General features: G+C 39.5%; 1 protein-coding gene and 1 long non-coding RNA gene across 5 annotated transcripts; one reads left to right on the top strand and one right to left on the bottom strand.

Moving 5' to 3' along the window:
• The first annotated feature begins 27707 nt into the window (after window positions 1-27707).
• enox1 (ecto-NOX disulfide-thiol exchanger 1) lies at window positions 27708-141193 on the top strand. 4 transcript variants are annotated; one of them, XM_084725470.1, is made up of 15 exons: window positions 27708-27831; window positions 69643-69772; window positions 69926-70060; window positions 84307-84474; window positions 85501-85707; window positions 86865-87098; window positions 96127-96339; window positions 102064-102170; window positions 104951-105167; window positions 105655-105863; window positions 110411-110518; window positions 115598-115654; window positions 118996-119098; window positions 124281-124366; window positions 139999-141193. In XM_084725470.1, exons 2-15 carry the CDS (start codon window positions 69763-69765, stop codon window positions 140128-140130), a joined length of 1986 nt encoding a protein of 661 aa, XP_084581596.1. In that variant the 5' UTR covers window positions 27708-27831; window positions 69643-69762; the 3' UTR covers window positions 140131-141193. The 4 variants fall into 4 exon arrangements, with proteins under 4 accessions (XP_084581596.1, XP_084581597.1, XP_084581594.1 ...); XM_084725471.1 differs by having other exon boundaries at window positions 69923-70060; window positions 105050-105167; XM_084725468.1 differs by having other exon boundaries at window positions 69923-70060.
• On the bottom strand, window positions 139831-143977 carry LOC146323258 (uncharacterized). Its single transcript, XR_014771333.1, has 2 exons — window positions 143848-143977; window positions 139831-140504 (listed from the first exon to the last, which is right to left on the bottom strand). It is a non-coding gene; the product is annotated as an uncharacterized LOC146323258 (long non-coding RNA).
• Window positions 143978-144179: the final 202 nt, after the last annotated feature.

The raw sequence follows: 144179 nt of genomic DNA, 5'->3' as shown, positions 1-144179 counted from the left end.
TTTTATCAATCGATTGTTTCTCAGTGGAGTATTTTTACATCGCTGTATTGGTACCTATTATTTAAGATGATCTGAATCCTCCTCTCTGTGTGAAAATCTACCAAAACCTTCCTCTTGAGGTGATTTCAGTCCACATCTGATCCTTCTGGGCAGCGTTCTCACTCTGCTCCTCAGATATTGGATGATTGTTTGGTGGCTAAGTGTGAATGAGGTATTTTTTTGTTTCCTGGAGCTTCATGAAGAGAACAGTTTCACACAAAATACATCATCTTCTGGTTGTCATTCTCAGTTTTTATAAGTGCGGGTGAGCCCTGAATCATGTGCACATGTTGGATCTGGAGGAGTAAAACTTTCCTTCCACTGAGGTAACAAGATCTGGTGCAGTAATCAGATTGTGGTCTGTCGCCGTGAGAGCCCATTTAAAATGGCCGAGGACCGGCGGTGGACCGGTCCCAGTTTCCGAACTGGAGAATTTCAGCTCCAGTTCACAAGAACCAGCTCCAGTTCTAATAATGTGTTTTACAGCGATGTCGTCAGGTTTTTAGCCTCGGTGTTAAATACTGCTGGAAGAGCTGCTTCCTCATGATGCAGCTGTGAGTGTGTGTGAAGCACAGAGCCGAGTCAGCATCAGCTCATCATTCATACACATGCAGAAGCTGCTGCAGAGAGTCCAGATGAGCGGAGGGGATTTATTCAACTGCAACAAAGTGATCTCATGGGACGGCGTATAGACCCTTTAAGGCAGACGTCATGATAACATCACAGTATTAGCTAGATGCAAAACGAAGGAAAAACTGGAAGAGTTGTTGGCCACATAATTAGGCTAAAATTCAATTCAGATTTCTCCCTTTTACCGAACTAAAGCAACCTTTAATAACCTTCTTAACTCTGTAAAACACACTTCATTTAAACCCGACAGAAACAAAATAAAACGCACAGTTCCGAGAATCACCAACTCTGATTTGGTTTAAATAAATCTTCAATTCATTGCGTTAAATATTCTGGTTCTACAGGCTGTTTTCCTCTCGCTCATCCTCCAGCTCAGTGCGGCGTCCTCAAGGTTTGAGGTGACGACATCTTAGAAGAGGCACCAATGTACCATGCTGTTGCCACGTAGCTGACTAATAAATCTTAGCCTTAGCTCTGCACTGCTAAAAGCTAAAAAGGCATTTTTCATTTCAACTCAACTTCAAGGACATTTTGCATGCCTGGCTGCAAAGTTAGCAATTTATTCTGCAAACAGCGTCTTTCAGGGTCTTTCTCTTCCTCTCCTTGTCTTGCACTGTGCGAGCCAGCAGCAGGCATCATATCTCAAAAACAATCCTGGACCGCAATCACGGTCTCTTGAGAATTTTGGAAGTCAAGTGTTCCCTTCTAGACACGACCCAGGAGGACGCCGCTCGCTGGAGGAGAGGGAGTTCAGTTGTAGTGAGTTTCTGTGGTTACACTGATGCTCTTGCTCTGAAATTTTATACGTGTTGGAACATCTCAAAGTGCAATCAAGCCTTTTCTCACACTTTCTCTCAAGATCTCTGGCTCAGTGTGTTCCTACAGAGTCGTGATGGCTGCAGCATGACTGCAACAAAAAGTGAGGTTGGAGCAACGGATAAGTTATTAGTAAAAGTGAGTGAAATCATGATCTCAAATTATCTGCTAAAAGAAGTTTACGCTCCCAAAACTACTTGTGTTAGGTTTAGGAAAAGATCATAGTTTGGGTTAAAATGAGAACATTATTTCTTTAAAAATGTAGAAACAAATTTTCCTCTCTAGTGTTTTTCTACTGTTGTCATTGTCATATTGTCCAGGTGTTTCATGTGGACCGACGGGGACCACCAATTTTTCTGCTGGCCCATTATTCAGAAACCTCAGTAGCCCAAAGGTTGTTCTACAGACCCTTATCCTGAAAACCCATTGCTCTGAAAATACACACTCCCTCAAAACCTATCCCTAACCCTTGTCTGCGTCAGTAAAATCTCTTGAAATGTCGTTTGGTGAAAGGACAGAAAGATTCCTTATTAGGAACACGATTCAGCACCATGGACAGGTCCGGCAGTCACTGCAGGGAGAGTGTGTATTTTCGGAGCAGTGGGTATTTGTTGTCATCGTATTGGGCCTCAGACTGCTAGGTAGCAGGTAGGAGTCTGAGGAAGAGCCAATAGCTCGAATCGTCACGCCATTAAATTATTTAAACAGGAGCTCCTTTGGTGTGCGGATCTTTTCTTTTCATGTTTGATGATCCAGCACCCAACCCACCGGGCTTCAGGATGTGCATGCCTTTTCCATATTGCTATCGGTAAAAAGGCACATTTTTCAACCAGTTGAGGGTTTCAGAATAATAGGCTGTCGGAACAATGGCATGGCACCGGACAGACGTCTTAACAAGAAATGACCAGGAAACTAACGTGGACACAAAATAAAACAGCGTTTTAAGAGTTATACAGCTGAAGCACTCTGAACGCCGAACAGAGCAGACACAGGACTGCAGAGTCGATCGATGTCGCCAGCTTGGACGTCTGTCACTGTTCCACCCACCATCACCAGTAAACAGGAACATAAAAACCAGCAGGAGAAGAACCGGTTGGTCAGAAAACTCCCAGAGCAGAACATGTAAATGATGTGTTAAATGTTAAAGACGCCTCAAAGCTACAGATTCAGTGAGAGGAGAGACACAGCTCTGCCTCCTCTGCCCTCTGTACCCGCCTGTGTGTGTGTGTGTGTGTGTGTGTGTGCGTGTGTGTGCGTGAGTGTGCGTGTGTGTGTGTGTGTGAGAGAGAGAGAGAGAGAGAGAGAGAGAGAGAGGGAGGGTTTAGCAGAGGTGTTGTAGATAAGCAGCAGGCTCTCACTTTTCCCATTAGGCCGGCTGAAGAAGGATGACTTGACTTCCATTTCCCACACCCCTCCCCCCCACTCTTCTCACACACACACACACACACACACACACGGGGTTAAATGGAGGTTAAACGTCGAGTGCCTGACACGATGAGTATCTGTGTAAGATTCATTGTGGCAGACAAACATCCATTTTTATTGTCACACAACAGATCTCTGCTTCAGTGGAGAGCTTTGATACCAACGACTGTTATGCAGATGCACTGGTGTGTGTGTGTGTTAGTGTGTGTGTGTGAAGGAGATCTGGTATGAATTAGTCTTTAGATTTGTCTGTTTGGGCTTCGCTGTTGACAGTTTTCAGTTTTCTTTAGACGATGATTTGCTTCCTCTTCATCAGGAACAAAACCACACACACATGAATGAGTGGGAGGTCGGCTGTATGACAAACGCTGTGACACCAACACATTTCCACAACTGTTATTCTAAGTTGTCAATCCTTCCTTCCTGTAAACTGATGATGGATTTTTGGAGGGTTCTGTAATCTTTGTGATGTGGGGAGGAACAAGCTGAAACAAAGTTTTTTTTTTGTTTGTTTGTTTGTTTTTTAGATTGAACCTCCCTTTTTTTGGATAGTTCCCGCCTTCTTCACTTAGAAGATGCACCTGGCATCTCCTCTGTTTTTCTGGCTAATCACACTAACTAGCTACATCCAGCTTCTCCTGTGGGCATCACTGTTAATGATATGTATAGCACCTCGATTAACGGGATTGGTTCATTAGGTTTATGACATCATATACCCAGCCTGACTGAATCTTTTTTTGAGACTGGCCTTCCTCACTGCATTTTCAAAGCAAGAAATGCTAAAACACGACATTTACTGCTAATTTTACTCGTCATATGTCTTGCAAAACACCAGATGGACGTGTAAACAAAGCTAAAAATCTTTCACAGGAGGGGGCCTTTAATTCGTCCGTTGAAAACCCAGCAAGTGTCACAGATGTGTTTATTTACTTGAGCATTTAAGAGCGCAATAAATGTTTTTAGTCAACACTCGTGAGAATCGTGATCTCAGTTCTTAGGGAGAAAAACTGTGATTCACATGTTATATTCGTTTTTGTAACAGGACAGTGATTTTAAAGTCGCAATACAATATTGCTGTATTTTCCACAGGGCTGCAAAATTAATCACAAGCAAATCGAAACTGCATTATGGGGAAGTGCAATATCCAATTTGCAGAACCAGATGACATTTTTTTGCAAAGAGGAAAAATGTGTGAGAAAACATTTTTATAAAGAAGTCCTGTAATTCTGCAGAGATGTCCTGACCTGAAGTCTTGTTCTGCAGATGGTTTAGACCCCAACTAATAGTTTGTTTTCAATAAAAATTAAAATTGTAATACTAAAATGATCACATATTGTGATCGCAATTTCGGTCAATCACAATTTTGATTGACTTTTTACCCATATCGTACAGCTCTAATTTTCCATCTGGCGACTTCAGTCTCCTGTTGTCGGCTACATGTGTGAAAGGACAACTCTGGATAATGTCCTGACCTGATTTTCTAGACATTGTCCAAATGTGACTGTTAACTGTTGTTAAGATCAGGTCAGTGTGTTGAGGGTGTGAAGTGTTTTAAAGTTTCTCAGTCAGCGGTTGTTAGCACACCTGCACACACCCGTCCTCGCTTTCGCCTCACACAGCATCTTTACCTCCACACCCCTCTGAGGACGTGCCTCACCACACCCTGCAGCAGCAGCAGCAGCAGCAGCAGCAGCAGCAGCAGCAGCGGTGACATCAGTATGGCAGCCACGGGACAGTCAAGGACAGTGAGGGATGAGCTTTTATTAAAGAGCAGACTGCCGTGGACAAAGAAGACGGATCATTACACCGTGTGTCCAACAGTGGGAACAATAGAGGGAACAAGCTGCCTGCAGCCTGCCAAAACCCTCCGTTACACCGACAGCAACATACACCCTCTGTCTCTCCGCCGCTCCGTCCTGATGAACACATTGAGGCGGCCCTGTAACGTTCAGTCTGCTGACTCTCTGCCAGCCCGCAGTCTGAGCCGGGACAGCTGATACCAACCTCACAGCTGCACCGAGTGATGCAACAGTGAAAAGATCAAACCAACGAGCCGGCGTCAGCTTCTTTACTCTTCTGTTGAGAAAACAACAGCCTCAGGATGTGGTGGAAAATTCCCATGGTTCCACGAAATGTTTGAACCTGCTGCCAGCTGGGGTTGAGTGTCGAGAAGCCGCTCCAAATATAAGAACAGAGTGTGAGAGAAGGTGCCTTTTGTTTTTCTGCATACAGTTGTACAGTTCTGTGATGGAGAATCAGAACTGACACAAACTAAAAATAACTCGGCTGCCACATGTCCTTGATAAATTAGGTATCTCTGGGACAGTCAAGGACAGGGACTAGGTCACCTGAAGCTTACCTGCCAACACTCCCATCTCTCCCTGGTTTCTCCTCAAATTTTATTATGACTCATCCACATACATGGATCCATAAGTTTTGTATGTTTGTCTGATGCAGGCCCGGTTGTACAAGGGTGCAAAAGCATGCGTTGTCTCCTCAGTTTAAATGTGCCGTGCGTCTCCATGCCATCTTCTGTTTTGTATGTGCAGCAGAGCAACGTCAAAAGGGCTGAGTGAAGGTGAATATAGATCAGCGAGTGTGGTGATTATTAAACGCTCTCAGCCTGTTCAGGGTTCAACATTAATGTGTTTCATGGCAAGTGGGTCAGAAATTTACTTGCCCCTGTACAAATTGTTTTATTTATTAGCAGTTATCAGATAACAGCAAAAACTAAAGTTAATTGTTATGTTTAATCTAAGCTGCAGATGTCTTTAAATGTCTCATTTTGTCAAAAGTGTTCAGTTTAATATGATGATAAATGAAGAAAAGTGGGAAATCTCCATATTTGAGGGGCTGAAAACAGCATTTCTGCCATTTTGCATGAAAAATTATGCCAATCCATTATCAAAACAGTTTCATTCTTTATGAGTTGCCAGATTTACTTGCCGAACATGGCGTTTTACTTGCCCTGGCAAGTAGGGAAGCGGGCAATCCACATCACTGTTTTCAAAGCTCTGAAGCATCTAGGAAAGCTCAGCAAACTGAAAGCTTTAATTCAGGGAATGTCTGGATAGTTTAGAGTCTCTCCATGAACACACATAATCACAAATCTGCACCCAAAGACAGATGGTGTCTGAATCTCCATCATGTCCCTTATTTAGCAGATGCTATTATCCGAAGGGACATACAGCCGTACGTCACATCATATATGGTCACACTGTTTAGTAATTAACAACAGCTTTTGCAATGTGATAGAAAAGCAGAATATGAAAGTATAACCCAGCAGTCTGAGGGGTGTGGAGGTTGGTGTGGTTATACTGCAGCAGCCTGGTGGGTTTAGGTGTTTGAAACACAGCTGATGGCTGTGCTCTGGTGAGGCACTTTTCAAAGCGATATGTTGCTTTTAATGATCTAATTTTAGGAAAATTGTCTTATTAAAAAAGACAAACCACCACAAGTATAGAATCTGAGTTTAAAAAGTTTACTTTGTAAGCAGAATAACACAGGGGTAGTTTGGCAAAAAGAAAATGGTTCCGACATGAAACAGCTCACAACAAGGTGTGTGAATTACCTTGAGTAAGAGGGTCGGTATTTCTGGAAAGAGACGTTGATGTTAAGTTTTTTAAGATGTATTTTCTATAATTTGAGCGCCACAAGCTGAGTGACGCCATGCAGCTCCATCACAGTCAAGAGGAGGCAGACGTCTTAACTGCTGATATCTCTCAAACTCTGCAAGTCACATCACAGCTACAACCACTGTAACTGCAGTGTGTGTGTGTGTGTGTGTGTGTGTGTGTGTGTGACAGTAATGGCTGCTCAGAGCGCCTCCTGCTCTGATGGTCTCACTGATGAATGCTGCTGGACGGCCACCTGTCCCCTGCAGTCACGTCTCACACCACACTACACCTCCCAGAATTCAGCTGTCTCTGAGCTTGCCCGGTGCCTACAGATTCCTCCCAGTAACCACCCTGTGGTTCTCAATTAATATCTGCATGCATCAGTCAATTGGTAACCGATCGATTATCCTTCTGTTGCGGGTTTTGCTGTTCTGTCTCTATGAAGACGTTTACTGTGAGTGACGCTGCCTCAAAGCGATAGTTCACCCAAAAATGAAATTTCACTCAATATCTGCTCACCCCTGTGCTCATGTGAGGATGGGTGAAGATCTCCAGTTCACAAAACACTCCTGGAGCTTCAGCTGAAAACAGCATTGCAGCCAAATCCAGTACAATTGAAGTGAATGGTGACCAGTTTTAAAACCTAGATAGTTTTTCACATTTTCTGGAAAAATGTGCCTGTATCTGCAGTCGGACAAAATGACTTGTAAAATATTAAAGCTGAGCTGAGCGATTAATCGATTATTTGTCAAATATTAAATTAACCACCAACATTTTTTCATATTCACTTAGTTTGAGTAATTTTAGGCAAAAAAGTACAAATTCTCAAATTCCAGCTTCTTGAATGTGAATATTTTCTGATTTCTTTTCTGCTACGTGACAGTAAACTGAATATTTTGGTTTTGTCCTCACATCAGATATCTACAAAAATCCAACATCATGCATCATTTGTGTATTGTATTTTTACAAATGGATTTAGTTTTTATATGTTTATCAAATCATTCAGTGACTCCTCTTTCTCAGCATGGAAGCATCTGTATTTGTTTTTTCACTTGTTTATTCAGGGTTTTATGTCGGCCAGCTGTCCATCAACACACGGTACAGATCAGTGCCCACCGCCTCTCTGATTTGTGGTTCTTCACGCCACATATTTTCTGTTTGTTTCTTTGTTTCTCGTAGTAACTTCTTGGCTCTGCAGCCGATGGAAAGTGAAGTTGGACTTAAGTTGTTGAATCTTTCCCGCTGAGCTGGACTCGTGTCTCCTCCGCCTGACCAGAAAACTAATGGAGCTCATCCCGAAAATTTTCATATTTATGACATTAGCTTTTCCTCGGTACATGTGCACGTCGTACGCAGGCTGCTCTTCACCTGAAACCCGATTCTATATCATCCTGTTTTGTCTTTGTTTGAGGCCCACATTAAATATGCATGTTTGTATTTGACTTGTTGTTTTGTGCAGAGCAGGAGTCAGAGCTCATCTCTCAACCTTTACAGCTGAGGAGGAGAAAGTAGCTGGAGGGGATGCAGAGAGAGAACACAAAGGTTAAATAGGCCACATCTTTTCTTCTCTTGTGCTTCTGGCCTACAGTCTGTCTGTGGTATGTAGAGCATGTCTAAGTCACACGCGGACATCCTCCATCTAATGCAGCCGAGTCCAGTGGGGCTCTTTTTACTCTAGACGTGCAGCCGACTCAGTCAGAGGACAGATGGTGAAAAACCAGCCCGTCCTCACCAGATAAACAGCCAAATAGTTTGTCTTTGCAAGCAGTTTATTATGACCCGTATTTCTCATTAGGTGGTATCTCTCGTGAGCGTCAGGGCTGGGTTGATGCTTTTTTTAACACTGTTCTAGCGACTGTATATATAATTACTCATATTTCTTTCTAACTGGTTGATTCCACCAAGCGTGGCACGTCTACGCCACGGATCTGATCCGTCTTCCGCACGGCTGCAAGTCCCACCAGCAGCGTTTCAGAAGCATTTCAGCTGATTATGTTTACTTGCTCAGATTTTGTTGATTAGGTCCTCTTTCCTTGTTCTGGATAAGCAGGCTACTTGGTTAAATAGTTTGTTTTCTGTCTGCCTTTATGATTGTGAGTCTGCACGGGGTCTTTTATTTTGAAAATTAACTGCGTTCTCCCTGCCTTTTCTGTGTCTGACTTCCTGCCCGTTCGATCTGCTCTGTGCTAATTGACGCAGCATCCGTCAGAAATAGACTCGGCACATATTTGAAGCAGAGCGGAGGGAAATGTCGCTGCTGGGACACGCCGAGGCGCTTTTGGCAGAATTACAAGCATTGTCTAGAATGGTCCCGCTGCTGCAGCGCGGTCGTATGGCAACGCAGCCGCGCCTGGTGGAAATTGTGTTTTATTCAGCAGCAGGATTTCTATTCTGAATATAAAAGAGACTAAATACCTTTTGAAGTAAACTGTTACATTCAGCTTTTCCTGCTCATCAAACTACTGCCATAAAAAAAAAATGAATAAAATAAGATATTTGGCCAAAATGAATAGAGCCCCTGAAAAGCCTTTAAATTTACATCTTTCATATATTTAGTATTAAATTAATCCGCAATTAATTCTTCACTCCTCTCTGATAGTAAGCTGAATATCTTTGGGTTGTGCACAAAACAAGACATTCAAGGATGTCGTCTTGGACTGTGGGAAACACAGATCGACATTTTTCACCAAAGAACTGACCGATTAATCAAGAAAATAATTGCCAGATTTATCGACCATGAAGATAATGATTAATTGCAGCTCCAGAAAATATCTTCCTATAAGATAACCGCAAAAATCCAAGATTGTCCCGCATATGGAGGAGGTCAGGTGGACAGATGGGTCAAACACACCCAGACCATCACCCAGGAGGCTGCTGTTACTTATTTTATGCCACATAAGTAAATTAAATCACATGTGTGTTACTGTGTGTCACTGCAGGGACAGTGTGTATTTTTGGAGCAGTGGCTGTTTGTTTTCGGGATAACAGGCTGTCAGAATAATGGGACATATTTCGGACTATTGGGGTTTTGGAATAATGAGCCATCAGAGCGATGGCATGGTACCAAACAAATATCTAAAAATAACTGCATGCCACCTGACATCTGGCACAGATGTTCCCCTCAGTGAATCTTTACACTTCAGCAGGTATGAATGAAAACACAAACACATCTTTTGGTTGTAAACTTGCATGTCAGCTGACACAGAAGACTGAGGGAGGAGGAGGAGGAGGAGAGAGAGAGGAAGATGGGAAGGTCTTTTTACACGAGCGCTCATCAAAGCACGTTCACTTCATCCCACAAGTCTTTGAGTTATCAGGTTGCTTAGCAACAGGAGAGGACCGGCTCATGTAGCATGTGTGTGTCACTTCACTAAGTTTCCTAATTGGCCTGATCGATAGTTCTCTCTGCTCCGATTAAATAACACAGGCCTCCTGATCCAGACTGGATTACAGCACAGACCTCAGATCAGATTTTAATGCTCCGTGTCACAACGTAACTAAACTAAATAGAACAATAACAGAATAATGTTTCAGTGGAAATGAACATTTTTAATAAATTAATTAATTATTAATAGAAGACTTGGAAGTGTTTTTATGGTGATTTATCTAGTTTTATTTTCCCTTGTTCATAGGTTTTTATCATAAATGTTGCAATTATCTATTTCTATGTTAAGCACATTTGTGGCATTATTATTATTATTATTATTATTATTATTATTATTATTATTATTATTATTATTATCATTATTATTATTATTATTATTATTATCATTATTATTATTATTATTATTATTATTATTGTTGTTGTTGAGTGAAAGTCCTTATCCCATTTATGGACTTATCTAATAACTGCAGTGAATCTCTAAATTGACCTGACAGATCCGAGGGTCCATTTTTCTGCCGCATCTTCAATATCAAACCATTTCCGTTTCCCCAGAGACACAGTCCGTTTTCCGTTTCTACAGGAACCCAGCATGCACTGCGTCGGTTATTGCAGCCTGAGGAATTATTTTTATGAGTCACAGAATTTTGTCTTTTCTGGCTTCCTCCTCAGACACACGGGCAGCGCGACTGTGCGTCTACAGATTGAATGTATGGTAGAAAGTTAGTGAATCAGAGAAGTAAAATGTTATTTCCTGATTTTGTTTCAGTGTGATATTACAACATATTTCCTCATATAGAGAAAAAGGGGTGTGGCAGTTTGCAGGTTGCAGACAGCAGGTACAAACCTGTGAGTTTAGAATAATTCTGAAGAACAAACCTTGCTGGTGCGAAAGCTGCATGAATCCGACTGTAATTTTGCGTGGGAAGTTATTTGTGTGCCCAGTAAATTCATTTCAGTGCACATGTTGGTGAATGAAGCACAGAAAGAGAAAAAGTGCGTGTCTCAGTGCAACAACAGAGTCAGCTCTTCACAGCAACACAGTGTTTTTTTGTTTTTTTGTTTTTACAAGGAAGGAAACATTTTAATATGTTACATTTAATGCCAAATTTACAAGAAGGCACAGCAGATTTATAACTCGTCCACAAAGAAAGAAATAACATATGACATTTGCCGTATTTACAAGAGGGCTCAAATAGGGAAGAATTTGTCATAGACAGTGTTTCACAAAGTTTATAAAGTTTCTCCTCACTCAACTCAAAATTCCGTGATTTTTAAAGGCAGTCTGGGGTTACTGGTGTTTTCACAAACATCTGCTGCAGCTAAGAGAGCCCAACTGTAATTTATATTATGATTAAACAAAGATTCACATCTGTACTTAGTCTACCTATGATCAGGTCACTCAGGACGCATGTTATTACCAGGTGCTTGGCATATATTCTTAAATAATGCCTGAGGTTTAGGGATTTATTTAAAAAATGTTTTATAGTTGCGGACTGGAGTGAAATGGGAAAAACCCCACATCAGCACTTTGTTCCCTCAGCTTGTCTCATAATATATAAATCTCACATGATGTATAAATAAAGTTAGTGTAAATAAAACACGTTGAGTGACTCCAGATTCATATATAAGTTACATTTCACAACAATACAGCTTTTACTGTTTTATTAGAATTCAATAAAGAGCAGAGTTGGTCTGTTCAGTCAAAATCACCTTTAAATAAATGTTTCCAATATCTTTTTACAGGGTGGAAAAATCTCAGCATATTTTGGAGTTGAGAGCAACTTAGCCTATAATAAGACCTTAAAATGTCTTGAAAAATGACTGACTGGCCTTGAAGGTATTGGATTTCTCATTACGTTCCAGCAGTTGAACGGCCTCTGGCTCTCGCTGCATCCTTGGATCAACACTTCACATCCTGAGGAAAACCCTGCTGTGTTGATTTAGCTGCAGTTTGAAAAAGGTCTCTACCAGGACTTCTCTTTTTGACAAGTTCACAAGTAAAACATGAGACTGGTATGATGATTCATTTCCTCAACACAAAGACTTAACTGTCATCCAGCTGAGCGTGCAGCAAATTGATCAGCTGCTGTATGGGATTAGTAGTATTGATTTTATTTTTATTTGTACAGCAGTTGATCTCGAGTACAGCATCACTGGGACTTTAACCACATATATCATTCCTCAGTTTTTCTAGCAACCGTTATATTAATGTGACATCATGCGCAAAACATTTAATAATCGTGAGATCGCTGTCACATACTTTTTAATCTGACAAAATACATGGACACGAGCGCAGCAGTTTAAACAGCTTTTGATCTGTTAATCAGACAAAAATACCCCTGCGGACATGCACGTGTTACCATGGTTACAAAATGATTTGCATAAATATGTACATGGCTTATACAGATCAGTTATAGGATCTCTTCCTGAACAGCTTTCATGATCAGCTGATGGGTTTATTGGTGGTTTGGCTTCTTATGTGGTTGGTTCCTCCAGGACGCTCTGCTCATTAGCGCTCCGCGCCCATCTCACATTTCATTCCACAAATCGTTCACTCCAAAAAAGAAAAATCTGCCTTGTAGTTCAGCTTTATATTCAATCGCAGCCTGTCGGCCAAAACGCACTATAAGCTTCACTACATGTGCATCAATTCAAGCTTCTATGACACACTGCAGGCTTCAGATTTAAAATTTGAACACCACAGAACCAGCAGTGTTTAGGAAAAGGTCGCTATAGGTATCTATTTATTTCTTTGCTATTATTACTGTTAATAGTAGTTTATTTCTTTAAAACATCTTGGCCTCACCTTTTTTCAGCTCAGTCTCTATAATGACTAAACAGTGTGTGATGTTCATGTTTTTGTATTAAGGCAACAGGATCATTGAGGATGTTTTAGACCACAGCAGACGGTGTGAGCGGCACCTGAGCGAAATTGGAGGGGGATGGAGCGGGAGATAAGGTGACAATCCTTTTATAAAAAGCCTGCTCTGCACTCCATCCAACCCTCCACCGCTCACGCTCCCTAATCATTTCAGCTCCGCTCACATGCTCTGTACCAGGATGAGACTCAAAAATACAAACAGTCCGTTAAAAAGAGTGAGCTGAATACAGTTTGGAGGCAGTTTTATGGACCCTAAAAATAAAGACCTAAAGTGGAGCTCTACTGCAGTAACATTTCAACCTACACAAAGTAATCTAGCAAGTAGGGCTGCACAGTTATCTCAATAGTGTTTTTTTTTTTAAATAAATATCACATCATCACAATTTTATTTATTTATTTTTTTTCAATGAACATGAAAATTGTAATGTAAAACTGATCATTTCCATCGCATATCGCAATTTAAGCCAAAATAATCACTATATGACTTCTTTACCAGATGGTGCAGCCTTGCAAACAAGCTAACTTTAGTCTGTGTGTTGCTTGGCAACAGTCCAGTCCAAGTCACATTACAGAATTTGGCTCCACCAAACTGCAGGCATTTGCTTGTTCATATGTGACTTACTGGGTAACGATTCAGATTTCCCGAATCAATTCGATAAGATTCACAAGGTCTGAAGTCGATCCTGTATTGATATTGAATCTTTTTTGTCTGTTTTCATGATCGCAAACCTGCACAGGGTCTTTTATTTTGCAAATTCATCAGGCTGTATGGTTTTTACTGGGTCCGACCACCGGCACGCTCGACCTGCTCTGTGCAGATTGACGTGGCGTCCGTCAAAAATAGGCTCGTAGCATAGCGTGGTGGAGAGGTGCTGATGTCGGCGGCATCGAAAGCAATGTGCAGATCGCAATCAGTTCTAGCGGACGTGGTACGGCCTGAAGGCGACGCAGCCGCGCCTGATGCAATCACACCGTTATGCATACGGACAAAACGGAGCAATACCAACGGTCGTCATGGGGGCATTTTAGCAGCGTAGCCAATAATTAAAGTGCGACATGACCACAGGACATGAAGTTTTTTAAATATTGCTTAACATCCATGCCAATATAAAGGAACAGGCTTGTCAAGCTTTTCAGGTCTTACCTCATATAAAACTTCTTTTTAAAACTTCCCATCATTTGTGTGTGTGTGTGTGTGTGTGTGTGTGTGTGTGTGTGTGTGTGTGTGTGTGTGTTTGCAGATGTGTGTATGTTTGTTTGCATGCAGCAGTGTCCCGCTGCTGTCGAGGTGCTGCCTCAACATAAATATGTATTTCCCGTCGACACCATCAGCTTGGAGAAAAATTTAAATTTAACATTCATCTCACTGCCTCCTCCTCATCTTCCTCCTCCCCATTTCAGGATTGTCTCTGTTTGTGCATGTGTGTGTGTGTGTGCGTGCGTGCGTGTGTGTGTGTGTGAAATCTTTAACCAGCCGCTGAGCCTGCAGGGCCGCGGAGGATAGAAACACATTTTCACTCACACTTCCTCTTATCTTCCTTTCTAATTTTCTCACACCCCTTGCATGCAGACTCTTTCTCTCTCACACACACACACACAGGAGCACGGTACACACACACACACTCTGATGCATGCAAAAGCAGTACAGTGATATTCAGCTAAAAGGGGGGATGGTTTAAATTTTAATGACTTGTGCAGGAGGAGGCCGTTATTTCATTGGAAACACTCGGGTGCACAGGGCAAAATCTATAATCCTCTTTATTGGAGGGAGGCTCCACGGACGTCCTATGGGAATCCTGCCTGTGTACGTCTCCATGTTGTGTGTGTGTATGTGTGTGTGTGTGTGCTGTGAAATCTCTTTGTTCTCATTCAGGAATATTTCCATCCGAGCACACAGGGATAATCAGCTGTGTCTCATGGAGAGTAATAAGTGCCTGATGGCTTCTTTCACAAATCAATTTGAGTCCAACATGAAAAGGTGATATTATTTTTCTATACTCGTCTGTGTGATGTGATTTATGTGTGTGGGCGGGTAGGAATGTGCTGTAATTGGACATGATTAGAGTCAGTGCTGCGTTCAGCAGTGAGCACGACTCTCCAACACGTTCTCCCGCTGACACGTTCTAATTTGACACATGATTTATGAGCACGCTCGGTACATGAGAACCGCTCCTCCTCTTCCACAGCTGATGTACGCTGGTGAGAAAAGTGTGTTTGGGTCTGACAGATGTTCACATGTTGGCTAAATACACAAACACCAAGATATTTTGGGAAGTGCTGTTGTTTGATATCAGTGGAGAGATGGTGTTGGATTCGAGGCTAAATGAGCCTTGGGTACCAAACTACCAAACTTGGGTACCAAAGCTGGCACCCGTTCAGTCCAGTGAGGACCGCTCGTCTGGCACACAAGCCAAAAAACCTTTGTAGCTACTGGGTTTACTTCCTGGATATGCGATATGAATACACGCAGTAGTGTGTCCCCTCTTTGTTTCCACCTGTGACTTCCCACAAAGGGACACTGGGAAAAACTGGAGTCACGAAACAGAAATCACAGAATTATTTGCTTCTGTATATTTGTGTCTCCTGTAAAAACAAGCAGTTAAGGTGGGAATTGTCTTAGACGCCAATAGCGCTGCTGAACGAGCACCCCCCCACCCCTACCCCCACCCCCAGCCACGTACCTACAGCGGTCCATTAACCAGCTGACTCCCAGCAAAGACAGTGAGACTGGGACCAAACACAGCCTCAGAGACACACATTTGGCGACAGAGAATACAAAACAAAGATGTTTTTCTTAGTGGGTTTGGCTCCTGACTCCCCCAGGGTTGATCCTACCAACAAACAGTTGTTGCAGGTTCGTAGCTGCAACGTAACATTTGCGTCATGGGTCATTGTAGAAATCTACAAAGTGAAATTCCAGCGTGCCGTTTCCAGCACATTATTGTCAATGTCGCTGCAATGTTGTCTCAACATTTCCACCACTTTTTGAAGATGTAATGTTTCAGCAATTTTGCAGCAACATCATAAATATAAATTACAGGAAACTTGATGACGACTAGATGATGTTGATCAGAGAATATCTGTGTCCTCAGTGTAGCAGCAACATAACTAATGGTAACATTATAACTGTAATGTTGCAGTTGCAATGATACATCAGAATCACGAATTTGCAGGGACATATTGTGTTCGATGGAGAGTGGGCAAATTTAGCTACATGGCTAACCGAGCAGACAGCAGTTAGTGGTTAGCTAGTTTAGCAACGAGTAAAGTTACCAGGATGCTCAGGAAAGCATCAGGAAACTCAGCGAACAACCTTGGTGTTGTATTCCTTGTCGTTCTTGGAGGCTGTGTTCAGTCCCACTCTGTCTGTATTCAATGGGAGGCAACTGAGCCTGGTTCTGTTACCCGCTAACGGCAGCTAAGTTAGCAGGAACTCTGAGCCGGAGTTGAAGCTGGGCAGCTGGGGGACATCATCAAGTTCTAGTCAGCAGGCCTGTAATCAGAGTATTTTGGTGAAGCAGAGCAAGATTTGAGGTGGTGAACATCTTGGAAGACACACTGATGTAGCATACTGTAGCTAGCAAGCTAACTAATGAATTTAGCCTTAGCTCTGCACTACTAAAAGTGGAAGATTGATTGACAGGTGAATATCAGGATATTATTGGTTGAAATCGGTTGGTTCTAGCTTAGGTAAGCATCCCTCACATTGTATTTATTATTTGGTTATGTGGCTTGATGACGCCCCGTAACCATTCGTATCCCAAAGCTATATAAACTGGAGGACATTAGCATTTAGCATTAGCAGTGTAGGTGATGAGAGGACCAGTTCTTTTAAGTTTGTTGGCTGCGTGAGCTCTTGGGTCAGATGTGAAAAAAGTTAAAGATACTGAGAGTATTTTGTCGAACTCCTTTTTTCCAAAGTCAAAAATGAACTTTGATTTAAAATGCAGTCTGTCGGGGTTCCAGTCCTGCAGCAGATGAAAGGGACAGTCAGACGCTCCCTCTGCCTCCTACACTGCAGGATATACATGCCTTTCTATTTATACACCTCTGCGTCTATTTATACATCACCTGAACAGTAGAGAATCAATAACACTGTCTCATGGAGCTTCTCAGCAGGTGGGTGGATGATCCTATAAGTCTGTTCTTGGAGCTAATGACGGTGCAGGAAAGAAACAGGCAGGCAGGTGTGAACTAACCAGCCAGAGGAGAGACGGTGAACAGTGTCTCTGATATCAAACCTGCTCATCAATCAGCCATCAGAAGATCTTTAAATCATCATTTACTTTGGAGAACAGTGAGCTCCACATGTGAATAATTGGCCTGACAGTTCATCAAGTTTTAGCCATCAACGCACACGCGTTTTGATCCTGACTCAAAAGTTATTAAACTTTTACCAACTAAATAATCTTTTGTTGAGATTACTGACTTTTCTTCTTTGACAAACTTCAATCTTTGAGTTTTAGAAACCCCTCCCAAATTTGTATTTCAAAAATTGTTGAGTAAACCTAACTTAAACCATAAGTGTACCCAAATAATGGCAAATCATTTTATAATTAATAATTTTTGGGTTTCAAAAACTCAAAGATACAAGTTTACCTCAAGAAGAAATGTAAATTATCTCAACAAAACATTATTAGTTGGCAAAAAATTGTGTAGTTTATTTAAAAACTTAAGAGTTGCCTTGAAATTATGAGTTTTTGCAACTTTTTTACAGAGTAGAAGAAGCAGCTCAGCTAGAAATTGTACAGTTCCAGAAGAAGGAGTTCAGGAGTTCTTTAAAGGGATCTTATTTGGCAGATCGACTTTAAGGGAACGATCAGGATGTTATGGGAACACTGAGGAGACTGTTACCTCAGGACATTACCTCTATTGGTTTTACACCAAAATGACTCCTTTCTGTTTATTTTTCTGATGTGCGCCAGAAAGCCTGATGTCTGTGCAAGAGAGCACAGAGAAAGAAGTTTTTAAAAGTGCCCGTGTTCAGCTCTCAGTACTTTTGTAGCTTCTAACTGAACCTCTGTGGTTTTCTCTTGTGTTGCTGTTTGTTCTTTCAGGTATTTGCTTTATTTTACTGTTTCATCTTCGCATGCAGCTGAATAGGAATTTTGCTGATCACATCAGCAGCCCACATCACTGATCCAGCAGTGATGTGGGCTAGCTGCTAGCTAATACATCTCAATGTATGACATGAAGGCAAAAATAGCCAGTGGTGATTATCAAATTGTGGATGATGTGTCATCAAAAGGCCAAGACAGGCATTTGGGATAAAATTGGTAGCTGAGACTCTGAGAATAACGTTAGTGATGGTTTTGCTGCTTGTAAAAAGTGCAAAAAAGTATTAGCTTTTGATCTTCTGATAGCTGCAAGCTAGGCACATTGTTTAAGGAAACCCACTAACTGCAGGAGTGAGTGGGTTGCGATATACTGGTATTTATGGTCATATCATATCATATATCAACATATCATAACATTGTGTAAATAAGCCAGCACCTCTTAAACATACTGCATGCTCTTAAATCATTTCTGTTCCTCCTCTTGTCCTTGCATCTGTTATCTTATAGTCTCATACTTTAAAACTGAAAATCCAGAGAAATACTTCCATTATTTTTACTTTGTTCCAGGTGTGTTTGCATCTGGATACAAACAGGAGCCTGACAGAGCAGATTGCACCAGTCTGTCTGTATAAAACCTTCACCAGCTGCAACATTAAAGCGATGCATACACATTAATGCATCAATAATGATACTCCAATAATCTATATTGTCCTGAAATGGGCTATGCTGCATAATCATAATCATCTCTGCATGATACTTTAACATTTGGTACTTTGAGTTCATTTTGATGCTAAATACTTTTGTACTTTTACTAAAAACTTTGAATACAGGAATTTTACTGATAACAGAGTATTTCCACACTGTAGTACTGCTGCCATTACTTGAGTAGAAGGTCTGAGTGCCTAAATTGCCCATGTTGTATGGGGACCATAACTATCATTTTCTGTGGTGTGCAACAGTTGTCCTGGCTTGTGTTTGATATACGACTGGTCAAGCATATATCAGAGCTGTCAGCCTTTTAAATAACCATTTCAGCCAAAGTTTCTCTATAATATAACGTCTGTTAGAGGTAAAAGTGAGAGCAGCAGGCTGTTTAGATTGCCACTTACAAAGCAAACCAGCCTTTCTTTGCACATCACATCAAATCACACACTCTGCCTGTCCTCATTGTACTTGAGGAAAACCCTGATCAGAGCTATTTTCTGCTGCTACTCACAACTTAAATGCAGCCTCGATCGGCTACGGCAGGAAACGTTAACATGCATTCAGGCTGCAGATATTCATGGATCTGAATCTCGGGTTTGTTGAGCTCCAGTGCTAATGAACGTCAATCAGATCTTTTATCTGATGATGCTCTTTTTTATGAGCAAAGAGCAAAAGGTATTTTTAGCTGCCTGTGGCTCCTGCTGATTGAAATGATAAACATCTTGAGATTAGACCAGCTGTCTGGTTTATGAGCTCCTTGCAGCTTATTTGTGAACAAAACAACACTTCATTTACCTTTCGGACAGAGCCAGACATATTGTTTCCAGTCTTTATGCAAGTTAACTGTCTGCAGGCTGTGGCTTCATTACCACACAGACATGAAGTGAATCAGTTTTGGCAAGAAAACAAAAATGTGACTCTACCATTTAAAAACACTTAAGATTGCATCCAAATGCTTATTTCTGATCTTGCAGTTTGAATTTTGTTCACAGCTGCAAATGATTAGCCAACTGGTTGGATAATGGAGTAATAATTTGTAGTTTTTCACATAAATATGTAAAACATTTGGTGGTTCCAGCCACTCAAGTGTGAGGATTTGAAGATTATCTCCTTCAGGCATAAGATTTGAGTGTGTTGTGTCTGCTCTGTGCAGATCTGATCTCTCATTCTTCTGGACCCATCAGTCTGATATTTTTGTGCTAACATTAGCTTAATTAGCTAGCTAGCTACAGGTGTTGAAATCACCTGGTGATGTTTGTCACTTCAGCCACAAATTTGTTATTTTTCAGTCATTTTTGTCTGAAATTAACATTAACATTTTGTCTGATGATATCTGTGGCGCCATGACATTTTTCTGATGTGTCATTATTCTGAAATCCCAATAGGCCAAAAAATGTCCCATTGGACCACAAGCCAATTTGTCCAACAGTTTGTTTGGTCAATGCACCAAACTTATGTATGTATCTTAACTTATGTAACTAACTTATGTATTTTAACCCAAATGGTGATCTTAAACCTAACCAAAAAGTTTTGGTGCCTAAACCTGAACAAACTGTGACAGTTTTCCAACATTAACTGTGACGAACGTCACCTGACTATTGTTATCATGTCCGAAACTGAACAATGTGCCAGACAAAACAAGGTTTAATGACACCTGAGAAGCTTAAAATACGTAGACACACATTTTCTAAAAAGTATTATTTTGTAAAAAGTCGCGTGCTACTTAGACGCCATCCTATGAGATCACATTGTCCTCACAGAGCTGCTCGCTGTCAACTTTTAGATCCGGTTCAATATTTTCTGACATTTTATAAACTAAATGTTTAATCAGTTGATAAAAAAAAAATATCAGATTAATCAGTCAGGAATAACAGTAAATATAATCCTACAATAATCCTTTTTTTATGACAGCAGAACAGAACAATGTTTATTGAATTAGACACAAATTTGATTATTTTGTGTGAATTTTGCCATTTCTTTATGTATTGACATCAGATAAATATTCTTAATTGTATTGTGATATTAACTCTAACCATCATAATCATCATATTGTAGGACATGTTAGTGAATACTGCAGACAGAAATTGTATTCTTAGACGTTTTTGCAGTCGGGTCCGTTTATTAAGTGTTCAGCAGCCGAACAGGATTTAAATCCGACACCTTCATAATTAGTGGATTTAAACTGCAGCAGACATGAGGGGCTCATGCAGAGAGTCTCATTCATAAATATAATATTTTCCTTCTCATTAATGGAGGAGAAACTGATGCTTCAAAATGAGTCTGAAACATATATCTGGTGAAACTGTGAATGAGTGCGTCAGGGCTGTTAACGTTGGCACAGATGTTCCTGCAGAATACTAAAAGCCATGTGAGGAATTCAAGACGGCACCGGTCTGCTCTCCAAAACAAAGCTCCAGGCCTCCGCAGACGAGCCTCTCTATTCATCACGCACAATAGCTGTTGTCTCCCGAAACAAAACACGCACACTAATTGTGTGTTTTTGTGTGTGTTTCCTTCCTTTTTATGGCCCTCTGCTTTGCGTTGTGTTTGTGTTGATCAATCACCGGAGCGGTGAGGAGCAGGGTGAGCGGGGAGGGGAGGGCCGGGGCGATGTACCTGCATCCCACCTATTGGCACCATCCGTGTTCCACAGAGCCCTCGTATAAATCACTGTTAATGACACCCGGACGAGCAGAGAGGAAAAATACCAGGCAGGGGAAGCAGGGACCCTGGAGGAAGAGAGCTATTTGGCTAAAATATTCTGCTCCTCGTGGCTTTGCTGTTTTTTTAGGAGTGTTTCACCTGCCTGCAGTAAGAAAAAAACAGCAGGAAAACAAACATTTCCTGTTTGTGATGGTGGTTTTATGTATGTTGGGACTTTAGGAGACTTGGATTATATCAGGTGAGCAGTATGAAGGCATTATTTTTTTTATCCAGTTGTTTTTTTATGTTTGAAAACTGATCACCATTCACTTTGGGAGATTCTGCAACACTGTATTCCTGTGAAACTCCAGCAGTGTTTTAACAAAAATAAACCCGACCCTTAATCAGCATGAGGGTGAGTAGATAATGACTGAATTTTCATTTTTGGGTGAACAGTCCCTTTAATGTTGTATGAAAATAAGAAAACCCATTGATCTGAGCTACACTGAGATTTAGTCAGAGACCACAGTGTGATGCTGACTGGACTCCAGCAGCCTCACACTCGAGCTAACATTATCTCTCCATCAGTCGTAACAATCACTGTCCTCTGGTGGCTCATTAAGTCTCACTGCTCTCCTTTTGGGATCCTTTTCTCTCCAGGAAGGATGGGGAACCAGAGATTGTGGTGGATTTGCATGTTTATTTGTTTTACAACCTGCTACACAGCAGATTTTCTGCATTTTCCATCTCTCCCATCATACGAAACCACAAATTTTCCCCAAGAAGGGGGCGTGGCCTCGCCAGCTCGGGCTGGATGACTTAGAGCTGAACAATTTTGAGGAAACATCCAATTTCAATAACTGGCCTCTGTTTTGACAACCAAGTCATGTTTTTTTCAACTTAAATTCATGTATAAAAATGATGTCACTCTTATCTCTTGAGAATTTATGCAGGGTTGCTTTTATTTTTCTCCATTCAGATTTCTGTAACACCCTCTACACAAGTATTTTTCGGGCCTCCCTCTTTCGTCTTCCTCTAACTTCTAACCCCTTGAGCCTGGGCGTCCTCTCAGCTCAGCGCACGGCGGCTTTCTGGTCGTCCTCGCAGTCCAAATGGCTTTTGCGGTTTCCTCCACTCTATGGAGTGAATTACCTGCTGAGATTAGGTCTGCTACTTCTTTCACTGCTTTTAAATCTCTTTTTGAAATATTATTTTCCAGAAAAGCTCTTATCTCTGTTTGAATTTAATCTCTTTTTATGCTATTTATACAGTTTTATACACTGTTTTATTTCATTTTATTGTTTTATCTCTTTGTGAAGCACTTTGTAACTGTCTTAACCAAAGTGCACATATATATAATGGTCATATATTTTGTTTTGGGATTCATTTGAGAATTACCTGTTCTGTCCTTGGGTATGAGGACGTGCTGGTTATAATGAAGGAATGTCTAATCAGTGCAAGAGACGGGTTCTTTTTTCTTCCTTCTGATTCTTTGATAATAATAAAATGGTAAAAATATGCTGCAGTATTCTTTAAATTAATACATCTCTCATGAGATCATATAGATAAGTAGTAAATTCCCCCTCTGACTAATCCACAATCAGACCGTGCAGCACGGAGGAGATCTCGTTGAGTGATATGCAGATTTATGCAGTCATTTGCATAACAAATCAGCTTGGTGGTGTTGGGGTGATAATGAAAGTGAAAGTGAAAACAAGACACATTCTTTAAAACACACACAGGAGACCAAGAAAACAGAAATAGAAGAAATAAGAGCAAAGATTTAGGAAGAAAGAAAGACAAAGGAAAGGTTAACAGCTCACCTGCTGTTCGCGCTAATTCTAGTAAGTGGTGTCATTTCACCACTTCCCATTCATTTTCTGTGGAGAAGGTATTCTGGTAGGAGCTCAGTGGTGGCTTGTTTTCAACGCCATCTATTTTTTATGTGCAGTATTTTCTGACAAATTTTTTTTTGTTTTTTAAGCAGGCAGTGTCAGGAGTAATAACAAATTCCTAAATAAAAAATGATTAGTACAGTTTCTCTTTTCAGAATTCAGATGTTGTGATGTGAACTTTTTATATTTTGACCTTATATCTGATCCTTTTTGTAATGGTGTTGTTTATTGATTTCAGAACAAAATGAAACTAATGTGAAAATATAAATCAGCTTTATTTGTAAGCAGATATTTGGCTGTAAACCAAACTAAGATGCTACAGCTCTGTGGGGCTGTACCACAGAGCTAAATGCTAACTTTAGCTTGTTGCTATGCTCAGAGTAGCAGTGCAAACATGTTGATATTTAGCATGAATAATGTTTACCATTTTCACCCTCTTAGCTTTTCCAACATGTCTCTCTCAAGTCCCGCAACTTTATAAAAGCTGTAATACCCCTTTAATAGAGTAACCATAGTTCCCCACACCAGGAGCCTTAATAATACCGCAAGCTCATGCACGTGGACATGCACTTACAGTATGCACGTACCACAGGCGTTTTCATCAGGATGAAGGATAATCATTTCAGAATTTAGCACAACGGATCCTTTCAGTGACTGCAGCTGCAGTAGCACAAGTTTGTGCCGGCGGCTGGCGGCATCTGAAATTAGTGGGGGTGGAAATAACATTTAACGTGGTTAATGCAGGAAATTCTGTAGATCAGTCTGCGTTGATCTATGAATGCACGCAGGTGATTCTCACAGCTGTCCACCGCTGCTTTATTCTGGATGGTAAGCTTCTCTTCAGTTTTTTTTAAAAATCCCTACAGCATCTGAAGGCAGCACGACTGATGCTTATAAATTGAGAAGAGCTGCACCAGAGCGCAGTGACGTTATGCACAGCCTTTCACTGTGTTTACCTGCATTACAGCACCTGAAAACAACACCAGGCTGCCTCAGTATAACCATTTTTTATTCCTGTCATTATCACCTAATGGAACAATCATACTCCACGTGTTTTCGGGTACAGATTTGTGTTATTCAAGGTGTGACACTCTGAACAATCCAGATAATATCCTGAGGTAAAGCTTCTCATTTTCTGATTTGTTGTTACACTCAGTACCAGTATCGGTCTGCTGCTGGTGAAAATCACTGGATCGGATGTCAGAGAAAAGGAGAAGTACAATCCGATACGATCCATTAGCCTAAATGTTACGTGCATCAATACAAATGTCTTGTTAAGAGCTTAGTAGTTTATGAGAGGGAAAAAGATGGAGTCAGACTGCGATCAGTATCAGCTGACACTCAAGGTTGTGGTATCAGTATCGGTATGAAAAAATGGTATTGAGCCACCCCTAGTGGTTTTGATATTGAATTGTGATTGGCTGTTTCAGAGATTTGAAACCAGTGATGTGACTGTGCTGGGAGAGTATTCAATAATCTCCACACCTGCTGATCTATAGTCACCGTCACCCAGCTCTTTTGCACACTGCTCTGCTGCACACATGAACTTAAATAGATAGTGCACATTATTCAAATTCCAACTGAAGCTGCGTGAATATTAAACTGTGGATGCACTGCTAGTTTTGTGGTCACCAGGACAATTTGGCAGTGAGTGTTGAAAACCTGGATGTTTTAGTGTTTTACAGATATTTGTCAGGACTTTGGACAGCTTGACACCGGGACAGTCCAAACCATGACATGTGGTCAATGCACCCTGTTTTTATTAAGTAAGAGCCTTAACATGTAACTGATTTTGTCCAGTCTGCTCCTGAAGAGTCATTTGGGTTTTGTCTCCGTTTTGAAATGGCAGGAGAGTCAGTCAATCTACTGAGCATGCTCCGTGGTGTCGAGCCTCACCCAGTAAAAGCTGCATGTGGTATATATGCTGTATGGTATCCTGGCACAGTCTGCGAGAAGTCAGGAGCTGCTGGAAGCTGGACTGGTTGATTTTCGTCTGGGCTGCTTTGGCTTGGCTCAGATTGTCTTTGCCATATGGTCTGCTCTGGCAGTAACACACTGTACGGTTCGCTTGGCTGAACACTAAACAGTAATTAGTCACTTTCTATTCACGCGCTGCTCCATAACTGTCAACCATCAATTTATTAAATGCTTAATGTCTTTGAAACAGTTTTCTTACAATTAAATTATTTAACAAAGACCGGGACATTGCATTACATTAACATCATGTCATGCTCTCTGTTTTCTATCTGTAGTCAGGCACAGGTCTGTCTGTATTTGTATTTCTGCACATGTTGAACATATTGAGCTGTAGTCAACAAAATACTCAGCATTTAAACAGTTTGCAGAATGGTGTTTTATTTAGTCTTTTAATCAAATCCAAAAACAGAGAAAAAGTTAACTGAATGGATTAAACATTGTGTTTGTCTGCCCTGACCTGCTGTTGGCATTTCAAGCTAATTAGCCTCATACCTACAGTAGCATCTGAAGCCAAGGAGTGTATGATTAACTAAATGCAGGTTACAATTTTTTGAAAAGCATTGTTAACTACTAAAATGTTAGTATTTCCTCACAGTGTGGAAGTTGGGCCTGGATGCTAACAGAATTTAAGCTAACGTTATTGGCTGTACCTGATTTTTATTAGCTTTACACTGTAGGAACTCCATCAGATGTTCTCCGTTACATCTGTCAGTGCCAGCAGTTAATCTTCATCCTTAAAGTAATTTCTCTTGTAATGCTGAAAGTGAAAACAAAGGAGGCTATAATCTGAAGCTTAGCTAAACAGGGTAATTAGAAAAAATTAAGAGTTTGTAACCTGTCATATTCATAATAATAACAAATTTTACACACCAAGACAGGAGCAAAACATTTTCTTTATTATTAAATAACTTCTATGTGGAATCACTGCTGAGGATGTTGACTTTTTACCTGTTAGCTTTAGCCTCAGAGGTTTTAAACAGCTCCTTTCATGAGATTCTTGCTTTAAAACAAGTCAGTTGGAAAGTTAAAAATCCAGGCAGAGACAGTGTTTTCTACTGGACTTGTGGAACTAATATTAGCTGAATAACTGAATTAGCTATAGCCGATGAAATCTGCTGGTGATGTTTGTCTTTTCAGCCATAAAATCCGATTGCTGTTAGCTAGAAATGTGAAACCTTCTGTCTGAAATCAAGGATCCAATGTTTCAAATTACTCCTGCGGCCTGTTATACTGCAAGCAAATTTTAGCTTCCAACTTATGTACGTAACAGGCTCGTGTAACTTATTAAAACCCAAACCATGATGTTTTCCTAAATCTAAACAAGTATTTTGGTGTCTAAACCCAACTGCAACCATTTCACAAAGTTAACCACTTGTTTATCATCTTAACCATGATGATGAAGGTCATCTGACATTTGTGTGTCAAAGACATTTAGGGGAAAAAGTCGAGGGAGAGTCTGTCTCTATAGGTTAACCAGTGGGTTATCTTGCTGATCGTCTAACAGTATCCATGGTGCCATTCCATTTTTTTGATGGCTCGTCATTATTAAACTCCTATAGACTGTTATCCTGAAAACAAAATTTTTGCACTGAAGGCCCATTGCTTCGAACTTACATATACAACTTAAACCATGATTTTTCCTAAACCTAAGTATTTTTAGTGTCTAACCAAACTGTGTTTAGTATTATTATGTTTATGTTTGCACATCCAAGATATTAAGGGCAAAAAACTTCAAGGAGAGTGTGTATTTTCAGAGCAATGGGCATTTGTTTTTGAGGTTTCAGACTTGGAGCAATGGGCCATCCCCCGAATCTGCCGCTGTTATCACTGTAAACTCTGTACCCTGTGAACTGTCATTTGTGGAATGCAGAATGTCAGTAATTCTTTATTATAATGCATTGCAATGCTTTATGAAAACTGCTCAAAAAAGTATTTGATTAATTGAGCAACTTTAACAATCTGTTAACCGTTCATTTATGAAGCTAAAATGGTAATAAATAATTCTCACTAACAAACTAAATATCTTTGGTTTTTGGATAAAACAAGACATTTTGTAAGATTCTATTTATGTCCAGTTTAATTTAGCAGTAGGTTTTATGGTTTCCTTGTAGTCCCATTAGAGTTTGTAGCTGCACTTTACAAGCCTGTTACACCTCGTTGGCTTGAAATAAAACTTCTGTGATGTCATTCGCTGGCGATTCTGATTGGCCGAGTCAAACGTATTGTTGTTGGTGAGGTGATTGAGGTGAAGTGGCCATTTGCCTGCGTGCCGAACACACTTTTGTCAGGAGATTTCTAATCAGAGCAGCTCTTTGTGTTGTTTCTCTCCTCACACACTTTTACTGCTCTCTGTAGCTTACCCTTTATTTAGAAAGGTCAGCACTGCCCAGCTGGTGCTCAGTGCACGTGTGTGTGTGTGTCTGCACGCGCGCGCGCGCGCGTGTGTGTGTGTGTGTGTGTAGCAGCGCTCTGGCCCTCAGGATGCTGTAAATCATACAGCGGTTTTATTAGCGACTCACCTCCTGCACCAGCCCTGAAGCCAGCACGCTCACAGAGTCGGTGTGCTGCTTCAGGCGTCGGGCAGAGCTCAGATGATGTCATCACAAGTGAAACCTGAAGAGATTCGAACACACACATGCACACACACACACTTACTCCATTAGGACAGCATGAAAGCCTCAGCACAGGATCTTTGAGACTGATCTGTGTGCGTTTGTCTCCACAGGGACCATCGGACGTCAGCTGCTGCACTCCAACATCAGTAAGTCATCACTTTGTTTTCTTCCTTTTTTCTTTTTTCGCTTTCCTCTGAGTTTTGTGCTCAGGATACAGATGTGACACCGACACTTTTCATGAGCGTGTTCGTTCTTCATCAAATCAGCAGGCGTCCTTCTGTGGGTTACATGAAGCACTGCTGAATGTTTTTCTTCATTCTGTGGCGTTTTTCATTATAAACACCAGGCTGTGGTCAGTGTCGTGGCTGAATGTCAAACCACATCAGTATCTTGGTAGAGATTAAAGATTTATATTTTATTTTTAGATTTTGATTTTGAGGGAATTCAACATTAATTTTAAGTTTGAATCAATAGAATATTAGGAGAAATTTGCATTTTCTAGCTACATGCTGTACAGCTGGATTACTGGATTTATTTCTGTCTATTCTTTGTAAACAGTACAACATCACCATAGCAACGTATCATCACGCGTGTTCTGTTTTATTATCCTGCCATCCATCAGACCGCTGGTCTGTTTTTCCTGTGCCGTTCAGACAGTGATGTGTGTCGGCCTGAATCCATGTGAATGCAGTATGAATGTTGAGGTGTGTTCATTACAGCTGCAAAAAACATCAGTACATCATTTACATGTGAACAGATTGGGTTCAGACTTCTTCGTCTTCAGTGTCAAAAATAATCCAGATACTTGTTTTTTTGTACAGTGTGAACAGAAACTGCTTGTAGCCAAAGCAGCATCACGTTCATTGGTGCAGGTTTGCCAAAACACAAACGGTTTTATTGTAGCTGACGGTAGAGAGAGAGCAATGGAGAACAAAGGGCCTCAGCAGGACTCAAACCAGTGATGTTTGAGTTATTTTTATCTCATGATGTGAGTTTGGAACTTTGAATCATTTCACTATATTTATTTATCTATCGATTGATTTTACTTAACAGGCCAAAAAGGCTAAAGTTTTTGAAATTGTGCACTTTAGGAATAGATATATTGTCTCCACTTTCATATCTGCTCAGTGTGTCATTAATCAGAAGAGTCTTTCTTTGTAGTTCTTTATTAGCTTTACTGTGACAGATGGAAAAGTTGGAGATGGACTGAAGTTTTGTGTGTTTCGCCAACACAAACAGGAGTTTGTAGTAATCTGACGGTCAACACTGTAAATCTGTGAGGAATATGAGGCATTGATGTAATAATTCGTGTTATATTGTACGTAGCTTCGTCTGCCTTATCAGGATTTTCAGTCAATTCAAATGTCAAATGTGGCTTTTAGAGGAGCCAGAACCAGTTTAATAGGTCCACTGGAGGCCAGGACTCCTCAAAGGGTTACAACGTAAGTCTTGAGGGTCACAACTGTAAAAGATAGTAAATAAGACAATACAACAACTTCTGGTACACAAATTGTGTTTTTGTTCTGATTTTTTTCATAGTAGAAAAAAGAATTTGACACATGGAAAATGTGCAGGCGCCTTGTCGCTACTGTACACAGTCGCTGAGCTAGTTAGCTGGAGATGCTAATGTTTGCAGTTCATATTAGTACTAAGCACACTGATCAATACACTCTTCAATACATTTTGTCCTATGGTTTTTCATTTTGGGATCTGGAAAGACTCTTTGTATATTTGTGTACCTCCAGGCAGATGTGCTTTTGGCTAGCTAATGATGCTAAGCTATGAGTTGGATGCATAACAGTTTATATACTTTGTTAGTCTTTAGTTTTCTTGTTTTAGTGCATTTAGATTTTATCTTACAATATGAAGATTTTATCACGCCAGCCTGTAATTTATAGATGTGTTATTTCTTTGGTTTACTCTATCATGGACCTGCAGTGAGCACAAAAGTTTCACATGAAAATAAAAATAAAGTAAAAGTAAAATATTGTGCTGGTAGGTGGAGTCTGTAGACAGAGCTGGCTCCTGGTCACAGTTTAGTACTCTTTAACAGACTGAATCATGACATCGTGCTGACAAATTGATGATATTATGTTAACAGACTGAGGGAGAAGCTAACAGGTCTCAAGTCATGATATCATGCTAACAATCTGAGGCTAGAGCTAACACGTCCCAGGTGTAAAGTAATAATGTTGAGCTGGGGTGACTAGAAAATGAAGCTCCACTAAAACCCAATAAAAAAGCAGGACAGACTGAACTGAGCTGAAGTAACACTCAGTTATGTTGCTACTGCAGCTAGCTAGGCGGACATGCTAATGTTTGCAACTTACTTCAGAGCAGATAATCCATTCCTTTACTTAAATAGTTTTGTGTTTGGTTCTGGAAAGACTCGTGTAATTGTGGATACATGCTGTGGCTCGCTGATGGTGCTGAACTATGATATTGGTTGTGTAACAGTATCTTAACAGTCCTCTTGTTTTAGTTCAGTCAGTTATTACTGCACGATAACAAGATATGTCACACCAGACTGTAATTTATTGATGTTTTTTTAACTTCCTTTTACTCTGTCATGAACCTACAATGAACACAAATGTAGAAAAATATGGATTACACATGAAAATACAAAACACGACGAAGAAGAAAGAAAATATTGTAATTTGTTTATGTATAGCACCCAGAGGCATATCACTGCAGGCTGAGAGAAAGCAATAAGGCTGGATTAGGATGGATTAACACCACCGTCATCATTATACATTCAGTTTTCTCCTCCCTCTACTTTTTCTTTTCCTTTGCTTCCTTTTCTTCCTTCCTCGCTCTCTTTTACCCTCCTTTTCCCTCATTACTCTGCCTTTCCTCTCCTCCACCCTTTCATTATTCACTCCTCCTTTTCTCTTCAGCCATGTTCTATTCACCCTCACTCCAATCTTCTTGTTTTCTCCTCTTTGTTAATGCCTCCTCTCATCTCTCCTTTCTCTTCCATCTCCCATTTATTCCCCTCCTCGACCCGTCTCACCTCTCCTCTCCTCCCCCCGTCGTCTCCTCCCTTTCTCCTCCTCTTTGGAGCGGAGGAGCGAGGGGGAGCAGCAGGGCCAGAATTTACATCTTGATATATCAGTTTCCTGCAGCAGCAGAGGCGGTGATGGATGGCGTGTTGCCGGCGCCGCGGCGCTGCCATGAGTTACCGTGGTGATTACCGGCAGAGACGGCTACACACTGGCCACTTCATCACTGTGACTGGTGGGGAGGAAGGCGAGAGCAGAGAGAGAAAAAGGAGAGAGGGGCAGAAAAACAGAAAGAGAAGTAAGAAAAACACAATTGGAGGAGAGTGCATGGGAAGGCAGCGGTGACTTGTTGTGGCAGGACGGAGGAACAGAATCGTTAGAGGTGGTGAGATTCGATTGGATGAAACAAATTGTCCTCAAACAGGAAGAAGACGCTGCAAAAAGGAACAGGATGTGAATATGGATGATTGAAAATGGAAGATTTTCCGAGGCTTTGATATAATTCAACATTTGGGGGAAAGTGTTGAGTCAGACGAGTCGATTGATATCACGTGTCGAGTTTCCCTCAAAACAGAATTTCCAGAAACTCGGCTAAAGCTAAAGCTAAAATGGAGATTAAACAAAGACTGAGCCTGTTGGTTACAGATTGTTACTATAATTAAAATGAGCTTTACCTTTCTGTGAATGACACACTGATCTCATCCGTGTCTGAAAAGTGCAGATAAAACGGAAGTCTACTAAACCTGCATTATTTCTTATGGCCAGAAGGGGGCGACTGCACTGGTTGCAAAAAGGGATCTGATTGTATGGAGTCTATGAGAACACGTACCTACTTCTCACTTGATTTATAACCTGAGCAAACTGTTTCTCAAAGAGTTTATGTCTTGTTGATGTTATTTTTTTTAAATTATGGTCCTAGGCTTCCAGTTTTATATTTTACTTGCTACCATGGTGATTTGTCCATCAGGATAGAGGTGTGGCGATGTGTGTCCATGGCAGTGTGCACCTTTTAATAGCCGTGAATTTGTTCTTGGTTGCTTTCGTTCAAGTACTTTGACCACTTCACAGTGAATTTTCAGTTCATGGAAGATAATTGTAACATTTTGGATGCCTAAAAATGTCTAGTTCTGAGTTCTAGGCCTTTACCTTCGACAGAAAAGCAAATAAACAAAATTACAAAATTGCAAAGAAGTTGGTGGTGAATTTCATTGTGCTGACTATTGACATCAAGCACAGTGTGATTGTGAAGATAAATCATTAAGCTTAAGAAAATAGTGCCAGGGAAAAAACGATTTAATCAATATCAAGTGACGATGACCAGGTGCTCACATACCTGGGTACACCAAATACTGAGAAGAGAGAGGGGGACTTGGCGAGTTACACTGTTTGGAGATATACGCATCATCGTCATACTGAAGCTCACTCTGTTCCTCTACACATGTTGTCTTTGAAATCATTGTCTCTATAATATTAAACAGAGTTCTGTGAAACAAGGACAATCAAGCGATTTTCCATGTTGAATTTGACGTTGTCAGCAACATGCAGTTTGATTTGTCACGCTGAAATCTATTGTACTCAGGGGAAAAAAACAACCTCTGACATGGAAAAGTGCAGTGGAATGGTCATTCAAGCTGGAAACTTGGGCAATATCCATCTAGCCAGAGTTACCAACACAAACACGCCTGACGTCACAGGAATACGGGAGCGCACACACAAGCAGCAACCTTTTCATTGGTTTTTAATGATCTAACAATGACATTTCCATTTCCATTCAGCTGATTTGTGCTTGGTTAAAGTGAGCATGCGGTAGCCTACTGCTCTTTGGACGTGTGTTAATCTGTTAAAACAGATGCTTGTCAAGTTTAGAGACTCGCCATGCAAACATCAGTTTGCTGCAGGCGTCCATGTTTTCCTGAGGAGATGCACTGGGACACATTTATATTGGAATTCAGGAATATTCACTCCGAACTAATGACTTCCGACTTTGCAATGGATTGCAGCATCAGATGTGTTCAGGCCGGAAGTGAAACCTCAGTCTGACTGACCTGTTGTTGATGTGAAAGCTTGCACTGGCTGGATACAGGGTTGAAAATTATTATTAACATGCAAATTAATCATACAAAAAAAACTGCCTGGGGTGCAAAGGCCTGAAGGAATGGGCAGCCAAAATGCCAGGCTTCAAAATTAAGTCCACAAACCAAGGGGTGTCGTCAAAATGACTAAATCCACTTCTTTTTTGGGATTCAAACTGTGCTGACAGACACATAAGTTTACCATGGTAACGGTGGCAGATTGACTGTCAAATTCATACTAATTTTTGAATCAGCTGGTCCTTGATTTCAATCAGAGGGAAACAAAGGTAGTGTCTCATTTTTAGCTGCTGATGGTCAATTTTACTGATATGACAATTGTTGCTAGCAGATTTGATCCATTATAGCTAGTTAGCTAGCTAAGTAAGCTAACATCAGGCCTTATGCAAGAGCATTTCCGTATTCTTATCTTTTAAATTTTTCTTAATTTCTTTCTTATGAAGGGCTCATACAAGCATACCATGTCAGATTCAACAAGCACTCATAACTTCAGATACCTGACTTATTAATTAGCATAATTATCACCCCAATAATACTATATAAGGTTACACTTCCTGCCCCATCATGAAAATGCCATCAAAAGTAAAAGGAAGAGCTTAAGGAGTTTTGAGTTTGAAGCTCTGCTTTCAGAGATCCATGAAGGAAAATCTGCTATTTTAACAGCATCAGCAGCAGAATTAAAAGACCTGCTAAAGCAAAGAAACGGGAAAAGCAAATGCTTTTAATGCCGAGTTACCCGAGGGTCAGACTGTCACTGAAATAAAGAAGAAATGTCTTGACATGAAAATGGCTTCAAAGGAAAAAAAATGTTTTGCCACAACAAGGCGATCAATGACTGCAGCGGGATACGATACGATATGACTGAATTTTATTCAGTTGTTGTGCCAGATATTGCTAAAAATCATAGAGATAAAAACAATAGAATAATAAATATTTGTAATAAGTGTATCAGGAGTAAATGCTAACCCCAACGCCTGATGGAATAAAAATATTTTAAATATACAAATTAAAACAGAAAAGTACTGTTGGCAGTGATACTGAATGTTTTCTCTGGCTGATTTTTAATGCTTCTAGCATCTTAAATACATGATATCATGCTAATAGACTGAGGCTAAAGCTAACAGGTCCCAGGCTAAAAGTCAGATTAGATTCAACTGTAGGAAACAAATTGTCCTCATAAGAAAAACAGCATCAAACAAGAAGAGGAGGCGACAAAATGAACATGATGTAAATATAGATGATTTGATCAGATGAAAATGACTCAGAATGACTTGCCTGCAGTACAAAAACGTTGCCCATGAATGTAATCCAGGCTGAAAATACGCCTCCTAACACAACACAGTGTGACTGGGAAAACAAATCTTCATTATGTGAATGTAATTTCTAGGAGACAGGGTTGATGACAGTGGGTCTGAGGCTTCAGTGTGTTCATAATTTCACCTCTCAGTGCAGCTTGAAGACTGCAGATAAAAAAAACCTGCATTCGCTGCTTTACTCCTATAAAACCTCGTGTCCCGGGGAACGTTCACCTCCAGTCCCTCTCTGCGTGTCTCATCCTGTGGTTGGTGATTTCATGTCTAGACCAGCTGCTGCCTGCCATCCAGCTGAGGGAAAATCTGACATCTCTTCCTCCCTCCTGCCCTCCATAAATCCTGAGGAAAAACAGATCGATGCTGGGCAGCTTTTTCATTCTACTGTGGGCTTATTAAAATGGAAAATCACAGGAGTTACTGTTAGTGGGACCTGCGCACTGTGAGACAGTATTTAGGTCATTTACCTCAGTAAATGTACCAATACATAGATGTAAAAATTCTTCATTATGTGTAAAGGTCCTGCACATAAAATCATACTTAGGTAGAAGTACAGTAGCATTGTTAGCAGTATTCACGTGGTAAAAGTACTGGTTGTGCAGTAAAATGACTGATATCTGATTCTATGTGACAGATTGTTCATACTGATGCATCAATATTAAAGCAGCATTTTACTATTAAGCTGCTCCAGGTGAAATCACTTTGAATATAAAGTTGGCTAGCCGGGTTCCCAACCTTGGGTCAGCCCCCTCCAAAGGGTCACCAGATAAATCTGAGTGGCCGTCAGATGAAGAGAAAATAAGAATTTTAAAAAAAAAGTTATGATACACAAATTTATATTAATTCTTTTGACTCTTTAGGGTTCAAATCCTGAAGGTGGCACGTTAATCAAGGCCCCAAAACACAATTTTTGGAAAGGCCACACCCCTCACAAAGTCCAGCTGAGTTGAAATTGGACACACATGTCCAGCTCAGTGGCCGCCATCTTCACAAGGGGCGGGGCTTAGCAGGAAATTAGCCATAACTCATTAATCATTTGCCCAATCATCATAAATCTGGGTGCATATCTCCAGGCCGTGTTTGTGAATCAGTTCAGTCTGACCCACAGGGGGCGCCACACAGATGTGTATCTGAAAAAACTCATTTCTCAAGTTCAGTATTTAACTGAGAGCACAGTCTTTCTCTAACCTGCCTAAACTCTGCTGATCAACATTTTACAACATGCCAGATACATTAATTGACAACATTTCCTCATTACGTTGATAACAAACACAATCCAGGCAGCAGTACAGTTGTAACAGAGCGTACAGTTGTACATAAAGGTCATTTCTAGGAAACAGGATTGTGGAGTGCAGCGTGAGGAGGGAGATGCATGTTTCTGTTTTTTTTTTTTTCCCGGCTGGTGAATAATTTACGACTGTGTGGTTCAACCTTGACGTGTCCTCTGTGGTCTGAACGTCCACCGCACACTGACATTTCTGCTGCTGCTGCCTCATATAAGACACCCCCCCACCCCCACCCCGTCTCTTCCTCCTACCTGTCAGAAGAGACATATATGTGAACATACATTTCCTCTGTGAACTCATCCACTCACTGACACAGCTGATCTTCAGACACTCCGCTGTTTATGTGGTCTGGGAGGTCTGGGATTTAAATCTGTCCTCCAGGGCGTTTAATTCTTTATGGGAGCAGGAGGAGATGACAGTGTCAGATCCGTGATGCAGAAGAACATCAGCCATGTTAGCAAACTGTCAGGGGCTCTTTTACACGTGTCTCGCCTCTGGAAAACTCTCCTCCACAGCCAAGACGCTGAAGCTGTGGAGCGTTTTTTTTATTTATGTGTTAGTGATCGCAGCCGAGCTGCAGCAGCATCGAGAAGAAACAACTCACACACACGCACACACACATTTACTGCTGCACCTCATGCTTGTAAAGTAAACTGTTTTCAGCTGCAGCACCTTCAAATATTGTTGTTTGATCAAGTCTCCCAGTGGAACTATGAGCTTTGAGAGGGTGGGGTAGTGTTTTCTTACTTTTAGCATCTGGTGATGGTTGGCTGCAAGTGTGCAGATCTCAGCTGACAGCAGGTCAGTTTCAGCCCCACGTCCTGCGTTACTTCATGCTGTTTACAAGGTTCGTTGTAAGAAGGTAGGTCGGCTCAATTTTTGTAAACTATTAGGGGCATCTCTGCTGCTGGACCCTCTATAGTCCGCCAGAAGAAATAGTTTCCACTGCACCCAAATGGCTTTTTTTGTAGTCTGTTTTTGAGGACCCAAATGGTGTGTAGCAGAAAATTTTCCTCAGACTTTGATGCAGTTTTCTCAGACGTTTATGCCAAATATTTCATCAAATATTGAGCTGCACAATTAATAATAAAAAAAAAAAAATCACAAAATCACAAGGAGGTGGAGTGTTTAAGGGCAAAATGTGTGTCAAAAATACTTTTAAATTAATGAATGTCTGAGGCCAAGATGCCCTACAGACTTAAAAGAACATCTTCATTTGTTGCAGATTCCTGCAAAAAGAAATCACCCATAGTCATTTTAACATGTTTTTCAATCAAAATAAATAATGTCAAAATTATCATTACTTCTAATATGGCAATATCGTAGTATCTATTATTGTAATATCATAATATCTAATATTGTAATATCATAATTTGTAATATTGTAAATCATATCACAATCGCAAAATCAGTCAGAATAATCACAATTAGATGTTTTTCCAAAATCGTTCAGCCCTGACTCACAGTGCATCAAAATGTATACTCTTCTAAGCAGCACGGTTCTAGATAAAACCCTGGGAATATAAAAAGATTCCTCCACGTTTGCACCTATTTTTCAGCTGTCGTCATGTAAGACAGAAGAAGAATCGTTTTCAGAATCATCAACATGTTTCATAATTTTCTGACATTTTGATACAAACAACAATTAACTGATTAATCAGGAAAATAATTGACCAATTAATCAACTATGAAAATAATCAGTAATCATTAGTTGCAGCCCTTGAATGTACGTGTTTCACATTTATAAAGTTTTAACATGTGTGTTTGTTTTCAATAAAAAGCATCAAGATAATAAAGGATGATGTGAAAATGGTCAGGAATGTTAATTTACACACAAATTAACTGTTATCAGAATTATTGATTAATTGACTTGGATCAAAGTGGTTTGTCATTTCAAAAAATTGGATCTCCAGGAAAATAATTTGGGAATGGTCGCTCTAGAGTGCCTTTCCAAGGAAAAAGAAAACGGGTTGAAGCGCATCACGACTTCTGGCCCACAGCTCACACCTCGTGTCCTTGTTATGTTTTTTGCCCGACTCTGCCTCTGGGTGCGTGGACGGTGGTAGGGGCGGGGCGCCTGGAAAATTTCCCTCATTTTGAAATGCCAGTGTTGACAGGTATGCGAGCGTAATCGTCTGATCCGATGATGAATCACTGGTGGCCCCTCAGGTGAAATAAACCTGTGAGTCTTGAAACGCAAAGACGGAGCAGTAGGTGATGCTCTCTGCTCCGACACAGACGTGTGTAATATTGTACCTCCTGAATATCAGGTTGTTATTCATACAGTAAAGCTGATCTGTGAGGTGTTTCTCCTTTTTCTTGATAAAATGATGCCTTTCACCTCCCACCTCTTTGATCAAGACACAATAAACGTCTGTGTACATGCGTCCCGATCGACAAATTGGCTCAGCTGAGGTGTGAATAGACGCACAATGTGACAACGGAGTCGAGCTCCGACGGCTCCTCGATCTGCATCAGGAGGAGGCGAAGGAGGCTTTCTGTGCACAACAGGAAGTCTTATCGCCTCTTGATCCGATGCTTCCTCTCAACCCCCCGACCTGCCTCTGTGTCCCCCCTCTCACCCCCTCCTCTCCCCCTCAGAGGCATGTGGCTGCTCTTTAATTGCTGGTGTGAATCAGATGAGGAGAAGTTGCTGTCTGCTCTGTGAATAAACGCCTCAACGCAACAGTGCTTCCATTAAAAATCACCAGAGACTCTGGTGTGTGTGTGTGTGTGTGTGTGTGTGTGTGTGTGTGTGTGTGTGTGTGTGTGTGTGTGTGTGTGTGTGTGTGTACCTCTGTCTGTGCGAGGACCAATTTGAATGTCAGACCTGCAGAGTGAGGTACGTGCTCTGAAATAAGGGTCCCAAAAGGGTTCTTCCTGAGGGGCTGAGCTTCTAATCAGAACCACTTGCTTCTGAGGAACCTTATTTTGAAGAGAGAGTTTGTCATGGGTTCTTTGTAAGACTAGGGGTTCCATTAAGAACCCTTTTCATCCAAAGAACCCTTTTTGGAAGAAAAAGCTCTTCGAGGATTTTTGAAATCCTCTTTCATCAAGGGTTAATATAAAAAAAGGGTTCTTGGTAGAACCCCTCAGTGGGTTCTAGATGAAACACTTTGAATACAAAAAGGTTCTCTGTAGAGCTCCCTTTTTGGGTTCTAACTAAAACCCTTGATTATGAACAGGTTCTCAGTAGATAACTCAGAGCGGATTCTAGGTAAAACCTGTCAAATATAAAAAAAAGGTTCTCTGTAGAACCCCCTGGGGTGGGCTCTAGATAAAGTCCTTGGCATATTAAAAGGCTCTGTGTAGAATTCCCTTAGTGTGTTCTCGAAGAAACCACTGGAACACAAAAAGGTTCTTGGCAAAACTCTTGGAATATATAAAGGTTCTCAGTAGAACCCTATGTGTAGGTTCTAGATAAAACTCTTGGATTATCAACAAAAGGTTCTCTGTAGAACCCCTTGGGTGTAGAACCCCCTGTGTGGGTTCAAGATAAAACCCTTGGAATATTAAAAGGTTCTCTATAGAACCCCCTGAGTATGGTCTACTGTAGTTAAAATCCATCTAGTGTGTTCCAGATAGAACCCAAGGAATACAAAAAGTTACTTGGCATATCCTCTTTGAATATAAAAATGTTCTTGTTAGAAGCCCCCATAGAGAGTTTGAGGTGGAACCATTACACCATAGAATCGTTCTCTGTAGAACCTCTCATACAGGGTTCTGTGCGAAACCTTTTTCACAGATGGTTCTAGGTATTATAAACCCCAAACTCCCAGTGGAAGCAAAAATGGTTGTCCGATGTGGACAATACAAAGAACCTTTTATGGTTCTGGTTAGAACCTTTATTTCTCAGAGTGTAGTGTGTGTGTGTGTGTGTGTGTGTGTGTGTGTGTGTGTGTGTGTGTGTGTGTGTATGATGTGTTTGTGTACCATTAATATGTATGAGTGTATATACATTGAAGTGTGTGTTTTCCAGTGAGGAGCAGCAGCAGCTCCGGCCCAGAATAGCTCCTGAGCGGCGCGTCGTACCAACCGGCTGAATCGTTTTTAGTGTTTTCAGACAGCAGATCACTCTGAGAGTGAGAAGTGTCTTGGCGGTGATGAGGAGTAAAAGTCCCCCTGCTGTGATTTCTCTCCTCTCCGCCGATTCTTCAGCAATAAAAGCAGCATTGTGAAGAAGCCATAATAAGTTTTTCTTTCTCCGGATTCAAGTTTATTCAGCACGGCTTTTGTTAGAGCTTCAGCTCCTCTGCAGCATCAGCAAACTGTAGAAAGGAAAAGAAATCTGAAAGTGAAATGTGGGGTGTGGTCTGTGGTTTTCTGGGAGACGGATTCTCAGAGCTGGCTGTAGAGGCTTTTCAAACCTCTTAACATACGGTTCGTCTTTGATTTCCCCTTGAGTAGCATTAAAGTTCCCATGAAACAGCTAGCAGAGTGCTTACTGGTTACTGGTTTCCTGTAAAACATGCAGCTAGGGATGGACTTGCTGCAGACATCAGACATTGATTGGCGTTTACAGCAGCTAATAGAGCCGAGTGTGCATTTCACCCCCTCCTGCCATGCTGCTAAAGCAGTCCATGGATGTAACATTAGGAGGGAGAGCGCCAACTCTTCCAAAACAGCCTCCAAACCAGTTTGATGACAGGGAGAAGGCTACATTACCAATGTGGTTGTTTCTTGCTGGGTTTGGCTTCCAGCTCCCCAGGGCTAACCAAGCTGACAGCAGTTAGCAGACAGCAGTTAGCTGGGAGCCAAACCCAACAAAACCACCACCTCAGAACGACCTCGGCACTTTATTCTCTGTCAGCCCCAGAGGCTGCTGTTCGTCCCGGTGACCAGTCGGGTTCACTGCTCAGCCCTGTTCTGTTGTCCCGTTATGGTTAACTTCTTTAGCAAGAAGTAAGCTGGTGAAGCTAACATTATCTGTCTACCAAAAAACTCAAATAAACTAGAATTGAAGCTGAGCAGCCCAAGGATATCAGAGAGGAAACCAGAAATATCCACATAAAATACAATCCAGTTTCACCCAAATCAGCAAATTAAGTTATAAAGTCATTCTTTTGGACAGTGAGGCCCCCAGAAACATTGCAGTCTGCTCGCTCTGGTAAAGAGATATATTTGTCTTCCATGCTCCTCGGCATCATAATGGAGAGAATTTGATTGGATGCAAATTTATTAACACCCCCGAGTGCAGAATGGGTCATCAACCATATCACATTGTTTTCCAGGCACAGACAAACTGTTAAATACAATTAAAGATACCCAAGAATATCTCCAATTTTACTTTTTTTTAACTTTTTAACTACAGAGCCGGAGATGTCTAAACACAAGGTGGGTGCTTGAAAAGAGGCACAGCTGCTAACAAACCGATGAACCCTATGGTTAAATTCCACCAGGCGCGGCTGCGTCACATTATGGTGCTCCGCTGCTGAAACGCTTCTCAAACGCTGCAGAGGACGGATGAACAGAACCGTGGCACAGACGTGCCGTGCTTGGTGGAATCAACCGGTTAGTATATGACGTACTTAACTTACATAAGTAACAAACATATTAACCCAAACTGTCATCTTTTCCTAAACCAAGATCATGTGAATATTTTTTCCATATTTAGAACTCATAAAATGCGCTGGATTTAACAACGTTAGCTGACATGCAAAAAGCTTTAGATGTGTCGACATAACATGCAGAGTGTTATTTATACGCCATCCCATGAGTTCGTGTTGTGCATGCAGGTCAGCAGGTGGCGCTGCAGCAGTGACAAACCCAATTTCTGTAATTAGCATTAAAAAAATTACACTAGTTTTCATCATAACTCCATATACTTATTATTATTGTACTTTATGTAGTCGCTGTAAGGGGATATTGTGTTGCAAGATCTGATATTTAACAACACATAAAACATAAAGTGATATCCAGTTTAGACATGGTTGTCTATGGATGACACAATGAAGTCAAATAAGACGTATATTGACACATGCATTGATCTTTTATTTGACTGATAAGTTACAGAGAGACGATCTTTGGCGCAGCGGACTGTGGAGAGTCAATTCAGAGTGTGTGAAGTGCGTTTGTGAGGTGTGTGAGAAGTGAGCTGACAGATTTATTGAGGTGTTTTCAGAGCTCAGAGCCGCCTGCTGTTAAACAGACTGATACAGTCTGGATTGTTCCATGATGGTGAACTCCTCCCAGTCACAGTGAAGTGAAGGGAGCAGCGGAGGAAACACTGACAGAGTCCACACTCAGCTTTAGATGGTTATTGACCCAAATACAGAGAATCACTGAGAGAGACATGAAGGAGTCAGATTAGATGTGACTACCTCTCCTCCGCTACTTCTCTTTTCTATAGAAGAAAGTTAAATAAAGAAGGCGTGTGTGTGTGTGTGTGTGCGTGTGCGTGTGCGTGTGCGTGTGCACCACAGACTTTATTTTACTTTCTGTCTTTCTATGGTTTAACTGACCTCAGTCTGCGCTTGGAAATTGGGGTTAATGTACATTTAATTCTCTCCCCCCTCTCTCTCTTTCACTCTCTCTCTCACACACACACATAAGTGGCGATGTGGAGCAGAAAGCCAAAGCATCTGGATCTCTCATCAGATTTCTGGAAGCTACTCCATCCAAACCACTGCAGAGTGGGAGCTTTTTCTGTGTGTGTGTTTGTGCCTGTGTGATTTTTGTTGCGTGTTTTGGTTGCATTCAGCAGTAATCTGACACGTTTTTCCGTTGGTTTCAGTTATTTATAAGGCTGGTCGAAGCCCCCAGAGTGAATCTAAAAACGTCTTTTCCTCAACTGAACTTTGGTTCATTTGATCCGGGCCAGAAAAGAAAAAACTGATCCGCTGTTGTTTTTTGCAATGTATGTAACGTGACTTAATTTATGTAACTGCATACTTTTTTTTAACCCAAACAGTGATCTTTTTCCCAACGTAACCAAGTAGTTCACATACAGAGGTGCTGGTATCAGTCCTCAGCCTCTTAAATAACCTGAAAACAACACCAGGCTGCTACAGTATAACCACACAGACCTCTACACACACCAGACTGGTTATAACTTCAGATTCTGTTTTTTTATGAGGGAGACATCCAGTTATCAGGGCTCGTCATAGCCTCTCTACCTCTTTTTTTGTGTGTGGGGAGTTACTGTTATCATGTTTACGTCTGACTGCCTCAGCTGTTTCAGAGCGATGAGACCAGACCATGACAGAGTAATAAATGATCACCACACCTGCTGATCTATATTCACCTTCACACAGACTGCAGGTTTCCACTGGATGAAGTCTTAGCTTGATGCTGAAACAAAATCAGGGATGAAAAACGAAACACTCTGATAGCACTAGTTTGGAGTAAGAATTGTAATGATCAATCGATAATCAGTTAATCGGCATTTAGGATTTAACCGATTAAGGATGTATTAATATTTTATCAATAGTCTAACAATAGCACCTAATTTAACAGTGTTTTGTCTGGTGGAACGGTTTGTTCAATAAGGGATCTTAAACCTAAAAAATGACAAAAGAAAAACAACAAAAATAAAATGAAGTACGAAGCAGATTTTAGACAGAAGATTTGGACAAACAGAAACCCCAGCAGTTAAAAAGTAACTAATACCAGTACTTTTACTTGTAATTGAGTAATGTTTTAGTAATGTAATAGTATTCGAACAGATTTTCAGTACTCTTACCACCACTGGTTCTACAGGATCTCTTAGACCCAAGTTTACAAATCCTACTATGGCAAAGACCTGACTCACCGCATCTGATTGGCTTACCGTGATATTCCTACCCAGCCCTACCCAATCATCACTCCTCATGCCTGAACCAACCAAACAAAGGAAGGCATTGAGTGCTAGCCAGTCAGAGGCAGACGTTCATCATGACTTCGCCAGAGCAGGATGGATGTATTTGCTTAATTCCACCTCCAGCCTATATTTGAATCATCCGAGCATCATGAATATCCGCAGCAGATCTCACAGTAGTCTAATCAGTAGAGTTCAAGATGACTTGGCCGTCTCCATCCTGGGGGGGCCTTGTGTTAAGCAGCAGATGTTATGTTTGATAATCGCAGACAGACTGACCTCTTCTGTCTCGATGCTCTGAGATCATCCAGCCTGTTTAACTGCAGTCATTGTTTGTCTCGACTCCCGCAGTCGAATGCTGGATGTCGTCCCCAGTCATCTGCTCCCCGTCCCTCCTGTTGTCTGAGATCATCAGTGTCGTCTGGATGTTATTTGTCTCAGTGATTGGGTACATCATGTTAAAGCAGGATTTGATTCACGACGTCTAACATGGCAGCTGTCCTCAGTTTGGTTCCGCCGATGTTGTTTATGGGGCCAATATTGGCTTGTTCCTGAGAATGTGAGGCAGTAAACAGCTGTTAACAAACATTTGTTCCATTATTACAAACACTTAAAGGATTTTTTGTGCTGTTCAAGTGACCTTGTGATGCTGTGGAAGCTTTTTAATCTGACATGTTCCTGATTTTTAGATGTAAAAATGCTTAAATTAAAAAATCCGTGTTGCAGCAGGAGATCTTTTGTGGTGGCCGGTCCAATCCGGAGACATCACAGCCGTCGTCGGCCCAGCGCAGCGGCCTCGGTATCGGCTGCGACTGCAGTTATGAGCGCACAGAGGAGGCTCACTGATGAGTTCTGCCACTTTGAGTTTTCCCTGATTGTAATTAGAGGGGACGGGAACAGACGGAGCCGCCTCAGCCCGCTGCTTCTGTCAATCAGCCCATTTAGCATGAGCTGAATACAAGGCTGTGATCACACACACACACACACACACACACACACACACACACACACACACACACTGGAGTCAATGTCCATTAATTTTCTGATTCTGTCATTTTTTACTTCCTCTATACTTCTTTATTTATTTATTATTCTTGTTTAATCTCGTTTGATCAGAGTGTCTCAGTTAGCATGTGAGGGAGGGAGTGGACAGACGCTTTAGCCAAAAGTCTGTGGACACTTTTAGTACGTGGAGACTTGGGGCACCCAAAACACCATCTCTTTATGTTCAGGAGACGAGGAGAACGCTGTCCGTTTCCCGTCACCTCGGTTTCTTTTGGCCACCATCATTCCCCTTCTTTGAACTTGCAATAACGGATGTTTTGTCCACTTGTCTGCAGCCATAACAAATAATGAACTGAACGTCCCAACCTGGTCACCGTTTACCTGGTGCTGATTTATGCTGTGCAGAGACAGTGTGTCATGGAGAAAAAAAATGTCTGGGTGGATGGATGGGTCAGACACACCCATCATCACCCTTCTTTCTGCTTTAGAGTTCAAATTAATGTCCAGTGTTCACCGAATGAGCAGGTGTCTGTTTATGAGTCATAACAAATCATTAATAACCTTGTAAAAGGAGAAAATGTTTATAATGTTTATTTGAGCAGTATATTATCTAACTCTGTTCAACCGTAGGTCATATATTCAACAGAATTCCATAGCAACGACCTGTTTTTCAGAAATAACAGACCTTAGAATGCAGTAATTGACCAATCAGAATTGAGTATTTGAAGCCGTGCAATAATCGCAGATAAATTCAGAGATTCTTTTGTGAATGAATAAACAGAAATATTGAACCTTGAATGTTCAGCAAATGTTGTATTATTCCTCCTGGTTTCTGTCAGCTCCATAAATTCACGTGGGCTCTGTTGTTGTAGGTGTCCTTGCTGAGGACACACACACACACGCACACACACACACAGGAGGGGGATGGAAAATGCTGCACAGTAGAGCTGAAGGCGTGATGGGTGGGGGGAGTATGCGGCCGTCACACTGAATGATTATCAGCTCACACACACACACACACACACACAGAAACACACACCTGGTTTCACACTGCAGGTCGACAACAAACAGGAAAACAGGTGTGATTTTTAGTATCGGGGAGATTTACTGCATTTGTTTGGAAAATGCTGCTTAACTGGATGTCATGAGATGCATTTGGCAGAGAAGATACCTCTCTGTCCCTCATGGGAGGGAGGGGGATCAGCGCTGTTGACACTGGTGCCACATCATGTGTCTGTGGAGGCCGTCCTCTGGTGTCATTCAGTCCTCTGGTGATTGGTGTAATGGATTTTTTTTCGGTCAGGCAGATCTGTCGAGCGCTGGAGGTTTAAGATGGAATGGGATTGTTTTAATTATTTGTGTGAGGTTGTCAGAATGTGCTAAAAGAGTGGCATTCATTGAACATTGAACGTATTTTTTTCTGAGCATTGAAATGAACGGGGCAGTTTGCAATTAATAAACATGAACGAGTGACGTTCAGTCCTGAGAGAGATAACGGCGCTCATGTTAGCTAATAAAAAAGAGTGAGCAGCAGAGAGACAAGAGGGACAGAGCGTGCGAATATGGACAGAAGTGTTGACGTGATATAAAAACTTTGTTTGATCATGTAGCATGAGGTTTCTAAACTACACTGAAGAGTGGAGATTGTGTTACAGTCAGAAACAGACTGACAGATCTGCGTTATATTCGCTCTTCTCATCTGTATCATCTGCATCTTAATCTCCCTGCACTTGTCATGTATTATGGGGCCTTCAATTGCACGGGAAAGTTGGAATTTAAAGTTTCCCGTTGGAAATTTCAACAGTATTGGTGTTCAAGTTTGCTGTCTGCTGTAGTATAAATGTTCTCAAATTGATGTGAGGAGTTGTTAAGAATTATAGATATGAGTAGACCTGGGACTTCAAATTAAAACATATCATTCACAACTTAGCATGACATCATTATAAAGACTCCAGCGTCCCTGGAAGGAGGAGCTAGTTAATTTTAGTCGCTGTGATCTGAACTTTGAGCGAGCTCTTTTTAAGTCTTTGAGTCAGTCAGCACACCCCCAGCTAGGAGAAGTGAAAGAGGCACCAAAAGGATAGTTCAGAATCACCAAAGTCACACAATAGCACAAACAAACTAATCAAGTCAACAGAAGACCAACAACTCCTGTGGTCTGTGAAGTAAAATTACTGATTTCGCCTGTGGAGTTTGGTTAGTTTGGAGAGAGGGATACTTGGCTGATATAACTGCGGTTTTCAGTCAGAAAAGGCTGTCTGACAACAAGATAAAGCAGTGAAATTATTCTATATACACTGTATACTTGAACTCAGTTGATTATTTTAAGTGGCTAAAATATGTTTTGTTGCTGACCCTGTCCACAGCAGTTCATTGCTTAGCTTCCATGCTGGTACTCCTCTGCTTCTCCAAACTGGGGACATAATAACCACCATCTACTGTAGGTAATAAACTGACTATCGATAAGTTTCTTATACAACCCCACATTGAATGATCTGATAAAGTGCCTCATTGTCTGTCTGCTGCAGCTCGTTTTGCATCACTGAGTTGCCCGTGGAGGGCTTGTTGGGATAGGTGGTGGTCTGGAATGCAGCCGGCACATGTCAGCGAAAATGATTTGTAGCCGCTGCAGCTTCCATGCAGATGGAGTCGGTCATAGAAAGAATCTTAATATGAGGAATCGGATATGGATGTGGATGGCCTCCAACTCTGTGATACCATCTGTATGGGGTCCACGTTTCTGCCCCACAGAGCAGACGGTTCCTACTAATACTAATTTGATCTGACATCAGGTTAGCTTGAAATAAAAATGTGGCAGTAACTTTGAATGGAATTTTTATGTAGTATCACAAATAAACAGATATTAATCTCGTTGTTGATGTAGTTATCAGAAAAATCAAAGGACTGTCTTTCCTGCGTGAGGAAACCAAACCTTCATGGCTGCATTCATCATCGTTTCCATGGACACAGTAAATAATCAAGGCCGCAAAGATGCCGTGAAATTAAATTATTTATCCTTTTTAAACGTCTTCAAAAAAGATGTTTAACAGTGGAACAGTGCCCAGCTTTCTGCAGTGTGAACTGAACAGCCACAATGGATAACTGTTTTTTTGTGTTTTTTTTAGGTCTAGGTTTACAATTTGAGGCTGGAAAAGTCTGGAAATTTGAAATGGAAAATGTGTAGACACCCTGTGACCACAACATACATGGCAACTGTGGTGTTGACCTTCAGGTTTGTGTTGATCTGATTTGTTGATGCAGCTGTTTATTCCAGCGTCAAGAGCACGGTCAGCGGAAAGTTTGGAGCCAAGATAGGTGAACTGCTTCACTACTTTGAGTGAAACACCATCGATTTGGGAGCTGGTGGGGGTGAAAGAGGCAGGATTGTGAGCTCTGCCGTGACTTCGGTCTCTGCATGTTGATCTGAGGACCAGAGGGCTGCTATAGACCAGAAAATATGTTTAGGGCATGCTGCATGGACTCTGGGCTTTTTGCCAAGACGGCACAGTCATTTGCGTATTCGGGTACTCATATATCACACACACACACACACACACACACACACACACACACACACACACACACACACACACACGCACGTGCTGTACCATTACCATCTGGCAGGGATCCAAAGAATAATTTAAGTTCATGCTGCATCTCTTACCCAAAGCCAGTATTCATGAATCTAATTATTTTCATTTAGAGAGTCGAAGTGAAACCGGAACTTCCAGGTTCTGTTCCAGAAGCCCACTGACATTTGTAATGATTAATAATCCAGTGTTTGAACTGGAGGTTGGTGATATGTTCAGGATCTTGTATCACGGTATATTTAATTCGTTTCATGGCATAGACCACGATACAGTAATTGTTCTTTAAATTCAAAGACTTTAAATTCAAAAGACTCAAAACAGTTAAATGAACATGATTTTTGTTTGGTGTCGGATTTTCAAACAAAATTCACAGTTTCGCTCTCTTCCTCTATGTTTTCTTGTCGATTTGTTCTTCTTAGAGGAAATCAGCTTAGAGGTGCATTACCACCAACAACTGTCACATGACTCCTGCTGCACACGTCACGTTACCTAGCAACACAGCTGGATCACTGGATCAGAAATATTTATTGATCCCCAGGGGATATTGGGTTGTGTTGCTCCCATTCAAGAACAGAAGTACAAACTATATATAATCATAGAGAAATTATTTTAAAAAAATAGATAGACAACAGATGAGGCCATGATTCATTGTGATGGCTGACAGTCATCGAACACTGACCCCTCCACCATCATAACACTGTGATTTAAAGGCCCTCTTTGTTTGAGGCCATGTGTCCACTCAGAGTTGCCAAAAATGTTGCCTAAGTTCTGTTTTTGGTGTGAGAAAGAAAATAAAAAGAAGCTGTTGCTGCTGGTCATTGCACTATATGTCACCACGTGTTTGTTATGTTCTTTTCAAACAACACAACTATGTTACAGACACGTGGTGCAGAGATGAAGATTTTTTAAACCCAGCAACAACATCATCGTCCATCGTGATGCTTCACTGTGGACGTCATTATACACCAATTTAATAGACATTGCCCAACCCTAATATACAACCATACGACAATTTATACAACAGTGGTCCACATAAGCATATGTACACAATAATAAGTGTGTTTAGATGCAAGTATTAGAAATAGAGTAGAGGTTTGCTAAAATGCACAGTATAAAAAAATAAATGCAGTAATGCTGCAGGTGTAAAACAGTATATTGCACTAATGAATTATTATTATTGTTCACAAAATTGCTGCACTGTATCAGATCAATATTGCAAAGTTTAAGATGTAAATGACAGCGTGAGAACAGCTCCTGTGTTGAAAACAGTACCGGTTGACACAGTGTATACGTCATAATGTCCAGCCCTGTCCAGAACAGAAGCTCTCTCAGCAGGACGTCAAGTGGTTTCATATGTTTAGATCAGGAAGGTCGTTTTTAAAAAGACAACTAAACGTAAACCTCAGAGCTTTGCATGCTAAATATCACATATCTGTCTGTCTGTCAGGTAAGTGTAGATATTCATAGGGAGGATTTATTTACTCTGTGTGTGTGTGTGTGCATGTGTGTGCGTGTGTGTGAGAGCGATGCTAATTGGCCGGTCCTGCAGAGTCTGGTCTGTGAGCGACAGAAGGGAAGGTGTTTAAAATGCAGAGAGCAGTCACGGCTGGAGGAATGCTAGCTACAAAACACTCTGACTCCCTCTGTCACACACACACACACACACACACACACACACCCTCCCCCCTCTCTGTTTCCCCTCGTCCTCTGTCCTGTCTCTCTCTCTCTCTCTGTTACTGTCTTGATCTCTCGTTTGCTTGGTTTCTCCTCTCCTCTCCTCTCCTCTCTTTCTCTAACACCATCTGGTCATCCTCTGTGACTCAGCGCTGTCGCCTGCTGGAGGCTCTGCCACCCACCTACACACACACACACACACACACACACACACACACTAACACAGAGACCTGTGATATTTAAATTTTGCTGCCCTGCAGACATGTGTGACGGTGTGCGATACTGCCTCCGTGTGCTGTGCAATAATAAATACTGTACTCTTCCTGTCAAAATATTAATATAAATAAAGATTAATAAAGAAGGCTACTGCCAGCCCTGCCTTCCTGTTTATCATTTCCACGGAAACACTTTAATTTGAAACAGATAGACGAAGTGTTAAGATATATATTTAGATATTTTTTTCATGTCTCTGACATATTCTGCAGATATAGACAAAAGTGTGTGATAATTATCATATTTGTACCATAATTTTAAAGAGTTTATCAAATACTTTAATAGTGACCAATCAGGAGTTGGTACATATTTAGTACCCGTGCTTGATACCCGTCTCTAACCCCACATAACGGGCCTTTAAATAATTCAGCTCTGTGTTTTGTGTTGCAACTCTGGAAAAAATAAGAGTATCAATAAAATCCTAACAACGCCCGTCACTTTGAACTCATTATGAGTCTCCTGCATCTCTGTGATCGAGGACATGTTGCTTGTTTATGCATCGCCGTGTTTTCATCAGACACACATGAAGCTGCTCCTGTTTCGAATGTACTTTCTTTTCTTTTCTCTTTTTTTTCTGAAAGCTGTCTGTATTGACCCCTCCTCTCTGCCGCTGTCTCCTCTCAGGCCCTAAGTGGATTAAATGGATTTGAAACAGGAGCCACAGCCTCGCTAATAGCATTGCATGAATTTTAAGCAATCCACAGTGGATTGATTCACAGACTAAAGAGCAGCAGCGTTGTAAGTGAGATGCATGAAGCGCTCTCAGAAGCTCTGACACATACTGAACATTAGCTGTTTGCTTACTAAAGCTCTATTATGCAAGTTAGTGCATGTGTTTGCGACTTGCCGCCCCCTAGAGTTTGAGAGTGCAATTCATTTTTTATGTCACTGTCATGAATACAGATTGCACTTTAGTTTTGTTTGAATACTTTTCAGCAAATATACACAGTTTGCTTAGCATCTGCATGTGTGCAATCTATTACATGTTGTTGGTTGCATACCATAGGCTAAAATGTGTATAATATACACTGGTCATGGACGCCATTAGTTCTGTTTGTGCTGCTTTCTAGAATCTGCTTGGAGGACGCACTCCACACATGCACAGTGGATTGCTGATCCTGTAGTAGCCGCATGGAAAGGTCAGTGGACAATCAGTGCAGTCACAGCAGCTGGACGGTACAAAGATGTCCACACAGAACAGGCCTCATCTTTGCAACTTTTTGTTAGTATGCAAAGATCTTTGTTGGTGCAAATCCATCACAGACAAGAAGTTAGTCTAATTAAATTGTGAAATGATATACAATAAATAAAATAGAAAATACAATAACATAATGTCAACTCTAATATGTGCTGAATGTCTCCTCATACCCAAACAACAGCATAGGTTGTTTGCCAGTGACTCAAAACTCGACATATGTGGGCGGCCCTGTAGCTCAGCTGGTGGAGCGTCCGCCTCATGTATGGAGGCTGTTGGTCCTCTGCAGCGGCCGCTGGTTCGGCTCCCGCCTGCGGCCCTTTGCTGCGTGTCATCCACCCTCTCTTCACCCCATGTCCTGTCTGCTCTTCAGCTGTCCTGTCAAATAAAGGCAAGAAAGCCCAAAAACATAACTTTAAAAAAACAAAAAAGAAGATCGACATATGATGACATATGACAGACTTTGTTGAAGGATACTGTCATAAGAGTTGCGTAGCTCCTTGAAGGTACAGGACAGTACATAATTTGTGTGCCTTGTTCGTGTGTGAAATTCGTAGCAAGGCAACTGGACTTGATAGAGCATATGCACTTTGATTAATGCACTATTAAATTGTGCACTTTACTTTTGAGCTGGGTTAATCATTGGTCCTATCCATTTGTGTTTATTTCCTTTTCCTTTATCCTGTGTTTTAGTTTATATTGTTTTTCTTTTTTGTGATTAATGTGTTCATGTGATTCATGGGCTCATCCATTGCTAATATAGTTCTTAACTGCAATTAGTGAATTAACTCTATCTCTCTCTCATTGGCAATTTTTTTTTATTTCTTTTTTTATTTTACTTTTATCTAAGCAGACAAGTCATTAAGAACAAATTCTTATTTACAGTGGCAGCCTGGCAAAAAGCTAGAGCCTCTTGAGGAAAAGAAGGCACAGACTAAAAGGATATCAAATGGTAAAAGACAGCAATACACACAACAAGCATGACGTAATGTCCCAAGATGCCTTGGGTTGAGTCTGTCAGCCAATCAAAGAACCAATCAGAGGCTGTATTCCTGATTGTATGTGACAGCGCTGATCCATAGATCAATTAATGGATCGATGCACTGATCTCAACATGAGACTGACCCTTCAAAATAAAATTTGTGGCGATGTGAAAATAAGAATATTGCATAAATCAGGTGACATAAGTCAACTTAGGTAACTCTTTCTTGTTCTTTATGCTGCTTTCATTAAACATTAAATATAAATATGGGTCTTATAAATATTAAGCTGCTTGCACAGATGAACTATACAGAAAATGAGAAGAAAAAATGGGAAAAACGTGCACCTTGTATCTTATTAATGATTGATCGATTAATTGATTGTGAGCATTTTAAACTAGCTGTTCTGAAAAATACACAAAATTTGCAGCCCTAGTCTGGACAGGTTGAAGGACGGGTCACACCACCACCAGTGTTATCCTCCATCAGAAACTACCCTCTTTCTCCATGCTGACCATTATTTGCAGCTGCAGCTTTTATGAGTACCTGAAAATGTCACGTTTTTATTATTTTCATTTCAGATATTTCAGATCATAAAAACCCCTGCGTCACTGTGAAACACGAGGACTTCAGCTGTGCGGTGACACCAAATAAAAACACAAAATAAAAGCAGTTACTTATTTTTAACAGCTGTAGAACTGCCTCTCAATGACACCAGTGTTTGTTTTGTGTGTTTCTGTTTCCACTGTCTCCTTCTCCCCCACAGTCATTATCACTTCATCAGGTTACTGCCCTGCAGAAACACTCATAATTAGCCGGTGCCTAAAATTAGCAGTGAAAAGGCTGCATCAGCATGGGACAAGTAGCAATTAGAGCCTGATGCAGAGGCCAGCTCCGCAAACCGGAGGCTGAGGACAGGTTGCAACAAAACATTCATTTTCCTTTTTGTCTGTCTGTCATGTGGTGACTGGCTGCCGGAGCGTTGATTTCCCGTGTTGTGAGCGTCTTGTTGCCCTCCAGCGTGGTTCAGGTTTACACGCTGTCTGTCAAACTGCTGCTTTATAACTCTAGAGTCTTTCTCACCACTTGTTTCTCTCTTTCTTGCTCAATTTGGTCATTTTAATTTCACCTTCACTGTGAAGACCTTTCATTGGTTCTATTGAAGAAGGAGTCACTGTAAAAAAAAAAAACTGGACCAGAACCTGGACGAAATAAAACCAAAATTACTACTACAGTAGATAGACAGTATATTATCTCAGCGGATGGAGCCACCATGATGTCACCCGTTGGTTTGTGGACTACACTTCTGAAGCCTCGAGTTTGGCATTATGAGGGTTTTTTGGGTTACATTTTGCAAGTGACTAAGCAATCACTAACATGCTTCTGAAAACATTTTAGGAGATTTAGGATTTGATCATCACTGTCTAGTTTGACAGTTTGATCTGAATTTCGTCAGCGTTGTGTTTTGCACTGGATGGACTCCCTGAGAATGGAGAATGACTTGATAGCCCCGCATTAAAACATAACCTGCTTTATTGTCTGTATTACTCTAAATGGGACCATAATTTATTACATTAACATCATGCTGTATTTAAAAAGACTTAAAACTCATTATTGAGACTATAAACTCATTAGGAAACTGTTTACTGAGGTCATAAATCAACTGAGAAGTTGGGTAATTTTTCATCAGCATGCACACAAACGTCTTTTTGCAGCCAGCAGAGTCGCCCCCCAAAAACCATGCAAGGAGGTCAGGAAGGATGGATGAATCAAACACACCCAGACTGTCACCTAGGAGACAACCTTTCATGTCTGTGTGAAACCAGAAGTCTGTATTCGCTAACCAACTTATGTGACTGTCGTTAACGATACATAACTAACTTATTTCAACCCTAAATCACAATCTTTTCCTAAAGGTCGACTACGCTGCACCTGTGTCCATCAATATCTTAATTTCCACTAAATTTATGTTAAGAAAGGCGTCCCTTAGCTCTGCCCTATGTGTTGAGGCTGTTGGTCCTCTGCAGCGGCCCGCTACACTGTGTATCATCCCCTCTCTCTCTACCCCCTTTCCTGTCATATCTTCAGCCGTCACTTTCAAAATAAAGGCAAACAAAATGCAAAAAAAATCTTTAAAAAAAGTTAAAATTACATCTCAGTGTCTTTTTGATTTTTTTGTAAAATGGAACTAAATATAAAATAATGTAAATATTCCTACTGAAATATTAGTAACAATATAACTGGTTTTCTTGGTGTAACTTTTTTCAAAATTAGCAAACATTTCCCTAATAAACCATGTGAGTCACCATGTGAAGGCAGCCATGTTGAATTTTGCACTCACAGGCCGGCTGCTGCCTGCAGTGCACTAATAATCCACCAGAGGGCAGAAGACATGTCTCAGATTGATACAGCAGGTTTTTTGGGAAACTTTTGGTCACATTGATGTTGTAGAAGCCTCAGAATTCATGTATGATACAAAGGTTTAACATATGTAATTTAACATGTGCATATAACTGACTTATTTTAACCCAAAACATAAACTTTTCCCAATTCTAACCAAGAAGTTTTGGTGCTTGGACCTGAAACAAACTACGACTGTTTCACACAATTAATAACCAGGTGATGACAAAGGTCTGGTCCACCTGTCGCTTTTACACTTCAGTGGTCATACATGTTGTTTGGGGATTCATTGGCAAACGATCTATTCTGGTGTGAAGTCACGGGGACTTTTTTGCTCAATCAATGACTTGTCATCAAACATCAAACACTTTGGATCTGTTCTGGTTAAGTCAACAACCCAAGTTGTATTTGACGACCTGGAAATGAGAATCAAAAATCAACTCGCAGACGCTTTAATTGAATAATTTGTCAAAACTGCTGTAATGACTTTGCGGTTTTGTAAATTGCTCTACAATTACAACCGCGATTGATAAAACTTCTGCAGATGTTTCACATTTAAAAGCCTTTTTGGAAAGATAGAGATTAGTTCTAATGCTTTTAGCGCCAAACGTTTCCTTGTCCCAGCTTATCATAATTATTTTCTGTCTGTTAGCAGATAAATCAACTATTTTTTTTTTAAGCATAAATTGCAACTGAATACAACGGCAGCTTTTTTTCTAACTGATTTGTCTGCTGACAGAGAGACTCGGTGAAACCAGCTGTGGTCTTTGAAAAGCCAGCGAACACCTGCCAAGATGTTTTTATTCCTGTGGTTTATATGCTGATGGCTATTTGAATGTTAAATGCAAAATGCTAGCCTCCTTTCAGTGATCATTATGGGGTCTAAGCTGGCCTGTTTCTCTGGACAATGATTTGATTGGAGCAGATTGGATTTGCTGCCGTGGCTGTGGCCCATCTCTCTCTCTCTCTCTCTCGCTCTCTCTCTCTCTCGCTCTGTGTCGCGGTGGTTAATGGTGCCTTTCTAAAGGCTTTATTAGAAGTAATTTGCTGCAGCGAGCGCTGACTGATATCTAGGCCGTGACCCTGTCTCTCAGTTGAAGGGTAAAGAGGGAGTCCCAGTCACACTGGAAATGGCAGGCCCTGCACTCTGTCCATAGATTAGAGTCTTTACGCTCCGCGCTGAATACATTGAAGAGTGCCGAGCGAAGAGGAAGAGTGAAATGACAACGTTCGGTTGATTAAAACCAGAAATGTCTTTGGATGTGACTGCTTTGGACTTTGGGGTGATCTGAAATTTCGACTTTATATTTGAGGAGAATGAATAATCACTTAAAGAGTCGTCGGAACTCGAAGAAGTTCTAGTACAAGTAATAGAAACAAAACTTCATTAAATTCAACCAGGATCACATTCAATACACTCAGCATCAGTACCACAGATACCCGTACAAATATATATATATATATATATATATATATATATATATATATATATATATATATATTTTTTTTTTTTTTTTTTTTTTGCTAAATTATTACATGACCATTGACTAATGAAATGTGTTTTTAGCCCACTGACTTATTTCTACTGCCATATGAACTCCTCAGTAACAAATTTAACATTTTTATTTTACTGCACAAGCATGAATGTAACAGCAAGTAGCTTAAATGGTGAGACTGAGATGGTAAACAGTTCAGTATGGTCGTGCAGTCATGTGAGCAAGTTTATGCACTGCCTGAATTTGCAAGAAACAGTTGAGATATACATATACAGTTGAAATAAAAACAGAAGTCTGTCCTTGACGAAAGCGCAGACAAAACCAACAGTCCTCAGTGAGCCATTTTTATTCAAGTTACAGAAGAGTTGCAGAGTTTGAGTCCACTGCACAGCTAACTAAAAAAATATATGAAGACTCCTGTTTGTGTGATAAAAACATCTTTGTAATTTCAGAAATATTGTGCTTTGTTGCAGTACTTGAACATCGAGGTGCCCCCTCTATGACATGAGACAACCATTATTCATTAAAATGTTCGAGGTCCGTGCAAATAGGGAAAAAACTGAATGGGATGGAGCTGCCGAAAACTGGAGCTTTGGCAGGTCTGTGTTTGTGAGCGATGACGGAGGGAAGTTTATCAATGGAGGGTCTCAGAGGTCTCAGATCTCAGGAGGATTCTGAGCTGTTTGACTCTGACTCTTCTTCACCTCGTCGCCCTCATTATCATTTATTTGTTAATTAGTAGTCAGTGACCGCTGGACATTAACATTCAAATGACACCAGAGGCGAGGCCAGTTGTTAAATTAACGTCCTTCTGCATTAGCACAACGCGTGTGTCGTCTTTGTTCTTTTGGCTGGAACATCACGACCTTTTCAGAATCATGTTGAATACACAATGTGATCTCATGGGATGACGTTTAATTAACATTTTACATGTCATGTCTGCACATTTTGAGTTTTTCATGTTATGTTGTTACGTGTTGTGTAAAGTTTTTGACGTGCCGGAAACAAAGTTTTTCAAAGTCTTTGTTAGGTGATGTTCTTCATCACAATGCCAATACTTTCGTCATCATGTTGACCTTCATCAGAGTTAAAGTTCACTGTTTGGTTTGGTTTTGTTACCAAAACTAATCGGTTAGTTTTCAGAAAAGATCATGGTTTGGATTAAGCTACATAACAAAAGTTAACTTTTGTTATGTAACTTGACTTATGTAGCTTTAAGCTAGTAAGTTTGTGATGTAAGTGTGTGACAAAGTGTACGTCAACTTACGTAATTAGTCAGTAACTGAAGCGGGAGAATGAAGTTGTTAAAAAATAAGACTATACAAAACAAAATAAGACCAACTAAAGTTAAATGTTTGTGTATTTTTTACCAGTTGATTGGCACTTGAAGCAAAAGCTTTACATATCTTTTTATATTTTTATTTAAAATGTATTTAAATAGCAATTATAAATACTTAAATATCCTTTAAACATGTTTCCTTTGTTTGACAGTTAGTGGTCTGTGATAAGGAACTAGACTGAAACAAGTTGTTTTTCTCTTATCTTGGTCAGAGCGTCTCAGTCACTCATAAAACTGTTTTACTGTAGCTGAGAGAAGAAGAACAAAGAAAACACTGGTGAATCCCAGAAATCAATGGGGACTAACAAAATAAGAGCAACTAAAAATAATACAGCTAAGAGAAAATGTGTTCCTAAATGTTTTCTTGAATGCAGCTCAGTGTCTCTGAACATATTATTATATATTCATTCAGATATTCATATGTGGTTTGGTGAGACCAGTATTGAACACTGAACAAAAACAAAGCAAACAATAAATCAGAGCCTGTTGTTAAGTCTTACAGTGGAGTGGGTGTTTTGGGTGATTTGGAGACACGATCAGTGAGTGTGAAGCAGGTGGGTGAAGCAGCAGCAGCTTGTAGGCAGGAGAGGAGTGTGATGATGGAGGTAAAATAAACATCCACACAAACAAGCTTCATTGTGTTTATTTCATAAATACGTCTGCCTTACGAAGCCAGATGATAGTGTTCAGTATTTATCAGGCGAACCAACTTCCTGAGGGTTTCCATAGCTACGGAGCGTGCCTCATGAGGCTGCTGCTATATACAGTATATCATGCATATTCATAATGAATGATAAAATGAGCCGCACACTGAACGTGTGAAGTAGACAGAAAACCACACTGAGGCTGATACAATATTCAGTGGTTTAAAGTGATGCAGAGCAGCACAGATGAGCTTAATATAGCATGTCTTCACACGTGTGTGTGTGTGTGTGTGTGTGTTCAGGGATGTTGATGTTGGTCAGAGGGAAATATATTTATAATATTAACAGATATCTGACAATTTCTGTATAAATTTGAAAGAAAAAGGTCAATCCCCACACAGACTTGTCACCTCTGCTTTGATTTATTAAAAAAAAATAAATAAATAAATCGATGCATTTGTGGTCGGCAAAGAAAGAACTGAATGACTTTGTTGATCTGCTGATATTTTAAAGAGCATCGCCTTTAACTCAAAAACAGCAAATCAACATCCTGCTTTAGCCTCAATATGAAAAAAACACATTCATTTATACCACTCACATGTCTGAAGCATCTTTTTTACCAGCCGAGGTTGAAATTCATGGCAGTAACTTCAGTTCTGTTGTTTGGTACGTTGTTATCATGCTGAATACTAGTCTGTTTCCTTTTTAACTGTACACTACAAGATACAGAAAGTTGCACGGTAAACACTGGGCCTCATGCAAGAACCACTCATATGAACAGATTTGTTCTTAAACTGAAAACTTCCTGTTAACCCTCTGCTCTCGCTGCAGTCATCGATCACTCCTTACTGTGGCGAGTCTTTTTTTTTTCTTAAGTCATTTTCATATTGAGATATTTCTTCTTTATTTCAGTGACAGTCCGACCCTCCGGTAACACGGTCTAAACAGCGCTCACGTTTCCTGTTTCTTTGCGTCAGCAGGTCTTTTAATTCCACTGCTGACGCTGTTGAAATCATTGATTTTCCTTTATGGATCTCTGAAAGCAGGATGTCAAACTCTTCTTCTTCTTTCTCTTTGATGCCATTTTCATGAATGAACACTTCCTGACATATGGGACTGGAAGCGCAGCCATATATGGTATTATTGTGGTGTTAATTATGCTAATTTACAAGTCTCATGCATCTGCAGTCAAATACGCACAGGTGGATAATTTACACGTTTTTCTGAAGTTACGAGAGTTTGTTGAATCTGACGTGACGTCTTTGTACGAGGGCTTCATGTGAAAAAGAGAAATCTAAGACAAGAATATGAAAATGTTCTTAGAACTTAATAGTCCACTTTCTAAATAAAGAATTAAAATAAGTCAGAGACCCTGATTGTTTTTGCCTTCCACACAAAATGAGCCTCGCTTCTCCCTCTGCACATGTGGCTCCACTTAGTGTGACCTGTGAAAGTGTTTGTTCCAACAAATAACTGTCACTGTTCCACCAGATGACACACATCAACAGTTATTTACCACAGAACAGCTGTAAGATGCTGGGAAATGCTTGAAAATGGCTTGAACTTGACTTTGGACAAAGTGTAGGAACCTTGTGATGTGCGTCATCTTTCCAGAGGAGCTTGTTTGTTCATTGGTTCTGTAATTGACAATGCAACAGTGTTTATGTCCTATTGAAACAGAAGTTTTAACCAAGTTACACAGACCTGAATGCACTGAGACCACTCAACTAGATGGTTGATGACAGTGTGCAGGTCATGGTCGGTATCCTCCAAACATGGCGGACTTGCTGTTGATGATGTCACGTTCTCGTTCCCTTTTGTCACGTCCAGGCTCCTGTATGGTACGGCACTTGCTAACTCTAATTTCCCTTAACTCTTAATCCTTAAAGTCGAAAATCAGTGAATCATTAATAATTAATAAGATGCAAAACATTTTGTCTTTTTTTTTCTTTTTTCTTTTTTCTTTTTAAATCTTTTTAAGTTTCCTTACTCAACAAATGGTTCTGCCAAACAAAATAATGTCAAATGAAGCACAAATACTGCCATTTTTATTTAATGCATTTTTAATCTGTTAAGTTCTTAATGAAGATTTAATAATTTATGATAATTAGTAACATCCCCAGTCATCATGTGAAGAAATACTGTCAGTGCAGCCGAAGTCTGATGTTGTTCTCTCATTAACATCCAGAGATCAAGATTCGTTATTTGATCAGTTTTTAGTACAAAGATATTAGTCAGCGCCGTCCTGAAAGATTTCAGGAGTAATTAGTAATTAATTAGCAGTAATTAATATATTTAATTTGCCACCCATGAGGTCAAATGTAATTTCAGAATAAAATTGTGGAAATCTCAAGTTTCTGCCTTTTTTCCTAACAGCAAATAAGTTAAATTAACACCTATATTCTTAATGTTGCTTTAAGCCCTGAAAAGCTGGTCATTGTTGCTCCACTGCTGCCTTCATGAACTATAATTTTAGGTGGTGTTGCATGTGATGCTGTGAGCTGTAAGCACAGAAATGTGCTGCTTGTTGGGGTGTATGGGTGAAGTGAAGCAGGAAGACACGACGACTCCCCAGACATGAAGCCTTCATCTGCTCACTGCCGTCATCAAAAGCAGCGTCTCTGGACTCTGAACTCATTAAACAGGAGCCGTGATGTGAAATAAAACCATTTCAGCCATCCTGAAATGTTTGCCATCTCATGCATGTGGTGTTTCACAGGAATGTGAGATACTGAGGGAGATATACAGTCCCCCTGTCTGTGAGCGTATCTGTAATCAGTTACTGTTGGTGTGTCGAGACGGGGACGTCCCCGAGTGTCTTTGAAGATTAAATGTTTACAGATTTTCATCAGGGACTGCTGCCATGCTCCATCAACATTTTTAATGCAGATGGAGTTTGTGGAATGTCCCCAAACACATTTTAAAGAACAGGAACACTGTGTGTCTGAAACCAGCGGAGAAACATCAAGTTTTTATTCTCATTTATGGATCTTTTTTTTTTTTTTTTGAAGGACATCGTGAGCACCATTTGGGACTCATCAGGAACAGCTGCTGATAAAACTTATCAAGACCTTTCCTCTAGATCAGTGGTTCTCAGACCTCTTAAGCTCGCTAAGTATCACCGTTATGACTGATGTTAACACGCAGCAGTGTAGGCCGACTCTGTTCAGCTACAGACAGTCTGTGCAGGAGGCAGGTTTATTCCTGTGAGATTGCTGACTGTCATATAACTATATTGTAGTAGTGGTGCAGTGGAACATACAGTAGTTGGTCGTGATCCAAAATTTACAAACTGTAACCATGGTGATAGCAGTAATCCAGATAACGCATCAAGTGTAACCAGGAAAGGGGAACATTGATCCACTGTCTTTGGGAATGTGTTGAAATACTTGAGTTCTGGGGGGAAATCAAGGCAGCTGCTGCAGAGATTTTATCTCTAAAGTTACCCCTCGACCCAAAGGTCTTCATTTCAGGAATCCACTCGAGACTCCCAAATTTACAGATATGTAAACAATCCCTCCATGACATGAGTTTATTACAAGCAAGACGTTTGATTGCTTTCTCTTGGAAAAACACCACCCGACCTCGAGTGGGTCAGCGATCGAGAGAAATGTCATGTTGTCTTTCAATGGAAAAAATTACCTTTTGCAGAGAAATATGAGGACAGTTTATGTATTTTGTAACTTTCTTTGGAAAGATGTACTTGTTCTTGTTTTGTTTGTTCTCTGATATCTGTTTGTTTGAGAGCACTTGTGGCAAAAAGGTTTTTTTTTTTTTTGCCTTTTTCAAAAAGGAGTTAATCCTTGTAATGGGAGGTGGAAACACTGAGTTCTGATTTGGACAACATTAAACTGATGAGCTGATCTGTTTGTGCTGTCTGCACTGACTGTTTCAGGAAAGAAAAAGTAAAACTTGCCCAACTCAAAACAAAATCCTGAAGAACTCTCTCCATTTTTCTCTTGTAGGTGACCAAGGTGACTGGTTGTTTCTTCTCCTTCTTCTTCTTCTTCTTCTTCTTCTTCTTCTTCTTCTTCTTTGAGGTTTATTGGCTGGTTCTTGACCTCTACTTCTTCTTCTCTGTTTATAAATCTAGGTTATACTGCCATGACTACTAATTTACTTAGTCTAAGTTATTCACTGTAATTTTTTTTTCCCCTCTTTTGCAACATTTCAAAACTTTGCTTCAAATTTGCTAGACACTTAGATGGAAATTAGCCTAATGTGACTTACACCTCATGGAAATATCATTATATCATCAATTAATGTCCATTCTGCTTAGAAATAATAGAAAAAAAGCTCCTTATGACTGCTTGAAGAATCAGCAGGTTTTTAAGTTTCCTTCAGTACAAAAGTGATCCGGAGATGTTAGTCTGTACATCCATGGGTTCATTGCAAATAGGAACCGTAAATTGTTAATTCAGCATATTTTTAGTGGTGCATTTTGTCAAATTGTAAGCAAATATGTCTCAAAAATCAGACTTTTGATTTAGTGTGCGGGGGAGCACACAGTGTGCCCTTTTCCACCAAATTCTTGAACCAAGCTTTTAGAGTATGACTTTGGTTCTCAAGGAAAACCTGCTATTATTTGGTTCCAAACCAATTTATTTTGGATGGAAATGCTCAAAATTAGTTGACTGAACCTGAACGGGGGGGGGTTCCATTTTGGTGGAAAAGGCCTGTGAGTGTGAGACTTTGAAACCCACTGACACTCAGAATATAACGTGAAAATTAATGAATATATGCAGAATGTAATGTGACAAATTAAAGCTGGGCTTTTCTGATGTCCTCCCACCCTTTACTGGAAAACACTAACATGACATAACAAGAAGAGTTTGATTGGCCCAGACAGTATTAGCATGTTTGTGTGTCCGTGTAGATATGTGCATGAGAGCAAATCACCAAACAAATGCAGCTCTCTCAGTGTGTGTCCATGAATGTGTTCCCAGTGTGTTTGTTTCCGCCTGACCATTTCTCTGTATGCAAATTTGAGCATGTGTATGTGTGTGTGTGTGTGTGTGTGTGTGTGTGTGTGTGTGTGTGTGTGTGTGTGTGTGTGTGTGCGTGTGTCTCCTGACAGTGCTGTGTGTGTGAATGATTCAGAGATGTCAAGTGTGCTCATGAATAATAAACAGGACATGCATTCAGCTGTGAATATTTCATGGTGCGTGAAAGTGAGCAGAAATGCTCGGCGGAGTTTGGCATCGTCCAGTCAGCTCTCAGAAGAAGGGATGGAGGGATGTAAGAAAAGGAGAAAGGAAGGGCTGGTGGAGGAAGAACAAACAGGGCTGAAGTTACAACTGAGGACACTGAGTTCAAGTTCTGCTTCTTTTTAACAACCTGAGAAGTTCATATTTCATAGTTACACAAAATAACTCATGCACGTTTTATCTTATTAAGGAGATCATACACAGTCCAGGTTAAAAAATCAATTGATTACATAAACCACATTTACATAAATGCGTAATATAAACTTGACTCACATAATTGCATTAAGCCTAAGTCTTGTCTTCCTTCTATTGCTCTTCCTTTCATTTAGCTATAAACATTTGAACAATGTCAGACACACTCATTTATCCATAAAAATCTGTCCAGTCTCCTTAGCAGTCCAGTGGAGATGTCAGTTTAAATTTAAGCAGGTTTGGTCTCTGTGAGATGATACGCCTAATCCAGTCTGACAACAATCCCCTAAGTTTCTCTGTTAGCATTTTTATAGAAAAGGTTAGTCTCTCCATTATGTAGATTTCATAAATATTTTTTAACCAGTTCTCTAATGTTGGGGCATTTCATTGTAGCCACTTCCTATGGCCTTTTTCCACACACAGAGCTGGTCTTGCTTGATTTTGTTTGACTCAGCCCATCAGCCGAGCACAGCCAGGGTTTGCATTTCCATTGCATTCCAATGCTGCAGATACCTGAAAGTACAAACAGCGACAGAGGAGAGAGACTATATTTCAAAGCACAGAGATTCAGGTAGAAGCTACAAAAGTATAGAAAGCTGAACATAATGAGACTTTCCCCACTTATCATCAGATTTATACATTCCTTTACTCTTTCCTATTTATTTTTAAGATGTTTGCTGTTTGCCTTTAAAGGGTCCTGAAAGCTTTTGTAAAATCTGGACATTATTTTGTATCCACTCTCTGATTTGTAAATTGACACAAAGATATTCGGTATACCATTATATGCTTTAGACTAGACCATGGGAAAAAGCTGAATCACACAATTCTAGAGACTGTCTCGTGAGTCATGTTTCCAAAAAAATGTGCAGTCATTCTTTCTGATTTTTGTTTCAGTAGCATCACTGCTATACTGCATACAGAAGCAGTAATGGTCAGTCAAAAGTTGATTCAGAAATTGTTTAAAAAAAAAAAAAAGAATCACAATACTTAAGAGATTTTTTTCTTCCCTTCCTAAACTGCGTGCTAACATCTCACAATGACAATGTTATCATTATAGCTGTTTTTGCAGTTAGTTGTAGCCTGGGAACCAGATGAGTCTGCTTGCTCATGTTGTATTTGCTGTTGCAGATACATCTGGCCACCCTCTTGTTCAAACAGATTTCCATCTGACCCAGGTCTGGTCCGGCTAATCACAACCATGGCGGGTTTAATACACATCAGCCAAGATGGCTGAGAGAGGCTGTGGAGAAAACAGAATATTTTCACATCTAACTCTGTGAATTAAGGGTTTGTTTTAACCAAACCAGAGCTGGTGGTGGTTGGAGCAGGGAGAAGACGAACCAAGATGGTTTTAGTGAGTTTTAGTTTCTGTCAAGTTTGAATAAAGTGCGTTTTACTTCTAGCAATCCTTTCTGTAATGTTGTCAGATACTTAAAACAACAATGTGAGCCTGTCAGTGGCAAAACAAACACTTATAGTGGGTGGGATACAAGTAGTTTTTGCTCCTAAGGATCTTAGAAGGACTTAGGCAATCTACTGGACCAATTCCAAAAATCTTTGTACCCCTTAGTCATTTAAACCCTAAAATAAATAAGTATGTATGTTCACAGACAAATCAGTAGTACACTGTTAGGTTTCATCTTTCTACTGAAAAACATTCAAATATTCAAAAATTTAAAAAGTACTCCACATTTTTGGTGTGGTGAGTTTTGACTCATTTCCAAAGTATTGGCCACTGCTCTGAGAACAGGATGTTGAAAGAGCAGAGAAGAAGAAGAAGAAGAAGGAGAAGTCGATGTGATGTGATGTGAAAACGGTTGAGACGTGAGGAAAAGCAGCAGTGTGGCCCGTCGACAGTGTGAGATGCTGCAGAGAGAAAGAGAGAACAGATAACAGATGAGGAAGTCTTTAAGTTTGTGACGGTACATTACATGCCCAAACACAAACACACACACACACACACACACACACACACACACACACACACACACACACACACACACACACACTCATTCACCACATGCAAAGTTGAGCAAAAAAGCATCAAAACAGGGCGATATGAACAAGAAAGCAGTTGAACGAAGAGAGACAGTTACTGCAGACAGTACATAGCTCGAGGTGTTTGTGTCTGTTTAGATTTCCAGTAACTGTCGGCTGTGGCCCATTAAACATATGACTCTACCTGGATAAAGTGTGTGTGTGTGTGTGTGTGTGTGTGTGTGTGTGTGTGTGTGTGTGTGTGTGTGTGTGGCTGAGGGAGGTAGCAGCTCTGCAAGCATCTTGTCGTACTTTACATAAGCCCTGAATCAACCTGATTTCTCTGTTTCCCTGCCAGGCTCGAGCTCATGCAGGAGGACTGAGACACTGTAGCAGAAAACTCAGTGACAACTTTTCACATCTGATCAATCAAAGATTTAAGATCAGATAGGTCATGATTTAAGATATATATGTCATGATTGAGGTTCAGATGAGTCATTATTTAAAATCAAATAACTCACGATTAATATAACATAAGATCAGTCATAATCTAAGATCACACAAGTCATGATTTAACATCAGATAAATCATGATTTAAGATCAGATAAGTCATGATTAATTTATGATCACTTTAGTCATCATTTAAGATCAGATTTCGATAATAAGTAATGCTTGATTTAAGATCAGATGAGATCAGTTGTGATTTGAGATCATGATAAGTCCTGATTTAAGATCTGTGATTTAAAGGTAGAGGTTTTGTCAGTTGCTGTTTGTAAACACACCAGAAAGATAGTTGATTATTGATTTTCTTTCCTGATGTCAGATTCACAGCAAACAGACACACAGATTCTTAATTGGTATGTATTTGTGACTTTCACAAATGTTCTCGTACTTGGAATTTTCTCTGAAGTAAGAACGAATTTCACTAACAGAAGAATTGGCCACGAGGAAGAGACTCCTCTCTTTGACTTGTTCCTGTTAGAGGAATCATGACTCATGAGAATATTATTAATTTTGCATGTGTTTGTCATAAACTAAAGTATTGGACTCAATAAAATTCTGTCCTGACGGTGGAGCGTGAGATGTTTTAAAAATGCATCCTGAGAGGCCAATCCATCCAACAGCTGCTGAGACACTTCAGTGTGGACCAAAGCGATGGATGGGCTGACAACATCCTCTCCAGAGATGCTAAGCTAACGTGGCTAAACACTTTGATTTATATGATGACTCTTAAAATAAACTCCGGAGTTGTGTGCGATGCTGCAGTGTGAAGCAGTGAGGCAGCCTCTTCAGCTTGTCATAAGCCTTTGCTTCATCCACAATCCCCCTCCGTATCATCGGGACCTAATTCTGCCTGCAGGATGTGTGTGTGTGTGTGTGTGTGTGTGCGTGCGTGCATGCGCGCGTGTGTGTATGCGCGCTTGTGTTCTTCTGTCTCTGTGAGGACTATGTGAGACTCTGCGAGACCTTGACAGCGAGGACATTTTATCTGCTCTTTGCTTCTTCAGGCGGCTGTTAAGGTCGGAATCAGGTCTCAGGTTTTTGACCTGCACGATGTCAGTGAGGGTGTGTTTAAATGTGTGTGTGTGTGTGTGTGTGTCTGTGTGTGTGTGTGTGTGTGTGTGTGTGTGTGTGTGTGTGTGTGTGTGTGTGCCAGGCCTGTGCGTCTCTGTGCTCTGGTGTGTAAGAATCATGATGTATTAAAAAGCCACGTGACCGCTTCTATCTAAATCTTTAGTGCAGTATTTGATTGGCTGCCTGCTCACTGTTGACGCTGTGCCAGAGATCCAAACAGAGCCAATCTGTTCTGCACCCTGCAGCTACTGCAAACATGTTTACCAACCGCAACTTTTGTCCAATCGACACATTTATAATTAAGATTCATCGTCTCGCTGAGGAAAATGTACATTTTGTGGTTGGACTGTAAGCGTCTGTGAACTACATGATGCGATGTGTAGTCATTAATGAGAAGTCACTGATATGATTGTGTCTCAATTAAAGCAGGATGTGTTGTGGAGCTCAGCTGGTTTCCTGGTGTCACATGTGAATAATGGTGATTGCTGCAGAGCAGAGTGGGCTGACAGAGAGAGCGTGACGTGTCCGGCATACCAAACGCTGCACTCATACTATCCTACATCAAAGACTGTGGGAAACATTCAAGCCTCTGCTGACAAATACAGGTTCTAGATAGTAGAACATATCTACTGCTAGATGGCAGAATGTAAAATGACAGTGCAGTTTTCATGCTGTCAATGCTGTGTGCCAGTTTTTTGAATTATTTGTTGAAATAGTGTCTAATTTATAAGATAACATAATTTATATAATACCTTCTGTGTTTTCTTCTTTCTTGTGGGAACACTGGCTTTATGTCCATTTGGGTAATATAATTATTCTGCCATTTAGAAAATGAGTTTTCAATCTCAGAAGACCATCCTGGTTAATCTTGTCATCCATTTTCTTTACTTGTTTATCCTGTTGTGGGTCACAAGGGGGTGGAACCTTTCCCAGCATGCACTGGGCAAGAGGCGTGTTTCCCTCATGGTTTTTCAAAGATGGATGGGTATTTATTTTATGGAAAATTAGATGCACTGTGAGCGGTGGTGATATACAGAAGCTAAGAAAGTGCCGTTATCTCCATGTCATGACTAAATTAGAATAGAGAACCAAATCTTTCCAAACAATAATATCATGACATCCAGCCATCAATCATTCTTCAGTTTCTAGCGGGACAGAGCTAAGATTCATCAGTTAGCTAGCTAGTAACAGCACGGCGTCTTCTCCGTGTCAGTTATTACACACTCACTTCAAATCAAATTCTGTTAAAAATTCTGTTACAGTTTTACATCATTTGATGCTAGCACTTCACATGGCGCATCTTAAGCAGCCACTAGCTCTTGTGCTCGGTTCACTGTCGTCAGAGATGGGAAGTAAAAAAGTCATAACAAGACGAAAAGACAAGTTTCTCTCTTTTACCAAATTAAGACAAGCTTGTCCATAAAACTCACTGCTAATTCAACAGAAACAAAACAAAACTCACCAAAAAAGTCTTTGGTAGCCTCTCCGCTGCTCAACAGTCACCAGCTCTGGTTTGGTTGAAAATAAATCCTTAATCCACCACGTTAGATGTGAAAATTTTGTGGCTCCCCGCCGTCTTGCTGATGCCCGACCTCATTCTTGCTTCTTACTGCTTGACACCTGTCCTATCGCTGCCTACCGTCCTCATTGGACAGTCTTTCCTGTTGTCACACTGGTCCCTGCTGGTGCCGGTTTGGACATGTTCACTGAGAAGCTGCACAGTTTCCCACAGTGTAAACATTAACACTCCAGCGGTGCGCTGAGCTGCAGGTCCGACCAGACTCCAGTCATATTAGGGCCTGTAGCTACGCAGCTAACTGAGCTAACGGCAGCTAGGAGGCTAGCTACAGCCAAAGAGAGTACAGTGAGCAGAGGTTAGTGGTTAGACTGGTGATACGCTGCTCTGCGTTTGTTTGGAGTTACTCTCTGCAGGAGGCCATATTATATTTTTATGCTGCTCCTTCAGCCTCCCAGGTTTAAATTTAAAATTTTTTTTTGTGGGGGGGAAACATTCTGATGCTAAAACATACGTTCTTAGACCAAAGTTTGAGCACTCAGATTTGATTAAATAATTAGAAAGATATAAAAACATTCAAAACCTAAAAAAAGATAGACTCGCCCTTTGAAAAAAATAACTGCAAGCAAGATGTTTAAGATATTTCTGGACCGACAGAACTGAAAAAAAAAAAAAAGTTTTGTGTGTAAATCTGGATCAAAAGATCAACTGATTTATTCTCGACCAGTGCTGAGGCCACAGCATCAAATCAATATTTAGAGCAGTCACAGTGGGGGCAAAGACTGAACCCCTGCACAATATCTGTTGCAGTAATTATTGATATGGACAGTTGAGGCAACTGAATTGTGGCCTGTCAGACAGAAATGAGGGATTTGTTCAGCCTGAACCGCCTGTCAGTTTCCTCCTCTGATGTTTTCCATGTGGCTTCGACAGCTCGGCACAGCACAGGGGTGGAGAACTGGTAATGAGCGAGATGCCAACCCACTAACAGCACGCATACTGCGACCAAGTGTGTGTGTGTGTGTGTGTGTGTGTGTGTGTGTGTGTGTGTGTGTGTGTGTGTGTGTGTGTGTGTGTGTGTGTGTCTGTGTGTGTGTGTGTGAGGAGTTCAGAGCACAGTTTTGTGTGTTTTCAAAGATTAGAAACTGCTGCAGCAAAGTTATGTCAGTGAATCACAGGCTCTGTGTGTGTGTGTGTGTGTGTGTGTGTGTGTGTGTGTGTGTGTGTGTGTGTGTGTGTGTGTGTGTTTTAAGCAGCTTTTCCCTGTTGGAAACTGAGCTTGGATCGTAACTTTGCTTCTTAATTAGCTCAAGATTTCTCAGGTTTTGCGTCATCTCGATGATTCATTTGAGCTCTTGGGGATTTCTTCCTGATTCTGCCGTCATCTTCTCTCTTATTTTTTCCCTCCGCAGGTGGACTGTGATCGTCTGCTTGTGACTGGATGAACCCGTCTGTTCACCCGTCCGTCCATCCATCCCTCCACCCCTCAGCGAGCCAGAGGAAGGATCTGATGAGCGAAGAGACGACCTGCGATGGCCAGCGGTACGACACGATAAACCCACATTCCAGAGAAGACAAACACATTCCTGAAAAGATCTCTGATGTGTCTCTGTGTGTGTGTGTGTGTGTGTGTGTGTGTGTGTGTGTGTGTGTGTGTGTGTGTGTGTGTGTGTGTGTGTGTGTGTGGTGCAGCAGCTGATGGTGTAGGCAGTCTGGGTGCTGAGCAGAACCACCTGAGCGTCCCCGTCACTGATCATGGAGCCTGGGCCACGGCCATGAACAACCTGGGCATCATGCCTGTGGGCATCAGCGGGCAGCAGCTGGTTTCAGGTACGGTCAGAAGTCAAAGCTGAGATCTCAACATAAGTACTTTTACTCAAGCACTGTACTTAAGTACAAATTTGAGGTACTTCATGCTACTTCCTACTCACACTCCACTACATCTAAGAGGGAAATATCACTTTTTACTTCACTACATTTATTCAACAGCTTCAATTACTTCAAATTAAGATTTTTACACACAAAACATATGAACAGTTTCTAAAATATGATATTTTGTTATAAAATAAACTACTCAACAGATACTACAAGTGCAGCCATTAGTCCATTAATCAGTTAGCTGGTTGACAGAAAATTGACTGGCGTCTATTTTGATACTGGTTGGTTTTTATGTAAAAATATTTAATGGTTCCAGCTTTTCAAATGTGAAGGTTTGGAAGGGTTATTTTAAAAATGTAATCCAATACAGTTACTAATTACCTGCCAAAATTTTAATAAGTAACCTAATCAAAGTATCACAATATTAAAGTAATGTCATTTGATTACTTTCTTTTACCTTTTGATTACTTCAATAGCATATATGGTGAGTTTAGCCTAATAGAATTTATGTTGGTTGCTCAGTTTCTTAAATGTTTGTCCACATGTTCCTTTATTTGTTTTGTGCAAATGCATGTTAAGATTAATAGCAATTATTATGCACATTTAAATGTACTTTCTTAAGCCATAAACTTGTTCCTGTGGCTTGTGTTTTTACCCACACACCATCCTGGTGACCAGCATCACCACCTACAGTCTCAGATTATTTTTCAGTTGTAGTATTGACAGGTTAGCTTACTGAATTTCTGTGTATCTAACATTAGCAGTTATGACGTTGAGTTTTTGGATGATGACAATATTTTCACAGCTGAAGGCAGAACTGTCACTGTACTGTGATGTTGTTCTTTTTCTGATTTAAAGACAAAAAACTGTTAAACTTCCACCCAGCTGAGCATTTTTTCCACTAGAAGCAATGAACTGAGTGTAAGATCAGCTGATTTCACTGATACCAGAATGATGTTGCGAGACTTTAAACTGTTGTAATGTTTACGCTCTGTGCGTGGCAGTGTATCATTCTTCATTTAAAAATTGTAATCTAATTACACAGTTTAATTGTAGTTTGAGGTGTCCTGTCAACAGTTTTACAGGTGGCCTGTGGGGAAAATGCTTTTTGGGCCGCAGGAAGACATTTTGCTCCAGTGCCCTGTTAGTTAGTTGGCTAATTTACTTTTCAGTCAACATTAAATGACGTAACAATACAGAACAAAGTGTATAACTAACATTTGCTTTCTACTAGCTAAGAGTGATGCAAGAAAGTGGCTGCCAACTAGCTAAACTAGGAGGATGCTCACTTTTGCACAAAGGGAGCGCGAACAACAGGATGCTAACTGCAGTTTACTTGACAACTACCAGTGTCATTAATACCAAGGATTTTCTCAGAATTCCACATAGTAACTTTATGTTTTAGACACATTAAAAATGCAGTTCGATGAAAAGTAAACAGATGATCAAAGATCACCAGAATCGATCCATCAGTTGCCAAGACATTTCAGTCTTTATTTTGAAAAATGAAGTGGATGTTTGCTTTTAAACTAATGGAGGAGGATGTCTTAGTGAGATAATGCAAAGGTTTTTCAAGAGAACAGAAAAGTGGAGCTCTTTGTTCCCCCACTAAGATGATTTTCCTCCATCTCCCTCCTGAGACTCCGCAGTGATGTCCAGAGTGTCTTCAGAAGCTGAAGGAGGTTTTAGAGTGGAGCTTGAAATTGAGTCAGAGAGCGTTTCTCTGCACTCACCTTCAGGGAGGAGGCGCAGCATCATACATCACTCGTCTCTGTTTCTTCTGCTGAATTTAGAGTTGATGCCAATTTCATTTCAGCTTTGACAGAAACATCAGTCACAGCTGGTTTTATGGGCTTTCTTTAAACTAGTTGTCAGACTTTTAATAAACTGGGTGCCACATATATCTGAGCTGCCTGGACACCCAAGAAGAAGTATTTTAAAGAGGAGCCGTCATCTTGTGAAGATTTGAAAGTGTGCAATGAGTTCATTTTGGGGATAAATCATTTGAATGATTTTTCAGTCAGGAAACAGCCAACTTGAAGTCAATGTACTGTGTTTGTGAGTGAAATAATATGTGGATTTAGTTGCAAGAGGGATTTAAAGGTCCAGTTTGTCAGATTTAGGAGGATTTATTGGTAGAAATGGTTTATAATATTCTTAATCATGTTTTAAGTGTATAATCACCTAGAAATAAAAATCTTTGTGTGAGCGTCTCCTTCTCCAAGGACGAAGACGTGCTGTTTGGATCGTGTCCTCAGTCTAGTCAACATATTTAAGAGTTTGCAGCTTTAGATGCTGTTGATTGCTCTGAAACGGTCATGTTCCTGTCAGAATCCTGCACAATTTAAGTCAACCAGTGGAATATCAATTCTGACAACTGTACATGCAACAACCGGACATTTTGGTGATTTTGGTGCTGGTAAACTGTCTAATTCAATGTTTGCAGCTTATTAATTTGTCTGGATCATCACTTTCCAGCTGAAAGTGAACAAGAAACAGTAAAATAAAGCAGATACTAAGCAGCAATGAGAGCTGAACACACAGACAATTTATTTTAAAAATAAAGCCTTTCTATCTGATCTCCTGCACACATGACTTAAGCCTCATATCACACACTAGAGGAACGCCTGCAAGCGGGTCGTGATGGAGACGTTCCATTTAAAGCGAGAGAGCGCAGCTCGGCACGCCACAAGAGGTAATGGGAATGCGAATCAGCGTGACATGTTTTGACTCTGTGTGGCCAAAAGTGCCAATGGAAAAGCCCCATAAATGGTGTGAAATTGACACGCAAAAAGATCCTGATGGCTTTCATTTTGTCTGTCATCATACTGGTTGTCAGATAGGTCTATATGTTGGTGTTGGCATGTTTCCAGATTCATATAAACATTTTGGACTTCTGCTATCTTCACACAAAAGTCCAATTTCACACTGAGCTGGTAAAAGCAGCTCCCCCCGAGGTAAAAAACTCAAATTCCAGTTCACACTGACCAGCACAGGTAATGTTAAAATCTCCTCACCTCCCCGGGCTGTAAACTAGGCTGACTGACTGACTGACTGACTGACTGACTGACGGACTGACGGACTGACGGACGGACGGACGGACGGAGAGGGAGAGGTGAGGATGAGGACAACTGGAGACGAAGCTGTGGCCTGATACCACATCAGTCTGTGCTGACGTAAATGTGACTGTTATCTGTGTGTGTGTGTGTGTGTGTGTGTGTGTGTGTGTGTGTGTGTGTGTGTGTGTGTGTGTGTGTGTGTGTGTGTGTGGGAGAAAAGGCAGTGAGATTATCGGCTTCTGTTTTCTGAATGTGTGTGTGCGCCTCTTACCATCATGGCAGCAGCCAGAGCGACAGGCAAACTTAAGACTCACCAGCGTTCATGCATATTTATGGATGTGTAATAAGCAGATAGTAAAGACTTCAGTCATTCACACTCACACTTCAGGCTCTTTAGTTTCAAACAGACACTTTGAGGTTTTGACCTAATGGATTCTTTCCTGGAAACACTCAAAGCTTTTTATGCAGTCAGATCTGTGAGTGTTTGGCTGATGATGGCTCTAAATGATGAAAACCAAGAGTCGCTGTCTTTAAATGGTCTAAAAGCTTCTAAATCAGCTGTTAGACAATCGGATAGACATTTGAAAAACACTGAAGACTGAGAATATTACTACAGACATTTGCAGCGACATAGTAGTAACTAGGGATGTGCGCGATTAGTTGACTACCCCATTAAATTTTGCCACCCTCGCTAGTCAGCACCAGGATTACTAGTCGGTTAAACTATTGATCAATATTTTATTCATGCACAATACCAGTTAACTGTTATCTCTAAGATGTTAGCCACTAGTCGGGGCTGCAGCCCCATCAGACGGCAGCCCCTCTTGCCCACCGCGTATGCCCCGATGGCCCATGCAACCCCAGACAGCTCATAAAACCAGTGCATTTTGGCAGTGTTTTAATCTAGAAAATGGAAATAATGTTTTAATGTAGACTGTGACCGAATAAACCAGTATATAATCACTCGATTAGAGCAATACGTGACCATATTCAGCACAGACATGGACATTAACCTGCAAGCAGAGCAGCTGCTGCTGCTAGCACTGCTAACATTAGCCACTGGCACCTAACATCAGCTCCGGGTCGTTGACCCGCCGACACCGTGATCCTCTTCAGTCTGAAAAGGTGAAGCATTTAGCGAGTTGCCATGTTCTGTAGGTTAATGTGTATAGCACAGAAGTGGCACACATTTCAATGGCATTTAAAATACGATTTAGCGATTGTAGACTGTGATTAATGGCTTCAAATGGCTCTTAATACACAGTATTTTTTGGACAGTGTTTAACATTATCAGTTTGTAAATTGTGCTCAATTTTAACTGCTTTCTTAGTGTGTTCTTACTGTTAGACTAGTTGACCAGCCTGAATTAAAGTTTGTGTTTGATCGACAGGGAAATTAGTGTCCAGGAACGTCTCTGGTGGTAATGTAGTTATCAGTATTCCTATGTGTATATTGTGATTCAGTTTACCAGGTTTGATTAGAAAATGTAAAACCTAATATTTGACTAAGGTGAACCATAAACTTGTACTGTACCCAAGGGTGTAGGCTTTGTTTCAACACTGGGCATGACACATATGAAGTGCGGTGTCCAGGAATCTTCCCCCGAGGATATTTTGTGCATCAAACACTTCATTTCCTGCTGGGAAAGAGGGGAAATCACTGGGCTTACTTCAGGCACACTTGCACAGAGCCAAGGGCATCGTTTAAAAAGACTTTTATTGGTTAGGGCATATGCAAGTGTTCCTGAAGTAAATCTAGTGGCTTCTCCTTTTTCCTAGTTTGACTTAAAGAGCACCTTGCATTCACCCCGAGTTTACTAATCCACAACTGTGAGCATCCAGTTTATTTTTTCTTGCTGCTGCTGTGAACTGAATTTCCTGCAATCTGACAGTTTTTTTATGCTGCAGTAGTAAGGTTCAGTTCCATTCTGGTCAAACAGAGGCAGGGTTCTGCTATTGTATGTGCTGACTCACTGGACAGGCTATGCTACACTAAATGGAATGGGACCTTAATTACATGCATTTATCCTACTATATCTTATCAATATGTCTGTTGAGGAAAAACTCTAAGAATGATGGAAATGTCTTTATTTATGTAAAGGAAAACACAAAATCCAGACTCCATGTGATGTAATCCAGTGAGGCTCTCAGGCATTTGCTTTCAGATGTTAATTATGGAACACTTATTTTTAGGACTGCATCCAGAAGTGTTTTTAAAAAGTCTTTATCAATAACATTAAACACATTACTTTTTTTCTGGAGCTGGTGATGAAAGTAACTGATGAGTGACACACAGTAGTGTCTGCCATTTTTTCCCCACCATGCTAGTGTAGCCAGCGTTTAGCTGAGTTGTACCAAGACCGAACCTGGCCTCCGAGACCAACAGTGACCAGTTTGACAACTGGGAGTACAGCTCCAAGGTGGTCTTCTTTCTGGGTTTGGCTCCTGACATCCTGGGGCTGAGACAGTTTATAGGGCAGCTAGCTCTGCAGCTAACTGAGCTACAGACAGACAAAGGTTAGCTTAACTGTGTAAGCTAAATCATCTTGGTACTGTACTCTGTTATCCAGCTGGCCTTATAACATTTAATGACACCTTTATGACAAGTCCAAAATGTACCGCTTTACCTGAGGGCAAGAAAAACATTCAAGACACACTTATAATGGTCTCATGACACCTTGTGTCAAAACCAACTAGATACATGACAGTATAATGTTATGTCAAAGCATCCCAAACAGTGTCAACTTTGCATCAAAGATGACATAACTGACCTGAATAACACTTAACAGTCATAAAGACTCCTTCATGTTAATGAGAGGTTATGACAGTGTAATAAGAGTCTTATGCACACCCTTTCAAATAAAGTGTCACCATTTATACCCCTGTAGATCAACTCGTAACATCTGTCAGGCTACTGAACACCGTGGTATGTTGTACGAATTTATGAGTGATCTCTGTGAAAATGAAAATGTTCCACGCTGTCAACAAACCACATGGCTGCCATCTTTTGACAGCTGCCGTGTGGCTAATGCTAAATTAGCTTGTCTGCTGCTAACTTAGCTTAAAGTGGGAACAGAGAAGTTAAGTTGCCCTCTAGTGTTTCCAAGTTGTATTATGGTTGGCGTCGCTGTTGCAAAGACAACACCGGATCATTTTTCATTTCTTCAGAGCCCAGCTCTGTCAGTGTGCTTTGCACAATCATAACACAGTAATTTTGTGACATTATTGTTGTAATTTTACAACACAAATGAGATACTATGACCACTACTACTACTACTTATACTTTTACATAAGAGCAGGACTTTTACATGTGATGTAGTATTTTTACATTGTTGTGTTGGTAGTTTTACTCAGAGTTAAAGGTCTGAGTACTTCCTCCACCACTGCTATTTGGGATGAGATTTTCCCATGCAGACAATTCAAACTGTGACACTTTGCTAAAGTAAAGGGCAGGGCTGGAAAACCACTCAACACAACAGAAACTGAAGCATCTGGATGCAATAAATACCTCCGTTTTGTTCTCATTTTCTTGATATCTAAACCATATAACCCAGCGCGGCCCTGTGCAGTCCAATGTAAACGAGAAGTCCCAGAGTTACCTGAAATCCTAGAGCTTTATCTGTCTCTCGGCAGTGAGCGCGGTGCTGTGTGTAACTTTAAGAAAAAAAAAACAAAGTACACTAAGCTCTGCATGTAACCACTCAATTTCATTTTCTGTTTCAGGATGGAATCTATTTATGAAATTGTTTTTTGAGACGTGGGGATTTGTCTGAGCGTCGTGGTTGTGTGTTTTCCTACTATATAAAGGCCTGAGGGTTTGTCATTGCTGCATTGTGGGGGTTTATTAAATGAGCATGCGGGGAGATTTGTTGAGTAGGAGTTTTTTTGTGTTAAGCCCACAATAATTGAATGCATGGATTTAACTGAAGCTGAAATGAGGAGAGAAGAGCTGTTGTAAGGAGGGACAGACAGTAACTTAGCAACCTAATTCCTCTGGACCGGAGCAGGAATATTAAAATGATGACATGATATTATTACAATGATGATGTGATGCTGATTAGACTCCACCTCTGGCAGCTGCTGCAGCTCCCCTCCCTCTTTAAACCACATGTGGGAACATTTAGACAATGAAAACCTGAAAAAAAAGACGGGGGAGAAAATGAAACTAATATGTGCGCCTTAAAGGGTCAGTTCACACAAAATCACAAAAACACGTGTTTCCACTTACATCGAGGAGAGTTTCACACAAAGTGCCAAAGAAAACTGTTAAGCTAAAACAGATTGACTCTATTTATTTAGGGTTAAATATGAGGCAAGGTCAGGGTTGGGTTCAGGTTAAAATGATAGTTCATATATTTTGAAGTGATCTATAGAATTAGCGTATTACAGCGTATTACCTACAGTAGATGACCAGACTTTTCAGATGGGAAACTGAAGCTGCTCTCTTCAAAGCCACCTTGACAGATGACAGAATGACAGAATCATGACAGTTGCATTTATCTCTATTTTAACCAGGAAAAAAATGTGTGACTGTGCGGTTCAGGAGCCAGATTAGATTAAACTGAACCTGAACCTTTCCACAATAAATCCACGAACACTGAATGTTTTTTTTTTGTGATTATTTATCCTTTTCTTTCTATTTAAAACTGTTGATTTTGTTGTTAGCGTGGCTACAACCACTGGCAATCCCATAACACCTGTGTTGAGTCTGTTGACCAATCAAAGGCTGTCTTCCTGACTTTTCAACCAGTCAGAGCGTGTGTGGGCATGTGTGTGGCAAGTCTGATCTCAGACTCATTGTGCAATGCAATAACATGAGTTTTACCCCCTTCCTCTTTATATATATTCATACTTTTACAGCAGCACCCCGAAATAATGAATAGAACAGCATAAACGTAATTAAAAAATGCGTAGATTTTGTGTAGTATTGTAAACTTCTGTAAGATTCAAGATATATTTTTATTTATATTTATTTCATTTCGCTATTTGTTTATTTTTTATTAGTTTTATTTGTCATGACTTTTACTTTTTAGATTTTTATTTCATTACATTGACTAAGCCACTGCAAATATTCTCTGACTTGGTCATCTTTAAAGGGTTAAAGTAGTTATGAGAAATGTAAAATAAATGTTATGTCAGTGTGTATGTGTGGCTCACTTGTGTTACCCCAGTCAAAAAAGTCTGGACACAAGGGTCGGGTGAGATGTTAAACTTTTCCAGCCGGCCATCATCAGTCCATCAACCGACAACTGGTGATATATTCATCCCCTCCTCCCGTCCTCTTGAGTCTTCACTGGGAGATGTGTGTAAACATCAAGTACACGAAATAGACTCACAAATTCTTAAAAAAATTAAGCATCCTCACGCCTGTTTTCCTTTTTAAACCGAGAAATACAACCGTGCACCTTCTGAATTCAAGCTTCTCTCTTTTACTGAAGACGAGCTTAATTGGCTCTTTAACTCTTTGTGAAACACTTCATTCAGACTCAACAGAAAAACATGTGAAACTCACTAAAAATGTCTTTGTTAGTTTCTCCACTCTTCCAACAGTCATCAACTCTGGCCTGGTTGAATTAAATCCTTAATTCAGCACATGAAAAAGAATGCAAAGAGTCTAACTCTGCAGGCTGTTTTCCACTCACTGCTCACCCAGCTCAGAGCGGTCATGGTCTGACTGAGTGTGTATCGTACCGTGTATTGTGCGGAACAGTGGCTGTCACTCTGCAGACCATTACGTTGTCAAAATAAAATGATAAATATCACCCCAAACATCAGCCCTAAAACTAACCGGCGATGGATTCAGCTCATCGTCAACAGGTGATATATTCATCCAAGAGAGAGAGATGTTTGGCTGACAGCAAGGTGAAGCAGTGAAAATATTCTAATAAAGCATACACTGTTTCTCCAACCTGTGGGCGTGTCGACCGCCATCTACTGTAGGCAAAACACTGACTGTGGATTAGTACCTCATGCAACCTCACTTCAAAAACCCAAACTATTCCTTTAAGATTAGCATCAGTTTTAACTGATGTTCAGTGTGTCCGGGTGTGTCTTGACTGATGAGATTTCACCTTGAGGATAATTACAGCCAGATGTTTCCCAGCAGCTCTGTTCTCTCGTGGTTCTGCTGGAAAAACACTCATAAAATATCGCTATTAAATCATTATTTAAATCACTATTAAATACTCCTTCTCTTCTCTTTCTCTGAGCCTCTCTCTCCTTGGCTCTGGTTTTCATTTTTCTCCTCCTTGCATGTATTTTTTTTTTCTTCTTCTCTATATTTCCTCCTCTGTCTTCCCCTGTTTCTCGTTTTGGCGGACGCAGCACAGCTCGCAGCCAGAGAAATGAACCTGGCTCGAGCCACTTTGGCTCCAGGAGAAAAAGCTGCGAGCAAAAGCAGCCTTATGTGATTATGATGAATGTGTGGCACCGAGATGTGTAATTTACCTGTCGGGGTTATCGCACAGAACGCTTTAATGAGTTTTCCTAAGACCTGAAGAATCTCTGAATGCACCGCAGATATACATGCTCACATTTGCGGAAGATTATCTCTGTAGCGTTTTTCGTTTTCCGCTTTATAAGCCTGAAGATCTCTAATAAAGAATGTGTCTGTGTGTAGGAAGTGTTTTACAGCTCTTTAGCTTACAGAGCACTGTGTGCACTAATGTTGGCAGAAAATAAGATTATGTTAGGAATTATTGGGATTGTGCTGCCCAATGAATGCCTGCTTACAAACAATTTATCTTCAAAAAATGCATATTAAAGGTCCAGTATACTCCACCAGAGGAGCTTTTTTGACAGTCAGGTGGCATCTAAAACTTTCTCCACACAAATCTTTCCAGCGACAGATGAGGACCTGCACCACACAAGTCAACACGAGCTCATAGGATGGTGTATGAATAACATGCCACTTAAGGACATTGTGTGGGTTTATGCGTTTTAGGCTTTTTGGGTGTCATTTAACACAGTGTAGTGAGGCATTTTATGAGTTTTGGACATGATGACAATAGACAGGTGATGGAAACATTTGCAGTATGGTTAGGTTTAAGAAAAGATTGTGGTTTGGGGTTGAAATAAGTTAGTTATGTAAGCTAACAACTGTTACATAAGTTGGTTAGTGAATGCTGACTTCGTTGTTTTACACAGGACATGAACAGAGGTCTCCTGCGTCAAAGTCCTGTGTTTATTTTACTTTTGACTTTACCTTCAGTTGTGTTCATGTACATCTATTGTGAGACCTTGCTGAGGGCTGGGAGGACAAGGCGAAGCTGAGACACAGAGCTGACAGACAGCTGCTCGGAGGCGGGGAGCTCTGGTTGAGAGGGTCGGTGGCGGACTGGAGCTTCTGGAGGAAGAAACACCGGAGGCGCTCTGATGCCAGCTCCTTTATTGGCAGGAGAGGAGGTCAGAGTGTCTGTTTCAAACTTTTGGGATTAAACTCCAGGTTGATTTTCACTCTCGCTTCTCAACCCCTCTGCAGCAGCAATCCACAAAGAAATCAAGGACCCGTGGACGGTCTAGAAGAGAGCTCAGCGTTTGTTTTTTAAACTTCTGTGAGTAAAAAGTGGATTTATCCTCAGGTTTGCTTGTAAACCTGTGCGCAGCATCGACCACGGAGGAGCCAACCGCGCTGTTAACAGTAAGATAATTAGTCCCTGTGTCCGTGCTGACTGCTGACCAGAGGAGAAATGTATTTGAAACTTGCGTTGTGAGAGTAAAGAGAGGAGGGATGTAAAGGAAAGTCTGCTGCTCGTCTGGTAGGAGGGGCTCAGGACGGAGAAAACAAAACGCAACTTACATCCTGGAGATCAGACTCGACAATCAACTGTTTCTCTGGGCTTTCTACTTACTGCAGTACATAATGAGTCTACTTGCATATGTAAGTTAAAATGACATGGTACACAAACAGTGGCCTCCTGAGTGAAAGTCGGGGTCGCCATCTAACAATAAACATAAATATAGGTCACAATGAGCTGCTTGCAGGGTACAGCTATTTTTTACAGGCTGGGATAATTGTGGTTCAGGTTTGCTTCTTTTTCTCTTTATTCCTGACTTAGTGTGAAGGTAAAAGCCTTCATGTATTGATGGTTGTTTCAGGTGTGTGTGTGTGTGTGTGTGTGTGTGTGTGTGTGTGTGTGTGTGTGTGTGTGTGTGTGTGTGTGTGTGTGTGTGTGTGTGTGTGTGTGTGACTGTCAGGACCAGCCGGAGTAGAAGCTTTCACACTGAATCAATGCTGCGTTCTATCAATCCTCCAGCCTGAGCTGCAGCAGAAACATTTCTTTCTGTTGGATTACTATAAGGGACATTTGTCCTTTCCATGTGTGACAGCTCCCCTCGCCTATAATTTGAATCACTTTATTCTCGCCGCTGTTGTGGCTGTGTGGGCAGCAGCAGGGGGGGGGGTTTCTGCTGACGTTTTGTTCCTCCTGCTCCCTTGTTATTGCAGTGTTGGAGATAGGAACATGCGACGCTGCACCGCCCTCCTCCACCCTGCCTGCTCCATTTTCACCCAGACAGCTGAAACATTGCTCCTGTCGCCTCGGTCCTCTCGCTGTTTATCTTTCCTCCTCTTCCTCACTTTCTCTCTGTCCTGGAGAACAGACATTTTCTCTTTTCTCCACTACCTTTTATTAGCACAATCGAGATGGTGTATTCTTGTCTTTCCCCACAGATCTAAACCCCATTTTTTCCTGTCTTATCTGTTTTTGTCCAGATAGTGAGGCTTTATTTCTCTCTTTTGCTTCCCTTTCCTCGCCCGCATGTGTGGTTATGTTTTTTTCTTCTTCTGTATTTTGATATATTAGACCACAGTTTTCTCATCTTTTCTTGACCCTACTGTGGTTTTGGAAGCCAAATTCCTAATGAATGTTGTTGCGAGTTCTTTAATTAGAATAAAAAACGGAGCCATGGCTCTAAACCAGCCATTTGGGGGCAAGATTTGTGTGCAATAATGATTAATTTTAGGGTACAAATTACTATTTGGAAATATGAAACATTAATCATAGCTAATGTGTGTCTAATTGCCTGTCGGGCTCTGTACAGCTCATTTTGAGACGGAGAATTTTGGAGGTGTGAGCAGAAATTAGCTCTTTCCATCTGAAATATACCACACAATGTACCTCACAGCTACACCTCTTTATCTCCCCTCATGGTTCGTTTAAACAGTTAACTCTTTCCCAGCTGCTTTTCTTTAAAAAGCCAGCACCAGTAGTTTTGAGAAAATTCACTGATTCTTCAACACTTAGAGAATATTCAGCTGTATGTTAACTTGGAATACATGAAAAGAAAGAACAGATCTGAGAGTTTCAGACACAAAAATATTTTGTTTGGCTTCATTTATTCTTTTTTATAAACACTTGAATGTTGGTGGGTTGCATCAAAAAATCCACTTTTCAGACAAAAACGCAGAATGCCGACTTCACTTCACTGTCACCAGTGCAGCTAATGTTAGCTGTGTTTACCTGAATCCCACTGTCTGAAAGGCTCGGGGTCTGGAGGGTTCTCTGCCCCGACTGCAGCCTGAGTCCCAGGGGCTGCGGTATGAGCAGCCTCGCTGTGTCCCGGCTGCGCTGGAGGTCCGGGGTCTGCAGCGCGAGCAGCCTCACTCTGTGCGCTGGTCGTGGTGCTCTCAGCTGAACGCAGATGTTTTCATGCTGCATAACATCTTCTTCTTCTCTTCTTCTTCAAGTGACAAACATTCGTCAGATGGTCAGTCACGGCGTCTCCTACCACCTCACAGTGACAACAGCAACTGTCAGAAAATCTCATCTTTGGTGGGGAGGAGTTAGTGTGTATTAGTTGATGTTTGGGCTGCACAATATTGTAAGATTGAGATTGCAATACAATTAGTGGTAATCATCATTTTTACTGAAAAAAGAAATAATTATGATGATGTGATGTTTGTTGGGGTCTGTACCAAACAAATAGTTTTTTTTTTCACTTGGACAACCAAGATTTATTAGGTCAAGGCATCTCTGCAGCACACATTTTTACAATATTGCGATATTGCAATCTTTATATTATTGTGATTAACTTTGCAGCCCTAGTTGATGTGTAAATTTTTTATAAGTGCAGCTGAAATTGGACCATATTGATTTCCAGTCTTGTAGCAGACCATCTCCTGCCTCTTGCTTGTACTCCCCCTCATCTTTTCTGTTTTCTTTCACACATTTATAGAATTGGTTTTGACGCTCCTGTATTGTAAATTGATGCTTCTGCCCCCTGTGCCTTTGTACAGTAAGTTTTCCAGATGTTGTGGCTTTACGTGTGCTGCTTCTATTGCCCGCCAAGGGACCTCAGATTCCTGGTTTCTCGTTCATGCAAAGATCTAATGTGAAAAGCACAATGGCAAAAATAAAGTTTTGGGACAGCGAGGCCAGTTTGTGAGGTTGTGAGCTTGATTCTCGCACGCTTTCCTCTCCAGATGAACTTTCATTTAAACCCCGTCTATGATCATTTCCTAAACTTAACAGGTTTGGGCCATGGTCATCACTGACCCCTAACACAAGACACTCGATTACATTTGTGGCAGTAGCATTTATTTTCTGCAGCCCGCTGTTTCTTGTATTTCTTTCAGTTGTGCTGTGTTTTGCACTGTTGTTTCTTTTAGTTTAGCTTCCTCGGTGCAGCTAGTTAGCTAATTTTGTTTAAAGCTTCAGAGGCTGAACATAACTACATGTGGTGCAGAGACAAAAACCCTTTCAAACCTGGTACAGGGGTATTTGTCAGACTCTTGACAGGCAGAGATGTTAGAGTTGATCCACCGGTTATGGGTTTTTACTTGGCAGAGTGAGACGGGGGGTGAAATTTTGGATAATTTGAACAGTTATTGAAATGAAACCATGTCAGAAAAATGCCTCTTTGGTGGAACTGATAACTGAAAGAAACATTTCAAACATGACAAGGAGACACAACTACACACTGATTTGATAAAAGAGACACAAGGGTTGAGAATCAGTGGTTTAATAGTCAATATTATGTTGCATTTCATAAATTTATTATATGTTTTATATGTGTAATCTTTAAAGTAACTCCATTATGGAAGTGTGCGGTGCTGTTATGCTTTACCAACAGATGTTTTTATCAGTTATATCAATGAGGTCCTCACACTCTTAAACTGTCGTGTCGTTCTGTCCTGCAGAGTCTCTGTGTATCCAGAGGTTTGACCCCGGGCTTGGCCTCATCGCACCCATAAACCCCATGATGGCGGGCATCAGCCTCGTACCCCCGCCGCCGGTCCCCCCCGACATGCCGGTCATCAAGGAGATCATCCACTGCAAGAGCTGCACCCTGTTCCCTCAGAACCCCAGTAAGATCTCGCTCACTCTGTTTTATATTCACTCTCAGATACTGACACAGCAGGTCAAAGAAGCATCATTAGAGAAAATCATTCAGGGATTCATCTCTGAACACGTCCTGGTCTTCAAAAACAGGTATTTTACTGTAGCAGAGGCAAATTTTAGTTGGGAGTGTTGAAAGGAGCAAGGTGACCAGACGTTTCCGAATTACAGGACGAATCCTGTCCCTTTGTTCCAAAAATTAACATTAAAATACAGAATCTGATCAGCTGAAATGACATTTAATGACTGTAACACAGCTGCTACCTGTACATAATGATTTCTGTGTCTCACAAACACAGTCGGACACTGTGAATCATTTCAGCCTTTTTTAAGCATTAATGTCAAACTTTTGCTGGTTCCAGCTTATTATCTATGACAGTAAAAGAAGAGTATTTAGGTTTTGGACTGTGGGACAAAAGAAGCCATTTAAATACGTTGCTTTGGGAACTACGAAATTGTGATGAGCATTTTTCACAATTTTTAAAACATTTTATAAACTAAAGAATCAATCAGTTAGTTGTGAAAATGTAATACTGTTTACCCAGGTTGAATTGTGTTCCATATTCCATGGATATATAGCTGTCAGTCTGTTTTTACACATTTTATTTCTACATTTGCATACTGACGTTGCATCTGGACGCGACGTCAGAAGAACCGTAACCTCGCTCTGCCAGTAGATTCACTGTAGAGGTGGACATAACACGGGAGGCAGGCTCCATTGCCAGATAGTGAGCAGGCCAGTTCGTCTGCCCTCTGCTGGAAGTTCAGGGAATGTGAATTTGCCCTCTGTCACGTTGCAAAGAATAATTATTTTGAGACATTATACAGCTAACTTTTTTTGGATAATAATAGTTTATTTTTTCCCCTGCTGGCCAAGACTGAGGAGAAAAAAATTCAAAAGCTAAAATTATTTATTGTAATTTTTCTCTAATTTGAATACATTTCTCTGAGATAAAAATAAATAATCAGTGTTGGATGATTGTGTTGTTCTCCAGACCTGCCCCCTCCATCAACACGGGAGCGCCCCCCTGGCTGTAAGACGGTGTTTGTTGGAGGTTTGCCGGAGAACGCCACCGAGGAGATCATCAGGGAAGTCTTCGACCAGTGCGGGGAGATCACCGCCATCCGCAAGAGCAAGAAGAACTTCTGCCACATCCGATTCAGCGAGGAGTTCATGGTGGACAAGGCTATCTACCTGTCAGGTGAGCACACACACACACACACACACACACACACACACACTACAGTGATTTGTTGTGAACTTCAAGAGCCAGAGAATTGCGGCTAAATTCCCCCAGGTGCAGCTGGGTCACGTTACAGCATTACATCAGCTGGATCTGGTCACAGACAGTCTACACAATCTAGAGTGTCTTCAGATATGTGCCAGGTCTATTTTTGACAGATACCACATCAGTTAGAACAGAGCAGATCAAACAGGCAGGAAGTCAGACACAGAAAATGCAGGGAGAATCCAGTTAATTTTCAAAATAAAAGACCCAATGCAGACTCATGGTCATAAAGACAGACAGAAAAGAAAATGTAACCACATAGCCTGCTTGTCCATGGTAGAAGCACAAAGAGCAACAAAAGAGGACCTAATCAACAAAATCTGAGCAAGTAAACATAATCAGGCAGGCAAAACGCTCCGCTGCTGAAATGCTTCTGAAACGCTGTAGGTGGAGGTTGCAGCCATGTGACGGATCAGAACCGTGGCGTAGACGTGCCGTGCTTGGTGGAATTTACCGGTTACTGTGTGATTAAGATTAAGCATTTGGGTAAAATGGCAGCAACTTCATCAGTTCATGTTTAGATGGTTGCGGTTGTTTACCACAGTATTATATTGATTTTGACTGACTGTCAGTGTCTCTACTGTTCATCAAATAGCTCTGAAAGAGAGTTGTGGTGTTGACTCTCCATCTACTTGAGTTAGAACGACCTTCTTACCTAAAAACTGATCAAGATAGTGGTAGAACTACAACTCCCGTGCTCCATAGAGTCTGACAGCTCTGAACAGAGCGATGTGACCTCTTTTTTTGGTTAAACAAAAAAAGAGCTTACTCTTTAACAAAAAAGTCTGTAAGGATCCTTTCCATAATGTTGTCAGAAATTTAGAATAACACTCTGAGCCTGTCAGCGACTTGAACAAGCATTTTTAGTGGACATACTTTGCCAATGCAGCAAACTTTGTTGCTGCTGGCTGAGGTGATGCACCAGTTCCAAAACTATACCAACTCATCATTTAGAGCCCAAAAATGTAAAGAAAAGGTTCCATGTTCAAAAATACCAGAATGACTGTTTTCAGGTTAAGTTCCTGTGGTGTAAAAGGCCTGTAACGCTGTAACATCTTCTCTCCTCTCAGGCTATCGGATGCGTATCGGCTCCAGCACCGATAAAAAGGACTCGGGGAGGATCCACGTGGACTTCGCTCAGGCCAGAGACGACCTGTACGAGTGGGAGTGCAAACAACGCCTCCTGGCCAGAGAGGAGCGGCACCGGCGCAAGATCCACGAAGACCGACTGCGGCCGCCGTCTCCTCCGCCCATCGTGCACTACTCTGAACACGAGGCAGCGCTGTTAGCGGAGAGACTGAAAGGTGAGAACGGACCGACAAAGACAGACAAAGACACAAGCACTGAAGATTCATTTAAAGGAGAAATCTGCTATATATTAATTACAAAAAAATAGCAGCGTAAATTTACAATGCTGTACTCATCCTGCGCTCCTGAAGTTTTCCTGCAGCCGCCCTGCAGCTTCTCCAAGTCTGAGGAGGAGGTGGCGGCAGGAAACAACCATTTATCGTTTATTTAACAGGATTTCAACTTATTTAATACACCATAATGTGGCTCTGACTCACTATTTGGACTGCTGTACTCATGTTTGGACATGTAATTGCTACATAATTGCTCCTTTAAATAGTGAATTATGACATCAGAATGTAAAAAAATACAGTTTTGTTTGCTTCATTTGGACTCATGGTCATGAAAAATAAAAAATCCACAGAGACAAATGGACTGATGTGCTTCAGGAGGCGTTGTCATGGATACAATGTTAAAATAACAACAACAACAAAAAAGCAAAAGTAAGACAACCACTTTTATCAAACATATTAGTCTGAAATCATGTACGGCCTCTCAAAGCGGATTTAGAGGTCACTGTGAACAACGCTACAAATTTGATTGTCGACACATCTGTTGCTCAGGGCGTGTGTTTGTGTGTGTGAGCGTGTGTGTGTGAGAGTGTGTGTATGTGGACTGTATAATCTCCTGTGCAGGGCTGCAGATCACCAGCTGCGATACCTGATAACAATTTCAAATGAATCATTCGGGATTCTGCACAATTATTGATATTCTTCACGGTGAACGCACTGATACAAACAAACAGCTCAGTTTGTCGGCGTGAAGCAGCCGAACACGGCGACGACACAGGAGAGCTGCAGTGTAATGTGCTGAAGATGTTTGCAGGAGTCTGTATATTTTATTATTGCTCTGCGGCGGCTTAACCGCTCCAGTTCATGCGGTGTCGTTCTTAAGGTAGTCTGGCTAATTTTCTCCAGACCAAAGGGAAAAAAAATTACACACAGGATGATATACTTGTCTCCCAGTTCTACTATCCTGAATCTTGGGTTCAGATTCAATATATATTGCGACTGTGATTTGATATTACAGTTTATTGTGATTTTTGTTAGCTTTTTTTAATGCTGGATAATGGGAACATTTTCAGGCGTACACTTCTTCTAAGTGTCAAAGTTTCAAAAACGATGTACCAGAATTATATCCTCATCCAGACGCTGTTTGCTACTTTCCCCCGTAGTTGGACATTTCCGCCTCAAAACATACATAGTTAGCACACAGCTGAAACACCTGTGATAGCGCCCTTTTTCTGTTAAAAACAAGGCTAAAGTAAATTGTCAAAACGTCAAACTGCTGGAAAGGTAAGAAGTTAGACTTTATATTGGCTGAAAACATTACATGATCATTTATATTCATAGTCAAAGGGAAATTTTAGCAAAAAGGTGTCTGGTTGTGGACTTTCTGACTTTTATTTCAGCAGTCTCATTGCTATACTGCATATAAACACAGTAGATAAAATACTTTTTTAAATGAACCGCTACATTTATCCTTCCTGCTTATCAAACTGGGGCCCTAAGAAAATAATAAATAAAATAAAAATAAAAACTGTAGGTCAAAATGAACAGAGACATTGAAAACTGCACACATGCAAGTTTTAAATCAGCATCCTTCACATATGAAATAAATATTGAAAACTGTCCTTTCAGATCCCTGGACTGCAGATAAAAGTGGTAAATGTTAAATAGACTGAATTAAATATACATACTACGTTCAGCTGTTCCTGCTCATCAAGTAGTGAACAATGAATGAAATAGAAAATGTTTCTCTCTGTCTAACAGGGGTTGTCTGTATTTTAAAACCGTTTGAGTTTTGACCTTCTGAGACTGCTGTAGCTGAAATCGACAGCTACTAGTTCGTTTCCACAGATCAGAGGAAATTCATGCCTAAAAATTTGAGCACGTGTCGTATGTGAAGTAAAATGGATGTTAAGTGAATTAAGATAATATTACCACAGTAGTAATGATAATTTCCATTAGCAGATTAATGGGAATTCCCATTATGTGTTAGCATTGAGCTAAAAAAGCAAAAAGCACCAGTTGTTTATATATATATATATGTATATGTATTAAAAATAATCACTTCAGCAATCACAGAAGTGGATTTACAAATCGTAAAAAATAGAATCTTGATACTTTTGATAATTTTCTTCCCTTCTAATAAACATGAAGTTACACAGACTGACAGGTAACTGATTTCACAGAACAATTCTGAACAATTTTGGAAAAAATATCTAGTTGCGATTATTTTTACTGACAGTGCAGTTGCGATATGATTTGCAATATTAGATGTAATGATACTTTTACATCATTATTCTTATTTTGATTGAAAAATGTGAAAATGACTGTGGTGTGATTTTTTTGCAGGAGTCTATAAACTCTAGTTTATAGGAACGAACATCTCCGCCTCACAACATTCATTAATTTAAGTTTTTTGGCACACATTTTTCCTTTCACAAATATTGCAGATTTGAAAGTTGCAGAAAGCCATATTGTGATTTCGATAAAGTTTTGATAAATTATGCAGCCCTAAGCTGCTGTAGCTCACAAGCACTGAGTGACATTGATTGACGGTTTTCACACCAGACCGAATGAGCTGCTCTGACCCTCCAAACGGACCAGATTCTGTTCTGACCGAACGAAACAAGGCAGTTTTGGAAGCTCCCTGAGTATAATTTGGACCTGTTCTGAGACTTTTCCTCTCCTTTCCTTTCTGTCCTGCTCTGAACCTTCCACCTGATTTCACCCGGAGTTTGGTGGAAAGAGACGAGACGTGGGAGTGAACTGGCAGAGTTGTGGAAGAGCGAGAAGCGAGTGATGAGAGATGTTGCTGTGGAGGTCACTCCTCCTCCTCCTCCTCCTCCTCCTCCTCCATTCTCCATCCTCTGCTCTACTGTGGCCGATTCTTATCTCCATGACTGAAAATACTCCACTTTTACTGTAGAAAGCTGTTAGTCTCTTCTTTGTGTTAATGAAAACACAGGAGAGATGAAACCACCTTTTCATTTAATCTCATTCAGATGAAGCACACTGCTCATTACTGTTAGTTCAACCATGTTTCCTCAGAGACAAACTAACCTTTAACCATCCGGTGTTCCTGTCGTCCTTCTGCTGGATTAAATGCTTCACTGCAAATTAATTAAATTAAATGAAAAACAAAGTCTGTTAATTATTAAAGCAACAAGAATTCTTCAATTCATCATCTACATACAGACATTTATATCTATACTGTTTACCACAGTAGTCAATAACTTTTATCAGGGTGGGTGGCCCAACAGACGCGCCCTCCTACCCGTACACTATTATTAACCCTTCACTAAGCCCCACCCTCCTTAGTTACTGTTGCTATGCCTGTCAAGCTTTCCATTTTCATGCTACATTTATGCCGTTTACAGAGACAATGGTGGTATCAGAACTGGGAGCAATTGTTGAAAATGAGGTCTTTGATTCCACAGAGAAGGAAAGAAAAGCAGCTTCTCATTTCTAACTGATGGCGAGTTTTTGTCGGCTAAAATGACGACTCTCACGTGTAGCTGGCTAATGTAAGCTAGTGCTAACCCGTTGAGTCAGCCCAGAAGTTCTTCTTCTGACGTTTTAATGTTGTTTAAAACGTGTCAGATAGAAAAAGTCTTAGAAATCACTTACATCTCAGAAAATGTAGGTCGGACGGTGAAATACGACAGGTGATCTACATGATAGACGACAGAAAAGGAAGTGCATGGATCAGATTAAGTGCAGCGGACCTTGAGACGGTCACACCAGCCAGGCCACATTTGCCCCAGGAAGAGACCTGGGATAAGAGCTAAGCTAACCCACGTTAGACCCGACACAGCGAGCCGGAGTGAGATGCATCCTCGTCGACCCACTTTGATCCTGCACCAGCCCACATCGTCCTTCATTAACCCCCACATAACAAATGCAGTGGCGTCGAACAGGTTTGGCTGGAGATAAAGTTACTGCAGCTAGTAAGCTAGCATTAATTAGCCAGAAATGCTAACGTTTGCAGCTTATGTTAGAGCAGATAAAGCCAAAGTTTAATCCATCCTTCCCCAGATGTGTGCTGTTATGTGCTTCAACACGTGGAGAGACGCAAAGCTCGGCAGACCTGAAATGCCCTAGATACGGTTGCTTATCAATGATTGGACAGTTGCTGTTCAGAGGCGGGGCTTGTGAATGGTCAGTGTCCTCCAAACACCTAGTAGTAATTACTGTATCTACCGCCATGTCTTCCCTCAAATATCTGGGTCCTGAGGTGGCTGGTCTGTGGTGTATTTTCAGCAGCACAGATGTTACTTAATGATCATATTAAATAATACTATATGAGGCTGAACAATTAATCAAAATTTTAAAAAATCGCAGTATGGTCTACCGCAATTTTCAAATTGCAGCATGCACAATATTTGTTGAAGGTGAAATGTGCGTCAGTATACAATCTTAAATGTTGTGGAGCTGCAGAGGTGTCCTGACCGACACATCATTCTCTAGAAAACATAGTGTTTAGTACAGATCCTAAAAAAAAATAACACACCATAATCATTTTAATGTGTTTTTTTTTCAGTGAAAATGAGAATTATGATGAAAAATTTCCTTTCCTCTTATATCACAAATCATATATAATATATATGATTTATATATGTAATATATCACAGCTGCAAGATCTGTCAAAATCATTGAAATTAAATATTTCTTCAAAATTGTTCAGCCGTAATACAATAGAAATACTCCAGGCAGCAGCAGTGTGTCCCTGTGTTTCATAACTGCGTGTTGTTACTCGTCACTGAATCATGAAGGCGACACTACTGCAGAGTGTATCATCTGTAATATACTATATAATTAAATGGTTGCAGTATAGCATTTAGTTCAGACAGTGTAAGAGATCCGAGATGAAACTGACAGAAGGACGATCAGTCTCAGCAGTTTGATTAAAAACTTTGTATTTTCCTTTAACTCTTCTCACCTTTAATGTGATGTGCTGACCACTTCTGGATCATATTTAGTTTCCACTGTTTGTTGCGTCTCGTTTTATGTGCCGTGAAATGGAAACAAAGACGCTGCGATGGTGGTTCTCTCATTCTGAGCAGATGCAGACAGAAAACATGACGTTAATTTCAGTTGGACTTGAACTTTATTAATTTTGGAATATGATAAACGTTCCTCGTCTCTGTCGTTCCGATCTCAGAGCCCATCAGCCGCTGAGAGAGAGAGAGAGAGCAGGGCAGAGGGATTGTTTTGTCTGGTCTGTCTGAATCATTGATCTGTTATCTGTCTGAGGTTTTCATCCAGTTTGAGGAGTTGGATCCCATTTAGAACCCTAATAGTGTCTAGTTAAGAATTTTTTATGTTCCCGAGGTCAGCAATTGTCCCATCGGATCCATTTGGTGGCCATCTTGAATTGATGTTATTGCCAGTGGTGAAATACGTTTTTTTATAACTTCTGAACATCATACAAAGGCGAATGAACCAAATTTTCATGAAATACTGACAGCAGGAATCAAACGGAAAGCTCTTTGAGATGTTACAGCCACTCCTTATTGGTTAAAAAAAACAAAACATCATAACAGTGTAAATTTTGTAGTTTTGAAGTAGTTTCCTGTAATAGTCAAATGAAAGTAGAAAAAACAGTTGCAAAAAAAGCCATTTTTTTGGGATGGGAACTTATTTCTCCTACGAGACTATTTGTGCAGGTTAGTGCATCTTGATTGGTCTTTTACATTGTTTTGGTCTTGTTACATTATTTTTGTCTCTTTGTGTGTTATTTTGTTTTTTTCTTTTGTCCTTTTTGTCTTTTTTGTCTTGTTACGTCTTTTTACTTTGGTTTCATCTTGTTACGTTGACTTTTTCTCCTACGCATCTTTTAGTTAGTTCATATTTTTCAATTTCAGTCTTTTTATATTGTTTTCATCTTGTTACATTGTTTTTGTCTTGTGACAGTCTGTCATATTACGTTTCTTGTCTTGTCTTGTTACATTTACAGTTCTGTCATTTTCGTTTTCTTGTTGAGTTGTGTTGGTTTTGTAACATCATTTTTGTCTTGTTGTGTATTTTACTTTGATTTTGTCTTTATGTCCTTTATGTCCTGTTTCCTCTTGTTTGTCATATTACACCTTGGTAAGTCTTGTGTACGTCATTTCATTTCCTCATGTTGTTTTTTTCTTGTTAGTCTGTTCTGTTATTCCATCCGATGTCTTTCTCCTCTTTTGTCTCCACACCGACTCTTTACCTGCACGCAACAAAGCCCACTCAAACCTGATTGGTCAATACGACTCAGACTACAAACAGAAACCAGCACGCTTACAGTACCAAAACCTTGTCTCTGCCTACAGACTCTGCATTCATACACAGACATGTGTTTATAGAGATTAGTTTCTTTCCATCTCTTCCTCTATTGGAAACCAGCAGCACGTTGCTTTCATTTGTTGTTATTTGCTTCTGCGCCTCCAATTTAACAACAAAACCCAAACCTGAGCCCGCGTGCCGTTTCCTCATCCGCCCTCTAATGCCTAACATAAACAAGCATGTTTTTTTCTCTGAATAACCTTTTTGAATTCATTCTTCACTTCAAACAGCAGGGGAAATAAATTTCCTTTATTCCCTCCGTCGTCCCCATTCAGCTGTGCTTCATTGTGCTCGCTGTAATGTGACTGTAATCTGCTGCTGTGTATGAATGGGGCTTTATCGAAGCGAGGGAAAGTGTCTTCTTACAGGTTGTGTTGCAGCGGGTATTGAGCTCATTAAATGCTCTCTAATTCACTCTGTGCTCCCGTCGTCCGCGGCTCCGTGGCACCGTTCAATTATTATTCAAATGGGGGAGAACGCAGTCGACGGAGGCCCGCCGAGACTTTTTATGACTGAGACCGAACGCAGCTCCCAGTTTTGGTTGAAAAGTTGAAAATCAAAAATGCCTTTTTTGTGTCGAGTGGCTGTGGCTGGTTCACAGAGCCATGAACAGTGAACGCCCCAAGAGGAGGATTTAAAATCCTCACTAGCTGCTCTGTTGTTTGTTTAGGCTGACTGAGTGTTAAAGGTCCCATGAAATGTCTCTCACGTCGTTCTGTTCAGTCATCATTTGATGTGATGTTGCATGAAACAGGGAGCTGCAGTGGAAGAAGTATTCAAATTCTTTACTTGAGTAAAAAACAAAAATAAAGTTTTCAAGTAAAAGTCCTTTATCCATCTGAAGTACAGAAGTATTCTCAGCTTCACGTGTTTATCAGTAGTAAAAGTACAGCAGTATTTTCAGCAGTTTTCATATGTAAACCCCAATTCCAAAAACATCAATAAAAAAAGAATGCAATGATTTACAAACATTCTATGATCAGTACAGTACAAAGACATTTTACAAAGATATTTAATGCTCATTTTGATAAATTTGATTGTTTTTTGTAAATGTACTCTCATTCTGATGCCTGCAGACAGATGACTGCAACACATCACAAAAAAGTTGGGACAAGAGCACTGCCACTGCGATACATCACCTTTACTTTAACAACACTCAGAAAGAGTTCATGAACTGAGGACACTAATTGATGCATTTTTGAAAGTGAAATTCTTTCTCATTCTTGCTGATATATGACTTCAGGTGCTCAAGAGTTCAGGGTCTCTGTTGTTGTATTTTGTTCTTCATAATGCACCACACATTTTCGATGGGGGACAGGTCTGGACTGCAGGCGGGTCAGTCTAGTACCTGAACTCTTTTACTATGAAGCCACGCTGTTGGAACACATGCAGAATGTGTCTTGGCACTGTCTTGCTAAAATAAGCAGGGACGTCTGGATGGCAGCATATGTCGCTCCAAAACCTGTATGTACCTGTCAGCATTAACGGGGCCTTCACAGATTGTGACAGTTACCCATGATGCCATGGGAACTGACACACTGCCGTACCATCACAGATGCTGGCTTTTGATACTGTTGCCGGCAACAATCTGGATGGTCTTTTTCCTCTTTAGCTTGGAGGACTCGATGTCCATGATTTGTGAAAACAATCTGAAATGTGGACTCGTCAGACCACAGCACACTTTTCCACTTTGTGTCAGTCCGTCTCAGATGAACTCAGGCCTCAGAGAAGTCTGCAGTGTTTCTGGATGTTGTTGATATATGTCTTTCTCTTTGCATGGCAGAGTCTTATCTTGCATTTATAGATGCAGAGACAAACTGTGTTTACAGGAAACAGTTTTCAAAAGTGTTCCAGAGCCCATGTAGTATAATTTATATAACAATGTGGATTTTTTAATGCAGCCTTGCTACTTACATGCAGGGATTTCTCTGGATTCTCTGAATCGTTTAATGATATCATGGATTGTCGATGGTGAAATCCCTAAATTCCTGCAGTTTTGTGTTGTAAAATGTTCTCCTTAAACTGTTGGACTTTTTGTCCAAGCAGGTTTTCACAAAGTGGTGAACCTAATGCCAAGCATAGTGTTTGTGAACAGCTGAGCCTTTTGATGATGCCCCTTTAACATCCAACCATGATACTGTCACCTGTTAACCAATTCACCTGTTTACCTGTTGAATGTTTTTTGATCATTCCATTTCTCAGTCTTTTGTCGCTCCTGTCCCGACTTTTTTGAAACATGTTGCAGGAATCGAATTCAAAATTAGTGTGTATTTACAAAACACATTAGAGTTAATCTCATTAAACATTAAATATCTTGTCTTTGTACTGAAGTCGAAGCTGATTTGCACACCAGACATCAGCTTTGAATGTCTGCCATGCTCGCTGTGGATGCAGTGTGGGCTCTGATCCACACAGTTCCTTCGTCTGCACACTGTGTGATGGACAGAGCCTTCCTGAGTCAGAGCTCTGCGATGTTCTTACCAGTCATTTGAGCAACTCAGTCTGGTTTCTCAGCGTGATGACATACAGGATCTGTTTTTTTCCACACAGCGATGGAAAGAGGCCTATTTATCAAAAAGAGCCTGTCAACACTGACCAGATGTGTTCCTTCTGCTGTGGAAGTTTCTCACACTTTTGATTCTTTTTTTTCCCCCCACAGATGACCATAAGTTCAGCGAGGCCACGGCGGTGTTGTTCACCTGGATCGACCGGGGCGAAGTCAACCGCCGGACCGCCAATCACTTCTACTCCATGATCCAGTCGGCCAATAGCCACGTCCGGCGGCTGATGGGTGAGAAAGCTCAGCACGAGGAGGAGATGGAGCGCGCCAAAGAGACCTTCAAGAACGCCCTGATGGCCATACTGACACAGTGTAAGAACGCCTTCTTATTACAAACACTCACAGTCACACCGACAGTCAGACGACCACATGAGGAGAATCTTCTCTGTAATAACTGTGACTCTGCAGTTATTCAGGTAAGTTCATGAAGCAGCTTGTTCCATGTTTCATAAAGCCTCATCATTCTGAGGATTAATCATCAGATCTGACCGGTAAGAACAGACCGAAAATAATAAACTAGTGTGTGCCTTCAGGACGAGCAAGAATTATTGCATCATTGTTCAACAATTTTAATCACATTGAAAAAAAAACTAAAATATTTAGATTAACTACATTTTATCTTGTTTTCAATAAGAAAAAAAATCAATAAAACCTTATTTAAAACTCTGTTATGCTGCAGCTGATGACATGACAACTCATAGTTACCGGTTGTCATGGTAACACAACATGTGTTGTCCAGCTCATGAGTTTGTTAGGAGATCAGCAGTCAGAAAAAAGTAGTGACGGTCAGAGAATTTCAGCCCACAGCGCGGTCTGACCGGACAGAACCTGAGCCCAAAAACAAATCAGACTCAACACGACGTGACTCGTCACTCTTTGAGGATGCAGTTTGTGGCGCTGCTGAACTTTTTTGCACAGTGGTGGAAGAACTACCCAGATCCTTTCTTTAAAGGAGAAATTGGTGTTGATGGTAAATGTAATCTAGAACAAAGACCCCTTGTATGGTGTAATGGTTCTCTGGGAGGTTCTATCCAGAGGCTTTCCACCTTGTAAGCGTGCCACCTAGTGGGTTATTCTGAGAACCCTTTCATGTTCCATGGTTTTCATCTAGAACCCACCCAGAGGGGTCAAAAAATGTCCTTTTTAATAAAGGTCTCAATTATAAACATCTTGTCTTCTGAAGGTTCTGCAAAGAACCATAACATATTTTACAGATGAAACAAAAGCACAAGAACACAAGTATCTCTAAAGCACAAAGTTCTTTTTATGTTTGTAAGTTTTCCATCTCCACACCATCACCAGGAACAGTGTGACTGTGTTCCTGGTGACAGTCCCTCACGCTGCCGCAGGGTGTGGCGCACTCACAGATTAGGGAGGTGCAGACCATGAAGCCATTTTCACCACATCCGCTTGAAAGCCTGCCTCGATGCAACTCATTTACTCTGCACGGATCTCAGCCCAGTCTCCATGACAACACTCCCCCATCCATCTCACCATCAGCTCCATTATCTTCAGCTCGCTGTGAGGTGGTGATTAGGTCAGTCGCACAGAGGTTTAAGAGTCAGTCGTGTGACGACGGCTTCAGAAAATGCCAACGCACAACAACTGATAACCACAGCTGGTACTGTTCATGCACGCTATGTAATGCTGGACTGTGTTTCGACTGTGAGAGAGGTCTGGGTAAACATCACTGAGTCACTGTCACCTCCCAGGATCTTTACATCTAAAGCTGCATTAGGTGATTTTTTAAATTCTTGAATAATTATTGAATTGAGCTGTTTTTTTTAACCACCTGATGTCCAACATTTACTCTGCTGTCAGCTCTGTTTTGGTCTCCACCAACTCCTGAGTTTGTCTCATTAGCTGCTACACGTTCAACTCTCTTCACCAGTTTGTCACCAACGTTTCTCTTGGCAAGTACTTAATATGATATTAATAGATAGAAACTTTATTTGTATTGTACTTTTCTCAACATAGTTTTGAGAAGAAAAATCATAGAATAAAAACACATGCAGGTAAACCCAAAATCAATTAAAAGCAGATTAAATATTAGATAACACTTATTATCTCTTCATGTTATAATTGGCCTCATTCTGCAAAGGTTTGAGTCATTGATGGGACGAGTTGTGATTCTATCAAATTGTCAAGTGAATTCGAAATGAGCTTTTGAAATGCTGAAAACAGAAATGAAAATGCAAACTAGGCTCATTTCCATCAACTGGTTTGGAGCCAATAAACAAGGTTATGCAAGGCTGACATTAGAGACTGTGTCGGGTATGGCCGTAATAAACAGAAGAGACAAAGTAGAGGTCGCGAACCAGAAGCAAAACCAGTTGTTAGGCAACCACCAAAAATCCTTGAAGAAGAATAAGAAGGAGAAACAGTACCGGTCAAGGATCAGAGTCAGTGATAATCAAAATCAAAAACATCACTTAATGCAGGTTTGACACAGCAGGTCATTCAGAATAAAAAAGATATTTGCATGTTAACATGTAAACAGTCTTAAACTCAGAGGACTTCAGAGGGGTAAGTAACACTGTTTGAGTTTTTGTTGTCTGTCTGTCCAGTGTGTGTTGATCTCCATCAGAGGAAGTCCAGAGCTCAGTAGGCAGACACTTGTTGTTTGTACAGTGTGGATTTTGCTTCATGTTCATTCAGGTTTGGCGAGTCGAAATGTTAGAAATGTTTGAGTGACAGCAAACAAAATGTCAGAGCATTACTTTGAAAGGCAGCATTTTAAAACAGAATGTATGGAACGTTATCCTCATATTACTCTAATCAGTTCTTAGAGTAATTAATTACATTGCAACTCCCATTTACCTCAAAAATGTAATATAACATGTGACAACATTAAACATCAGCATCCATTCTGTGTAAATGTTGCCTTTGTCAGTCGTGAAGGAAGTGAAGCTGCAGGTGATGTAAGTACAGAGCACTGAACAGGAGAGAGACCTGCTCATCACATGACACACCTGCATCACCAGCTGATATCAACACTACACTATTTATTTGTTCTTTACAAAAGCCAAGGATGGCCATGCTTGCTTTTTTGATAATGCTGTTATCTTGAGATTACAAGTGATTTTTTTTTTTTTTGTCTCGAGTTGACAAAGCTTGTTTTGTCGTGATAAGGAGGTTAATTCATCTCATTATCTTGAGAAAACAAAAAGCAGATTTCTCTCGATATCACAGGATAATTGTCAAGAACTCGAAAAAACAGTGTCTGGTCAGCTTGATCCCGCCAAATGGTGTAGGAATAACAAACCAGTGTCTTAACTGTGTTATCACAATGCCTTTTTTGCTCTTTTGAGTGTCATTTTAAACCAATTTCGCCCGTACTGACTCATGCAGAGATGGCGTGTCATTTTACTCACATCATAAACAAAAGAAAGAGTGTCAAAGTCCACATATGGAGGAGGTTGTCAGGGATGTATGGGTCAAACAAACACGTGACTTTTAACCAGGAGATCGCACTAAAGCCGAAAGTAAATGTCGACTTATTTTATTCTTTGTGTGTAAGTTACATACCAAGTTACTTAAAATATTTAACATATGGTTTGTATGTGACATCTTATTAACATTCCTGATTTTAACCCAGAGTAGCTAAACTGTGATCATCTGTGTTGATGAATGTTACATTTAAAATAACTCATTACAAGATTACTGGCATTAAAAACATTAATGCATTTTATTTTTCAAGGCACTCAAGACCACCTTATAATCACATTTAACAAAACAAGAAAGACAAAATAGACATCAAGGCATCATAAAAGCAGCAATTATAAGTATACAATATAAGTCAGTACAAAATCTTAGAGCTGCAGTATGTAGAAATTCTAGAAAAACAATTGATTGTTGAGTCTTATCTCCAGGATGTGAGTTAGTTTTTTTCTTCATCCTGAGCCCCTCCCACCAGACGAGCAGCACACACGTCACGTACACTCACAACAGTTTACAGAGGCAATCATGAGCGAACACAGACATCCGCTGTGTGTGTGTTAGGACTGACAGTGCTCACCAGAGAAGTCGGTTCTTTCCTTTATATCCCTCCTTTATATAAATACACTTTTTAATCCCAAAGGTTTACCAAACAAATGCTGAGCTCTCATCTGGCCAGTATGCAGGTCCATGATTTCTCCGTGGGTCGCTGCTGCAGAGTGGTTGAGAAGCAGGAGTGAAAATAAAACTCAGAATGTGTCAGATTAAACTCACTAAATGACTTGAAAAGCTTAAAATGAGTCGACATGATACACAAAAGGTCATTTAGAAGTGGCATGCTATTTCTACACCATCTGATGAGACCACGTTGGTCTGGTTCTTTTGATCATATCTGATTATAGCCTTTAAGATCACTGTCATAACTGTCGGGGAGGATTCATAACTGAACAGTAAGTCAAGGCATAAATGTTTAGTTTTGTTTGCTACAGTTATGTCATTAGTGCAGAAAATCTCATTTTATTGTTGGCAAAGATGAGAGGTTGCTGCTTCAGTACTCTAAGAGGAAATGAATGTTTGTTTTCTCATAATAACATGTTGATTATCCCATTGTCTTGAGATAACAAAGCTCATTTTCTTAAGATAACAAACAAGATAATAAACTCATGATCTCAAGACAAGGGCATTTAAAAAAAAAATGCAAGCACGGGCGGTCTCGGCTTCCATACTATCGTCAGTTATAACTCACTAATATTCTGTTGATTCCAATTCATTTTTCTCTTTGACCCACTATTTGTGAATTTGCACTCAAATCATATTTAATTATATTTGTTTAATAATGTTTATCAGACTGTTATTTTGAAATTACAGTCAAGACAAGTCAGCAATTTTCCATAACAACATTTGCTTTATTTATTCTACAGATAAAAGTGATTGTTTTGCTCAAACTTTTATGATTTTCTGCAAAGGAGCAGTTTACTCCACATTCTGTCATCATCTGCTCAGTGAGTCCAGAGTCTGCAGGAGTTCAGAGGACCTGCTGACCTTCTCAGCTCAGCTTCACCCTCAGGCCTAAAAATCTCCTCCTCCCAGCGGTGCAAAGTTCCTGTACTAGAGGTGTGAACATTAACAGTAACAGTGAATTTCAGGACAAAAAGACACAATTTAGGACACCTGCTTGTAATTTGTGTTTGTCCTGAATTTTTCAGGACATCTGGTCACCCCAGCTGCATGACTAATCGAGCTAACGGCATCACAGTTAGCGGTTAGCTACTTTCGCACCAAGTAAGGCTATCTGTCCATCAGGAAACTCTGACCCAGAGATGAAGCTGAGCAGCCAGAGGACATCAGAGATAAAACTAGGAAACATTTTCTCTATACGATATGATCTAGTTTCACTCAAAATTAGTGCAAAGAGTCATTAAGTTGTGTTTTTGTACAGTAACATTAATCTGTGAGGCCCCCAGCTCATCGTTTGCCCCATGACATTATCTGCTGAAGCAGTCCACTGTGTGTCTTGTGCATAATCTGCTGTTACAGACACTACTTTCCCCAAAGTGAATTAAGTTTAGCCAGCATGTATTTTGGTATTTTGGGGAAACAGAACAAGGTTTGAGTGGCGGACATCTTTGAAGACACACCGATGTACCTTACTGTTGTTGGCTAGCTAACTGAGTTTTAGCCTTGGCTAAGTTGAAGATGGGTGAATTTTAATATTAAAATACCAAGAAACAGTCTTTTTGTTTAGGGATGTGATCTTAAATAGGAAACAAAGCATTTTTCTTTTCATTTCGACTTTAAAGAACTCAGATCAGGGCCAGTAAAGCTCCCTTGAGACACATCCCTCGTATGATCTTGTTTAAGCAAATGATGACACTTTTTTTTGGAGTGAACTGTTCCTTCAATATGAAAGAAAAAGTCCAGCCAGCCTGTGGTCAGTGTGTGTCCACGGTCTCTCCTCTGTCTGCTGTACGAGCCTCAGTCAGTGCTACAACGCTACATAAACGGCTTGTTTTGTCTTGACCCTCCCTCCCTCCCTCCTCCTCCTCCTCCTCCTCCTCCTCCTCCTCCTCCTCCTCCTCCTTCCTGTTCACCCCAAAGTCGAGCAGATCACCACCGTTTTCACCGCCGCCACCAGGCAAAAGGCATGGGACCATTTCTCAAAAGCACAGCGCAAGAACATAGACATTTGGCGCAAGCAGTGTGAGGTTGGTATACCTTCTTCTGTTCTCTCCTCCCACCCCGACCTGCTGCTTTCTTCTCTGCTGTCATGTCTGAGTCCCCAGGAGAGAGCTGACAGACAGCCCTGTAGTTTGTGTTGTGTTCACTGCCCTTGTTGTTGTTGTTTCTGGAAGCTTTGCCCTCCCAGACAGACAGACAGTCAGTCAGACAGACAGACAGACAGTCAGACACACACCAGCCTCTGATCGTCTCAGCCGGTACACTCTCCTTCTCCCTGCAGCCCAGATGTAAAGCAAAGATCTGACGCCTCCTCGAAAGTGTGAGGCGCTGCTATGGCAACAGTGATTTCCAGGGTTAAATCTCTGATCAATTATTCATCCTGAGTCAAATCTAGATAACAAGTATGAACATGAGACTGTTGTGGATAAAGGAAGGAGGATTTGTCCATTTTCAGCACCGTCAGCGCTCAGGGAGGTTCAGCATGTGGCTCCGCAGGAGGTTTAGTTTCATCGATGTGTGGGGACCAAATATGGAAAATTAAAATTCAGAAACAGTTCCAACAAAGAAAGACAATGAAATGCATTTCACACTGTTATATTACATTTACTCGTAATTTCCTCATAATTCACTGTAATAAGGCCAATTATTTCACTTCTCGGCAAATGAAAGCATCGTTTTTCTTAGACAAATATTATTGAACAAATTATTTTTTTCTGGACGTATGTCAGCAAATTGCAACATGAAATCAGAAATGCATATACGCATTTGTTTTTAAATATAATTGTGAATTGTATTCAATTGAAGGGTAGTTTAATTAATTCAAAAAAATTTTTGCAGGCCAGATTATACTGTGTTTTTGATATTATGTTTCAGAGGCTGGAGGGAAGGCCCCTTTAATCCTGCATACTGCTGCCTAATTTCTTTGTGCACATTCATGACTGTGTGCTGAAGGACCTCCATGATTCTGAATTAAAAAAAAAAACTTGGAAAAACCCCATGCCAGCGGCAGCCATGGCCACAGGTATTTGGTTCATCCATTCTTGTGAATGAGATGCATCAAGAACGTGTTGAGGGGTTGGCTTCAAACTATGCACAAATTAACACTCGGATGTAACTAGTTACATGTAATTCAATTACAAAATAAATGTAACTGTAATCAGTTCTGAGAAAAAATATGTAATTACAGTAACTAATCAAAATGTGAGTACAGCCAAATATTCCAAAGTCATCTCCTCTAGTTTCAGTTGTATTTATCTTAAGGAAAGTTCAAATTAGTTTGAAGCAACTAGAAAAAAAGAAGAGGGCTGTCAGTTTGAGACCCCTGTTTTAAATTCTGATGTGTTAACAGTATAATGCAGAAAGTGTACACATAAAAAGGAAATACATATAACAATGTGTAATGTATTATTACTTCTTTTGTTTGTTTGCTGTGTTTTTATTTAATCTTCTGTTTCCAGAGTTAATCCAGTACAATTAACAATTATTCTAATTAACACTAAAGCTTCGTGTGAGCCGACTCAGTGTTGCCATTTATAATATTCCTGGTTAAAGAAGGTAAGAGACAGTCTCTAGCGTGCAGCAGTCCCGTTGTGAAAGCCCCTCCTTTAATGGCTAGTGTCTGTGGTAAGTCTACGTGTACCCACGTCTCTATGGCAACAGCATACTGTATGAAAACACGCTGCACATTTCTACTCTGTGGAAGTCGGCATTATTCTGTCAGATCTGTGCTGTGAACCCTCAGCTGACAAATGAAGAGATAATGAAAATGGCAGCCGAGCAGGCGTCTGATTATCCCACAGGGCTTCAGCAGCACTGATGAGAGATAATGCAGCAGACAGGCTGAAGTCTTCTGCTCTCATTTCTTCTCTCTGTTTACGTCTCTTCACTCTCATGTGCTTCACTTTTTCAATTCCTTTAGTTCGTAAGAGGTGGGAGGAAGATTTGAGTACGTGATCCGAGTCCTGACTTCAGTCAACTCAAGTTAAAAAGACGAGGATTTACAAAAGAACTGAAACAATTAATTATCGTCAATCGAAAGGAAACTGATCTGAAACCAATCTGATAATTATGGTGTAAGTCATTTTTCTACCAAGGGTTTCTGCTTATCTGCCCTCTCAAATAAGAAAGTTCCAAAAGGGTTCTTCCTGGAGGGCTGAGGTTCTACCAGAACCATTTGCTGCTGAAGAACCCTTTTTTTTTTTTTGAAGAAAGAGTACATCAAGAGTTTGTTTTAAACATGAAGGCTTCAATTAAAAACCCTTTCCATCCAAAGGACCCTTATTGGGAGAATATAAATATTTCTTAAGATGACATTTCAATCTTTAATTAATTAATTAAATAAATAATCCAAACAGTGACATCTCAACATGAATTACTATGAGATAAGGTACAACACAACTAATTACAAGTTGCTTCACTACAGTAAATATTCAGATTGAAATATTAGTGACAATATAATTGTCATTCTTACCACAACTTTTTCCAAATTAGCTCATCCAAAGATTTTTCTCCATAAGCAGCCATGTTGGATTTTGCACCAGCAGACCCGCTGCTGCCTGTAGTGCACTAATTGTCCACTAGAGGGCAGAAGACAGATTGCATTCAACAGATTTTTCAGGAAAGTATTGATCATGTTGATGAACTAAACTAAGTTTGTTGTAATGAGGCGGTGAAGAGCAGCTAATACTATGATAAATGTATCATCAGTGTAATATGAGCCTACATCACCTGGAGTTTATTCGAGTAACTTCAAAGACTTTTGCACCCTGTTTAATCACCCCCAACTTTTCACCCACACTGCCCCCAGCTTTTCACTTGCTCCTGTGGTGAATTTGGCGCCATGTGTCTGTGTCGTGGTGCTGAGGGCTGCCTGCACTCTGTGTGTCTGCTGGTTGTGATGTTTCAGGAGCTGAGAAACGCCCACAGCGAGGAGATCATGGGCATCAGACGAGAGGAGGAGATGGAGATGTCTGATGACGACTCGGATGAGAGTCCCTGTAAGAGGATGCGCACTGGAGAAAACGGTACGGAACATTGTCCTGGCTGATTGGTGTTTGAACCTCCTTGATGATGGTTTAGGGGCCGAAACGACTATTTATCCAGAGTGTTTTGCTTGTTTTGGATCCTTACTATGACTGCACACATGATGCATTAATTAAGACTGGGAGTCATGCATGCTGCTACTTTCTATCGTATCTTTGCCATGCATCTCCCATAACCTTCAGTAAAACTGGCACCAGAGTCTGGCACCAAGCTGAGCCTTAAAACCTTCATATTATGATGTGATGACCCGTCCTTTTCCTTTTTCAGTTTCCTGTCAGCTGCTGTGTGTCTGTCTGCATGTCTGATGGAGTGTCTGTTGTCATAAGGACAAACTTAATCATCAGCATTACAAGTCAAAAAACATTTATTCAGAAACTGAAAGTCAGTTTTCCTCCTCTCCTCTCCTCTCCTCTCCTCTCCTCTCCTCTCCTCTCCTCTCCTCTCCTCTCCTCTCCTCTCCTCCTGCAGGAGCGTACGATCAGTCTCAGGCCTCTCTGAAGGAGGAGAACGACTCCCTGCGTTGGCAGCTGGACGCCTACAGGAACGAGGTGGAGCTTCTGAGGAAGGAGCAGAGCAAATCCAGCAGCCGACCGGACGACGAACACGCGCAGACGCACACGCACAGTCCTGAGGCTCAGATCCAGCTGCTGCAGCAGAGCATGCACAACATGCAGCAGGTAGGTTTCTCTACAAGCAAATCTTCATCTTCTCCTTCTTCTTCTCCTGCACATCATCCTTCTTTAACGCTCACATGCAGCAGTAAATTAGTTCACATCCTGTTTCTCAAATCATGATGGACGCTCCTGATTGTGCCTTAAATAAAAATCTAGAAGTTAGATTGAGATAATATACAGTGAGTAGCTTATTATGGCAAAATAAACCCCCAACAGGGTGAAACATGACTCTTAAAACTTCAGCTAAACCTTCCAGAATACCTGATCAGAGCTGCGTCCACAGCAACAGTGTGTTATTCAAAAATAACAGACCATAGAATTATGTTATTGACCAGAATAGATTTGTATAAAAATATTAGTTTTTCATTTTCTCTCAGCAGAGTTGACAGATAAACACACAAAAGGGGCACCATTAGCTGATAATCAGCCTGATCAGCTACTGTCAGCAATCAATACACACATTATGAAACCATAAATCAAACCAATACATACTTCAGTAGTTATCTTGTGTTTCTGTAGTGGTGACAAAACATTCAAAAACAACAATAACAACACAGTAGTAGTTTGAATTAAATTAAAGCCTTCGCTCTCTGCAGAAAATGTTACACCAAACTCCCTTTAAGTAATATGACATTTTAACAATTCTTTACGTGTCCGTTAAAATGCCTGACTGTATAAACACGAGATAAAATGTGTCAAGTGACGACAGTCTTCTTGTCGGTTCGGCATCAGTATAAAAGATAAACTGGATTTTGTCGTCTCAACTCGTCACCAACCTCCGCAGCCTCTTTCAGTGGGAGAAGACTGTGGGAATGAGAGCTGAAGCGTTTCAAATATGAAGATTCCTCATTAGAATAAGTGCTGGCTGGTGGATCAGACACACATTATTTTAAACACAGACTCAACACGTTTAATTCACCGTCTATCGCGTGTGTGCGTGACGGTATTTGAGGCTTTTTATTTGGGGCTTTTTTTTTCGTCCAACTACCTACTAAACTACCTACCTGCTGCTTCCTGTCTGGTGCTGGAGGGAGAGCATCTACCTTCAGATAATATTAAATATGTTTTATTATAACAGAACTTCACAGGAAGAAAAAGTCTGACTTGAGAAGATGATGATGTGTGATGATGATGTTTTGTGTTTTTATTTTTATAGTTGTATGGTCAAATAGTGGGTATGCACAGCACACACTTGCTCACCCAAATCTAACAGTGTATCTGCAGCTGCTCTGTTTGCTCCAATGCCGAGACACATACTGTATCTGTGTAATAATCACTGTTAATCTGCCTCTCAGAATCTGAATCTTACGTGTGTCTCTTTCACCTTGCTTCTTTTTCTGTCGTCTTTAAATCTTAAACAGAAACTCTGTTGCATCCTGAGGTTTCTCTCTCACTTCTGTCTCCTCTCTGGAAAATATAAAAAGTGCCCGTTTTCACAGCGTCAGAGTTCATGAAGCAGCAGCGTTGACTGCAGCAGTCGTGGATTTACAGCTTTATAAAGAGGGACTACAGATGAAGAGATAAGGTGTTACATTCAAGCTACTTAAAATAGCAACTGCACAATTAATACAACACTTCAGGCTCACCTACGGCCTCATAACTGGCTACTTACTTCATGCTCTTTCATTTGACAGAGTGTGAATTAATACAGTACCTGTTTTACGTCATTCGTACGTCCTCTGAGCTGTGATTCATTCCTCTGCTCCTTGAGAAAGTGTTCACGCTCTGCCTGTAGCTTCCGTTTGTTTTAACTCACACATGTGGGCGGCGGGTTGATGTCGCTCCGTGTTAACAGGTGCTGACATGAGGCTACAATGTTCCAGTGGGAACAAAAAGAACCTGAGAGAGGAAGCCTGTGCTGAGCGCGCTCACAGGTGTGAAGTGATGAGAAGAGTGTGTAAATGCTATTTCAGAATTTGAGATGTGGGCGGCTCAGTTTGTCCTGATAGTGACATCATTTCTGTTGAACATGTGGCTCCTCAACAGTGAGTTTACTGAGTTATTTTTTGGTTTAATTTTTAATAGTTCTGTACTGAATTAACTTTAACAGATGGATCAATGAGTGGGCCAACCGCACAAGGCCAGGGGTCCAAAGATTCAGAGGTCCCCCAGGGCTTCACCTGGACAATGTCACTCAAAGAGACAAGACTACAAATACACAAGCACATGCAAAATGTTCACAAAGAGACACAAAATCACCACAAAACAACCACAAAGAGACACAACACTACTCCAAAGAGAGACAAAATAACCACAAAGGGACAGGAGATGACTACAAAGAGAGACAAAATGAACAGAGATACAAAATTACCACAAAAAGAACAACAAAGAAAGACAAAATCACCACAAAATGACAGCAATGAGACACAAAATGACCACATTATCACAAGACAATAAAAATCACTATAATGGACACAAAATCACTACAGACAAATACAAAACTACTAAAAAGAGAAACAAAATGACTGCAAAGACACAAAATCGCCACACAAAGACAAGAAAAGTACCACAAAGAGACACAAAACTACTATAATGAGAAAGAAAGGCCAAAAAGACATAAAACAACAACAAAGAGACACTAAATACATAAACACATAAAGACCACAAGGGGAAGAAATGACTGCAGAGATAGAAAATTACCAAAAAAGACATAAAACAACCACAAAGAGGCACAAGGAAGAACCATAAAAAACACTAAATGACCACAAAATGGTACAAAATGACTACAAAGAGTTGTAACGCAACCACTTGCTCCTTTGTAGGAAAGATGGCGGTGCCTTCTTTATATCAGTACCCATCAGCCCGTTGTCTCATAACCAGTCAGTCCTTCATTAGCTTGTGGCATTTTACAGCCATTTTACCAACTCAGTCTGTGAGAAGAGCTGGCCTGCGGGTAAGAGAAGTGACCCAAAAGTTCTTGTTTGAACCGTCAGATGGGCCGGTCAGATCATGTGAACGTGTAACTCTTCTTCCCGGACCGGTTCTGTAAAGATGCCCTCGAGCAAGGCACTGCTTCATGGAGCTGCTGCAGCCAGTGTGTTTTTATCAGAACAGAGCGCAGAGCTGGGTTTACTTTACTTTCCTCAAGCAAACAAACAAAAAACACTAAACTGTGTTCCTCTCTGCTGACTCAAGAGTTCTCCCATGATCCTTCGCTCCACTGATTTCATAAACCAGCACAAAGCTTTGTTAGAGCGCGGAGCTCGTTTGCCACGAGTTAGCCTGATTCAACTCGACTTCCTGTCTTTCTCTATCTGAAGTGACAGCACTGATAGAACCAGGCAGATCAGAGACAACTGCGCACACACACACACACACACACACACACACACACACACACACACACACACGAACAAACACACACACACACACACACACACACACACACACACACACACCCTGCCCTGCTGGCTGGTTGTAAATGTGTTGCTTACTTGACTTCTAACAGTGTGAGAGAACGTCACGGTTCTGTCGCTTCTCGTTTGTCACCTGCTGTTGTTTTTGTTCCCTCAGTACCGACTGTGACAAACAAAATAAGTGCTCTACTGAAATATTTCCATAACAAACTTTTAGTGTCTTATGATGAACTTTTGTCAAAAAAAAAGAATGTAAATACACACAATGGATATAATTAATACAAATAATATTGCATATCCTTGGTTTGGGTCCAGCAACACGCTCACTGTGAACCACCATGTTTCTTTTGTGTTCCTCATGACCAACAGCTGGAGGAAAGAATCTGCTTCATTCAGATTCGATATTACATGTTAAGAATTCTTACTGAACGCTAATATACAGCAGAAGAAAAGAGCAATTAGCAAGCTTATGTGCTCTAGAACTGAGCTGGCAAATACACTACAAACCTCCCAGCATGCACTGCTGAATTTCACAGCCTCCACTTCCTAAGTTATGCTGTGTGGCCACTTCACATCTAAAATGTGGGAAATTAGCATAGCTAACTGGATTTCTGTGCAGCTAACGTTAGCGGTTGGTCTGTGTAACTAACATTTGTGTTTTGTCTGTGTAGCTAAAGTGAGCAGTTGGTCTGTGTAGCTAAAAACAGCAATTGATCTGTGTGCCTAAGGTTAGTGGTTGGTCTGCTGGAAATAAAACAATGCAGGTTTAAAGCACTTCCACACTGACTTTACTTTTCAGACCCAGAAGCTCCACCCACTCCGTTTCCTCTACTTTCTTTGGGTAGGACCCATATTGGTGACTGATGCGTACAGGTCTGATTCCTGCAGGATCAATGTAATCACTATCTAAGCTTCCATCCAAATGTAGAGCAAAGTTCAAATGAAATTCAAGAAAATCAGCAAAAGAGAACATGAATAAATGCTTGTTTGCATCCACTTCTTTTGTGTGAATGTGATTCTGTTAGTTAGATAAAAAGTAGGTGGAGCTAATTCTCCAGTGAGCACCATTAAACCACTGACGATGTAAAAGCAGGTGGAAAACATGATGAAAATCAGACATTTCTGTTCATTGCATGTGAGGAAGGTTACAGTCTTTAAGATTAATATGTGTGTGTGTCTGTGTTTGTCTTTCAGCAACTCCTGAGTCTGCAGGAGAAGCTGACGAGTAAGGAAGCTGAGCTGGAGCAGGCGAAAGAGGAGCACCGCTACCTGGAGGGGGAGGTGCTCACCCTTCGAGACAAGGTGTGTACTGCCAGTCACATCCTGCAGATAACCTGTGTAATAAGAAATAGTGACACCAGTAGGAATCAGGAGATTTATTAGCTAATTATACTTGGACATCAGCTTGTACCTCCAGTTTGGACAGTTTCTGCCTCTTATCTAGGGAAGGGTTGCAGTCGCAGCAGGTTAAGCAAAGTAGTCCACACGTCCTTCTCTCTAAATAGTCTTCCAGCTCCTCCAACTTAACACAGCCGTCCTTAATCACTGTGGTGTGATGGTTCCTGAAGGCATCGTCTTCTACATTTTTGTTGCTCTTTTGTTTTTTCACAGTTGCCTCTTGTGTTTCTCCTCTGTAAGGACTGCGTTAGCAGTTTGAGTCGGCTAAGTAAACCCAGACTTCAGTCGCACCAACATATCAGCAGCTAATCGGTGACGAGTACTGTTCACTGTTTTCTATAATCTGGAACTAAAAGCTGCAAAGAAATCAGGATGTTTGTGCAGTGCTGTGTTGGTGAAGGCTCACAGTGTGGGGATAAAAGTAGATGGCCACAGGGGGCCACCAACATGTAATATCTGGTGGCCACAGAGTTGTTGAACCCCGGCTAAATAATACCCATAAGGTTTTACACACACACACACACACACACACACACAAACAGGTTCAAAATGATGGAGGGATGAAGGGGGTTTGAAGGACAGGAGGGCTGCTATGGCAACAGTCCTCCCAGGATGTTTTTCTGTGTTCTCATGCTGAGAGGAAAGTGGTTTGACCTGAGACACGGACTCTGTGTGTGTGTGTGTGTGTGTGTGTGTGTGTACGCATGTACGCGCGTGCGCGTGTGTGTGGTTTATAAATACTTGTGTAGACCGTGTATAAGAACCAGTGTGGGCAAGTTACTTAAAAACAATAACAAATACTAATTACCTTCATTAATAGTCATTGAAAATGTAAACCTTGACAACTTTGGAGTTAATTTGAGTGTCAGCGTTGTGTGTTTTCTCCATTTGTTGCCTCTGCCTCTTTAGAAATGTTCATTCCTTCTTATCTTGGGTAAATTCTGATAGTTTTCTTTGCTAGTCTTTATGAAAATTATGCAAATTGGTGTCAGTTTTCCTCCAGAACTGTGTCTATTGATTCTTTTAAAATGCTTACTGCGTCACTCAGCTCAGCTCCTCTTTACACAAAAAAACACATGCAGGGTTTCAATAAAATATTAAAGTAGATTTTTTTTTCACTTCGGTTTGAAATAATGCATCCATCAATACATACACCTGCTGTAGGCAGAGGAGGGAAATGGAGTAACACATGCATGTTTTTTTTATTAATCTTAGCCCTATATATTTTTTTTCAAACATTTTTTGGGGTCTAAATGACTACAAAAAGTTTTGGAACTGCTCCAGTCTCGCCTCAGCTGGCAGCTGCAAAACAAACTGCAACGGCTGCAACATCTCGTCAAAGTACCTCCACTGAAAATGCTTGTTTTTGCCTCCCTTGAAAACACCAAAGTCACACAATAACACATACTAACAGATCGAGGCGGTGGTAGACCAGCAACTCCCGTGTTCTGGGAAGTAAAATGACTGTTTTTGTCAAAGGAGTCTGGTGGCTTTGCAGAGAGCAATATTACAGCTCAGTTTTCCATTGGAAAGGCTCGTCTCTGTACACCTGTACTTTCCATAATGTTGTCAGACACCTAGAATAAGAATCTAAGTCTGTGGCAGTGGACGCACTTTGACATGGTGCATTGGTCTCCAAGGCTGCCGGCCGAGCCGATCTACTGGCCTAGTTCCAAACGTTTTTTGTGCCTATTACTCATTTAAACTCCAAAATAAGTAAAAAAAAAAAAATAAGGCCCAGTTTTTTTTTTGTTTGTTTGTTTTTTTAAAAAGAAGAAATGATCCTTTAAAGGAAGTGCATGCCATCTTTACTTAGCTGGATTTTGTGAAACTTGTTTCTGAGCACACGTGGAGGGTAGAAAACAAGCCAGACTTTATGAGAGGATCAACATGTGAAATTTTTTCAAACAAGTTTTAATTTGTTTTAATCAAACAAGTGTGCAGATTCTATTTTTATGAGCCAGTATAAATCAACGCAGTTCGACAGCAGCACAAATTACATCCCAGTTGAGTCGTCACATCTCTAAAACAGTTTCAACACAAACTGAACAGTATAAACCTTCATGAAGGAAGATTTACTGCAGGACTGAACTAAGCTGTGCCTTATAAAAGTTTTTTGTAAATATTGTAAGTACATAAATATCCACTGTTTAAGATTTACAGGGTTTTATTGGCAGAATACGGAAAAAATGGAATATAATATATTATAAAAGCATGTTTTCAGTAGTGTATAATCACCTGAAAATAAGAATTGTTGTGTCTTTGTTACTTCAGAATAATCTTTTTTTATGTACAGAGTGAGTCCTCGTCCACAAAGGTCATGTTGCACCAACATGTTTCTACAGAAGCCTGGAACAGACAAACCAAACACTGGTTCTAGATGAGTCCTTTTGCATTTTTTTGTGAATTTTGCAGCCACTGTAGTTTCTCCTGCACAAAAAATAATGAAAGACTTTAGTGCAAATCTCATCTTTTCACAGAAACCTAACGTAAATATACAAATTTTATTTATTCAACTTAATTAAACTAAAAATCTCTAGTATTTATTTTCAGAATACTTTTACAACTTACAAACACGAGTTCCTCTAAGTTGAGGGCTCTTTACTTTTTAAATGAATGTACTGTACAGAGTTTAATCAACTCATTAAATTAAGTTTGTAAAGAAATATGATTAGCATATTAGCAAACTTCCCAACATGCACAGTTTGAAAACCCTCCTGAGACTCTTTTCACACGTCACAAGTCATGGCTGCTTTTTGTGCAACAGTGAAAACACTGCAGTTATAAGGAAGGATAGTATTTAATTCAGTTACTAACCCCTTTAGTAAACTTAAGCTCTTTGAAATGAAGAAGTGACTTTTCAAACTGAGGAAATGTAAAAGAAAATCTATTTGTAATGTCAGCGTAACTGACAGTTGTTGGTTCAACTTAATATCACAAACTTATTGAATATGTTTTCTCTAGTACGTTTGAATTAATATTGTACGTCTATTTGACTAGAAAAGTTTGTTTTTATCCTTACTAAATTACCTCAACTTGTCAAATTCAGTCAACTTAAGATTTTAAGGCAGCCTGGACTTTTTTAAGCTAAAAAAAAAGTTTTATTTTGACAGTGTACACGCTTAGAAGGGGGTGGTGAGGTGAGGGGTTTTCAGTGCTCCTTAAAGGAAATCACAGTAGAAAACAGCTAAACAGAGAAAAAGATCCTGCAGACTTGTTCGAACAAAAACTCCCACACGCTTCAGCTATAAATCCCAATATTTTTATTCGTCTGAAATAAATAATGAGGTTTGTATTACATCACCAGTGCACAAACAGTAAGTTGGACTCCTGCAGAGAAATCAACCAGATTGTACAAGTTTCAGTTCTAGTTCTCTCATACTTTTCAAATCCAGTGAGTTTTACAGTTATCCTCCAGTCAGTCATAAATTAGGAGGCAGAGGGTTTATTTTTCCAAGTTCCGATGTATGAATAAACGACCTGTGGCCATTAAATGTGATCTGCTGTAATGTTTGGATTTTAATAATGTGGCCAAGAAACTGTAGAAGACAGCTGGTCCAAGGTGAGAGAGAGTTCCCTCTGTCATTGTGTGACGGTGGTTTAATGAGAAGGAGGCTGTCAGGCTCTGTGGTGAGAGCTTCAGTGATGGATAACTACATGTCAGGCTGTCAGTTTGATGAAGGGGGCGGATTGATGGCTTAAAGCTGATGATGGTGAGGAAGATTTGGCCATGTTTCTGCAGAATATCAGTATTTGGAATTAACTCAGATGAGAAATGAACTGGGCTGCAGAAGGTTTAAGACTGGACAATTTTTATACTTCTGAAACTTTCATCCATCCTGTCACCACTGGGATTAAATGTAACTGATATGAATTTAAGTATAAGCATATTAAAGTTTATAGTTGTTTGATATGTGAGCAGTGAACACCACAGGTTCAATAAGTGCAGACTGACCTGCCATGTGGGTCCATGTAGCTCTGATGATGCAGGATGACATCAACAAAACGGTCTGATCCATGGCCAACCTGCCAGTCCCTGTGACTTCATGGTTACTGTTTCTAAGATGTCAGTATGAACACAAAGCAGATCAGACCTAATAATGCATTCATGTGGTGTCGAAATAAATGAGTTCCTGACGGGGAAAGTTCTCGTGAACGCCCCCTCAAAGCAGAACAGCAACTCTGAACATCGGTGAATATTCAAGTTCCCTTTCAAGACTATTTCGCAGCAGCACCGGCGCTGCATCCTGGACTCAGCGCCGCCCACGATGTTTGTGATAAGTTTAAAGAAATGCAAAGCAGGGCGTTTTGTTCCCATATAGCAGGACATGTACGCGTGGAGCCAGACCTTTCTCAAGAGCTGAGCGCTGTGGAGAAAGTTCTGGCTGCGCAAGACTACAATAATAACTAGTGTCCATGTTATTTCACCATTAAGAGCTCTCAAACACACTATAGTCAAAAGAACGACTTCCCAACTTATGAAGTGGGACCATTGGAGGAGCATGAAGGCAACATAAAAGGAATCAAAATGTATAAATTTGAACCAAACTACAGGTGTTGAAGTACCTCGAGAAGAAGAGAGGCAGTGTTCTCAATATTAATATGAATGTAAGACAAAAGAAAATTAAGGAACAAGTTTGACAAAATCTTTAAAAACATTAAGAAAAAGATGAATGTACAATAACATTTACATGCTTTCACACCCATCTGTCTCCTCACAGTCATCCCCATCCATCATGTATGTTTCTGCTGTCGTCTTTAACCATTTATCAGATCAGTGGTTCTCCGCTGTACAGACGTAATGGACAAACACACTGTGGTGTATTATTGACTTTCCTCCGTAGAACCTCTGAGCCTGTTTTTATCCTCCTCTAACGGAGACATCTATAAAACAACAGCAAAGAAAACAAACGCTCCTCTGCTGCAGTTGAGTTTCACTGCCACTGATCAAATGTCCTCTCCTCTCTCTGTGTGTCTCTGCAGCTGCTGAACAGTAACGTGGAGGCTGTGGAGGGAACCAACGGCGAGCTACATGAAAAGGTAAAAACTGCAGCATGAGAGCGCAACAGAGCCAAAGTGTTTGAAGGCAGGTCCAGTTCAGCTTTAAGGCTTTTCTTCTATAAAAGCTGTTTTGATACTCCGTCTCAGCTACACAGTTTTTAAAGTGAAAACATTTGTGTTTGGACACTCAAAAAACAATATTGTACCGTAATCTTTTACGTAGGTGACAATAAAAAAGCTTAGAATGAAATAATTAAGGTTGGACTGTGTCCCCCTGTTTCTGTACTGGCCAAGAACTAAAGACAAAGCCAGCAGATTATTAACTGAAGCACAGCTTGCAATCATAAAATGTTTGCAAAACACATTTCACGAAGGGCAGCCTGAGCAACAAAGCAAAATAAAGCTGTAAACTTCTTGCTGCTGACATGAGATGAAAAGTCAGAAGATCATCAGAGATATTAAAAACAACCTGATGGGAACAAGAATGTGGGCAGTAGATTTTCTTGTCAGTCCATCCATCCAATAGTTGTTGAAATATTTCACTCAAAACCCCAAATGTGGACCTCATGGTGGTGCTAAATAAAAAGTCAGAGGATTACCAAAGTTAGTAAGATTCATCCTTTCGGGAGCACAAATGTCTGAACCAAATCTATCCAGTAGTTGTTGAGATATTTAAGTGTGGATCAAAATGGTGGACTGACCAAGATCAGGTTGAAACTCATCAGGCTTTAAAAGAAAACAGAAAAAAATAATTCTGTGTAAAAAGTCCAAAGCAGGAAAATAAAAAACATTTTAAGAAATAAAAAGTTCAAAACAGTTAAAACTCAGAAAAAATCAGGGACGGCTTTCAGATAAAAGTATGTTTTAAGAGTGAGAGATCACTGACTACTGATTTCCTCGAGCAGATTGTTCCAGAGCCTCAGGGCCCTGACTGAAAACAGCCTGTCCAGACAGACGCCTTTAAAGCTTAAAGAGAACCTCCTATGCTTTCCCAAATTTTATCATATAGAATATTAAAATTCATAGTAAACATAGCCAAAGTAAATGTGTAAAAGTAATACCTAGGAGCAATAAACTCTGAATACTAGGTTTCCAATGTTTTTTTCTATTTATTAGAAAAAACTGGGTTGTGTCTTGAGGGGATCCCTGGATTTGCGAGATTTGTTTGAGGTGTTTTGTCAGTGCGCACCTTTCCTCACACTTTACACGTCCTGAGTCACTCCACCATAATAATAGGTTATTTATTAATCTATACGATTTTTATTTTGTGAGTCACATAAAAGGACTACAAATATTTCCGCATAGAATTCAGTGTTAAAACATGATAAACAAATGAACCTTTTATGTGACATTTACCCATGTAATTTTTGTTTTACGAGCTGCAGCCAGCATGCAGTTATACAGTAAAATGATAAATAAATCAATCTTTACCTTGTAAAATGGTCAAGTAACTACAATGGCATGATTTGTCATTTAAGTACTTACCTGTGAGTGTCTAAAATGACTAATTTCTGTGTCTAGAGTGCATATGTAAAGTACTGTAAAGTAATTCAGACAAAGTCAATAAAAGTAGTCTGTGTGTTATCCTTGTATGACGGCTGTTAGCGTCAAATTGAACATGACAAGAATATTTAGGAGCGTCTCCCGGTATATCCGCCCTTGCTGAGTGAAGGGCTACTGTGCCAACTGAAGTGTGCATGCAAGAGTTTTTCCAAATAAATAGTAAATGAACACAAACCATGTGCACAACCATCACTCCAGATGGACGCAGAATACGTGAAACAGATGCATACGCAAACGCATTTTTAAAACAAGTGTATTTCCTGCCTAAGAGGAGAGCTAGCTGCAGCTACAGTAAGCAGCAGATGTAGTTTCTTCAGCAGCAACTAAAGGTATGTTTCCCATCCATCAGATTTTAGGTGGAGCAGCAAGTTTCATGTAAAATTGAAAATCTTTGGATTTTGGTCAAACAAAACAAGACATTTGAAGACATTACCTTGGATTTTAAAAAACTGGCATGGACATTTTTCACTATTTTTGTTATTTGATAACCAGTAAAAAATAAAACAGTTTGTGCAGGGGCATGTCAAAACATATCCTCCTCAAAATGTTGATTAAAAAAAGGTGATCTTTCTGTTGCATATTCATAACACATAAAAGTAATTTGTAGTAGACTGTAAAGCTCTGGTGTGCAAACAGAGAAATGTTGCACAGTCCAAATGAACACTCAGAGGTCAGAGTTCATGAATGTCGCAGTGATCAGAAACATTAGTGAGACGGTTTCAGGAGTTCAGGCCTGTTATTTTGGTCAGAATCCTCCTCCACTACAGCACTTTACTGACTCTCAGAGAGCAGAGAGCCTCCATACATACATACGTGCAGACATACGTCATGGGAGATGGACTTTTAACCCCGAACCTGCTGAAGTGGAAACTGAGTGAAGCCAGAAGAACATGGATACATAAAACATAGTGCACTGAGCTGACCTGTGTTCACTGTAAACTCTGGAACCTTTCTGAGTGCACAACTATGATGCCTTTTATTAAATGATGATGGTGTGTGTGCACATGTGTGTATGTACAGTATGTATATTTAATAGCATGTTTGTCCTTCACAATGTTCTTATGTGTACAGGATGTACTGTGTGTTTATATGAATCAGTAATAGAAGAAGACATACCCAGATCCCATACTTAAGTAAAAGTACCAGTACAACAGTGTAAAAATACTGCATTACAAGTAGAAGTCAGAAGTATTGTCGGCTTCATGTAATATAAGTACAGGTTGTACTGTAAAATGTCTCCTACTGCTCTTCTATGTGACTATTTCATACTAGTGTATCTATGTTAGAGCAGCATTTAGTCCAGTGGTTCCCAACCAAGGGGTTGGGCCCCTCCAAAGGGTCACCAGACTTAACTAAGAGGTTGTCAGATGATTACTCTGACTCACTAGATGTATTCTGTGGGTACGAGCCTGCCATTGGATGACTTTTTTCAGTCAGTATCACAGCATCTGCTATCTGCGTTTCCAAAGTCCCCAGGAAACAACAGCAACCTCCGATATAGCAATCTACATGCTGAAAATTGCTAATTAGCACCTGCGTTGCTAAGGGTACGCATGTATAAACAAGCTACAAGTTGTTACCTTTTTTGCAGCAATAAAGGCAAAATAATAAAAGAGAAAAGTAGCAAAGCACCTCAAAATTGTATTGTAGTACAGTACTTGAGCAAACGTACTGTGTTATCTTCCACCACTGATATCAATACACTGGTGAATGTGTCACTGAGTGTGTATAACGGTTTGTCAGACTCTGTTCTTGTGTATATTTGGACTTATCTTTTGGCCTGTGTGTGTAATACGTGTGCGTGTGTGTTTTCACAGGGGATCAATGGGTGTGTTCCTTCACTGTACCACAGCAGAGAGAGGAGGAGTGAGGTCATCATGAGAGGAGGGGTCGCATCAGAAAAAGAGGCCCTGCTTCTGGGTAAATTTTGAACTCTTACTGCTCCCGATTAAATAACAGCTGAATCCACTGTTTAACCTTTCAGGCTAGATATTTTTAATTCAAAACATTACTTCATGCTAACTATAGTGTTGCAATTTCCAGATGGCAGAAAGTATACTGACTGAGAACTTGACATGTAACCATGTCTAAACGTATTGAATAGCACATAAAACACAAAGCAATAACATACAAATGTTTAATAAACTGACATAAAGTTACTCACCCAAACACCATCCTGGTCACCAGCATCACCAGACAGATTAGCTAGCTAACTGGATTTCTATGTAGCTAACGTTAGTGCTGGGTTTGGGTAGCTATTGTTAACAGTTGGTCTGTGTAGCTAACATCAGTGGTTGATCTGTGTAGCTAATGTTAGCAGTTGCTCTGTGCAGCTAATGTTAGCAGTTGGTCTGTGTAGCTAACATCAGTGGTTGATCTGTATAGCTAACGTTAGCAGTTGCTCTGTGCAGCTAATGTTAGCAGTTGGTCTGTGTAGCTAACATCAGTGGTTGATCTGTGTAGCTAACGTTAGCAGTTGCTCTGTGCAGCTAATGTTAGCAGTTGGTATGTGCAGCTAACGTTAGCAGTTGGTCTGTGCACCTAACATCAGTGGTTGGTCTGTGTAGCTAACGTTAGCAGTTGCTCTGTGCAGCTAATGTTAGCAGTTGGTCTGTGTAGCTAACATTAGCAGTTGTTCTTACTTGTGAATATTTCTATAAATTAGATGTTGAGTTCCTGGATGATGACAGTATTTTCACAGCTGAAGGCAGAACTGTCACTGTACTGTGATCTTGTACCTCTTTTCTGATTTAAATACAAAATAATTGCAAAATTTACACAAAATGAAAGTTTTTATTCAAGACATAATTAATTAGCAAATGAAAGATTAGCTTGTTTTACCAGAGCGGTGAAGACATGAAGATGTGGTGGGTTATGTGTGCGCTGCACATTGTAGTATTCAGTAGTGTTCTTCATTTAAAATTGTAATCCTGCTAATAGTCCCCACTTTTATTACATGTAACTGTAATCTGATTACATCTTTTGTTTATAACTGTGCACTCAGAATTAAAGGTGCTAAGTAGAACCATAAAGGGTTCTGTCTCCAAAGGATAATCCTTTTTGGTTCCTTGTTCCAAGAACCAGATGTGAACGGTTTCACTCAGAGAGAGGTTGAACAGAAACCCTTCTCTGGTGTAATGGTTCCACCCAGAACCCTCTATGGAGGTTCTATCCAGAAGCTATTAGAAGAAGTATTCAAAAGGTTTTACCTAGACCGGACTCAGGGGGTTCTCCTGAGAACCTTTTTATATTCCAAGGGTTTTTTATCAAGAACCCACCCAGAAGGCTCTACCAAGGACCCTTTTATATTGTGGTACAAAAAGCCTTTTACAAACCCTTGAAAGGGTTTTTCAGGAGCAAATGGTTCAGGGCGGAACCTCAGCCCTTCAGGAAGAACCCTTTAGAACCCTTATTTCTGAGAGTGTAATAGAACACAGTTACATTTTTTTCTGTTCCAATTACACAATCACATTAATGTGGTCCCAAGCATGCCTGTGACATGTGATCACACACTTCAAGCTGTCTTGAAATAATAAGACACCATCAGCCCTCTTCTCCACTAATTCAGCATTTTTTGTCTGTTACTTCCTCGTATCTCAACGCATCACCATATGTAAATACTTAAACAACAGACTGTTGTTTACGTTTAGAAATAGTTAGCATGAGTTTCTGATTAAGAATTGCTCCATTATTCTGTCCAAAGAAAATGTTGGTCCGTTCTTCAAACAGTTCATTCTGGCTCTGCTGCGTTCTGCTGCTTCCACCTCAGGAATGATGTGAATCTAATCTGGCGCTCTTGTGAACGGAGGTGAAATGTGTGAGCACACTGATTCTCACTCGGGGCCTTTTGTGTCTCCAGCCTCTGCTGCTTCCAAGAACTCCTCCAGTACACAGCTCCAGATGGATTATGCACATACTGGGATTATGAAATCTTTGACTGGAATTTACTGACGGCTATTACACCAAATTTAATTTGCAAAGAGAGAGAGGGGCTGTGCAGGCGGTGCTGTTCATGCTTCATGTAGAGACAGCGGTGGATTGATTGCTTTGTGCTCCCTGTGGGGTGCGTTCAGTGCACAGTGGGGCTCTGTGAGTGTTTGTTAGCACAACATTAAAGATGACTGAACACCCTCAAACAGAAATGAAGTGCAGAAGTTGACACTGAACTCATCTCGGCTCACATACCATCATGCATACAGGCGTGAACACACACAGGGAGGTGTCTGGGGGTTCACAGGGCTTTCAACCAGCACCAGTGAAGCCACAGAGGAGACCGAAACACAAACTGCCTTAAAACCTCTTTGCCTTCTTCCTCTCTCTCTCTGATGCTTGTCTCTTTTCTCCTTCTGTCTTATTCTGAACCCAAATGCACATCTCACCCTGTGCAGGGCCCACACAGCAGCTGGACTGAATTCATTTCAGCTGCTTTTGTTTCTCTCTGTCATATAAATCCTCACGTCACAGCAGCAGCATTGAGAAAAGCATCGAGCGATCTGTATTATTTGTGCTGCTGCTGCTGCTGCTTTGTCCGGAGCCGAGGAGAGCAGGAGGAACAGCAGCACATTTATCTCTCTTAGTGCCGCCAAGAAAATCCAAATATGAAGGAGAGAGAGGAGGAGAGGCTCTCTGTCTTCCTGCCTGTAATCTGCTGCTGCTGCTGCTGAGAGGTTTTCATTGTACAGAAAACACTTTAAAAGGCACATGTGGCCTGTTTAGAGATACAGTCAAATGAGGTGAAGGCTTTGTTCAGTCTGCAGGCAGAGCAGATTCTCAAAAGAGATCTTTAAGACAGGCTGCCTACTGTTATTTACAAGTGATCAGATTGGATTTGTGTCCAGACATCATCACCCTATCTGCATGAGTTTTTCCTGTGGTAACAACGCAGGCTGGAGACGCGACTTTCCAATGTTTAAGCATAACAAATGGAAATCCATCATGTCGTCCTCCAAACAAACACGCTGCCAAGTCTTGGTGCAGAACCCCCTCTGTCGCACCAGACAAACTCATCGACAAAGGAGGCTGGTATGCTGCGGTGCTCAGCCGCTCTGATGCGTTTTGTTTTGACGTTTTCATTGTGTGTCACATTGTGAATGACACAAAAGACACTTTGAAAATAGGATTTAAGCAGCCAGAGCGTCCAGACTGAGATGCATCTGTAGAAATCTGGTTGTAATCATATTTCAGACCACTACCAAACGTGGCTTAGATTCAATTTCCAAAAAGACTCCAGTCTTTCTTAAATCAATCTGGAAACAATCTGTCTGTGCCAAATAACAGACTTTGGTTGGCAGTCTAAACAAGGCCTGATAGACACATGAGTTTATACAAACTCCCCAATTCCAACAAAGTTTGGACGTACTGTGTAAAATGTAATTAAAAACAGAATACAATGATCTGCAGATACGTCTTCTCAATTAAAACGAGATACTTAATGTTGAAACTGATAAACTTTGCTGTTTTTTGTAAATATACACTAATTCTGAATTTGATGCCTGCAACATGTTTCAAAAAAGTTGGGACATGTGCAACAAAAGACTGAATTTAATACCATTGTTGCATGTATAATTAATATTATTGCCTTAACACATAAAACATACAAACAGTTGTTATTTTCTACAATTTAAAAATTTACCACTGATTAAAACAAACTTCAGCTTCCAGGAAAAACTACACATCATTATAATTTCTACTTTGCGGCTGATGGTGTTAATATGTCTCACTGTCTAGGAAATTCTACTTTTGTATGACGCGTCATGAAGAAATAAGTATAAATAAGTTTCTCACCAAAATGAGGCGATCAATATCACTCTCATATCTTTACGATAAATATACAACTACAGCCAGCAGTTGTCATCTTTTCAATTATGTCCATAGCAATCTTGTTTGTGGTCTCATTTCCAGAGTTGTGAAATTTCCAGTTCTGGTGTGTTCATGAGCTTTTATGTCGTAATGTGGAAACATCACAGGAGCCACAAAGTGTATCTGGCCAACGCATCAGTACATTCACTAAAACACTGCTGACTTGTTATCAGGTTTCATGCTAATAAATAACTTTCCTCACTAATCTAGCTCACTCTACATGGACAACAAATAACAGATATATTACAAATTACATGTGAGAAAAAAAACAGATTTGCAGTAACAAGTTTCTTATCAACTAATTTTTATTTTCGTCCACCATGTTTCTACTTTTGACATTATCAACATGCTAAGCTCATGTTATTCCAGCGCCATGTTGTTTGTTTTTTTTCCCCACATTCCCTTCAGAAGGGTTTTCTTGGTGTAAGTCAGAAATGAAACTTCTTGAGAGCACACACACACACACACACACACACACACACACACACACACACACACACACACACACACACACACCCTACAGTCCTCCTCTGGTGGCACTGTTCCATGTGAGCAGGCCTGGTGGAAGGAATTGAATTAGGCCCGTCTGTAATTGCCAGCGTTTCGCCACATAAATCAAGGAAATAAATATTGGCTGTGCTGGGTCCTCCAGGGGACGCCACTCTATTCGCTCACCCCACCACCACCACCACCTCCTCCACACCCCCATCCCTCCTCCTCCTCCTCCTCCTCCACCTCCCCACCCCAACTCCCTCTGCATGACTGCCTACCTTTGCAGGACCTCTCAGAAGTAATCAACTAAAGAGCGCTTTCTGCTCCGGCCAGCGCTTTTTACGGGGCCGTTTGTTTATTGTGCAGCACTTCATGAGGATGCAGATTGGCTGCTCTGTTGGAGCCTGAACCTCTAATATCCACCAGAGTGGGTCGTACCTCTCTGTCAGCTCTCCCTCTCTCCCTCTGTTGGCTTTATTAGCTTGACAAGCCTGTGTCCTTAAAGTACCCATGAATACTGATAGAAAATACTAAAACTACACTATTAAAGATCCAGTGTGTCAGATTTAGAGGTTTTATTGTATTGTATTGTATTCTGTTAAGTATTAATATTAATTGTAGGTTTTACAACTATGTAAACATTGATTGTGTAACTGAAAACATCTCCTTTCTCACATTCTGTTTGTCATGGTTGAACTGAACCGTAGTATCTGTCATGAGTTTGTCTGATGAATTTTCTTCTTCTCTGCAGGCATCATATCGACCTTCCTCCACGTCCATCCATTCGGGGCCAACCTTGAGTATCTGTGGTCTTACATACAGAGACTGGACACAAAGGTAAAGACGGACACACAGCACAGCAAAGTTTCTCTAAAAGTAAAACCTCTGTTATAAGAGCAGATCTGATTTTTTTAAAAATGCCATGCTAACATTCAGATATTTAGCAGGTCTGTTTACCATTTTCACCATCTTAGGGCCCTTTGACACCTACCATATTTGATCTAGACTTTACAGTTTCATTCAAACCAAAATTACAGGACATACATGCATTTTGACATACATACATACATACATACATACATTTTGACATACATACATTTTGACATACATTTTTACATACATACATTTTGACATGCATACGTAAAGACATATGTACATACATATATTTTGACATACATACATAGACATTTTGACATACATATATAGATACATACATTTTGACATGCATACATACATACATACATTTTGACATGCATACATACATACATACATTTTGACATACATACATACATACATACATTTTGACATGCATACATACATACATACAATTTGACATGCATGCATACATACATTTTGACATACATAGACATTTTGACATACATACATACATACATACATTTTGACATACATACATACATACATGCATACATACATACATTTTGACATGCATACATACATCCATACATTTTGACATACATACATATATACATTTTGACATGCATACATACATACATTTTGACAGGCATACATACAGACATTTTGACATGCATACATACATACATTTTGACATGCATACATACATCCATACATTTTTACATACATACAACCATACATTTTGACATGCATACATACATACATACACTTTGACATGCATACATACATCCATACATTTTAACATGCATACATACATACATTTTGACATGCATACATACATCCATACATTTTGACATGCATACATACAGACATTTTGACATGCATACATACATACATTTTGACATGCATACATACATACATACATTTTTACATCCATCCATCCATACATTTTGACATGCATACATACATACATACATACATTGTGACATGCATACATACATACATACATACATACATTTCGACATGCATACATACATACATACATTTTGACATGCATACATCCCTACATTTTGACAAACATACATTTTGACATACATACATACATACATTTTGACATGCACACATACATCCATACATTTTGACATGCATACATACACACATTTTGACATACACACATACATACAGATATTTTGACATCCATACATTTTGACATGCATACATACATCCATATATTTTGACCTGCATACATACAGACATACTTACATACATTTTGATATGCATACATACATCCATACATTTTTACATACATACATCCATACATTTTGACATGCATACATACAGACATTTTGACATACATACATACATACAGTTTCACATACATACATACATACATAGATGCATACATTTTGACATGCATACATACATTTTGACATACATACATACATACATACATACATTTTGACATGCATACATACATCCATACATTTTGACATCATACATACATACATTTTGACATGCATGCATACATCCATACATTTTGATATGCATACATACAGACATTTTGACATACATACATGCATACAGTTTCACATACATACATACATACATACATACATACATAGATGCATATATTTTGACATGCATACATACATTTTGACATACATACATACATTTTGAGATGGATACATACATACATATATACGTTTTGACATACATGCATACATACAGACATTTTGATATACATACATCCATACATTTTGACATACATACATACATACATAGATACATTTTGACATGCATACATGCATTTTGACATACATACATACATTTTGACATACATACATACATATATTTGGACATACATACATACATACATACATACATACATTTTGACATACATACATACATACATTTGGACATACATAATTTTGACATGTATACATACATTTTTACATGCATACATACATCCATACATTTTGATATACATACATCCATACATTTTGACATGCATACATACATACATTTTGACAGGCATACATATACATTTTGACATGCATACATACATACATTTTGACATGCATACATACATCCATACATTTTGACATGCATACATACATACATTTTGACATGCATACATACAGACATTTTGACATACATACATCCATACATTTTGACATCCATCCATCCATACATACATACATTTTGACATACATACATACATACATTTTGACATGCATACATGCATACATTTTGACATGCATACATACATACATTTTGACAGGCATACATCCATACATTTTGACATACATACATACATTTTGACATACATACATACATTTTGACATGCATACATATATCCATACATTTTGACATGCATACATACATACATTTTGACATACATACATACATACATTTTGACAGGCATACATAGACATTTTGACATGCATACATACATACATTTTGACATGCATACATACATCCATACATTTTGACATACATACATCCATACATTTTGATATGCATGCATACATCCATACATTTTGATATGCATACATACAGACATTTTGACATACATACATGCATACAGTTTCACATACATACATACATACATACATACATACATAGATGCATATATTTTGACATGCATACATACATTTTGACATACATACATACATTTTGAGATGGATACATACATACATATATACGTTTTGACATACATGCATACATACAGACATTTTGATATACATACATCCATACATTTTGACATACATACATACATAGATACATTTTGACATGCATACATGCATTTTGACATACATACATACATTTTGACATACATACATACATATATTTGGACATACATACATACATACATACATACATACATTTTGACATACATACATACATACATTTGGACATACATAATTTTGACATGTATACATACATTTTTACATGCATACATACATCCATACATTTTGACATACATACATCCATACATTTTGACATGCATACATACATACATTTTGACAGGCATACATACATACATTTTGACATGCATACATACATACATTTTGACAGACATACATACATACATTTTGATATGCATACATACATACATTTTGACAGGCATACATATACATTTTGACATGCATACATACATACATTTTGACATGCATACATACATCCATACATTTTGACATACATACATCCATACATTTTGATATGCATACATACATCCATACATTTTGATATGCATACATACAGACATTTTGACATACATACATACATACATGCATACAGTTTCACATACATACATACATACATACATACATACATACATACATAGATGCATATATTTTGACATGCATACATACATTTTGACATACATACATACATTTTGAGATACATACATATATACATTTTGACATACATGCATACATACAGACATTTTGATATACATACATCCATACATTTTGACATACATACATACATACATAGATACATTTTGACATGCATACATACATTTTGACATACATACATACATTTTGACATGCATACATACATACATACATTTTGACATACATACATACATACATACATTTTGACATACATACATACATACATTTGGACATACATAATTTTGACATGTATACATACATTTTTACATGCATACATACATCCATACATTTTGACATACATACATCCATACATTTTGACATGCATACATACATACATTTTGACAGGCATACACACATACATTTTGACAGGCATACATACATACATTTTGACATGCATACATACATACATTTTGACAGGCATACATACATACATTTTGACATGCATACATACATACATACATTTTGACATGCATACATACATACATTTTGACAGGCATACATACATACATACATTTTGACATGCATACATACATACATTTTGACAGGCATACACATACATTTTGACATGCATACACACATACATTTTGACATGCATATATACAGACATTTTGACAGGCATACATACATACATTTTGACATGCATACATACATACATTTTGACATGCATACATACTTACATTTTGACATGCATACATACATTTTGACATGCATACATACATACATACATTTTGACATACATACATACATACATTTTGACAGGCATACATACATACATACATTTTGACAGGCATACATACATACATTTTGACATGCATACATACATACATTTTGACATGCATACATACATACATTTTGACAGGCATACATACATACATGTTGACATGCATACATACATTTTGACATGCATACATACATACATACATTTTGACATACATACATACATACATTTTGACATGCATACATACATTTTGACATACATACATACATTTTGACATGCATACATACATACATACATTTTGACATGCATACATACATACATACATTTTGACATACATACATACATTTTGACATGCATACATACATACATACATTTTGACATACATACATACATACATACATACATACATTTTGACATGCATACATACATTTGGACATACATAATTTTGACATGTATACATACATTTTTACATGCATACATACATCCATACATTTTGACATACATACATCCATACATTTTGACATGCATACATACATACATTTTGACAGGCATACACACATACATTTTGACATGCATACATACATACATTTTGACAGGCATACATACATACATTTTGACATGCATACATACATATATTTTGACAGACATACATACATACATTTTGATATGCATACATACATACATTTTGACAGGCATACATAGACATTTTGACATGCATACATACATACATTTTGACATGCATACATACATCCATACATTTTGACATACATACATCCATACATTTTGATATGCATACATACATCCATACATTTTGATATGCATACATACAGACATTTTGACATACATACATACATACATGCATACAGTTTCACATACATACATACATACATACATACATAGATGCACACATTTTGACATGCATACATACATTTTGACATACATACATACATTTTGAGATGCATACATACATACATATATACATTTTGACATACATGCATACATACAGACATTTTGATATACATACATCCATACATTTTGACATACATACATACATACATAGATACATTTTGACATGCATACATACATTTTGACATACATACATACATTTTGACAGGCATACATACATACATACATTTTGACATACATACATACATACATACATTTTGACATACATACATACATACATTTGGACATACATAATTTTGACATGTATACATACATTTTTACATGCATACATACATCCATACATTTTGACATACATACATCCATACATTTTGACATGCATACATACATACATTTTGACAGGCATACACACATACATTTTGACATGCATACATACATACATTTTGACATGCATACATACATACATTTTGACAGGCATACATACATACATTTTGACATGCATACATACATACATACATTTTGACATACATACATACATTTTGACATGCATACATACATCCGTACATTTTGACATACATACATACATACATTTTGACATGCATACATACATACATACATTTTCACAGGCATACACACATACATTTTGACAGGCATACATACATACATTTTGACATGCATACATACATACATTTTGACAGGCATACATATATACATTTTGACATACATGCATACATACAGACATTTTGATATACATACATCCATACATTTTGACATACATACATACATACATAGATACATTTTGACATGCATACATACATTTTGACATACATACATACATTTTGACATGCATACATACATACATACATTTTGACATACATACATACATACATACATTTTGACATACATACATACATACATTTGGACATACATAATTTTGACATGTATACATACATTTTTACATGCATATATACATCCATACATTTTGACATACATACATCCATACATTTTGACATGCATACATACATACATTTTGACAGGCATACACACATACATTTTGACATGCATACATACATACATTTTGACATGCATACATACATACATTTTGACAGGCATACTTACATACATTTTGACATGCATACATACATACATACATTTTGACATACATACATACATTTTGACATGCATACATACATCCGTACATTTTGACATACATACATACATACATTTTGACATGCATACATACATACATACATTTTCACAGGCATACACACATACATTTTGACAGGCATACATACATACATTTTGACATGCATACATACATACATTTTGACAGGCATACATACATACATACATTTTGACATGCATACATACATATATTTTGACATGCATACATACATACATTTTGACAGGCATACATACATACATGTTGACATGCATACATACATTTTGACATGCATACATACATACATACATTTTGACATACATACATACATACATTTTGACATGCATACATACATTTTGACATACATACATACATTTTGACATGCATACATACATACATACATACATTTTGACATACATACATACATACATACATACATACATACATTTTGACATACATACATACATACATTTGGACATACATAATTTTGACATGTATACATACATTTTTACATGCATACATACATCCATACATTTTGACATACATACATCCATACATTTTGACATGCATACATACATACATTTTGACAGGCATACATACATACATTTTGACATGCATACATACATATATTTTGACAGACATACATACATACATTTTGATGTGCATACATACATACATTTTGACAGGCATACATAGACATTTTGACATGCATACATACATACATTTTGACATGCATACATACATCCATACATTTTGACATACATACATCCATATATTTTGATATGCATACATACATCCATACATTTTGATATGCATACATACAGACATTTTGACATACATACATCCATACATTTTGATATGCATACATACATCCATACATTTTGATATGCATACATACAGACATTTTGACATACATACATACATACATGCATACTGTTTCACATACATACATACATACATACATACATAGATGCATACATTTTGACATGCATACATACATTTTGACATACATACATACATTTTGAAATGCATACATACATACATATATACATTTTGACATACATGCAAACATACAGACATTTTGATATACATACATCCATACATTTTGACATACATACATACATACATAGATACATTTTGACATGCATACATACATTTTGACATACATACATACATTTTGACATGCATACATACATACATACATTTTGACATACATACATACATACATACATTTTGACATACATACATACATACATTTGGACATACATAATTTTGACATGTATACATACATTTTTACATGCATACATACATCCATACATTTTGACATACATACATCCATACATTTTGACATGCATACATACATACATTTTGACAGGCATACACACATACATTTTGACATGCATACATACATACATTTTGACATGCATACATACATACATACATTTTGACATACATACATACATTTTGACATGCATACATACATCCGTACATTTTGACATACATACATACATACATTTTGACATGCATACATACATACATACATTTTCACAGGCATACACACATACATTTTGACAGGCATACATACATACATTTTGACATGCATACATACATACATTTTGACAGGCATACATACATACATACATTTTGACATGCATACATACATACATTTTGACAGGCATACACATACATTTTGACATGCATACACACATACATTTTGACATGCATATATACAGACATTTTGACAGGCATACATACATACATTTTGACATGCATACATACATACATTTTGACATGCATACATACATACATTTTGACATGCATACATACGTACATTTTGACAGGCATACATACATACATGTTCACATGCATACATGCATTTTGACATACATACATACATACATTTTGACATGCATACATACATTTTGACATACATACATACATTTTGACATGCATATATACATACATACATTTTGACATACATACATACATTTTGACATACATACATACATACATTTTGACAGGCATACATACATACATTTTGACATGCATACATACATCCATACATTTTGACATACATACATCCATACATTTTGATATGCATGCATACATCCATACATTTTGATATGCATACATACATACATTTTGACATGCATACATACATCCATACATTTTGACATACATACATACATACATTTTGACATGCATACATACATACATACATTTTGACAGGCATACACACATACATTTTGACAGGCATACATACATACATTTTGACATGCATACATACATACATACATTTTGACAGGCATACACACATACATTTTGACAGGCATACATACATACATACATTTTGACATGCATACATACATACATTTTGACAGGCATACATACATACATACATTTTGACAGGCATACACACATACATTTTGACATGCATACACACATACATTTTGACATACATTTTGACAGGCATACATACATACATTTTGACATGCATACATACATACATTTTGACATGCATACATACATACATTTTGACATGCATACATACATTTTGACATGCATACATACATACATACATTTTGACATACATACATTTTGACAGGCATACATACATACATTTTGACAGGCATACATACATACATTTTGACAGGCATACATACATACATTTTGACATGCATACATACATTTTGACATACATACATACATTTTGACATACATACATACATACATTTTGACAGGCATACATACATACATTTTGACATGCATACATACACACATTTTGACATACATACATACATACATTTTGACAGGCATACATACATACATACATTTTGACATGCATACATACATTTTGACAGGCATACATACATACATTTTGACATGCATACATACATCCATACATTTTGACATACATACATCCATACATTTTGATATGCATGCATACATCCATACATTTTGATATGCATACATACATACATTTTGACATACATACATACATACATTTTGACAGGTATACATACATACATTTTGACATGCATACATACATACATTTTGACATGCATACATACATTTTGACATACATACATACATTTTGACATACATACACACATACATTTTGACATGCATATATACGGACATTTTGACAGGCATACATACATACATTTTGACATGCATACATACATACCTACATTTTGACATACATACATACATACATTTTGACATGCATACATACATACATGCATTTTGACATACATACATACATACATACATTTTGACAGGTATACATACATACATTTTGACATGCATACATACATTTTGACATGTATACATACATTTTTACATGCATACATACATCCATACATTTTGACATACATACATCCATACATTTTGACAGGCATACATACATACATTTTGACATGCATACATACATACATACATTTTGACATGCATAAATACATCTATACATTTTGACATACATATATCCATACATTTTGACATGCATACATACATACATAAATACATACATTTTGGCATGCATACATACACACATACGACATGCATACATACATTTTGACATGCATGCATGCATACATGCATACATGCAGTTTGACATGCATGCATTTTGACATACATACATCCATACATTTTGACATGCATACATACATCCATACATTTTGACATGCATTCTTTTTGACATACATACATACATACATTTTGACATGCATACATCCATTAATTTTGACATGCATACATTTTGACATACATACATACATTTTGACATGCATGCATGCATACATACATACATGCAGTTTGACATGCATACATACATCCATACATTTTGACATGCATACATCCATATATTGTGACATGCATACATACATACATACATTTTGACATGCATACATCCATACATTTTGACATGGACACATACATGCATACATACATACATTTTGACATGCATACATACATACATACATTTTGACATGCATACATCCATAAATTTTGACATGCATACATACATATATTGTGACATGCATACATACATACATACATTTTGACATGCATACATCCATACATTGTGACATGCATACATACATACATAAATACATACATTTTGGCATGCATACATACACACATACATACGACATGCATATATACATTTTGACATGCATGCATGCATACATGCATACATGCAGTTTGACATGCATACATTTTGACATACATACAGACAGACATTTTGACATGCATACATCCATACATTGTGACATGCATACATACATATATTGTGACATGCATACATACATACATACATTTTGACATGCATACATCCATACATTGTGACATGCATACATACATACATACATTTTGACATGCATACATACATCCATACATTTTGACATGCATATATCCATACATTTTGACAGGCATACATACATACATTTTGACATGCATACATACATACATACATTTTGACATGCATAAATACATCTATACATTTTGACATACATATATCCATACATTTTGACATGCATACATACATACATAAATACATACATTTTGGCATGCATACATACACACATACGACATGCATACATACATTTTGACATGCATGCATGCATACATGCATACATGCAGTTTGACATGCATGCATTTTGACATACATACATCCATACATTTTGACATGCATACATACATCCATACATTTTGACATGCATTCTTTTTGACATACATACATACATACATTTTGACATGCATACATCCATTAATTTTGACATGCATACATTTTGACATACATACATACATTTTGACATGCATGCATGCATACATACATACATGCAGTTTGACATGCATACATACATCCATACATTTTGACATGCATACATCCATATATTGTGACATGCATACATACATACATACATTTTGACATGCATACATCCATACATTTTGACATGGACACATACATGCATACATACATACATTTTGACATGCATACATACATACATACATTTTGACATGCATACATCCATAAATTTTGACATGCATACATACATATATTGTGACATGCATACATACATACATACATTTTGACATGCATACATCCATACATTGTGACATGCATACATACATACATAAATACATACATTTTGGCATGCATACATACACACATACATACGACATGCATATATACATTTTGACATGCATGCATGCATACATGCATACATGCAGTTTGACATGCATACATTTTGACATACATACAGACAGACATTTTGACATGCATACATCCATACATTGTGACATGCATACATACATATATTGTGACATGCATACATACATACATACATTTTGACATGCATACATCCATACATTGTGACATGCATACATACATACATACATTTTGACATGCATACATACATACATACATTTTGACATGCATATATCCATACATTTTGACATACATACAGACAGACATTTTGACATGCATACATCCATACATTGTGACATGCATACATACATACATACATTTTGACATGCATACATACATACATACATTTTGACATGCATACATCCATAAATTTTGACAGGCATACATACATATATTGTGACATGCATACATACATACATACATTTTGACATGCATACATCCATATATTGTGACATGCATACATGCAGTTTGACATGCATACATTTTGACATACATGCATACATACATTTTGACATGCATACATACATCCATACATTTTGACATGCATACATCCATACATTTTGACATGCATACATACATACATTGTGACATGCCTACATAGACATTTTGACATGCATACATACATTTTGACATGCATACATACATACATTTTGACATGGATACATACAGACATATTGACATGCATACATACATACATTTTGACATGCATACATACATACATACATTTTGACATGCATACATCCATAAATTTTGACATGCATACATACATATATTGTGACACGCATACATACATACATACATACATTTTGACATGCATACATACATACATACATTTTGACATGCATACATCCATACATTGTGACATGCATACATGCAGTTTGACATGCATACATTTTGACATACATGCATACATACATTTTGACATGCATACATACATCCATACATTTTGACATGCATACATCCATACATTTTGACATGCATACATACATACATTGTGACATGCATACATAGACATTTTGACATGCATACATACATACATGTTGACATGGATACATACATACATACATACATTTTGACATGCATACATCCATACATACATTTTGACATGCATACATACAGACATATTGACATGCATACATACATACATTTTGACATGCATAAATACATCTATACATTTTGACATACATATATCCATACATTTTGACATGCATACATACATACATAAATACATACATTTTGGCATGCATACATACACACATACATACGACATGCATACATACATTTTGACATGCATACATGCATACATGCAGTTTGACATGCATACATTTTGACATACATACATCCATACATTTTGACATGCATACATTTTGACATACATACATCCATACATTTTGACATGCATACTTTTTGACATACATACATTTTGACATGCATAAATCCATTCATTTTGACATGCATACATTTTGACATACATACATACATTTTGACATGCATGCATGCATACATACATACATGCAGTTTGACATGCATACATACATCCATACATTTTGACATGCATACATCCATACATTTTGACATGGACACATACATGCATACATACATACATTTTGACATGCATACATCCATAAATTTTGACATGCATACATACATATATTGTGACATGCATACATACATCCATACATTTTGACATGCATACATCCATACATTGTGACATGCATACATACATACATACATTTTGGCATACATACAGACAGACATTTTGACATGCATACTTTTTGACATACATACATACATACATTTTGACATGCATACATTTTGACATGGATACATACATGCATACATTTTGACATGCATACATCCATAGATTTTGACATGCATACATAGACATTTTGACATGCATACATACATACATTTTGACATGCATACATACACACATACATACGACATGCATACATACATTTTGACATGCATGCATGCATACATGCAGTTTGACATGCATACATACATCCATACATTTTGACATGCATACTTTTTGACATACATACATACATACATTTTGACATGCATACATTTTGACATACATACATCCATACATTTTGACATGCATACATTTTGACATGCATACATTTTGACATACATACATCCATACATTTTGACATGCATACATTTTGACATACATACATACATGCATACATACATTTTGACATGCATACATACATTTTGACATGCATAAATACATCCATACATTTTGACATGCATATATCCATACATTTTGAAATACATACAGACATTTTGACATGCATACTTTTTGACATACATACATCCATACATTTTGACATGCATACATACATACATTGTGACATGCATACATACATATGTATGGATGTATGCATGTCAAAATGTATGGATGTATCCATGTCAAAATGTCTGTATGTATGTCAAAATGTCTGTCAAAATGTATATGTGCATGTCGTATGTATGTGTGTATGTATGCATGCCAAAATCTCTGTATGCATGTCAAAATGTATGTATGTATGTATGTATGCATGTCACAATGTATGGATGTATGCATGTCAAAATGTATGGATGTATGCATGTCAAAATGTATGCATGTCACAATGTATGTATGTATGTATGTATGTCAAAATGTATGCATGTCAAAATGTATGGATGTATGCATGTCAAAATGTCTATGTATGCATGTGAAAATGTATTTATGTATGTATGCATGTCAAAATGTATGGATGTATGCATGTCAAAATGTATTGATGTATGCATGTCAAAATGTATGTATGCATGTATGTATCCATGTCAAAATGTATGGATGTATGTCAAAATGTATGCATGTCAAAATGTATGTATGCATGTCAAAATGTCTGTCTGTATGTATGTCAAAATGTATGGATATATGCATGTCAATATGTATGTATTTATGTATGCATGTCAAAATGTATGGATGTATGCATGTCAAAATGTCTGTCTGCATGTATGTCAAAATGTTTGTCTGTATGTATGTCAAAATGTATGGATATATGCATGTCAAAATGTATGTATGTATGCATGTCACAATGTATGTATGGATGCATGTCAAAATGGATGCATGTCAAAATTTTTGACATGCATACATACATCAATACATTTTGACATGCATGCATGCATACATACATGCAGTTTGACATGCATGCATACATCCATACATTTTGACATGCATACATACATACATACATACGTACGGGACACTCTTGGTGTACCACCAAAAAGACTTACAAATTCGGTCATTTTCTAATAACACTTGGAGATAGCTGACGTCAGTTCATGAGTGATGACAACAACAAGCTCCTGGACTTTTTAGTGTCCACTGGCAGGGCAGTACCGAATGTGTCAAAGCTTTATTCGTTGTCATGATGTTCCGACAGCATAATTAGTATTAGATATTAGATATTAGTATTCATATATGTTTTCCCCTCCTGGCCACCCCTGTGTCAATCATGCTGTTTTGTTGTCCTGTGCCAAGCTTGCGCTGAAGTTGCTGCTTCTTCCAGCCAAGTCATCGTGCTGCACGTCCGTCTGCTTCTCTGTCTGTCTCTGACAGAGAGACAGACACACAAAGGCGCTGCAGCAGCAGCAGCAGCTTCAGTGTGAGCTGGACACAGAATGACACCAACAGCACAAGTGACACCAAGGTGGCCAGCAGGTCAGAGAGGAGGAGGAGGTACTGTGACTGCCATGTCCCTGCCTCTCTGTCTCTTTGCTGGCTCTCTTAGGCCAGACACATACTTGCTTTTCAACCACACATAGCAAAGACACACACAACCATCATGCCAAACGGATTCAGGATACACAAGGCAGCCATGATACAAATGTGAGTGTATAGTTTAAAGCACATACAATTGTGGCCTTAGTATTTTCCCCCAAATTATTTCTAGTTCTTCAGTTAGTTCCATTCATGGAACCATACTATCTAGCAAACAAGCTGCCATGTCCACCAGTCAAGTGGAACCATTGAAATCAAGGATACAAAATGCACAAGAACCTGTAGAATACGTCATGCCCACTTCAAGGTTTTAATTTAAATTCTCAAAATGGCTCAAAATCAAGAGCATGATCTGGAAATGAACCTGTTTCATGTTGGTGGAACAGGCCTACCAGTGTCTTTGTTGTCTCTCTGCCACTCTGTCTCATTGAAAGTCTTCTTGTCCCCTGTCTCAGGTATCAGCGATGGAATTGGAACGTCTGATGGTCCGTCTGCCCAGCATGTTCAAGCAGGAGTTGAGTGGTGTTGGTGCAACTCTGGAGAAACGATGGAAGTTCTGCGGTTTTGACAGCCTCGGTTCGGCGTGACGCAGGGAGAACGCACACACACACACTGAGATAACACACTGAACAGATGCTCACAATGCTTCAGACCTTTAGTGTGTGTGTGCGTTCTTCCATCCCAAATCATGTTCGATATACCGGGGTGCACCGGATGATGAAGATCACTCAAGCAGACACTGGAAACTGGAAGAGACAGACATTCAGACCTTAAAAAGGAGAAACACAGTCCACTTCCTGATGTTGGGTTGAGTTATAAAAACTGAGACAGATATTAAAGAGAATGATCTGCAACAGGACCAACCGTCTTCACTTTGTTCACTTAAGGGCATCCCCAAACCTGAGTCTCTTCACTTCAAACTGAATCATGGTCCTTGGTTGTCTTGTTGTTGGACATCCAGCTGCAACCCAAGTTGACAAGAAGAGAGAGTCATACTTATACCAAAGTTGATCCTTCACATGTTTGGTTATAAAGAAAAAAAATCATGCCAAACTTCATTTCATGAATTAACAAAATAGAAGTGTTGATTGCCCACTGGGTCTGTAAACTACTGTCGTGATAGGGCCACATACTGATCATGTCCTTCCTCCTTCTAACACTACAGGTTTGTTTGAGATGTAGCAAAAAAAAACTCCCACTGGTAAAGCAACCCAAATTGAAGGAATTTACACACCAACTCTTAACTGTTTTTAAATCTGTCATCAGACAGATCCTAAAAGGATCGGTTACTGAGGGCCACTTTATAATGTTGTCAGTCCAATTATCCATGCTGTCACTGTCAGCAGGCAACAGCAGACATGGTATCTAGAAGGGAACCCCAGACCTCAGGAAACTGATCATTTCAACCAAAACCATTAAGAAATTTTGAAAGAAAAGAGTCTTGCACATTTTTGGTTCTTTTCTAGACACAGCCAGCAGACACCGAGTGTGACAGGCATGACATGGCACCACAGTAATGGCAGCACTGCTAGATTGTGGAAAACACAAAGATTTCTAGTCTCTGTTGAGTCAACAGCCAATTTGAGCTAATGTTAATGCTTTTTAGAGGTTGTGGAATTTTCCAAACTGAATGAATACCACACATACAAACACTAAACGTCTTCATGGCTTGACAGAAGAAGCAAGTCTATGAGCGAGTTGATTGTCTGTGGTGAATACTGAAATAACAGCAGGACGTTGGGGTGGGTCTGTGGTCGTATGATAGGTGACAGATTCAGAGTTGGTGTGTAAACACAACAGACTAAACATGAGACCATATTTACGCCAGACATATTTTGATGAATACAATGGAGGGAAACCACTTCAGTATTCGAAATAATCAGACAGACAAGGTTTGAAAACATTTGAGAGAGAGATTGAGGACATAAACTGTCAGGGTGAAGGTGAAAAAGGGACCATTTGGAGGATACTGTATAGTTGTGTTTTATAAAGGATAATATTGAGAGGAATCAATTCAATCATTCCACTTAATTTATTTCATTATAACTGTACGAAGAAGCTGTTCACTGAAGGCAGCAGACTGTAACGTCTCGCTGCCATAAGTCATATTCCGTATTTAAATATGATGAAAAAAGATGAATAATGGTCCTGACTGTGTCCTGCTTTTTTAAAATATACTTAAGCATAAGAGTTAATAACAGTTTAGTTTTGCAGACTTTTCCCCTCTGAATGGAGTGAAGAGTAAAGATGAAGAAGAACATGAAGAGGAATGTAGGATGATAACTCTTCAGTATTATCATCCTAGGAGATGGCACAGATTTGTCCTGTTTTGTTGCTTTCAGTTTTATGCCCTCATTTTGTGTTTCCAAAGAGCGCAGTGCTGTACATGTCAAACTACAATTAAGTGATTTTGTATTGCACTTCCATAAAATTAGGGGACTTGAATTGTTGTTGTTTTTTTCTTATTTAAATAAAGTCGTTGTTACAAGATGGGTAGTAACAAGTTACATTTTTTCCATTATGTTTGCTTAGGTAACTTTTTGTGAAACTGGATGAATTCATTGCACTCATTTACTATTTTATGTATTTTTGTATTATGTTAACAGGCTGATCCAAGGCTGGGTCTCATTTAAGCCACTCTACCTCCCTAATGACTCTGCTCAGCAGAGGTGTGGCCTGTGACATATTAGACTCGAATCACAAATTTGATGACTTCAGACTCGCCTTGACAAAACTCGACTTGGACTTTTAACACCTGCCCGAATCACCTGTTGACTTGAAAATTCTTGATACGTCCCCCCAAGCACAAAAAATTAAAGTCTGTTACTTAAAGAGTAAAAATCTACAAATCAATTAATCTCCTTTCATTTCAGAATCAACCAACATTAACACTATTGATTCTCAGCAAGTCAACACTTAATTCACCAGATCTACTTGGTTTGAACCAATCAGACAGCAGAGAACCATGAAGAACTAATGTTATGTTACTGAGGTCCAGTGAGGAAAAAAGATGCTGCATATAATTTCTATCACATACAAAAACTATTAAGTGGTCAACAAAAAATTAAGCACAGTATGCAAAACTTGTAGGTTGGAAATTAGAGACAGAGGTGCAATAACTTCCCACTTTGTTTAACATTAACATTTAACATGATTTTGTACAAAGAATGGTAAGTTGAGGCTTTGTTGTTAAAATGGCACTACATTTTGTGAAGAGCGCCCGGTGTTGCTTAAGTTACAGCTGGAAATTAATTCCTAAAGAATATTTTACCTGTTGATTTAATGGACATTTTAATTTTGACTTACTGAGATAATTAACGATCGTCTGAAAATGTATTGTGTGTGTTTCAGGGCCAACTGTTAATCACATTCTTCAACAAGCAAATCTGATTTTAAATGCCATTGAAATGTGTAGCACCATGATTATGAATACCGGGCACGATCCTACAAAACATAAAGACATGTCACAGCAATACAACCCTGGGAAACTTGGCATACACTCATCTAAGGGCTTCCAGAGCTTGGCCGCTGTGCATATGTGATAGAAAACTGAACTCGGTGCTCTCAGACTACATGTAAAGTATGTGGGCCTACCTCTTTCCTTTCTGTTCCGGTGCAGATTCAACACTCGTCTCAGCGCTCGCTCGGCCAGCTCACTGTCCATGGTCCGTGACCTGCTCAATTATCAGATCATTTTGTAGACATTAAACACGCAGATCATAACTCGAAACAAAATTTTGCATGGAAAAGAAGAAAAAACTTGACAGTCCTCCTGCTGCAGCAGTCAAACAAACACTTCTTTTTGATTCAGGACTTCCACACCTGCACTCCATCAACCTACTTAATTATTTGGGATGCCGCTTTCAAAGTAACGCCCAGTGTGTGACTAGGTAATCCCACCCTTAACCTGACAGCCATGCAGGACAGCCAATAGACAGTGTGCCCTGACAAGTTCAAAATGTTGATCAAAAACTTTTAAAAGGTGTAATCTTTGTCCCACTTTCTGCTTCACTGGTTTACATCCGGGCATTAGCATGGCATTAGCATCCTTGGTGATTATCTAAACATGGCTTTCAAATAGCGCTATTATGATGAAAAATCAAATAAGCTGGACGTGGTGGACACCTGATCTGTGGCCGTCTGTGATGGAAGCTGGAACTTGGGACATCTGGAACATGGTCCATGCATAGCTGATTTGCTGATTTATTTGCTAAAGTATAATATCATTGAAGCTTTCCCTCAAGTTTGAGCATAGTGTCCGTTGTTCTGTTGATCTATTTATGAATGATACTTAAAAAACTCACCATGTGATTCCAGGGGCAAGGAAACCAAGATGATTGGAGCTGACGAATTTGGCGCAGCCTTCATCTGCCCTTCACAGCCGTTGAGTCTGAAGTAACGTCATCCGCCTGTTCCTCTGTTGAGGTCTTGATCTATGAAAGAAGCAAAGACATGTAACTGTAATTAAAATATAATTTTTAAATGTACTATTTAGTTTGATATTAATGTAATATTCACAAGGGCATTTTATGATCATGCTTAAGAGATATAAACTGGGAGTATTGTCCTGGTGTTTCTGTAGCAGATGATCTGATCAAAAAAAAAAAAAAAAAAAAAAAGTGATTTTCATGTGTAT

Source organism: Lutjanus erythropterus, chromosome 8, assembly GCF_056507025.1.
Source record: "Lutjanus erythropterus isolate fLutEry1 chromosome 8, fLutEry1.hap2, whole genome shotgun sequence".
NCBI classification, from domain to species: Eukaryota; Metazoa; Chordata; class Actinopteri; order Lutjaniformes; family Lutjanidae; genus Lutjanus; species Lutjanus erythropterus.
The sequence above is the reverse complement of the archived record's forward strand: the minus strand, read 5'-3'. Positions and strand labels throughout refer to the sequence as shown.

Bases quoted from the DNA above. Each gene is read 5' to 3' on its own strand.
- enox1 (XM_084725468.1), top strand. The intron at 87,099-96,126 runs GTGAGAACGGAC...TTCCCCCCACAG, and splicing joins GTTAGCGGAGAGACTGAAAG to ATGACCATAAGTTCAGCGAG. The intron at 96,340-102,063 runs GTAAGAACGCCT...TTCACCCCAAAG, and splicing joins GATGGCCATACTGACACAGT to TCGAGCAGATCACCACCGTT.